The sequence below is a fragment of the Oreochromis aureus genome, linkage group 5, assembly GCF_013358895.1.
Source record: "Oreochromis aureus strain Israel breed Guangdong linkage group 5, ZZ_aureus, whole genome shotgun sequence".
In the NCBI taxonomy this organism is placed as follows: domain Eukaryota; kingdom Metazoa; phylum Chordata; class Actinopteri; order Cichliformes; family Cichlidae; genus Oreochromis; species Oreochromis aureus.
In genome coordinates, this window is record NC_052946.1 from 36,344,645 (window position 1) to 36,488,823 (window position 144,179).

At 39.2% G+C, this 144,179-nt stretch overlaps 6 protein-coding genes across 10 annotated transcripts in view; 2 read left to right on the top strand and 4 right to left on the bottom strand.

The window, feature by feature from the left end:
- Positions 1-13,728: 13,728 nt before the first annotated feature.
- Positions 13,729-34,867, top strand: nckap1l (NCK associated protein 1 like). Its single transcript, XM_031740408.2, has 31 exons — positions 13,729-13,931; positions 15,100-15,210; positions 15,610-15,702; positions 19,321-19,377; positions 19,701-19,843; positions 20,218-20,308; positions 20,716-20,853; positions 21,260-21,308; positions 23,445-23,601; positions 24,015-24,071; positions 24,169-24,265; positions 24,456-24,565; positions 24,799-24,931; positions 25,056-25,137; positions 25,251-25,309; positions 25,402-25,547; positions 25,672-25,804; positions 26,222-26,341; positions 26,737-26,876; positions 27,504-27,635; positions 28,388-28,606; positions 28,804-28,934; positions 30,239-30,336; positions 30,856-30,949; positions 31,182-31,264; positions 31,524-31,604; positions 32,522-32,615; positions 32,714-32,830; positions 33,403-33,512; positions 34,030-34,119; positions 34,349-34,867. The coding sequence occupies exons 1-31, from the start codon at positions 13,842-13,844 to the stop codon at positions 34,463-34,465; spliced, it is 3,372 nt and encodes a 1,123-aa protein (XP_031596268.1). The 5' UTR covers positions 13,729-13,841; the 3' UTR covers positions 34,466-34,867.
- Positions 34,868-39,154: 4,287 nt separating this feature from the next.
- LOC116320740 (calcium/calmodulin-dependent 3',5'-cyclic nucleotide phosphodiesterase 1B) lies at positions 39,155-56,731 on the top strand. 2 transcript variants are annotated; one of them, XM_031740436.2, is made up of 14 exons: positions 39,155-39,379; positions 41,078-41,191; positions 43,402-43,584; positions 44,624-44,690; positions 44,814-44,930; positions 45,306-45,446; positions 46,839-46,939; positions 49,141-49,266; positions 50,897-50,998; positions 51,216-51,336; positions 54,203-54,284; positions 54,657-54,774; positions 55,791-55,927; positions 56,312-56,731. In XM_031740436.2, the coding sequence occupies exons 1-14, from the start codon at positions 39,327-39,329 to the stop codon at positions 56,404-56,406; spliced, it is 1,557 nt and encodes a 518-aa protein (XP_031596296.1). In that variant the 5' UTR covers positions 39,155-39,326; the 3' UTR covers positions 56,407-56,731. The 2 variants fall into 2 exon arrangements, with proteins under 2 accessions (XP_031596296.1, XP_039468388.1); XM_039612454.1 differs by lacking the exons at positions 39,155-39,379; positions 41,078-41,191 and adding an exon at positions 42,826-42,884.
- A 48-nt stretch (positions 56,732-56,779) lies between these two features.
- On the bottom strand, positions 56,780-91,330 carry LOC116320710 (protein phosphatase 1 regulatory subunit 1A). Its single transcript, XM_031740379.2, has 7 exons — positions 91,024-91,330; positions 78,623-78,683; positions 68,457-68,494; positions 68,227-68,290; positions 66,240-66,422; positions 63,345-63,473; positions 56,780-60,922 (listed from the first exon to the last, which is right to left on the bottom strand). The coding sequence occupies exons 1-7, from the start codon at positions 91,102-91,104 to the stop codon at positions 60,852-60,854; spliced, it is 627 nt and encodes a 208-aa protein (XP_031596239.1). The 5' UTR covers positions 91,105-91,330; the 3' UTR covers positions 56,780-60,851.
- A 5,140-nt stretch (positions 91,331-96,470) lies between these two features.
- On the bottom strand, positions 96,471-98,349 carry npffl (neuropeptide FF-amide peptide precursor like). The gene is made up of 3 exons (XM_031740376.2): positions 98,200-98,349; positions 97,407-97,522; positions 96,471-96,817 (listed from the first exon to the last, which is right to left on the bottom strand). The coding sequence occupies exons 1-3, from the start codon at positions 98,347-98,349 to the stop codon at positions 96,697-96,699; spliced, it is 387 nt and encodes a 128-aa protein (XP_031596236.1). The 3' UTR covers positions 96,471-96,696.
- A 3,912-nt stretch (positions 98,350-102,261) lies between these two features.
- On the bottom strand, positions 102,262-138,168 carry itga7 (integrin, alpha 7). 4 transcript variants are annotated; one of them, XM_039612479.1, is made up of 26 exons: positions 137,674-138,168; positions 122,943-123,070; positions 122,387-122,466; positions 121,897-122,152; positions 121,115-121,246; positions 120,409-120,516; positions 116,130-116,337; positions 115,668-115,864; positions 115,206-115,294; positions 114,984-115,111; positions 114,749-114,844; positions 114,544-114,605; positions 114,071-114,240; positions 113,758-113,904; positions 113,096-113,211; positions 112,487-112,673; positions 112,322-112,396; positions 112,152-112,231; positions 111,973-112,050; positions 111,365-111,467; positions 110,806-111,012; positions 110,204-110,320; positions 109,948-110,061; positions 109,159-109,257; positions 108,930-109,055; positions 102,262-102,726 (listed from the first exon to the last, which is right to left on the bottom strand). In XM_039612479.1, the coding sequence occupies exons 1-26, from the start codon at positions 137,889-137,891 to the stop codon at positions 102,571-102,573; spliced, it is 3,477 nt and encodes a 1,158-aa protein (XP_039468413.1). In that variant the 5' UTR covers positions 137,892-138,168; the 3' UTR covers positions 102,262-102,570. The 4 variants fall into 4 exon arrangements, with proteins under 4 accessions (XP_039468413.1, XP_039468412.1, XP_039468414.1 ...); XM_039612478.1 differs by having other exon boundaries at positions 110,204-110,323; XM_039612480.1 differs by lacking the exon at positions 121,115-121,246 and having other exon boundaries at positions 110,204-110,323.
- Positions 138,169-141,650: 3,482 nt separating this feature from the next.
- LOC120440178 (protein shisa-4-like) overlaps positions 141,651-144,179 on the bottom strand; it is a 4,313-nt gene continuing 1,784 nt past the window's right edge. The window contains exons 5-6 of the mRNA XM_039612011.1: positions 142,648-143,838; positions 141,651-141,983 (exon numbers count right to left, since the gene is read on the bottom strand). Of these exons, the coding sequence (XP_039467945.1) occupies positions 143,663-143,838 (176 nt within the window). The 3' untranslated portion in view covers positions 141,651-141,983; positions 142,648-143,662. The remainder of the gene's footprint in view (positions 141,984-142,647; positions 143,839-144,179) is intronic.

Genomic DNA, 144,179 nt, shown 5'->3' on the forward strand with positions numbered 1-144,179 from the left:
AAAGTAACCAGGCATCTGCACCAGAGAGTGCAGAGCAGGGAGGAAATGAAAGGCCCACTCTTATTCCTGTGTGGGCAGAGGGATCATATGACCTTGGAGGCCAGGGGGACCTGTTGCGTTCCTCTGCCTGCTCAAATTGGCCTTTGTGGTGTTGCTGGACAGGAGAAATGTAAATCCAGATAATTTAATGCAAGATATAGAGTTCTGTGTGATTCTTTCATTTCTTCCCCTCCAATCAAGTACGTTTTACTGCTTCACTATAAAAAGTTTAACCAAATGGCAGCTAACTTGGCTTGAGACTATTCAAAAAGTGCCAACCTCTCTGTTGAAATACTGAGAAAGTAATTGTTTTCAACAAGCCATTATGGACTTAATCACTACTTCTGTGCCCTCTAATACATGGTCATTTTGGAGATAATTGCTCCTTTAACTGCTTTGTCATTAAGATTTGAAGGCTTTGACGTCTGCTGGGTGGCTGTTGATGGACAGCTAAACACCCTCCTGCTCTGTCCAGTCTCTGGATGTGTTGAATTGGACTTTGGAGCTTGTGTTAAAAGAGAAAAACTTGATGTTTTTCCAGGCACACAGTTTTACTGTATTTGTTTCAGTTTAATTGTGTTACACTGAATCCTGATTTAGATCTATGACACCGGTACAGTGCATACCTTACACCATCTCCAACAAATATAACTGTACAATGCAGCTATGGTGACCACAACAACTGCATCTGATCTTCTTCTTATGCAACAAAATGCAATTTGTTAAAGGCTATAATTTCATCGGGGTTGTTCACGATGCTGACACAACAGCCTGTATCCTGCCATTACACTTAATTGTCATAGCTCTGCCAACATAGATTCAATTAGTTTCAGCACACTGAATCATGGGTAAAGAGAGCACATTAGAAAGGTGAAGATTTAAAAAAAAAAATTACGGGCAATTGGCTTTTCTACTCAGAGCACTCAAAGGCTTTACACAACTTGTCTCATTCACCCATTCATGCAAGCACTTTTTTTCTATGCTCTTTCTATGTAACATTCAGACACATTCATGCTGCAATGGATGCATCAGAGAGCAACTAGTATCTTAGTTAGTATCTTGCCAGCCTTGGCATGCAGATGGGGATTGAACCACCAACCTTCTGATTAGTAGGTGACGTGCTCTACCATCTGAGTTACAGCCATCCTGCTGTGAGATCACTACTATACTATAAAAATCAGAGCGGCAGAGGTTGCACTGCACTGAGTTTGGTAAAGAAGTCAGAAACCAACAACTAGGCAGGGATCTGTTACGCGGCTTTGTAAAGTCATTAATGGGGACTGAACTATTGCAGTGCACAGTTTTGGAGCAGCTTTGGAGTCTTATCTTGTTAGAAGCCTACACATTAGAATGATGGACAGCAACAAGAATGAGCTATAGTGAAGCATCCATCACCAGCCTGCTTGCAGGAAGTTTAAAATTTACATGTTTTTAACAACCAAAACACAATCCCTCTTGAGCTTATGAATGAGTTTGTAGAACGTCTGTTGAACTTGGAAGCAGATTTGCTTCTGAAAAGATGCAAAGACACAGATGAAGGGATGATCAAAAGGGAGAAAGGGCTTTGGGTGGCCCCTGAGCTTCCGATTGCCCCATATTGTGTTTTGGAAAAAGTTACTTTGTTTGGTGGTCTGAGTTTTCTGAGGGCACTAGTCTGAGCCGGGACATCCTGTTTCCTGAGGCAAAGATATTTGCCTTTTCCCTTCTCTGTCCTGGGGTGCTGCCTACAGGGCTGGAGAAACTTGAAGGATTTGGCTGTTTATGTTTTTAATAAAAAAGTGTTTGTTGTAACTGGAAGCAAGATGAAAGTTCACATGTAAGATAATTGCAGTAATCGGGTCAATAAATGTAAGAGTTGCTGTCAGTGTGTAAAATGCTGTGGTGATGAAGGTTATTTGATAATCAGCTTGATCTTTTTTATATGATTACATTTTAGATTTAACAGAAGACAGTCTGCTAAAAGAAATCAACATGAGAATGTTTCACTGATACAAGTACAATCCTAATTCATTCTTTTGTGGTTCGCTTAGGTTTAGTATGTCAGATAAGACAGAAGAAGAATCAGGATGTAGAACTCTTGCCAGGTGATCCAAAAAATATAATTTTAATTAGTTGGATACAATAGTGAAAAAAACTTGTCATGGACACCAAAATCCTCAAGACCTGTCAAATTATTGATTCCCTAAAACTATATGGAAATGTAATGACTATTTTCAAATAGCACGTATTTACTTAGAATTCACAATTTTCTTCTATATAATTACACAACCCCCGAAACACTTTAACTATGTACTGTGGCCATCTCACAATCTCCTTTAAAACATACACCTATCACTCTGTAAGGGAATTTCCTGTGCAGAGTTTACTCTCTCCTAAAAGGTGTCACTATCTTCCTTCTCTTCCAACTGTAAAGAGTGTGTTAGGGAGGAAGGAATGTGGTAATTTGAGTGGGTGGTAGTGGGGCTGGATGGGGAGGAGTGCAGCTCAATTAGGTGGTAGGAACTACCTGAGAAATGACAGCACATAGCTGTATGTTCAGGCACTAACAAAGGTTACTCAGGAGGCTGTAACAATACATTTTAGCAAATGGACATGCATTATGGACATGCCTCGGGGGTCCAGGCACACCACTCAATTCTAGTGATAGACTTTAATTATAAGTAACACTAATTCATGCAATTTGGTAATGAAAAACTTAAACATCCATGTCACCACTAAGTTATTTGTCATGAAACAGGCACGTGGGAGGCAAAGGGTGGACCCATATGCAGCGTCATCAGACAGAAGTCTAACTCAAAACCACAGCTTTTATTTGCTGGCAAAAGGTGAACCAACCAAACAGGAATAAAGCAAAACTGACTCAGTGCTAACAGAAGGACAGCAGCTCACACACATACACGAGGGAAAAACACACAGAGAACAGAGTGAGACACAGACAGTGTATACACAGGAGGAGATGGGGCCGAGTGGACACAGCTGGGGAACACAGCCGAACAAAATCTGAGACGAGTTGCTAAGTTAATAGCTATAGCTAGCTAGCCTGGTTAGCAAGCTACATCCACAGATGAAGAGACAGACACTGGCTAGTGCTACGAAACACATGAATGAAAAAGTAGATTTTACTTACCAATCTCCCAGATGAGCTAACCTCACAGCTTTGCCAAAAAACTATTAAAAACACTAAATATGGGACAGTTGGTTACTCTAAAAGAAGATAATACCATTCAAGTTGTTAAGGGGAATTGGTTGTTTTATGGTAGCATGTCTGTATCTGTTTGCCTATGGAAAGCCTAGTGCACCAGTACAAATTTGTGTAGTTCTCCCAATAGCAAGTAGCTTGATATGGATGAAGCTGTGAGTAGTTTGAATGCTGAGTGGGTTAAAAGTGAGCTGGAACAGGAAGGACATTGGAGTTGGATAAAACTTTAAAAATATTTAAAAATTAAATTAAATAAAAAAAAAAATACAACATGAGTAGCACAGAGAGTGGCTGGAGTGCATAATGTTTGTTTTTTTGATACTCAGTTTCACTTCAGCTGGCTGACAAAGACCAACAACAGCGCAAGCAATAGTAGCCCACAGAGCAGTTGTTTGTGACACTGCCCCCTGGTGACAGTAAAGAGCTACAACATTCAGACGCCAAAGCTGTGGGTATATTGTGCGTGGGACCTCAGCAGAACCATGCTTATCTTAAAGACGAACAGTTTGGAGAAGGAGAACAGTATGATTATGTGAAAGGGTCTTTAAAGTCATCGCCAGGGACTGACCTATTGCTTTAGAGAGTTTTGCAGAAGTTTGATTGAAATGTTATTTTAATGATTTGGTTGTAAAAAGGGGGGAAAAAATCAGTTGAAGGGTAAAATTACATTTCAAAGTGTTTTTTGTACCAGGCTTCAGCTTTTCTGATGTAAAGTTGGTCTGTCGGGACTGACTCCCTTTTGAGCTAGTCCCCAGCTATTTGTAGGTTTTGTTGCTTCCTGTTCATTTTTCAGCGGAGAGGATTTTCGCTTAAAGAAAATTGAAGAAAAAACAAAAACACTCAAAAGAACACACTGGCTATAGTTTTCTGGATCAAGAATTGAAAAACTTTAAATCAACCTATTTTTTTTATTGTTAATACAAGGTGATTTCTTTTACTTATAAATGCATTAATAACTTTGCCGTTATAACAAGTGAATGTTGTTGGAAAAATAATTTTTTTTTAGTGTTCATTTCTCAACTTAGCTGATGTGTTCATTACAAGGTTTTCATCACATAGCAGTACTCATCTGGATTACTGCCTGCTTAATGTGCTTCACTTGGCGTTTCTGCTGAAAAGACAGATACGGCAAGTACAAAACACCTCGGTCTGACAGACACAGTTAATGGTCATCACCTCACTCCTGCAGAAGCCTCATCTGATGACAGCTTTACAGACACCTGGCCTGACCTTTAGCTCACTATTGCCATAGAAACAGGTTTATACCCATGTCAGCTTTTCATGTCAGCAGTGTGCTATTGTGACAGTGTCCAATATAAAAGGTACACAGTTTTCACCTGGATGATCAACTCATCTCCAAATAATTGTCTAAGCAGTTTTTTTGTGTGTATTCTACGATATTTACACCATCACTCTCAGTTAGATTGGTTTATGTGCTTACAGGCAAAAAAAAACCTGGCAATAAATCACCCTGTGAGTGATTTGTGGTGTTTCGAGGTCAGTGGTTTGGTGTAATTAGGCCAGACACAGTAAAACAGTGAGAGACGGCTGTGAGAGCGCTGAGAAGGAGATGGAAAAAATAGAAACAGAAAAGAGGAGGAGCAGGATTATGAGATAGCTCCTGAGCTCTTTTTTTAGGCTAAGAAGTGCTAAGAAGTGCTTGCTGTATCTCACTGATACAATGCTCTCATACACAGCAGAGAGTGGGCCAGAGCCAAAGGGCTCCACACTGAACCTCGCTGCTTAGCCATGACTACTGCCAGGAAGAGTGTGCCACCTACAGGTGCCAACAGAGAGTGAAGAGGTAAACTGACGTCTTCACTCTTTCACTAAACGAGCAGTGATCATTTTTTCAGATTTGATGTCTCCTTGTAAATTAATGGATAGTTTTTTTTGCTTTAGTCATAACCGGTAGATGTATGCTTGTGTAGAATAAGTTAATTTTAAAGAATACAGGAGATGATTAATCTGTAGACATAAATCAGAATGAATAGTTTTCAGCAAACATGCACGTCTAAGAATGCAAACATTCACTGGATACTCTCACTGGATACATAGAATAGTGGTTAGTTCTTCTTCTGCTTATAAAGTATCACAAGTCAAAGATGTTTCTAAATAGTGGGTAGAAAACACAAAAGTAAATAAAAGTAATCTGAGATTAAAACGTTTACAAACCAGAAACCCAGAAACATAAAAATGAACAAAGCCACAGAAGCGCTCACACTCCATTCCTCCTTTCCTTTTATAGGCTCTTCTTTTAAAGAGCTCATTGCAGCAGCTCTTTGTAGGTTTGGATGTGTGACTTGTGGAGCTATTTCCTTTTGGCATACCTTCACTCTCCTCTCATGACGAGACATTTTGGCTGGCAGGAGGAAAGATGAGTGGAGAGTTGGGGGAGAGGTTGGAACATTTAGTTTTATTCTAAGCGAACAAATGCCAGGTGTCACATAAACTATAGAAATTACACACACATCTACACTACACTGAACACACTCCATCCATCACTTGTTACATTCCATGTTAAGAGGACATTTGTCAGAAGGGAAATCCACCCATGAATGAATCCCATACACTTTTTCTTCACCTCATCTTCAGCTCTTTTACCTCCTTCCTCTCATTTACAGGGAGGGCTCTCCACTGGACCAATCCTCTGTCTTTCCTTTTTGTTTTTTTGTTTTTTTCCCCAATCAGCTGCTCCTGCTCCAATAATTATCTTTAACTGCTGATGCCAGATAAAAGCTGATGCATCCCAAATTATTTTAAGTCCATTTAAAAGATGCTTTATGAAGAAAAATAGTATTAGGGACTTTTCGAGTGAAACCACAGCCCACAAATGCTTAGCAACTCTGCTATCCTCTTTTACACACACACAAGTCATAAATCATGAAACACTTCTATTATGCTATGGTAATATAAAGCACTCTGAGCGGTCAGGGAGACTAGAAAAGCTTGATATAATGCCTCTCCTTCCCACTATGAGTGTCCAAACATTTACCGCAAAGCCTTTCTTTTTTTGTTAAACTCATCAGTGAGTAAGACCAGTGATCACTGCAGAGGTAAAACTGAAAAAGAGAAAAAAGTGCAAATGAAACCACCTGTTTTTTAATCTGTACTACCAGCTGAGCGCCTGGCAGACAGCTGACCCGGTTGCGAGATGGGGCCAAGCTGTCTGTGAGCAATTAGCATTCCTTTCTCTGAGGGCTGAACAGCTTTCAGGCACCTTGTTAATATAGTAAAAGCAAATGTAATAAACTCACAGACACTTCACACTAATAGTGTTGGCAAATGCATTTCACTTGACTGGAAGTTAATAAAGTGGACTTTTTATTGTTACTAAGTTCTTAATCTTTTTAAGGGCAATATTGCTTTAACTTTTAACTGAATAGGAGTTATTTTACACTGTACTTTTGTGTTTGGCCATAAAAAACGATATCTTAGTCACTAAACTGAGACAAAGTAGGTGGAAAAGGAGAAGACGTGGGAGAAACTGGTGCATTAATATAGCTCCAAATTATCTTTGAGAAGTGCAATGTGCAGCAAAGGTGCACGCCCCTGCTAAATGAGCCCTGACAGGCTCTCAGTGATGCCAGGAGGGGAAAAAATGAAGGGAAATGGAAAACAAAGCCTGAGAAATACTTCATCCAGAGCTGTTTTTTTTAACATGTTTTGTGTGCCGTCTTTGACTTTATTTTTATAAGTCAGTTCTCAATCTGAAAACTGCTTTCTAGTAATTGATCCTAATAAGGAACAAATAAAAATGTGCTCACTGTATCTGTCGTTATAGTTGTGTTGTTAGAGAACCACTCAGCTCAAAATGTCAGCTATTTCAAGCTACATACTGTAATATCACAAAATTAATAGCAAGTTAATTTAATTTATCTTTAAGGCAACCAAAATATACGTGAAGCACAATGTTATTTATAGGCCTCTCCATCAAAGACTTTAGCTTTCCACTATGTGGCTATTTAAAACCCTATTTATTGTTCTTTTTCTCTATAAATACATCTTTTCCGCTGTCACCTCCAGTAACCCTGGTGTTATGTGAGTTTTGACCAGACGTTATAGGTCACCTTCCCGACAGAATCCAAAACAAACAGTTGGCAGGATAACCCCTGGCCAGGTTAGAGGATTACTGTCTGACTTCATCTTTCAAAAGACACTACTGCCTCCCCCTCCATTCATGCATAACTAATGACCAGTACACAAGTAAGCTTTTCCAGGTTACTGGATTTACAGATCCATGCATGTACGTGTGTGCATGCATTTATGGAAAATTTCTTGTCACAGTTTATTGAGCTCTTCCAGACTACCTCATTTGTTTGTGTAATTACCAGACAAAAGCGGGGAATTCTTGTATCCTGTAGTTAAGTCCTGTTGCATATGAGGGTACCAGCCTCGGGTCATTTGAGTAATGACTCGAGTTCTCTCTCACTTGCTCTCTCTTTTTTTCTTTTTGTGAAGCTCTCTTCACCCATAAAGCATTTTGCTCTCTCACTTCTGACTTTCAAAATATTTTGTGCAACATAAATTGCTGCAATCCACTGTTTATTTTGAGATACTGTGTGGGGAAAAAAGTCTCAATGACAACACACCCTAAGCTGTGTTTTCCAGCAGTATAGGTAATACAGACATAAATATCAACAAAAGGTAGAAACATTAGAAACATAAATAGAAACTCTATTTTAACTCAATTAAATGATACAAACTAAAAATATTGTTGGGAAAAGCCCCCCCCCTTTTTCTGTACAGCACCACAGGGGATTTTAAATCAGGATGTGATTGTAGTACCGACCTCTGTATTATTGTCATTGTCTATAATCAAGAGATGTCTCCAAATACGTAAATAAACAGGGTTTACACCAACGTGCCAACATCTGGTTACATTCAAGAACAAGAAAACCAGATAAGACTTTTCAGATTCTTTTACAATTTTCTGCAGAGTTTTGAAAAAAAATTCTTCTGACAGATGAATCCAAAATTAACCAAGATTAACCAGAATGAAAGGAAATGAAAAGTATGGGGAAAGAGAGAAACAGTCCATGATGTGAAGCATACCACATCATCTGTCAAACATTGTGGAGGGAATGTAATGGCATGGGCATTTATGACTGCCAGTGGAACTGAGTTACTAGTCATAACTGAAGATGAACACTAGACTGCTGATAGATGTAGCAGGCCCCTGTGGGACATGGTCACCACTTGCTCTCCTCTCGACTCGTACCAGGGTGGCCAGCCTCTAGCAGGGTCGACTGCCTGTTGCCTCTGGTCCTCTGGGACTCTCATCCTTTGGCTGTGAGCACCCCATCTAGGGCCTCTTGCCTTCTCCTGCTAGGATGGATGCACAGGGGTCACCAAGATGTAATAACTGAAAAACACAGATAGAAATGAATAAATAAACAGATTAAAAAATTCATGAACAAGAGGAGGCTATTGAGATTTTATACAGCTGGATTTAAAACAATCATTACAATTATGATTGAAAAAGCTGCCAGGCAGGATTGGAGCAGGATGAATTCAGAAGTGTACACGTCAACACTCTGCTTAGATCCAGCTAAATATTGTAGCACTTCGCAGTGTGAGCAGATATTGACCCTGCAAAAAAAAATAAATAAATAAAAATAAATAAATAAAAAAATGCAAAATAGGAGTTAAAAATATCCCAAGAGTTTCTCAAGACAAAGAAATAGAATAATATTCAATGACCAAGTCAGTCACCTGATCTCAACATGCTTTTCATTTATTATAAAGAAAACCTGAAAACAAAACTAAAACCAAAATGACCCAAATACAAGCAGAAGGTGCTGCAGGAAAGGCCTAAAAGAGCATCTCAGGGGAGGAAACACAGCTTTTGGTGATTAGCTGCAAAGGATTTTCATCCGAGTATTAGGAACAATTCTTAGTTTTAAAATTAATTTTAGGGCTGTAATTCCTGCAAAATGTTTGTAAGTTGACAGTCTGCACATTAATCACGTCTTAATTGTTTGAGAAAAAATCCACTGTGGTGGTGTAGATGGCAAAACTACAAAAACACTACAAAAACAGTGGTTGTGTGACAAATTATAGACCTAGCTATAACTGGGACTGAGTCAAAATAAGCTATATTATACTGCCTTTCATTGTTTTTACATGGTGTGCTTGCTAGCATTAAAGGGATTCAAGTTTATTCTAAGTATAGTGTCTGTGTTCATTATAATCAGCCCCTGCACACAGTCCAACTGCATGGCTGGGAAGTTGGCAAAATAAGATTGCTTTAAATAACTGACAGTGCTTATTCTCATTACAATAACAGATCATCAGTGCAACAATGGACTATTGTGTGATGGATGTTTTGGTTGCAGATGGAAAACCCTTTGAGTTACTATAAATCATAATATTATCACAGACACAATAAAAAACACACTAATTCCAAGTTGATTGGTAATCTTCAACCTGTTCTTTATGCTGCTGTCCATAAGTTGTTATAATGGTACAATCATTGCAAAAACAAATTTGGCTCTTTTTTAAGTAAATTAGTACACTTTTACATACAGAAATGATTTTAGGAGATAATCTTTCATTCATATTCATATGAACTTGTATCTTTATTTATCACACACATTCCACACGGCTTTCTGACAGTAAAAGTGTTCAGATTTAATGACTGTGCTGTTGCTGCCTGTCAGCGATGTTTAACTGCTTTCATCAAGTCTGTATATTATCAGTGTCTTGTTTTCTTTTCTCTGTAGCAACTCTGTCCCAGCATGCCAAGGAAGAATGTCTTTTAACTCGTCTATATGTTTAACCATTTAGATGTGTAATTACATGCAATGTTGGGTGTCGTTAGCCAGAGGCCAGATTTACTCCAGTTCTCTTGAACAAGAAATTGCTCAAGACTGAGAATCAAAAATAATCACAGGCCAAGCAGAACAAGCATTAATATCAAACAACAGAGGCGGTTGCCATGTAAACCACTTTACTGTATATTTATCATATGCATATACCATATAGACATAGGCTACTGTAACAAAAGCTTGACACGCCAGCGCCTACTGTGTCATTTATTTATAAGATGTTCTCACTGTAGCACTGATCTTTTCAGTATAACTAATTTCATGTATTTCTTTGTAATTGTTGGTTTGTGATTCAGAGTTGTTCAGCTCAGAGATTAGCTAACCTCGTGCATTCTGCTTAGCTTACAAGATGTTTAGCAACTTTGGGCGTATGGAGCATGCGCATTAGCGATCGTCTCAGACCCACTGCTAATGAACAGGTAATAGCGAAACAGCTGAGCCAATAGACTTCCTGTTTGCTTCTTGCAAATGTAAATTGAATTACAGTTTATAATCATACAGTTCTTCTGGAGAGATTTGGATTTTACGCTACTAAAGTTAGACATTGAAGGCTAATTGAAGGATAATGCCATGCTAAGACCACTTTATACATAACATGCGGTGTAAGTGTAATATTCTGGCTGAACAATAACTGGGAAACCTTTATTTAGTGTGTAAAGACCATGGAGCATACATCGACGATCAGGAAAAGAAAAGAGTGACAGGACTATACAGACAGAGGTAATGAGACACAGGAGAGGGCAGGTGGAAACAATCCAATCCTAGAAGGGAAAGATACAAAAGAAAACAAACAAACAAACATTTTAAGTAAAACAGGAAGCAATCAAATTTGCACAGTTAACTAACATCAGAGATCAGTTTTGGTCTCTAGTAACTACCAGAGTATGTACAACAACAATTTAAGTACATCACTATAAATTAAGTTTAGCCTAAGTAGTAAAAATATTTGAAAATGTGCTTAAACAGATCTGCTAATATTCTGGAAGAGCTGCACTCATCAACCTAGTGCCTATACTTTATTTATAAGTCTTAGTCTATGTGTATTGCCATCTGTCTTTTCTGACATCTGGGCTGCAGCTGGAGCTGGGAGCGTTTCCTCTGTCATTACTGTTACAGTCTGCAAGGAAGTCTTCGGTGTCTGTAGACTCTTTAGCCCAGAACTTTCATTTTTTAACTGCACGTACAAAATAAAAACAAATGTGTACCAATCTCATTTGTTTCCATCAAAATTATCAGTATTCTCTTTTCTCTTAAAAGCATGCTTCATCTCATAGAGTAGTAAATGTAGCCAGTCAGACTCAGAATATGTGTGCAACAGTAGAAGAAAAGACAGCCATCTCATATCGTTGCATGTTGATGTGTATTCGGCACATGTAAACAGAATTACATCACATACTGATTTTTAAAGAGATCCAAGAGTGTGGAGAGATTACTGATGAGCTGATTTGGTATTATGTCTGATTTATTGTGCTTTTAAAACACACCAACATATTATAATCTTACAGCTGCTCACATTTAATTTTTTATCCATATTTTAAATCACGACTCCACCGTTTTACATTTTCTGATCAAAACCGAGTCGTCACCTTAGGTGCAGTCACAGTGAATGATGAGTGAATGGGTGGCTCGATGCTTTAATTAATTGTTAAAGCTAAACAAATTTGTTTCTTCACCCATTTTTTCCCTAATGAGTCAGATAAGAATCCATTTTTTGTTCAACCTTTTTCACAGAGGGTAAGAAGCTTTTTACTCTGTCATCCACCAGGCCCCACCCCCTGCTCCTCCTTCCACATCAACATGTTCCTGTCAACTTTCCCAGACAGCCTTGTTAACTTGTCCACCGCACTCTGAACTTCTGCCAGTACGGAAATAATAAACACATTATTTCTTCGAATCCACTTAATATCAGCCATCACTTGCTTCAAAACTGCTGGTTGACTTTAGTAATTCTCATTAAGTAAATTACACTCTCCAAGGTTGACGCTTCCTATTTAACCTGTTGCAAAATTCCAGCAGGACTTATCAGGGTCTCGTGAAAAACAAAAAAACAGAAATAACACAGAGTTGCTGAATAACTTTAGGTCTTTCAAATTTGTAAAGCAAAGTTTTAAGTCTGAGTGATAATGGCTGAGAACAGCTTAAAGTGGACATTTGAGTACTGTTTTCCTTTTAATTAACACACCAAAACACAAGGCATGATTTCTCTTTGACTTCCCTACAGTTTTTTTTCCTACAGCTGTTTGTTTTAACTTTAAACACAGCAATGATTTAACACTCTGCCTCAGACTGGATGCCATTTGTGCTTTTATATTCAAATTGGAAAATGAAAAAGCGATTTGTTGCTTGCCTAAATCTGACACCAAAAAACAGTTTTATTTTATTTTATATTTTATTTTTCTCAGGTCAAATGAAGACAAGTTCCACTGACTAAATTATACAGTTTAAGGACCAGTGTGTGGGATTTAGTGGCATCTAGTGGTGAGGCTGCATAATTACAACAAAAAGAAAACCGCTTCCTCACAGGTCCTTGTTCAAGTGTGGTACGGTCAGTTCAGTGTAGAATATAAAAGATGTTTCTCCAGAGCTGGTGTTGGATGTGTCCATCCTGGCCTGCTGTGGAAACAGGATAACAGGAGCTAACAAAATTTAACAGAAGCTCAGCAGTATATAGTTCTGGTTGATTGATGAAAAATAACTACAAATACTATATTTAGTTTTGTTCTGTGTCTGTGAATAGTGCTCATTAAATCAGACACACTGGTCCTTTAAATTGAGCCTCTTGTACCTATGACAGATGTGGCTGCAGGCTCGTTTTTGCTTTGTTCATCCATTCTCAAAAAGAAAATCTCTTTAAAACCTTTAGGCGATTTCCTTAAATGTGTTACAAACTGTCCCTTTAGCTCAAAGAATAAATAAATAATAATAAAATAAAATGATAAAATTACATTTTAGACCCCAAAGGTTAAAGGTCAGGTTTACTTTGGCATCATGTTGCTCTGGATTGTAAAATAGCAACATTATGTGGTCCCCGCCTGAAAGTCTGAGTCTGAAGAGGTGGAAAGCCTCCCTTGACTGATTGGAGTCATAGTTTGCAGCACACAGTGTAACTCACTGTAAATCTATCTTGGAAAAGGTATTTTAGTACTTCTGAACATGGTTTAGTATCATGCAGTTTTTAGGACTTATGCATTATGTTGTTGTCTTCTCTATGCAGCTATGCATTGATTGCATGGCTGAGCACCCATTTAATCACCCCAGAGAGCTTCAGTGGGTAAATAACGCCACCTTGTGTTGAAGTAGAGGGTTCACTCCTGCTGTTCAATAATAACTCAATAGTTTATCAAGTTTAATATTCAAAGTGATCATTGTAAATACTGTTAAAATAATTGTACTGTAACTTTTCTTCCTTTTTCCTGTTTACAGTGTTTTTGTTTTTTTGTTTTTTTACAAAGCAAAAGGAAGTGATGAGCACTGCACACAACATAGGAGTGCATCAGTGTAAGTTTAACAGTAAGATAAAATCTTTTGCTATTAATTCACAAATCAGTATCATTTTTTCTTACAATTTTAATTGCAGTTGTCATTTTGGCATATAATTAACACACCATGCGTAATTCACACTCTCTGCTCTGTCAGTTCCTGTCTCCACCTACACCATGTGACTTGTCAGAGGGTGAGGCACTTGTGTGCACTTGTTTCCCAGCGATCAACCGCTACGCAGGACCAGGAGGCCAAGGCTTGGACGGAGGGAGAGGCGTCTTGTGCCCAGAGCCATGGACTACCAGCAGAAACTGGCTGAAAAACTCACCATCCTCAATGAGAGAGGAAATGGGGTGCTGATACGTATGAACTACATTAAGAAGGTGAGGGAAAAAGAGGAAGAGTTAAGAGACAAATGGTGTGATCTACACAGACGAGAAATAAGGAACTTCTTGTTCATTTAATTTATTTTGGTGTAAATATGAGTTATCAAATGATAAAAATGTATCTAAGAGCAAACATGTAAAAACACACTGATTCAGTGATTAGCAGTAAATTAGAGTTAAAGTTATTGTGAATCATTTTCTTCTCAGTTTCCTGACAACCTTTACAAAGCAGTGATAGGTTCACTGTACAGATCACATCCTTATAGCAGCAATAAAAGCCATAACGATGCTTCCTAGTAGTTTAAGAGCTGAACATGTTAATATGTTTCATTTTTAATGCACGGAAGTAACAGACTTCAAACAGGAGCTATACCAGTACAGATGACATGAAATTTACAAATTCTCAAACTCAAGAGGCTTTTCTGAAGGTGGAGTTTAAACTCTGGTTATAAGATATAGAGATATAAACTATGTGCTGGGGGCACTGTTTTGCGTGTTTACTGGCTTTGCAGGATGGGAAAACTGTCAACTGTGGCTCTAGCTGAACGTATTTTTGAGTAGAGGAAGTGCAAACAGGAAGTTGGTCTGTGCTGTCAATCGAACATAAAGCTGTAAAACTCTCACAAAAGCAGTAAAATTAATGACCAAATAAAAATATATAATCATTTCAGCCACATTTGTGTTGATAGCATAAGTCTTGGTTGTTGTAAAATGACTAGAGAGACTAATGGATTCACACTGACAACCAACACATTTCGAGAAATGGCATGCAGTTTGCATCCATGTGCATGCACATACTGTATGTTTCTATTCGTCGAGGGGAAGTGGATAAACAGCTGAGACTTCAGCAAAACCCCAGCAAATGCATTTTTCCACTTCTGCCCTCACACTTGTGAGATTTGAGCGAAGTCTTTTGCTATGAGCTTCTAAACAGCCCTACGGGAACAGTTTTATGTTAATGATCTTGCTCAAGAGGTTGTTTGAAGGGGTAGTGAAAACACAGCCAAGTTACTTTAATCATTTTCTTGTCACTGGGATTTTCTACCTATCGTCTAGTGGCTCTTAAAAATGAAAACAAACAATAAAAGCTATGAATCTGAAATGTGAAAACATGACGAATATATTGTACATGTTCCTGTCCTTAATCTCCACACCTCTCATCTAGACATGTGGAGATCCCAAACTGCGGCCCTCCTTCCTGACAGATAAGGCCATGGAATCTGCCATCAAGTATATCAACAAGAAATTCCCCAACATCGACTACAGGGGAAACATTGTAAGTGCAAACTTCATTTGTTCAAGCTTACTTTTCCCCTAATGTTCGTCTCTATGTTTTTCTTCTTGTTTTGTTGGCTTGTGTTCATAAAGGTTCTGTTTCTTGAAATGAAAATGAAAACATCATTAAATATACCAGAGAGTGTTTTGCTTGTGTTGTATCAGAAAGATTAACGTGTGAAAATGAAGGTTTGCGCTCTCGAGATCATAAAACTGATTTATGAAAGCAACACTTCTGTGTGGCTTTCAGTGCACTGTAAAGTATTTACCAATTTGCTGATGTTCTATGTATTCTATGTATTATGTTAATTATTTCTTGTAGTTCATCAATCACTACCAACCACAGAGGAAGTTAAAGATCACCTCACATCTAACCACTGATGTTTCCATTATTGTTTAGCAAAATCTGACCAGCATCCAGCGACAGAAATCAGAAGTGCTGTCCAACACAACGAGCTACTACGAATCTTTCCTGGATGTCATTGAATTCAGGGTGAATATAATTGTTTTTTTAATCATCTCACATTCATTCACATTTAAAATCTCACAGTTGCTTTTTGATATTAAGTATGTTATTGAAACATAATATATGATCATTGAAAAAGTGAAAGTTAATCACAAACATTGAAAATTACTTGTGCATCATTTCTTATGTGGAACTGTGAAGATGTCTTGAGCCGCCGCTCATTTCTTTATATTTTGCTTTTAGGGAACCCGACTTTCTTATAATTTTTAAAAGTGGTCTTGAGCAATAGTTCTGCAGGCTTTCTGGAGGTTATTCAGTCGCTGTCATGGTTGTGCTGTGTGGCAGGCAGGATGTAGGAACCAAATGCAGGACACAGAGACAGAATAATGAACTAAAGGCAGCAGCTTTATTGCTTTAAAATACACGCTAACACTAGGTACATGAACACTGAAAAGGAAACAAACAAAAGATGAACTTGAACTAAGAATCACACACTTAACTACAAATGACTAGACAAGACTTGACATAACATGACGCGGCTAGGGACCATGGTGCTTATGCAGGAACACACAGCAAATGCAGAGAACACGACAACAAACAGGGGAAGACTCAGGACTTAAATACACAAGCCGGATAACGAGAGGATGGGAAACAGGTGGAAACACAGCTGGGACAAATCAGACAAAAACAAGACAAAGGTGAAGCAAAACTGAACACACTAACATGGTGTTACTTTGACAGAGACTGTCAAAGTAACACCATGGCGTATGCACAGAGACACGGACTTGACACAGACACATGACTGACTGGATATGAAATGTGGAACACAGGGAGGACACAGTGACCAAAACTAGAAGCTAAAAACAAATGTAACATGAACAGAAAACCATCAAGAGAATGAAACCATGAATAACAATAATCGAGGGATATAAATTAAATACAAAACTGTGACAATCTCTCTTAAAGTTTTTCTTTGGACATTGGCTGCTTTTTCACTCATTTTCTGCTCCGTCCAGACTTTGTACCTGATCACTTTCAGAGGAATGTTTTTGTTTGTTAAGCCACGTAAAACTGACCTATGAATCATTCAAGAGTAAAAAAGACACATAAATCAAGGGCTGAACAAGCGTCTACACATAGCAGAAAACTTTTTATCTCGTTGGAAAGAACAGCTTTTTCTTATGTCTTTAGTTGAATCTATAAAAAATGCCAAAGATAAGGATAAAATCAAACCAACAAAATGAATCTCAAAGAAAATTAGCCAAAAACCTGGCACATATATGATGAACGGTGTCTGAAAGTCCTCAAGAAACAGGAAAAAAATCCAACAAAGACCTGACACAGGATCCGAGACGTGCACCTGGCTCTTCAGTTCATCCATCTACCAAAGTCCCATCAGAAATGATGGTGGAATTAAACCTTTTGATAATCAGTGAGAGTGATGAACTTAAATCTGGAATTTTTGGTTTAAGTCATCTTCAGTATATACGGAGAAGATGAGCAGAGAGGTACAACAGCGAGTGTCCATAGTTTATTATTTTTTTTTTTTTTTTTTTTTTTTTTTTAGAAAGAGGGGCAATACATATTAATGAACATTTTAATAAATGTAAATATGCCAGATTATAGCCTTGGGCTAATTTCCATCTGCAGACCCTCTGGCAGGTTGGTGTTAAACACAAGTTAGTAAAAACATACAGAGACACTATTTACAGGTCATGTAACAGAGACAAAAACAGTCATCACATTATACTAGAACAAACAAATGACAAGAAGAGTGGACACAGAGGACAGCATAGATAACAATAACGGAAACACATCAATTATATTGCACAAACCCCAGTATTGCATATGCCCTGACTATCGTGATATTGCGTTCACCCATTGCATTAACAGTTGTTTCCCTTTTAGTAATACACTAACTCTTTTTCCCGTCCAATATAAAGCATGATTATTAAACATGATCACATGTTTGTGTGTCCCTCAGCCGCCCTTTTAAGTGACTCTTAAAGATGGGTAGACTTGTACTTTCCTCACTGACAGTGGAAGACTATTCCAGAAGCTCACTCCCTGATATGACAGAGCATTCTGTGAAAAGGTGGTCCGCCTGAATGTCAATTCACAATCACCTCTAACAGTGGCTCGAGTCAATCGAGACCCGCAACACTGCTAGATTTTTGTTTAATAAAATCACTCATTGGTGGAGGCGCCAGACCATGTATAACTTTGTATATTAGACAGGCAGATTTAAATAATTTGAAATTAGTAAAATTTAAAAACTTGTATTTATCTAAAATTTGACAATGGTGATATGAAAAAGGTTTTTATCTAATATTTTCAATGCTCTTTTGTAGCATACTTCAATTGGCCCAATAGCAGCAGAGCTCGTATAGGACCAACTTGTAATACAATATTCAATATGAGCCAGTATCATAGAATGCAGGAATGTAATCGCTGCTGTGTCTGTTAATGATGTGCGGATATGTCTAAAGTTCTGTATATTAACATTTACAGTTTTCACTACTTTTCTAATGTGTTTTTTAAAGGATAATTTAGAGTCTAGTAGCACTCCCAGATACTTAAATTCCTCAACATTAATTAATTCTTGTGCACCCAAGCAAACTTTTACTGCAGCCACGGTTGTTTTAGGTTTACTAAAAAACATTGATATGGTCTTTTTAAAATTAAGGCACAGGCATTAAGGCATAGTGATCTATAAAACATGGTGGAGGCTCTGTCATAGTTTCAGTCAGTGCTGTTGGGGATCTTGTGATTTCAGGCCACCATGGAAAGTCTCTGATTGACAACAGCTTAATTTTTCAACATAGCAAACACACTGTGACCTGAATAGAAAAATATACAGTGGAACATTATCAGTCATGGACTGGCCTCCCCAGAGACGGGAGCTCAACATTACTGAAGCAGTGTGGGATCATTGGGAATGGAACAAAAGGCATCCAGAATCCGAACATTTGTGATGTCCTTTGAGAAGCCTGGCTTATTCCTGAAGACGACTTAAAGAAAATACAAGACTGTCTGAGAGATTTCAGCCTGTGTTGAAGAATAAAGGCGATCATACTGAATATTGAAGCTCGTTATATTTGTACAAACTCAGTTTTGGCTTTAAATGTGGTATTTCTATGTATTCTTGCATACGGTTCAATAAATCGCTGAACCCATTTCCTGGTTTCATAGCAAAATATAGGATATAGAAGAAATGAGTGGTGGCTCAAGACTTTCACTGTACTGCATAAGAAAAGACAAAGCTGAAAATAGAGAGCAGTGCTGGCGGTTGTAAACAGAGTGCAGTTTGTCTCGTTGTTCGCTCTGCACATTCACTATTTCAGACCTTTTGTTATTAGAATACATTTACATATAGATTGGTTTATTGTGACCTAAGAAAGCAATTGATTATATTGCATACACCAAGGGCAGTCAGCTCATTGTGGTTTTAACACCTTTCTCAAAATTTGCATATTTCTCACTGTGTGAGGTTACAGCAACGCCAAGACATTAATGGTATTTGTAAGACTTCAAACATGAAGATACAAATTACTCATGATTATAACGTTTTCTTTAAAAATGGACCAAAGGCAAATTTTCTTATTATGCACGTCTTTCATTTGTAATCCTCCTTTTTCCATTCAGGACCATGTTTATGAGTTGCTGAACACCATAGATGCCTGTCAGTGTTTCTTTGATATAGTAAGTATCCACTGTGTGGGTAGTGTTTCGGTTGCTCAGAGCAGCTGCTGTTACGTGTTCGCTTTGGTCACCAGTCATTCTGATACTGCTGCTGTGTTTCTTATTCCTACACGCTACAGCCTGATTATACATTGCACAATATGTTGCTTTTTCTTCTCACGCCCGAGCTTCATTTTCTTCAGCTATTGCCACATTTAAAATTGCACCTGTTCCTTATATTTCACACCAAACCATCAAAAATAATCTTTTCTCCTTCTAATATGTGATATCTGAAATGGAACGTAATTTCAGAGCAAATGATGACACTAAAATTGTGATTTCAGACAACCAACTTTGACTTCACCAAAAACTACTTGGATCTGATCATCACGTACACGTCCGTTATCATCACGCTCTCTCGCATCGATGATAAGAAGGCCCTGGTGGGCATGTTCAACTGTGCCCACGAGATGACGAATGGGAGCAGGTGGGGAAAAAGATGGATGCCTCAGCAAACGTTCTGCGGCTTTTTAAAGTGGCAGCAAACAATTCAAGTGCTAAACGCTTCATCCATGAATACTCCAATTTTTCTAATCATTATAATAAATTTGAATTTTAAGCATTACTTACTACTTACTTTAAAAGCCACACTTTGTTTGGCTAATGCAAGGCCATTTGCAGCAACCACAGTCTGAATTATTTCAGCAACTCCAAAGTAAGTTGCATAAAATATTACAAATCTAAATCAGAAGTTTTTATTCTCATCATAACCTTGTAAGTTGGATTAAAATAGTACTGTGCTGCACTAGTAGTGCAGTTTTGCTGCTGTTATCATGCCTCCACTGATTGTGACCCCTACAGTGACCCCTCCTACCCTCGGCTTGGCCAGATGTTTCTGGAGTATGATCATCCCTGGAAGAAGCTCACGGAGGAGTTTGGCCCTCATACAAAGGTAAATTCAAAAATATGTCATTAGCTGTGTGAGTACAAAGGTACACTTTAAATACTTTAAATATGCAAAATGCTTTTTCTTTGATATAAAATGTGTTTTTCTTTTTCCTGTACCTCAACAACCCAAGTTCCTTTGTGCCTTCACCACTCTATGAAACAAAAACATTTTACTATAGTTTGCCATTTTCTCCACTAATTTGTTTTTCAATGATGAACCATTAAAAGGGTTTACTCATGGGTTATCTTGAAATATGCCCGTGTGTGTGAAACAAAACAAATGACCATTTATGAGGCTCATTTTAAAGCGTTGCCTTCTCTCAAAATTTCGTCCTTTTGGTTTTTTAAATGTTCTCACTTTCCATCCGTCTTCCTCACTCGGTGTCCTTTGCACCTCTATCCCTCTGTCAGGCTGTGACAACAGCATTGCTTTCGCTGAAGATGGTCTACCCACGGAGGAACCTGCCAGCAGAGCAGTGGCGGAGCGCCCAGCTCCTCAGCCTGCTCAGTGCTCCAGCTGCCATGCTGGACTCAGCCTGTTGTGACACTGTGAGTCTCATTTCCTCTCATACCCTCAACTCCTGTTTTTATCTCTGACATAGTGAGACGAGGTGTAGAAAAATATGACAAGGTTTCACTACCAGCATAAGAGTGAATGCATTTATTCAGGTTATTTATGGGAGTTCTGTTTTTATTCTCCCTCTTTAAAACACTTAATTATGAAAACTGTGTGCCTTCATCATTTTTCTGCTTATGCCTCGACTTTTGTTATATTGAATATACTTTGTCTTGTATAAAAATCTACACTTTGGGAGGCAGCGAATACTCCTGCAAATGAAAAAGGACCAACATACAGTATAGAAAAGGGATGTATAACAGCTGAAGTAAGGACTTTATTCATGTTGCCAACAGTAAATGAGTCTGTGGGAGTTAATAAGTTGGTTGTCTTCTACAGATGGCGTGTGAATACCTGTCTATGGAGACAATGGAGCGTTGGATTATTAGTAAGTGTTTCTTATCTTTCCATTTTAAATGTATTTGTTACAGAATTTAAATGGTTTGAGAACCTATTGGATATACCCACATGTAACACACATGAGAAACATGGGTACACAGTAATAGTTAAGCCAGCCCTCATTTATTTATGATTTTGTGAGGAAAATGGGAAATAGATGCAGTGATTTATAGAAATGTGCAAACATTAATGAAAACACAGCATGTAAGGTAAAAATTGAGTATGTACACTTCTAAGGAACCAGGGCTCTCTGTCTTGTCATTTCTTTAAGTAGTCTTACTTCTCTCACCCCAAATGGTCGCGGCAGATGGCCCCGCCCCTCCCTGAGCCTGTTTTTCCTGGAGGTTTCTTCCTGCTAAAAGGGAGTTTTTCCTTTCCAATGTCGCAAAAGTGCTTGCTTACAGGGGGTCATATGGTTGTTGGGTTTTTCTCTGTATCTATTATTGTAGGGTCTACCTTACAATATAAAGCGCCTTGAGGCGACTGTGTTGTGATAAACAACACTGTATAAATAAAAATTAATTTGAAGGATCCAGAGCTCTTCTTTGGATGTTGGCTGTCTTTCGTTCTGTTCTGTGTTAAAATGATCCGACACTGCTCCAGTAATGTTGAGGTCCGGGCTCCAGTTTAGCATACCTCAGCCTCTGTTCCCTGTTGCCCTTCATTAGAATGGCTTCTTGACAGCCAGCCTTCCACTGACACCATTTCTAATGAAGGTTCAGCAAACAGTTGTTGGTTAAACTGAAGGTCTAGATGCGTCTCTCAGGTCCTGTGTCAGGTCCTTGTTGGCTTTTTTTGCACAATTTCCTAAGATCCTGACTTTCAGATACTGTTTGTCTGCTGTAGATAGTAGTTTAATCAGACCTGGTCCTTCTTCTTTTGTAATCCACTTTTCCAGTTTCCTAATTTTTTTTAAGGACATACTGAACACCATCCTGGGACTAGCCAAGTTTTGGACTCATGGCGCTAACGAAATGGGAACAAACTGTGCTTTTTCCCTAGGTATCAGGATACAGTGTAAAATGTAAATAAAAACAGGATTCAATTATTTGCAAATCTCATAAACCTATTTTTATTCACACATGGGACACAGAAAACATATCAAATGTTCCAAGTGAAAAAAATTACCCCCCAAAAATAGAGTTAATTTTCAATAGGGTCATTTTTCCCCCACTGTGTAGCCCTCTTCTATTAACAACAGTAAACATCTGGAGCTGAGGAGAGAAGCTGCTGAATTTTAGGGAGAGGAATGTTGTCCCGTTCTTATCTGATATTGGATTCCAGCTGCTCGACAGTCCTGGGTCTTCTTTGTTGTATTTCTCAGTTGGTGAAACGTCTGGAGGCAGGCTAGTTCAGCACGCGGACTCTTCTACAGCATGAAAACATACTGCTGTATTAGATGCAGTATGCGGTTTAACATTGTCTCACTGAAATAAACAAAGTCTCCTCTGAAAAAGACATTATCTGGATGGGAGCATATGTTGTTCTAAAAGCTTTCAGTGTTGTTGGTCCCTTTCTAGATGTGCAAAATGCCAATTTCACAGACACTCATAGAGGGCAGGTGGAGTATCCATCGATCTATCTATGACATTTGTGTGAACTGTGTCCACAGACAGTGATTTCTGGAAGTGTTCCTGAATCATGCCTGTTTTTAATGAAGAGTCACCTGAGAGCCCAAACATCACGAGCACCTTATTTAAAATTTTGGCTATGTTTTTGCACACAGAGAGTCTTGGAACCTTTTGATGTTTTTATGTACTGTTTGTGAAAGTTTTGAAATTTTGAAAGTTTACGTTAAGGAATATTATCCTGAAATTGCGCCACAGTGTGTGGATGCACTTATGTTACAGAGTGTGGGAAATTTACCTTATTAGTTGTAAAATGTTCCTTCAGCTGTAGCTTTAGTATCAGTTAATTTTTCTATGATTTTCGTGCCCACATTCCAGCTTTTCCAAGATGTGTTGTTGCCGTTAAATTCATACTTGCTATCTTAAAATGATACATTTTAAATATCAGATATTTTTGGGAATTCGAGTTGTGAAAAGAAAGAAATAAGTAACATAGTAACTAGTAGTATTCCTTCAGTTGTGCAGACTGTTTGATGACAGTTGCTTCCTTCCTGTAGTTGGCTTCCTGTTGTGCCACAGCAGCCTGAATTCAAACCAAGCCTCCCAGGAGCTGTGGAAGATGGGCCTGCGAAGCGGCATCTACCTGACCCTCACCAGAGATGAAGTCCTCAACATACACAAAGTGTCAGAGGACCTCTTCGACAACATTAAAGGGTATGCAGCCGACGCTGCTATATTGTACTCTGATCATGAGTGCACTCTCACATATCAGCCAATTAGCAAAGATGAATACATTTTAAAAATGTTATTCATCTGTCAAAGCTGACAATCAGAGCAGATTGGCTCCTTAACAGGCTTGCAATGTAATTGAAATTAGCAAGAGATGGAAAAAAGGTCAACAAGAAATGATAAGGAACAGATCTTTCTGTGATTGTGGTGTGATTTATTGTATAATGTTTAGAGTATCCTGTTGATTTGTAGTGCAGTATCCTTTCATATATTAATTTCTAATAAAAACTGAGGTTAACATGAAGCTAGTAAAGAAAACGAAGACACTTACATTCCTTGATCAGTGTCATTATTGCAGCAATATTTTATCTTATTAATATTTTTTTCTTTTTCATCAGATACAGCAAACGAATTGCAGACATCAAGGAATGCCGCGAGCATGTTTTAGTCAATGGGTGAGCCTGGCAGGAGATTACATGTTTTTATTTCATGTGTTTTATCTTTGACATGAGCTGTAACACCAGTAACCTGTGCGTATTTTTCTCTGGATAGTGGGGCTATGCACAGAGAGAGGCGGCATTTTCTCAGAGGGGCGCTGAAGGAATTATGTAAAGTTCTGGAGGATGAGCCTGGACTTCTGGGACCTAAGGTAGAACAGCAACGTCGTTATTGCAAGATCTTTCACAAAGACACATTCACATTGTGATAATTGGCCGTAGACATCACACATCCAGCAGTCTCACATTTCATGGTAATTTAACTCCTACCAAACCAAATCTGAAACTCTCTCCTAACATTCATTTTTCTTCTGTGTTCTGTGTGCCAATCAAATCCCCAAGGCGCTGTTTGTCTTCATGGCTCTTTCATTTTCCCGTGACGAGATCCTTTGGCTCGTCAGACACTCTGAGAATATGCCAAAGTTAAAGGTTCCCGAGGACTACATTGACAAGTAAGTGCAGAGAAAGTAAAGCGTGGTTATGGGCTGCTGCAGCTGCTACTGATACTGATGCCGGGTAGAGATCAGCAGCAGTGAAATAAACGAGGCATGCCAGTCACAAAAACCCCCTTTTTTGATTTGATATTCAGTACCATATATCTGATGTTATCATGGCTTCAACTTTCAAATCCCAGGTTTCCGTGTCCATTCATTCTTTTCATTATTGTTTTTTTTACATTTTCCAGTCAGATGGCTGAGTTGCTGTACTACATGGAGAAATTAAGAGGTCTAATGAGAAAGTACAACAACGTAGTTCAGCGTTACCATGTTCAGTACCTGGCACAGTTTGATGCCTTAGTTCTCAACGACACCATACAGGTACCTGAACGTAAGAGTATGTGTGTGAATATACAGCAGTAATTGAAAGCACTCAGTGGGTTTTTTTTTATTAGAGTGAAAAAGAAAATCAGCATTCATCAGTATTTTCTTTTTTCCATGGTAGAACATGTACGTGTGTCCAGAAGAGGAGTCAGTCCTAATGACCTCGTTTGTTTCAACTCTCTCTGGTCTCTCAGTCAAACAAGGTAATCACAAGCAGTACTGAGCATTTACCTGTGAATAGATAAGGAAACAACCAAATAAAGACACTTATCAGTAACCAAAATTATAATGACCATGACTGGCTTTTCCCCTGCAGTGGACAACAAAGAGGAGTTTGACTTCAGGGCTCTTAGATTGGACTGGCTAAGACTACAGGTAAGCAAGTTTAGTGCATAGACTGTGATGTAGAGTTCAGGTAAAATGCATGTTTGCAGCAGAAATCAACGTCACATTTTCATCTTTTTTAGGCCTACACAAGTGTGAATAAGGCCCCCCTTCCGCTAAAGGACTATCCTGACTTGGCAAAAGTGATGAACTTGACGCAGTTTCACACGAAGATGGTGGACGCTGTAGAAGAAATGCTGTATGAGACATCTGAGCTGTCCATCTTCTGGTCAGTCTTCTTCTCTTCTCTTCTCTTCTCTTCTCTTCTCTTCTCTTCTCTTCTCTTCTCTTCTCTTCTCTTCTCTTCTCTTCTCTTCTCTTCTCTTCTCTCACAACTCTTTATTCTTGCACAGCTTCTACCCACGTGTCTTTGAGAAGATGTTTACCCAGAGCAGCGAGGAGGCGACCATGAAGCGTTACCTCATGGCCTTCCCTTTGGTCTGTTCTCACTTCAGTCAGAGTGGAGACCCTCTCTGCCCAGAAGAGGTCAGTGTTCAGTTATCTTGCTGAGCAAGCTATAAATCACCAGCTGAAGGTGGTGAGAACAGCAGACATGATTGTTGATTTGTAGCTCTCATGGTGAAATGACTGCTATAGCATGCATTATACATTGATGACAATGTTAGTAATTTTACACAGACCTCTTTTTGTTGTGACTACATAAGATGAGTGAAGATTTATGCATTGTGTATTGCAGACTGAGCTCTTTCCCAGCTCAGTCTGCAGTACGTAAGTTGATTAAAACAGCTCATTCAACAGTGTAGAGGTATTTGTGCTTTGACAGGTACCTGTCTGTACGTTTGCACATACTTCCTCCATGTTCTGTGTTTTGTGTGCCAGCACACACACACACACACACACACACACACACACACACTGCTCTTGTGTTTCTTGTGTCTCCAGATAGAGTCAATGGAGAAGAGAAGTCTGCGGCTGTGTGTCACCTTCTTGGAGCAGATAGCCAAGCAGACCAGCACTGTTGTGTTAGAGATATGTGCTGAGCAGCGCAACCTCTGCGATCAGGTGAAGTCCCAGTCTATTTTGGGCTTTAAAAACTAATTATCTAACAGATTCACCCTGCCAAAATCCATATCCAAATGTAATCACACTTGCCATAGCTGGAGGTAGGGAACAGACTTGGGAATTTGAATAAAATGATAAGACAGGTCTGCTTTTCTGGATTTGATTAAGTCATGTTGTTTCTTTAATCCCTTGAGAAAAATGTGATGAAACGGTTACTTTTTGACAAGATTTCTGCAACGCGAATGAAAAGTTGCATAATGTGTTTTTGAGGATGTCACTTTATATTTGCTTACATGGATTTAATTCTTCCACCCTCTTTCTCTCTCTTTCTCAATCTGTCTTTGTCTTTCCCCTTTCCTTTTTTGCATGCATTTTCCTACTTGATAACCCCTCAGCTGCTGCCAAAGCACTGTGCGGAGACCATCAGCGCTGCCCGATACAGAAAGCAAAAAAAGCCGATGCCAAAAAAAGGAGAGGTCCAAAAAGAAAAGCCAGGCGCTGAGAGCCTCAGGAAAGACAGGACGGTCGCTAACAAGTCAGTTTTCTTTTTGTTTCCCCCGATTATTTCCATCTCTTTCTCAACCATATGATTTGTTTCCACCCTTTCTGAACCGGCAGATGGTTTGAGTATGTCTAAGTGAGTTTAACTGACGCACCCCTATTCTCTGGAAATGCTTTTTTTTTTTTTTAGCAGAGCTTGTTGAAGTCAAAGAGCAGTTACATAAACACTTCAGAGGATCGGATCAAATCAGTTCTTTCACTACCTCGCAAATTTCTTGCTTTTAGTTATTAGGAAAAGAGGATGAAAGTACTCTTTCACAAGGTGTAATTGATTTTGGACTTTAAGTCCCTCTGAGGTGAATCAGTCAGGTACTGAGTCAAGCCTTTGTGAAAAGCAAAGCACCCTTTAGGATAGAACACACAGCACTGTTTTACTGGCAGCACATTTTATTTCAGTGTTTTCATCATCTGATCACATTCTGTAAGTAGGCAAATTTAGAAAGCTCATTAATAAAGTTGTAATTCTGTCTCTCTCACAATTCATGTTTCCTCCCCTCAGCCTCAGCTTACAGATAAACCAGATATGTTTTACAGTGTTATTGTTGAATATTTGGTCTTTACAATTACACCCTCCCTTCTCTCTCGCTTCCTTTTTTTCTAGCATGGACAAGCTGCACCTGATGCTGACAGAGCTCTGCTCCTGCTACAGTCTTTGCGGTGACTTTGTTGTTTTCGACCACATCGTTGTTCCTACAGAGTTCCTCATATCTCAACTTGAGACGCGTCTTTCTGAGTATGTGGACTGGGGATACGGGTTTTTATATATGAGCACATAGGAGCAGAAATCTAATGCTCATAATTGCTTTAACTGCAAAAAAAGATATAACGTTCATTTATGCTATGCAAATGTAACATTGTGCATATAACACAATGCTCACTATATGTTAAATTAGTTGAATGGGAGCTGCATGCATTCTGTTTAGAAGTGTCACCTCTGTTATGAATAGAGCTTGCAGAAGTATTGAACCTAAAAAGTTTTTAGCAGGACTTGACAGAGAGCAGAAAAAACCCAGCACGCCTTTGATTTTTCATTTGGCTCTTGTAAAGTGCCTTCTCCATCTCTGTAGTGAGCCACACTTTCTCATCATTACAAGCTGTGTTCTACCAGCTTAAAATCTCAGAAGAGATTCATCATGTCCCTTGCTCTGTATCATTTCAGTGCTTATTGCTGTTTAGATTAGATTCTGGTACCAGGGTAACCCAGTGTTTCTCTGTATATACTTCGCTCAGTCTCGCTGCCTTAGCTGATGATTATCAGCACACTTGACGAGTGGCATGCTTTCAGTGATTAGTTGAAACTGTAAATAAAGTCAAGGAGAGAAAGTGAGAGAATGAAGGTCTTACAAAAAGAGAAAACTGACAGCGAAGCCCTGGAGCAGCGCCGAGTCACCATGGCTCGTTTAACCCATTTTAAGGTCCCATCTGTCCACCCTCAGTCCACTTCAGCTCAATGACAAGTGACGTTCGTTAAACATGTTTCTCCAGAATCATCGTGAGAATGACCAATTACAACCAGACCACCCAGGAGATTACCCGTCCCTCTGACCTCCTGGCAGGGATAAGAGCCTATGTAGCCAATCTGCACAGCCTCTCGTGCTACATCAACGTGGACGTCACCCGGCTGGTGAAGAGCGTACTGCTGCAGCAAACTCAGCCGCTCGACTCCCACGGAGGGCAGACTGTTACAACTCTCTACACAAACTGGTCTGTCTCATGTATAGGTGTATCTACTGTACTTAAACACACATATCAAAATACACTGATTCATGTATAAAGTATATTAATTCCTGGACACTTGTAGGAAGCTCATTACAAACAGAAACCATGCATACAGGTAAATCCTGCTGAACTTCTATCATTTACCATCTGTTTCTTGTTTTGTGGGTTTTCCTTTTATCCAGGTTCCTCGAGAGTCTTTTGCGCCAGGCTAGCAACTCCCTCATCGTCCACTGTCCTACGCTGCACTGCTTTATGAGCCAGGTTACTGATGCTGAACAAAGTTTCAGAGCAGAGGAGTTCTCAGATATATCAGGTCAGCCTGGAGTTTGGTTATTATAATTTAAAAAAAATGTCCTACAAGCTGTGCCTTTTGCAGATTTTTGTGCTATCGCCTCCTTCCAAAAAAATTAAATCGAAGGTTTTTAATCGAGGTTAAAAAAAGCATGTGGTACTGATGTATTTGGAAGTATAGTTATTTTTTTGTCTTTTATTGCGCGGTTCGTTACGGGCTGGTAATTCAGAAGACATTTATCAGTGACTTGCAGGCCGTAGTATCCATAGCAACATATCCAACTTTTTATTATGAGCTTGTCCACGCTGCACGCTCGGTTCCTTTACTTAAGCTACAGTAGCCTGAATAATTTCAGTCACTTGGGTGTAATCTGAAAGCAGATTCCCCAGCTGACACTTTTTATCCTGTGAGAAAGGACACGTTTTCATTTATTTATTTTTTTGTCGTTTTTCTTCATTTTTATCTTTTCTTGGTTTTTGCCAAACCATGTTTGTATGCCTGATAGACTCAAAATAATTCCCCTGTGGAAGTTTAGTGATGGTGATTCCAGAGCACATGAGATGACTCACTCTGTTTAGAAAAATCACGTATGCCTCGTCGACTGCTGTGACTGCATACAGAGGAAGCGCTATTGCACAAGAGGATGTGGAGCTTGTCACTGCGGTGGTGTGAAGTACTTTCTTGCACACGCTGTGTCATGCAGTTTATTTTGGCCCTGCTTGGATAATTTGAACTGCAGTATTGCTTATCATCTCATCCACTTTTTCCTCCATGCCTCATAATTATTCCAGCATGTCTCTCCTCCACACAACCTCCCGGTCCACCTCCACACCACCCCGCAGGAGAAATGTACCTCTTTATGACTACATTAAGGCTATATTCAGTTCACTAAAGACCTCGGCTCATGCACGCACGGGCAAACATGTGCAGCATACATGCAATCATAAAGGAGATTGGTGCATTGCAAAAGACACCCCCACACAATGACATCTTTGTTCTCTATATTTACTCCTCAGTGAGTATCTGTTTGCCTCGCAGTGAGTCACTTGCCTGTCCATGAACTACTTCCAATTTCAGCCACACACATCCTTATTTGTCCGTGTTCATTCAGAAGTCAAGTCGAGTGAACGGCCTAATAGCTGCAGTTGTTTCTGTCTCACTGATTCAGTTACACTTACAAATCAAAGAGTCACGCTTTGTATCAGATTCCTGCAAACAATATGTCTTCATCTAAGCTTTCTTTTGTGAATCTAACACCGCTTTAAGCGTCTATCGATCCCTTGCTTTTCACCATCCTTAAATTGTTCGTATTAACCTCTGAACAGAGTTACAGGCTCTGGCAGAGCTAATTGGTGCATATGGCCTGAAGTTTCTGAGCGAGAACCTGATGTGGCACATCACCTCTCAAGTCACTGAGCTAAAGGTACAGTATGAATCAGTGCAAGTGTTTCAGCAATTTTATTGTTTTCTTTTAGTATTTCAGTAAATGAGCATATATTGTTTTAGGAAAGCACAGGTGTGGCTTTCATATCACCTAGCATTTACTGCTTACGTCAGCATTTTTTGCTTTTGCTGACTGTGTGTATGTGGCGCACACAGTGCAGCAAGTGCAGTGCACTGTTTTTTATGTCTTGCATAAAGGCTTTTGAGGTCTGTTCACCAAGTTCTTTCAGTTCTTCTTGGTGGCTTTTCTGTAGTCTAGCAAAGAGACAGACCACCAATAACACTTGTCTTTGCTCATGCTTTGGTGGAGAAACAATAGACTCTCACACACCAGAGAGGGGTTAATGCAGCTGTACTGGTGTACTGGCTCACCACTTTACACCTATGATTGAAATGAAACGATGCAGTGTACTGCCACACAGATCTTTGACACCTTTGACCTCTCCCTGTTTTAACGTCCAGCTGTTAGCACTTATTTTGCTTCCTTCTCTGCTGGTAGAAAATGGTGATTGAGAACATGGATGTCCTGGTACAAATGAAGAACAACTTTGATAAACCTGAGGAAATGGTCAATCTGAAAAAGAGGCTGACAGGTGAGAACTGGAGGATGGATCACAGCGAGGAGATAACAATTTAACACTGTACATATCCACGCAACAAGGATAAGTGGAAGAGAATGGATGGATAATACTATTAATAATGATAATCATGATAATATTAAAAAATACTGAACAGGAACTAAAAACTCTGATTGTGTTTGAGTGTGCATAAAACGCTGCAGGAGCACAGCTGTAAACCCCTGATGTCCTTTATATGCACCTCTAGGTGGAGAGAATGTGCTGAAGAGGATGACCATCATCGGCGTGATTCTGTCCTTCAGAGCCATGGTCCAGGAATGTCTGAAAGATGTAATGTCCAACAGGATTATGATAACTTATCTTATGATGAAATTGATTAAAATATAGTTTAGGCTCACTTCATTTCACATTTTTTCCCCCATAATTGGTATAATTTTACACTAAAACAGCATTTCTTCTGCACTAGAATGAAGACTACACATGACAGATGAATAATAACTCCTCAAAAAAAGCTCTTAATATAAAAAGTTATTTTTCTTTCTTGATATGTGATCTCAGTAATATTTCATCATATAACTCTATAATTTAGATCCTGCATAAGCACTGCCCCTACATGACGGGACCCATTCAGTGCCTGAGAGACTTCAGCAACCCTGAAGCTGACATCCAGGTAAATCCCAGCTTTTACCCTACAGCTAGAAAAACACATCCATATATGGAGATCTCACTCAAGAACGAATGTATAGTAATCACATTTTCATGGCCTGTGAATCATCGCATTGCAGCTGATCGACCTTTTCCACTGGGTCGTGTCACTGTGGAAAAAACGAACACTGTTATTGTATTAACATTTGAAATGCAATGCAAATGTATCATTATTGACTTGTTTATGAGTATAGAATATAGCGGGGGGACATTAATTTATATATTAAAATAACAAATGGAGAACAACAGTAGATCTGAGCTGGGGAGCTTAAAGAAACAACATTTTTGGTAAAGTACCAAACAAATTAAATTCCTTATCTCCCTCTGGACCAATCTGTGTGACTGTGACTCATGAACTCTCCCTCACTTTACTTACGTCTGGCTTCTGATTGAGGCTTGACAGCCGTGCCACAGTCCGGGGCCAGGATAACCCCAAAGACGTCAGCAGCCCCCTCATGCCTCCGTGAGAGAGTCTGATTGCTGCTGCAGCGTTGCTCTCTGAACCACATCAGTGGAAACATTTTGCCCAGACAGGCCAACCATGCATGCAACCAGAAATAGGGCAAGATCAAACGCTGTGTGTCAAGACAAAGACATCCACTGCTGACTTAGTGTAACTCCTTGGAAAGTAAACTGTTATTGCTGTGTTATGAAATGCAAAGCACAGATCAGGATCCCACAGTCTGCAAGAAATGCAGGAAATTATAAACATTTAAAATGAAGCATTAAATTTGAACTCTGACAAGCAAGTCAATAAATCATCATTTTGTGTACCTAAAGGGGAAACTTTAGGGTAAAAAGGGAGACGCTGCATGCAAAGAAGTTGAATGCACTTTATTCAAGCACCATCCACTTATTGTCTCTAATACTGTGTGACCTTAGGTAACTCTGAGCATCTATGAGCTGGCTTCTGCTGCAGGGCTACCATGTGATATCGATCCTAGCCTCGTTGCAGCTATTCGCAGCATGCAGACAGGTAAAGATAAAACTACGATCAGCACCCCCGATATGATGCATTGCACTTTAATTGCTTATTTAACTTTTTTCTTATACCTTTCACTTAAAAACCTGCAGATAACACATCCCCTGACGAGGAGCACAAGCTGTCCCGTTTGTTACTCGTCTACATTGCCGTGTCCCTGCCCCTATTAGCCCTCGACCCCAACTCGTTCTACAACCGAGAACACGGAGGTGAATATTTATTTGTTCCTTTCAGCTGCTTAACGTTTTTGACTGAGATTATTCTCCAGGCTAATCTCCCTGTCTTCCTGTCATTATTTACTGGCTGCTGATAGTGTGTAAAAGAGGTACTCCGCCCCGAAACATGAGGCGTATTAGCATCTCTGTGTATCATACTTTCCAGTCTGGCATGGTCTGAAGCAAAGCATGTCAGTTAATGAGAAACACGTTTCTGTGAGGGACTTTTGTTTACAGATAACTTTGTCTGACGTGCATTGATACAGTTACTCTTGGCATGTGGCCCTGCTGACCCCAAGTGCCTGGCTCTGTGCCTAGACTGAAACATTAAGCGGAGCAATAGCTCAGATTTCCATCAAAGGGCAGAGTGGCATTTGTCACAGATTATTTTCTTTGCCTCGATTTTCCATTGACATGTTTGAAAAAAATGTGCCCCGTAAGCCAGAGGAAATATGCTCAGCACGCTTCCTCTTAAGTGTTCATTAAGTAAATTTTCCAAAATCATTGGGCCTCAAATGCATCCTTTCTGTGGTAGTAATGACTTTTTTTTATTTATATTTCTTTAGGCCACAACAACAACATCCACTGTTTAGCTAGAGCTATCAACCAGCTGGCTGCTGCCATGTTCACCATCCAGAACAAGAACATCGAGCAGCAGCTCAAAGAGTTTCTCCTGGTGAGTGACACAGATGCTGATTGTGATGTGGTTTGGGCAAATTTATTACAGCAGAAATACTGAATGATTTAAACCAATACTGAATAAATTAAATCCTGACTTTAACTATGTTTACACCCAACTTTGAAAAGCCAATAGCAAGTAAAACAACAAATATACAACACAGAAAAGATCAGTTAGACTGCCTGTACCATCGAGCTGCATCTTTTTTATCAGATGTTGACTTTTTTATGTGAAATGCTCGATGGCTCTAAAAGTATTCATAATAATTAAGTCTGAGAAGGAAAAAAACACGCAAACAGTTCATATCTCTTCTTACAACAAGTGGTGTAAGTGGAAATTGAGTCATAGCAAGAAATCATGAGAACAGAAGATAAGACAGCTTCACAGACAATACTCATCAATTGTAACCTGATGCATAGATTTTCAGTAAATGCAAAAGTCATATGCTGAAAGACAAATGAGGACAATTACAGCAAAAACGTGTCTCTTTTTTTGTCCTCGCGTCCTTCCACAGCTGGCCTCGTCCACGCTGCTTCAGTTGGGACAAAACGTGGAGAGAATGGAGATCAAAAACCGAGAGTCCATCTACCTGCTCCTGCACATGGTAGGTGTGGCAGCGTGTAGAGATTCATTCATGCGCTTTGAAATTACAGAGAGGAATCTGCGAGTTTATCATCTGACTAAATGGAAAAGCTTGTGGCTGTTAATTAGCTGAGGATTTTTTTCTCTTTACAATGACTGGTCAGACCTGCAGCGTCTTCTTTAATGCTTCTCTACTTCAAAGCATTTATAATTGAACAATTAACGACTCCTTTTAAAACTCACTCACTTAGATCGTGGAGGAGTCTCCGTTCTTGAGTCAAGACATGCTGGAGAGCTGCTTCCCGTACGTTCTCCTCCGAAATGCCTACAGGGAGGTGTACAAGTCCTTCATTGTGACTCTGGGCTGAAGACCTTGTTAAAAATACTTTTCTTTTAACATTTATTCAGATTAATTTAATATGTGTTGATGTTTTGTTCCGGTCTGTTTTTGTTTTATACTTTTGCACAGGTCAAATATGACTTTGAATAGTTTGATCACAGTTAATGTTTCCTTGTTTTACTGAATCAAACCTAACTTGTGCTGTGTTTTTGACAATATCAGTGTTATAGTGCTCAGCTTACAATAACCTTTTAAAAAATCAGATGCATTTTGCAACATCCTCAGTATTATATTTTAGATACATCATGAGTACAATAATATATGTTTTTAAAATATAACCCCATCCAATCTTACATATATCGTTGCAAACATAGATGCTGTATAACATTGTTTCTAACAAACTTTCCATGAATAAAGAGACAATAATACACTTTTTGCCCTTTTTTCATGAGTATTCAACCTGAGTTCCTATTTCCAGTCTGTCCTCCATCCTCACTTGCCCTCATCCTCTCTCCCTGGATGATAGTCCTGTCCTCTCCATATTTCATGGACAGTTTAAATGATGCACTCCAGTAGTACAGAGCTGGAAGTGCTTGTTGCTAATTTTAGGTGGCCCTCACTGATGATATTTTTGCAATAACTATATTTGCCATGTCACGCCATTCTTCCATTTTGCCCTCTCTTCGATCTCCTCCCTGTCTATTTGGCACATGCTGCCGTTGTGTCTCTTTGGTTACCACAGCGGAGACGTGTGTGCTTGTGTGCGGTGTTTATGTGTACGTGCACGCACCGGGGGACCGAGCCCTGTCACGGGAGCATGAGAGCTTCAGTTCCCACTATGAGGAACATTTATGGAGATGAATGTAGATGAATAAACTAATTATGCATTCTGAAAATAACAGATTGGCAAATAATGCAAAATTGTGAACAGAATTAATCTGCACGTGTGAAGGAATATTTTTCTGTGCATTAGAAAGAAAAGCGGCCTTCCTTCCTTCCTTTCATATTTTCATGACTTTTGTCCAGAGAATAGCTACATATCAGGTGGAAGATTTGGTCATTCTTATTTCATCAGGCTTCCCATTAAGCACCTACCCGCCTTGTAAGCTTCCTTTTCTATTTTTTTTATTCTTCCTTATACTCGTAAAGATTTAATGGAGATTTTTCTTTGCCTGCATAGGAGAGTGGCTCCTCTCTCTTCACTCAGTTTTGAAATAAAAGTAGCACAGGAAATAAAAGGTTTACAACACACTATAATGCTGCTACAATGTGAGCTAGATGCTGTTTCACGAGACGTTAAAAGATGAAAACACCTGAAATCACTGGTTTAGGATTTAGCTTGTTTTATGAAAAATTTGATCAAAAGAACTTTTTAAAAAATAATCCATGATTCATGGTAGCAGGCAAAGTACAGGTTGAGCAAACCAGGAGCTAATTTGCTTTTATTTGTATTCTGAAAGTTTAATTAAATGTCTGCTAGTGATTCAAAATTCTATATTTGTATTTACCAGTACAATGAAAATATAATCACACATAAAAACATGCTCTAAGAATGAGTGCTAATACCGTTGTGTCTTTTCTGCATATGGAAACCTTGCATGCATATGAACTCTTCCCTTGCACAGCCTCTCCTGAGCCCCTGAGGACATGGTGGAAACTCTGGTCCTGATATGAACACTCTCTTGCTGATTGTATTGGTGACGCAAAGCCTCCCCAGCTGAGCACCGAACACTAGGGGATTACACCCACACCCACATACTGTACACACTGCAAAATACTGCTTACATACACAGGAGACGTAGACAAGGAGCAGCATAGGTAACATAAACTAGCCTTATGTGCACACTCATGACATAATTGCACATTCTGTATTTACTTACAGAGATGTAAGCCCATTTCGTATCTCAAACCAACAAACTCACACATGCAGCTGGTCTTCTGCAGCGGTGCAATCCAGAGGTCATGACACCAACGTGTAAGATACGCAGAGCAGCTGATCGAAATCTCAGCCTCGTGACATGGAGGATCACACACGGATGGTAAGGCATTTATTTATGTTCTCACTCTATGATCATAATTTCTGTAGATTCTGTGATTGTGGAGTGCAACACTGTTGATATGATGTTTTTAAAAAAAATTATTTTCATGGTTTATTAATTGATGTTACTTGTCCCAAAATGCAGACTCAAAAATGATTCATTTATTCTATCAAGTGTATAATTTCAGACAGAGTGGAAGCACGGGTTAGGGGAGTAAGCATGTTGTGCACTGCATTGATCACCTGATCATAAAAATGATTTGTCCCTGTGCCGTGTGGTCAGTCACGTGTCTCTAGTTTCATTTGTCCATGTTTGGCTGATACGTCTGCCTTCACACCACTGCAGTGGGAGTAACATCTTTATTTATAGTGCTCGCTATGTTTATGACATTTATGGAAATCTTGCTAGTTATGCAGGATTTATTCCATGATGGATTTAAACTTCATGGGTGGATCAAAATTTTTATAATTAAATTATTATGAATTATAAAACCGTAGTGGTGCAGTGACTAGCACAAGCATCATTGTCGCCTCACAGCAAGAAGATCCTGGGTTGGAATCCACCAACTGGCTGGGGCCGTTCTGTGTGAAGCATGTTCTGTGTGGATTTCCCCTGTCTTCCTCCCACAGTCCACACACATGGGCCATAGGTGTGAGTGTGACCTTCAATGGTTGTCTATGTTAGCTCTGTGATAGACTGGCGCCCGTGAAAGCTAGAATAGGCTCCTGCAAGCCTGAATTGAATAAGCAGAAGAAAATGGATGGATCTTGAACGCAATTCAAATATGTGAAAAATATGTTTTCAAGATTTTCCTGATTGTGTGAACCAAAAATTAAACTTAGAATTAAGTCTTAGTCTTTTAAGAAATAACATCACTGCTGAACCAAATGACTTGATGTCGAATCAAGACTGTAAAACAAAAAGTAATATGTATAAAACTAATGATTATGAGGTTTACAGATAATAAATAATAATAAAAAATGATATTTTTGAGATAAAATATAATAATACTTGACTTTATATCAGTGCAAAATTAACCAAAACTATCTGCAGTGCCCATCACGAAAAAATATAATAATTCTGTTGTTTGCTTGATTTGGCCCTTTAGTCTGACCCACATTGCCGACTATGTTTCAGAACTACATCAGAAACAAGTGAAGCTTGACGCTAAACCAGATTTTGTGGGTTTGTGTATTTATTTATTCTTAAACCTTCTGATGTAAAAACAGATAAAAACACCCCTACGTGTCCTCCTGCACGGTCTGTTTCTGCAACATTTAGTTCCTGTAAAAAACGCAATATTTAGATGTGATTTATGGTGCGACAAAATTCTCCCTCTGAAGCGCAGGAGTAAGCAGTCACTGGCTCAGGTCAGTCCACGGAGAGAGAGCAATCAGAAGGTGCGTGTTCGTCATCATCAGAGACAGACAGGAGTGATGAGAGATAAATGGAGGGGAAAAAACATTAAGATAAAGCAAGAGGCTAGCAACCACACAAAGGAAAATTCTGTTTTCAAAAGGTTATACATAAGATTGACGTCGAAAGAAATACTCCTCTGCAGCCTTTAATTTACATAGAACAGCACGAATATGAGTGTAAGCCTACTCTCTGGTGTTTCCACAAGTTGTTTCTTTAACAATCTGACATTCGATGTTGTTTTCGATGAGGGAAAAAATAAAAACTAAATACCCAAATGTGACACAGGAGATGGAGAATCATATGACATGATGTTACTTATCTTCATTTCTACAATATGCCATGTCATGTCAAAGAGCATGGGAGCATGAGAATAAGTCTGACCCAACAGCCAAAGCAGCACGGCCAAGGAGAGAGAAAAGCCGGAGGCAGGGGTTTTCCCAAGCCGCGTTATTGCACAACTCTCACAATACTCTACTATAAATAAAGGCTGGTAATAGATTTTGGGCCTAGAACTGTAAAAGTGTTTAGAGATGCGCTTCACTGTCTCCTCTGGTCTTCTGCGCTCTGCCCTTTTACAGTGTCTCAAAAGACAGAGAATTCCCCTTTTAGTGTCCAGATAATGCATTTAGCTGACAGTGGTGCACATTTTAGTAAATTTAGGTAAAGCGAAACCAAGAAATCTGTTGTTGAAATGAAATATTAGGATGATTTCACATATTTTTGAAGCTCAAATTTTGTGCACAAAGTACGAAAAAGTATTCAGTTTACATAATGACATTGCCTCATTTTTGTGCATAGCTGCACCAATAACAGCAGTTAACCTACTGCGCTTTTGTGGACGGCTTTCAAGGACAAGTTTTGTTTATGTGTTTTGGTTTGAGTGCCCCTGGTGGGCTTCACTGAAAGACTCTCTGTGCAGTTCTCTGATTTGCGGCCGGTGGAAAATTCTCATTTGGGATTTGAGTACACACTGCTTGAAAGCCTTGCAGTCAACACTTCATCAGCGAGTGAGGTCAACTCTCTCACACCTCACACAACGGGTGTACACATATACACAAACACTCATGGTCTGACAAAGACACTCACAGCGGCTCTCTCTCTCTCTCTCTCTCTCTCTCTCTCTCTCTCTCACACACACACACACACACACACACACACACGCACACACATGTGCACACACTGACACGGTTTGGGCCCGCCTAACCAATCAGAGAGAAGTGGAGTAGGTTCCCCCAGAAGTGGGTGGGAGAGTTGTTGAAACAGAAGTCTGTCTCAGGACACATAAAGTTTGCGTTGGTGGTTTGCAGAACTTTTCTGCTTACCAGTTCCCTAAAATACATTTTTATTTTTTTTATATTGGCATTGTTTTTTTTGTTTTCTGTTTTTTTATACTGAATTCTGGGGTCCATCAGAGCACAGCTTGAGCGCGGAATGGCTGAACTGGTTCGAATCCGTAAGAAAAAGCTCCAGATACCCATCTCTAGGTAAGACAGGGATTCAATTAATAGACTTTATGTTTAGTTGATTACACACTCCAGCTTCTATTTGATTACATGAACAGGGCAAGAGGACTTTATCAAACATGCTTGCCTTTTTTTTGTTACAATAACATTCAGCAGCACAGCATTTCTATGCAGGAGATTTTCTGTTTTGCAAAAGTGGAAATATGTGACTCAAAAATACACTCGGGGTTAGAGGGTTATGGTTTGACATGTTTTTTTTTGTTTTTTTTTCAGACCGTACTTGCTCCAATTAAGTTTATAGATTCTTACCCCAACAAGCATTTTGCACTTACCTTTTGGTCGCACAAATATACATAGTGACATGAGAGAAGAAACGCTTTTTACTCCATGTGTGAACACTTGTCTTGCCCACGCTTTTGCTGAAGGAGGGAGCTGTTGCAGAGGTGGTGGGTCATGTGGTTTTGTTTTGGTTAACTCATCTGTTTTTTTAGTTTGAGCAGGGTTCAGAGCTCAAAACCTTGTGGGGTTTTGAGTGCGGACAGGGGTGGGGGTTGGGGTGACGTTTGTTTTATTAATTTGTGCTTGCAAATGAGATGCCATTAAATCCATTCTCTTGTGCTCATCTATACTTGGAGAGGACGACATTCTGCAGTGTGCAGATGTGTAGATTCAACAATGCTTGAGCCAAAGGAGAATTTGTCATCTTTTTCTATAAACACACTTTCACGAGTGCACTTGACGAGTAATTTCCTGTAAACGTCCTGTCAAAGGTTCTTCTGCCGCAAACAGTTGAAACAAAAAAGGCTGTGTTATCATGAAAGATTACTTGAGATAGAAAGTGAGCGGTGGTATTCAGATGCATGCTATTTTTATGACTCAACAGCTTTCAAAAGCCTTTGCCAGCGTGATAAACACTTGAAAAGCTGTGAGCGTCTCATCCCCAGGAGTTGGCTCCATTGCCCGGCCTTACGCTGTTTGAACACAGTCATTCTGGTCACCATATGGGCGACGCACTAAAATGTTTTGAAGAAATTATCTGCGGCACGGATACTGTATATTATCACGTCGATATATTTCTGAAATCAAATGAAAACACAGTCACAGCAGAAAGTTTCCAGTCCTACAAACTAAGAATATGAATTTTAATGACAACTGGATCAGGCGTGGAGCTTTTGGACTCATTCCTGAGAGGAGGTTACAGTAACACACGGCAGGTGGGTTACACTCTGAGCGACATCGAGCATTTGCTTTCTATTATACTTCAGGGGATGTGCTTCCAGCATGTAATTTGATTAAAAGTTTCGAAATCAAAAAGAGGCAGCGTGTTCTCAGAGAACAGTTAGATAAAGCAGAAAATTATGATTTTTTTTCAGGGAGTATATTTTGATATAATTTGAGTTACATAAGGACCTAACCATGGGAAGCTTTCCTCTCATGGAAAATTTGGCACTAATGATGCCCTTTTTGGACAGCTTGGCACTTAAATCACTTCCAAATGAGCTTTTTCCGTTCATGAGGATTTCTCAACTGATTGTTAAAACGCTTTGGACGTCATTTCACTCACTCAAGACAACAACAAGTGCTGTCTGTCTGCAAAGACCTGTTCACAGAGCTGCAGGTTCAAGCTGTTGCTATTTGCATCTCAAAATATCACCAAAGGCACAATAAGTTACAGACAACCAAAACAGCTGTTGATTCTAATATTTCGTTTACTTTCAGGCTGAGGAGCATGCTGAAGCAGCTAGACGAGAAAGATGTTGATTTTGAAGAAATCAAGAAGAACCTGGAATACACAGCATCGTTACTAGAGGCAGTGTACCTCGATGGAACAAGGTAAAATAATACTACAAGACGAAGAAGAAGACAAAGAAGATGAAATTATAGATCAGTTTTGTAGATCAGTGCCGAGCTTTCACATCCTGGATAAGCAGTGAGGGGAAAGCACTAACAACCACAGTATAGTCCTGCCAGAAAAACAATATAAGTGTAAAAGATGTTATCCAAGGAGTGCATGGGCCACCTACTGTGTGATTAGCTTTTATAACTGAAAAAAAGATCAGTTCATTTCTGTTTGATCAGCTTCACTTACATCTTCCTCTGAGTTGTCTTTTGCTTTTAAAGCACTTTTTAAAGACTTTGATGAGAACATTGATAACACTTTCATGTTGCTACAATATGAAGTTGCAATCAGCAGCAGGTTAGCTTAACTTAGTGCAGAGACTGAAAATGGTAACTCACCTTTGTGCATCCCTAAAAGTCCCTAATTAGCACTTAAACAGTGACTCATCTGGGGCAAATTTCACCATTGTGACTAAACTAAATGAACACGGTGTTCTCTAAGATATATAACTAGTTTTGAAACTGTTACAAACAGAAACTAGAAACCAGCATGTGTGAAAAAGTGGCATTTTGGGTTAGCTACTGATGGCTGATAGAAGTGTTTTAACAATCACATGGATTAGCAGTGAAAGTCATATGAAAAAGAAAGTTTTCACAAGAATATATGCAATCCTGTGAAAACACCAGTACACCCCATTATGCGGTAGCTTATTTTCTATATGACCTTATCAGTCTCAAATCATTGTGGAGAATTTTGGCCCACTCTTGAGTTGTTTGACACATTTGTTTATGCAGAGTTCAGTTCAGTCAGGTTGAGGTCTGGACTTTGACTGAGCCATTTCATCATCTTCATTATTATCTTTTTCAGCCATTCTGTTGTAGATTTGTTGGTGTGGTATCAATGACGTGTTGCATGACCTAATTTCACCCAATTTAGTGGTTGAGCAGATGGCCTCACATTTGAGTCGAGCATACTGTGGTATATAGAGGAGTTTGTGTGTGACAATGAGTGAAAAGAGCCCAGGTTCTGCTAAACTAGTCTGAAAACTATTGTTCATGACTGTTGTCAGCTGCATGCATTATGACCAGACATCTCAGCTTTGGTCTTTTCTGTCCAAAACACATTGTTCCAGAAGTATTGCGGTTTGTTTCGATGCAACTTTACAAACCTAAGCCGTGCTGCCAATTTCTTTTTGGAGAGACATGGCTTTTTCCTGGCAGCCTTTCCAAACAAGCTGTACTTGTTCTGTCTTTTTCTAATTGTACTGTCATGAGCTTTAACATTTAATATGCTGGTTGAGGTCTGTAGAATCTGAGCTGTAGCTCTTGGGTTTTTTTGTAATGTGTTTGACCTCGTGGTGTGGTCTGACCTTGATGTGAATCTCCTGGGAAGATTTTTTCATTGCACTCAACTGAATACTCCGCACCAGCAAAATGACAAAGCCTCTGCTTTAATAGAAGTGCCCACACCTTCTGATGATCAGTTAATCAAGTGGATTTGATTAGCTCCTGACAGCTACCTACTCTCTTATTTCCTATGGATGCACTAAGGGTGTACTTAGTTTTTCACAGGACTGCATAGAGTCCTATGAAAACTTTCTTTTTCTCCTGACTTCTCAGGCCTTCCCCTGCATGTCAGATGAGGAAACTGATAAGAAAAGTTTGGTGTCATCAGCACAGCAGCCATGTAAGTGTCTGACAGCAGAAAGTGTTCTTTCAGGACTGGTGGTCTGGTAGCCTGCTGTAAAAAGCCTGAGGTACACAATCCATGAAGTGTGGAACAGAGGAGCTTGTGATTCAGTGTGTCATAGAGAAAACAGAGTGAAAAAACATGTTGCTTTGTGCAATTTTAGGTGCTGTTTCTCTGCTACTTTTTGAGTGGAAGCAGTACGATGAAGTCTCTTGCATTTCATAAAACCAGAGTAAAAAGTTCCAAAAGTCTTTCTGGGAGTAGTAACTTCTTACTTAGCTTATTTAACAGACATACAATTGAAATTATTTTTTAATTAAACTTTTGACTGGACAGCTAATGGAAGTATTTCTAAATAAATCTAATTGTGTAATATAAAATTATCCTTTCACCATTAAAAATCTCTGGACCTCAGTGATATCGCAGAGGCACATTATTAGTGCTGCTCATTCATTCTCAGTCTTCATTTTTACCATGTGTCTTAATATTGTCTAACAGTCACTGTTTCTCACAGGCAGTGTCTGGAGTCTGAAGATGACCTCCAGCAACTGCAGTCAGACGGGGTGCCGTCAGAGGTCACGGACTGGCTGGCTTCCACTTTCACCCAGAAGATCCGCCGTCCTACGCGACGCTCTGATGAGAAGCCTAAGTTTCGCAGCATTGTGCATGCGGTGCAAGCTGGGATATTTGTGGAGCGGTATTATGTTTCTTTCATTTCTATTTCAGAACTGCAAACATAATGAATGATGATGTTATGGAAAGGATCCAAATGCAGCACATGTACTGTAGGGAGATTATAGAAATAAAAGAAAGACCCAGACATGAAAATCTAAAAAACAAAAAATCCAGACAAAAAATGGAAAAGGCAAAAATGATGGAAAGACACAGAACATGACCATGGATTAAACAATGAGGCTAGACTATTCAGAATATATACACAGAGGAGATTGACTGGGAAACGGGACAGTTATGAGGGCAGAACGCAGGAGGAACAATTAAAGGAAGGTAAAAAAGGCTGTAGAGGAGCAGATCATAAAGGACAGAAAAGACAGAAAGTAAATGAGATACCACAGAAAACCTGCCAGGAAGCTAAAACAGGGACACTGCTAAACCAGAAGACCAGGAGAAGGATACACAGCAGGTAAAAGCAAACACAGGGAAACACAGGGGAACGAGAACTATACGGGAACAGAATAAAATAAAATAAAAACTAGGGCCAAAGACTCAGAATGACAATGAAATCTCAACAAGAATGGAAGCTCCAAACGTCATGACCAGAATCATAATGAAATCAAAACTTGAATGCAAAACTCAAAATGATAAACAAGAACTCAAAAACCTGGCATCATTTTTTTAAAACAGCAATTCATAAAATACTGACTGGAAGACACAGAAGCAGTCATACAGCAGTAACTCTCTTTTATGAAACTTAAATAATAGGAAACAAGGAAACAAGCATCTCATATAATAAAAGTCCCATTATAAATTACTGATTTCATTGTCTGTGCAATAACTCTGATACAAGCTCACACTCTGTTGTTATTATTACATCCACAGCAAACACAGCCCGCTACACACGACTGTGAAACATTATCTCCATTTTCTTGTTAAAACTTCCTTCCAAAGCAGACAGGGACTTTAGAGGATTTATATAAACAGCTCCTAAACCCAGGTCGCTGCACAGCGTCAACATCTGAACTTTAACTGAACTCACCATAAACATTCCCTTATTCCAGGATGTTCAAGAGGGCCTACACAGCAGCCATGCCGGACCAACCTGCAGAGGTCGTAAATTGCCTCAGGGTAAGCCCCCTCTAATCATAAATCTCACAGTGGGTTGGATCTTTGCTAAAAATATGGACATCACATAATCTATCGTATACACACCAAAAGTATACATCAGTGCTTTCCTCTCTTGCTCTTTAGGATGTGGACCGTTGGAGCTTTGATGTGTTTGCTCTGAACTCGGCCAGCTCTGATCATGCACTGCGAACTATGTTCTTTGAGCTGATCACCAGATATGAGCTCAACAGTCGCTTTAAGGTCTTTTAACTTTGCATTTCATTCTTTAGTTTGTATATAGTTCATCGTCTATACAATGACTTATTATAGTCATTGGAGAATTTCAGTGCTTTGGATGGACGATCTCACTGTAATATAATCAGAGCCACTCCGAAGGAGTATTTTTGTGAGAAACTAGTGTTGTCATTTGCAGATGTTATCAGGCATATGGGTTTTATTATCCTTTGTGGTGTTTGGAGGGCTAATGGGTTACCAAATTATGTGTGTAAATCACATGCATCATGCCTTATTACAACATTCAGGTTGTTTTAGCTTTTACTGTTGACATAAACTTTGTGAACCTGTGGTATTTTAAACATAGCTTTACTTTTGATGATTATGTAACCATTTTTGCAGATTCCCATTTCGTGCCTCACAGAATTTTTGTCTGCGCTGGAGAGAGGATACTGCAAATACAACAACCCCTACCACAACCACGTTCACGCTGCTGATGTAACTCAGACACTGCACTGTCTGCTGCTGCGCTCCGGACTCGTGGTACAATAGACTAACCTGGATTTTCTATTAAAGGATAAGGCTGGTGTGATAACTTTTCTTTATAATTTTCTGAAAATTCCATGAAAAAAATCAAAAGCAACAATGTGTAGTGGCCCACCTTTCAACACTTTCCACCCTCACTGTGGCACTGTGTCCCATTTGCTTTGACTGAATAGACAAATCTTATGATGCCAGGTAACAAATATATAATCTATTCCTTTAGGAGTTACTTTCCTAATTTGCATTGATCTGTTGTTTTTACAAATGGGGATTAAACTGTGTAAAATGTTTTTAAAAAAAATATATCCACAGACTAAAATATCCTAACAACTCTTATGGATTGCAATGACATTTTTTAAAAATACATGTGGCATTCATTATCACCCTGAAGATGAAGGCTAATGACCAGAGTCACTGCCTGACATTAGCACCACAATAAGGATCTATTGTAAAGCGCAAATAACGATCAAATTCCAAAATGACTTTTACTTTCAGAGCCCGCAGTCCTGTGACAATAGAAATGATACTTCCTGGTTTGGTGGTGATGGCGTTGCAGAGGAACAGGATCTGTTCCACTCTAACTTTTCTTTAAGCCACTAAGCAAAACTGTTTCAGAGTGAAAATTATGGAGACTAAATAAAGAGATGATGGCCTTGATGTTTTTCAAGGCCTCCCACACGTTCTAGGCAGTTCTGATGTCAGCACTTTCATCTTGTTACATTGTATCTATGCACTCTATGAGTTGCTGTCTTCATCGTCTGACCTTTATGAAGGATGTCTCTGGAAATATTGCACACAGGCTTTTGGCTTAGCGAGTAAAGCATAATTTATGGTCTTGCGAATGTGTCTGTGTACATTTCCGTTGTACATGTTTCCATTTAGACAGCAAGTGGAAAGGGGTCTTTACCCACCACCCCGAGGTGCTCCAACATCCTAACTGCACATCACTTTATGCACATGACTTACACATCTGCTGAATGCTCATTGGTTTACAAATGTGCCAGAATAGGGAAGTGACAGTAGATTTCACTGGAAACAAGAGAACCACAAAAATTCAAAAATAAAACAAAAAATGCTGCATTAAAAGCACAGACAGTGACTGCAGTGGACACTTTACATATTTTTAACACTGGCTCTGTGTGGGCAAGCACCTACACCATTGGACATGAATGTGGAGCTATAAAAAGCATCATGGGTGAAGCTGCTGTGGTGGGCAAATACAACCACCTTGGTGGGTGGTTGTATTTTGCTACTTCTAAGGGCAGATAACGACAAGATGACTTTTATGAAGTATATATTTAAAACTTTGAATTGAAAGATGGTGTACTTTCTTTTTACCATCATAGTACTCTATTACTGTTTTTTAATGGTTTTATATTTGTGTCTATCAAGCACTGGCTGACAGAGCTCGAGGTGATGGCATCCCTGTTTGCTGCAGCTATCCATGACTATGAACACACAGGAACTACAAATAACTTTCACATCCACACAAAGTAAGCTCTTTTTCTGCAATATTTTTGTAGCCCTGGTACAAAGCTCCAGCTATATATGAGCCATGTCCTGTTATGAAACTGTAAAATAGTAAGAGATATCAGGAAATACAGGAATAGTGAGGTACGCTTTCTTAAACTATAGTTTTAGTAAGAGAGCGAGTGAGAACCCTCTAAAGCAAACACAACTTCATGGACAGAACATCGTATTTTTAGACTTTCCACATAGGAGGACTGAAGAACGTAGTCTCTTGGCACCCATCATCATCATGCTTTATTTTGGGAATAAAGTACAAAGATGCCTCCCCACAGTAAAAGCACACATCTTAACAGCAGATCTATCCCAAAGTCAGTAACTCTACTTGGAACTTCATCTGACTTTGAGACAGACATGTAATATATATGATATGGGCTGAAAAATCAGTGTAATATGTTATTATGTATAGCACCTTTAACAACAGACTTTACAAAGTGCCTTGTCTGACAAGCAAAAGGACACAAAGGGAATAAAACAACAAAATCAACAGGTGCAATTTATTTAAAGTTGAGACAGATTCAGATGGAAAAAAAAGATTAAAATGTGGCTAAAAAAGAAACGCCCCCAGAAATAATATGCAAGATGAGAGAGATGTTATTCAAACATTAAAAGCCTATAAAGGACGACATCACATGAAGTGGAATCACATAAAAGCATGTCTATAAAAATGTATTTTAAGAAGTGATTTATTGGAAGCCTCTGATTCTGAGCCTTCCTCATTTCAAACATTTCTCCTCATTTCATAGCTGACAGGCCCTGATGGGAAAGCCATGCCTGCATTTGACATTAAGCCTCAACTTTCAGGCAGAAGTGCTGCCTGAACGTGGCACAGGGCCAGACACGAACATGTGTTAAACGTGATCGTGCTTAAAATCAATTCTAAAACAGGCAGGGAGTTAGTAGAGAGGATCAGGATCGGGGTAATGTGCGTCTGCTAAAACGAGTAGGAAGCCAAGAAATTAACTTTCCATGTAAGCCAGAGGAGAACGTAAGTAGCCAAACCTGGTGATTACCAAAGGAACAGTACTCTGCAATGCAGTACTGTGCAAAAGTCTTGAGCATCAAGTTCTTGTGCCTTGGCCATTTTCAGAGGAATGTTTGGGGATTTTGTTTGATGATCTGTTGTCCACTGAAGCCGCATCAGAAAAGACAGATTTAGGCTGTTTTTGCCTTTTTTTCCTCATTTTCCAAGCAGAAATATAAAGAAATTAGACTTTTGCACTGTAGTTTGTAAGATTAAGTAACATAATTTCTAATTTCCAGGTATTGAGTTGAAGAAAATGTTCCACCCAGTATTTATGGAATATAACTATATAGACTAAATATTTTATAGCTATAAAGTCATCAGCTAGACTTTTAGGGTCACTAGATTTTTTTAGGAAGGTATGTCTCTGTGTCATCTGCATAGCAACGAAAGGAAAAACATTATGAATACATGAGCTTGTTTCTGCCGGAGGTTTCTTCCTGTTAAAAGGGAGTTTTTCCTTCCCACTGCCGCCAAAGTGCTTGCTCATAGGGGGTCATATGATTGTTGGGTTTTTTTCTGTATGCATTATTGTAGGGTCTGCCTTACAACGTAAAGTGCCTTGAGTCACCTGTTGTTGTGATTTGGTGTATAAATAAAATTGAACTGAATTGAATCATGAACACTAGGAAATTACAGACCCACAGAAGTCTTACCAGTTTTTTTTTTTTACTTTAATACACACTTTTGTGTTGTCTTTAAAACCATTTCCTCAAGTGTTTTATTCAATGTTTGTTTTAATGGTGAAAGGTGGCAGAAGCTTAAACATAAATACTAATTGGAAAACTTTCCACAGTGGGCTTTATTACCCATTTTAACAGTCGAAAGACAATAAGTGGATACAGGATGCCTGATTGAGAAATCCGTTAATTATCTTATTTAGTGAGTCATTAATACCCACACTGTGTCATTTTTCATTACATCCCACCTCCTCTTCAGCACTTTAAAATTCATCATTAAAGGCTTGCAGTCACAGTCATTAAATTGTTCCCAGAGGACTCTCCTTTTATCTCAGTCTCACCTCCTTCACTCAGAGCAACTGTCATATTAGAGTTTTCACTTTAATGCACAGGAACACTTTACAACCTGCCCATCTGTCTGTCGACTGTCTGTAATAATCTCCACTCACCTTTTGTCTCCAAGGTCAGAGTTTGCGTTGATCTACAATGACCGGTCCGTACAAGAGAGCCATCACCTGAGTGCAGCATTCCGCCTACTGCTGGACGACCAAATGAACATCTTTATTAATTTGACGCGGGAGGAATGGATGTAAGACCTCAAAATTTTACAGTGTTAATGTTATTTTTATATTTTCATAATCTTTCCAGCTTCTCATGTGACCCCCCACATATTTAATAATAATTAATTTTTGTATGTTATAGATCATTTAACCTTTTTCACTGAGTTAGTTTGAAGAATTTAATAATGATTTCTTTTTGCCAGAACATGACAGAACGGTGCTATTAGCCATCTAAAATATGCAAAATACATTTTTTTCCAGAGTTAAATCTTTAAAATGACCCATTTTGACTTCAGAGCAGACAGTCACAGGGAGACATAAATATGTCATAGAAACGTTTTCCCTCCTCTATTAGCAGTGTGATCAGTTGCTCATGATGGTGTCAGTTCAGTATATTACACTGTGAACCTGTTGATCTCTTGTTGGAGAAACTCTTTTGCAGTCTGTATGTACAAACTTCACAAGCCTGTGTAAAAATGTCCCCGTTGATCTGTTGGTGTTAAAGGGCATTCTGAAAAGTCAAAAATCCCCTCCAGAAATAAATGAGTTAAAAATGTCATAAATGACGTTTTAACCAACAGCAACATTTAGTTAGAGTCTGGGCAAAGACTCTATCTGACAAGACAGCCTCTTTTTTCTTAAAGCAATAAATGTTGACTAGAAGTTCAGGTTGACATGGTTGAATTTGTACCTGTAGGCAGATTTGGTTTGCAGTAAGTCCTCACATATGCACAAGCATGATACAACTTAATGAGGAAAATAAATAAGGGAGAATTCAGACTGCATCATGTAGGAGAGCAAAGCTATAACTTGTTTATCTTAGTGTGTTTCCAGTGTGACCTCTAGGAAAAACTAATTGGCCAATAAGTAAATTTTTTTTTATTAATTAATAGTTTTGTTTTATTTTATTATGGACATATGGAATCGACTGAAACAATTGCAATACATTTATTCAGCAGTTTTAAATACCAACTTCTGTAGTGTGGAACTAGTTTCTGGCTTTCGACAACATTTAGATTTTTATTTATAATTATGTTATTATTCTATTAGCATTATTTTACATATAAACTGACATCCCGATGCTTTAAGGAAACAGCCCCCAGACCTCAAGTTGGTTAGTGCACTTATGTGAAAGCATACAGTGTCTCTTCTAGCTGACCCTGATCTTTGACCTCCTAGGATATCGTGTAATGACATATTCACCAAACAGCAGAGGATAACAGACATAACAAACTCTGACTACAGCGTCTAAACTTGGAAATGTAGTAAATAAGTTGCATTTGGTAGATGCTATAGGAATGTTGTGATACATACATTTAAAGTAAAAGTTAGCTGTAGTTGATGGTCTGCGGTGGAGTCTGCGATAACAGCATATCTATACTCTGTATAGAGTTTCTGTATTGGCTGCTGCTTCATATATTACTCACAGAATATGCGATTGGGGGAGCTGTGCAGATATCACACAAGATAAACCCCAGCTGCATACTTTAATGGGCTTTTCTAGCAGTCAGTGTTGCCATGGGAACAAGGAAATCTATCAGGAAATCTAAACAGGTTACAACCCCATTGAGCCTTCCTGTCTGTCATTTTTACTCACTCCTCATCAGCCAAGGTCAACTTGTACACTTTGTGTTTTTGTGTGTGCGTGCGTTCTCACAGGGAGCTGCGGTCACTTGTTATAGAGATGGTGTTGTCCACGGACATGTCCTCCCACCTGCTCCAAGTCAAAGCGATGAAATCCTGTCTACAACAACAAGAACGGTACTGCTAATGGACTGTGCTGTTGTTTGCACTGTGGCGCATAATCAACAGGCCACGTAATGGATGCTTGGAGTGCAGTGAGCTGATTAGAATAGCCTGCACATAATGCAGGCAGGCAGTTTAGTTTCAGGCTAGCTGCTGTTTAGTCTGCTTTTCAGTCTGGAGACACAACAAAACAACAGTTAAAACAGTGCTTGCCTTATGCTCTCTACACCAGGATTGACAAGCCCAAAGCACTGTCTCTGTTACTGCACACGGCTGACATAAGTCATCCATCCAAGCCTTGGGCGCTGCACTCTCGCTGGACCAAAGCCTTGATGGAGGAGTTTTTCAGGCAGGTAGGCACTATATATATATATTCTGTTTAATAGGCCTGAGATATGTCCTATTTGTTGTTTGTCATCTCGCTATGCTCTTCTTTTTATTTCACACAAATTCAAGGGCAGAGTGGCAGGCTCCTCTCTGAGCCTGTTTTTACTGCAGATTCTTTCCTGTTATGAATAATTTTTTTTCTACTTTAGAAAAGTGCTTGCTCAGTGGGTCTTTACCCTCCATTTTTAAGCACTCTGAAATGACTATTTTGACTAGTGATGAGCATGGATTCATGTCAACAAGGATAACTAGAGATGTGAAGAAGGGAGTGCAGGGAGTGCAGAGTGCGTGGAGATGAGTGTCAGCTGTGATTTGATTGGCTATGACGTATGGCTTAGAGTTGGTGGCAGTGTCACCAAACGTAGTCATCTCTGTGGTGGGAGTGACAAGGATGGACATGATTACAAATGAGTACATCAGTTAGAGTTAGAGAGATCAGCCTGAGATGGTTTAGACATGTGCAAAGGAGGGATAGAGCATAAAGTGGACAAAGCATGTTGAATGTGGACCTCTCTTCATGAGGAAACAAGGAAAAGACGACTACAGAGGAGGTTCATGGATATAGTGAAGGAAGGCATGAAACAGAGGAGGATAGTGTGGCAACACCCAAAGAGAGAAGCTGAAAGAAGATTTGTTTTAGATAAAAGAATAAACTACTTGTTGCCAACAGTTAGATGAGAAGATGAACAGTAAATAGTGTGTAGTCAATAAAGAGTTTAAGCCAGCAGCTACCCAGCTCAGCTTAGTGCAAATACAGAAAACAAGGGGAACAACTAGCTTTAATCTCGCCAACCAACAAGAAAATCTGCCTGCTAACTTCCAAACTCACTAATTAAAACAGGACATCTTGTTACTGGATAAAAATAAAGTGTAGCTACTGTGATTCCACTGTTCTTACATCACTGGTTCCATGTTGGAGTCCAGATCCAAATTTGTGAGCTTTCTTGTTCACTATACTCTGCAGATGAATGATGATTGTAGATGATTGTAGAGGAAGTGCAAATCCTCCAATTTGATCCCTCAGTCGCAAAAAATGTTACACTGGAGCCTTTTTGCCTGAAGCCATACCTCAGAGAGAGCTTAGTACACAGTATGTTAGGCCTCTCTCTTTATCCTACTGTACCAGACATTTACTTCCTCTATAGATCTTATCCGTCTCTATGCCTTCACTTACTTCCCTTATTCGCCAGGCCTCTGTCGTTCGACCTTGCTGATGAATTACATGTTATGCTGTACAGTATTGTTGTTTATCTGTTAGGATTGCCATTAGCTGTGCCCTAAACACAAAGCCAACAAAAGTGATGAATATATTTTGTTGCCTGTAGCGGTTAAATCCAGCATTTTCTCATTCGGCTTCCTACATGCACTTACATGCACTGGCTTCCCAGTATATGTGAATGCCCTTGTGATATGATTTTCAGGCTTGTTAGTAAGGATGGCACTCATTTCATTTTCTAAAACAAAAGTGCATTAGTGTCTGTCTCAAAGGTTGTCCTTGATTGCATGTGGTTTAGATGCCACCTCATTTGTAGTTCTCAGTGGTCAAAGGCTTTTGCCACACAATGAATGTAAATTCAAAATATAAAAGAACGCCTTATGTTGTATTCTTAGACGTCACCATATCTGCCCTGGTGGTCCCTGGTCCCATCTGACTGGTTAGCTCTGTTATTAACTGCATGATTGATGAGTCAAAGGGCTGTATGCCTAATAAGAGGCAGCAGTTTTTGTAAAATGCTTGTATAGGGAGGGTGGGAAACCTTCAGTGGGGGATATCACGTCAGAGCTAAAGAAATCCATAAAGATAGCTCGTTGATATGACGCAGAGGCAGCAGAGAAGGAAAATCTCTCCTAACAGGTTATTCTGCATTACCTTGGTACTGAAAAAGAATCGATCTTAACAGCTCAAGTTTTAACCCTTTAAAGCCTGAACCATAAAATAATCGCTTTAATAATAATTGTTTATTGAACATTCTGACAAAATAATAGAAAATAAATATGAATTTGCATAATTTGTTTTAATTTGTATCATATTTGCTTTATTTTGTAATTTATTGCTTAAAAATTTATTATTTTTGTTAAGGTTTTTTTAAGATAACACTGATTATGTAGTCTCAAAAACTCATGTACATATCATAAATAATGTAATGCACTTGGCTTTAAAGGTTACATATAAATAGAGGAAATAGAGGACTGCTGAGAATCAGTGTTGTTGCCTTTAAAGCCTCACAAACCCCAACAGAAACTCAAGCTATCATTTTTTTGTTGACCTTTGGGGAAAAGTATATAATAAAACAATATAATGAGCCAAAAGCTGAAGACTGCAAGATGTGGCTTTTGGTCTTGACTTTTTAGAGCAACAGCTGACGCTAGAGCTGTTCTTCAGCTCAGCAGGAGATGCAGTTATCCAATCAGGTGGAGGGACTCTTTCTGTTGATGTCTGAGTTACTATGAGAATATAATTACCCCGCAGAGAAAATGCTCACTGTCCTCATTGTCTGGCTTTTTGACGATGTTAGTTGGCACGACTGTTGTGAGTGTATTTACAGTGAATGCTGCACAAAGCTACTCGCACTCTGCTTTTTTTACTACCTGGATCTGAAGGAGAAACTTCACAGATTAGGTGTGGGAGAGCTCTGTTGTCTCAGAAAACAAGACGTGGTTTACCTATGAAACACGTTTTCTTTGTGTTTGGTGGTTAATTAAAAAAGGTTTGAACAGTCTCATAGTTTCAGGAGGCGACTGTTGGAACAAACTGACCTTTTAAAAGTTATTTTCAGGTGTTGTGTGGGATGCCCTTTAAGTATCTTCTTTCTCTCTTTCTATCTTTGTGAGGGTGATAGAGAGGCAGAGCTCGGCCTCCCCTTCTCTCCACTGTGTGATCGACAAACCACCCTAGTAGCTGAATCCCAGATCGGTACGTCTCATAAAGCACACACTCTTTTTTAAAAACCAGCTTCCTCATCGCTTTTGTCTGTTGTCTATGCCTTTGTAAGATATTCAATAAATATCCGCCTGATACATAAAACAAGTCAAATGTATTCTCTAGTGAAGCTAATCACATTTTTTCTCTTTCCAAATGTAACAAGCCAGTAGCAAGATTTATGTGAATTTTGTTTTTAACAGTTCTCAGTGATAATGCAGCATATGCCCTTTGAATTTTATTGTTTGAATCACTGAAATGCACTTACATTTCTTTACTGACATTAAAGACGTAACAAGGTGTTAGTATTTTTGAGTCAGCAACATTTTATTTCACATGTTGATACGCTGGATTTTGTTCTCGCAGGTTTCATAGACTTCATTGTGTATCCTACATTTTCTCTGCTGACCGATATGGCTGAAAAGATTGTTATTCCTTTGGTGGAAGAGAACCCAGGTCCACCAGACCCCTGCAACAGACATAGGTAAACACAAGGCCTGTGAAACCTGCTGGGAAAATAAACTTTATTGCACTTTTGGTTTTAGATATTAATATGTTAACAAAGTGTTAACACCCAAGCATTTAACACACATAAAAAAAAATGTGAAAGACTGATGTCAGCATGCCAGAAGTGACCATATTTGGACGAGTTAGGGTTAGCGTCAGCTAATTCTAGTCCGTTCTAGCTAGGCTGGTTGGAGAACTCTGTTGTTACTGTGATGTTGAGTGGCACACAGAGTTTGACTAGAACTGATTTTTAAACTCTTGAAAACCTACTTCCTTCGTGTGTCTTAGTACAATTAACGATTAAACGGCTCCATCTGTCACTCAGATGGACAGACACAGCACTGACACTGCATAATTTTTAGCTTTAATAGAATTCAAACTGGGGACTTATTAAAAAATATATCTATACAGTTGTCTCAAAAGGAGGAAATTAACATCAAACTTTTTTCAGGCTTTAATTATGTTGTAAAGCTGGTCAGTTTAACGTGAAGGAGTCGAGCTCTGGTTATTCAGGAAACTTCAGTTTCTGGCACTTTCACAGTTTTACACTTGGAGGTTGCAATTTCATTAATTCTTTGCTTTGTAGGATGTCTATGTATATGTTTATCATGTACACCATGTTTTTTTATGTTACTATCATTTGCTGAGTTGGTCAAAAACCCATAATTATGACTTGATAATTATTCAAAGGTGAACTAATCTCCAAATCTGTAATAGTAACTGTTCAGTTTAGACACACCAGAAGGATAACCAAAGTCAGTAGGGACCCAAAAGTATCAGCACAAAATCCTGTTTATGTATTGCTTATTTTCTTTTTAATTTGTTTTCTTTTTATTGAATATATATATGAGGATAATTTCATAGAAAAAAGTGCAATCCTTTACCTTGGTAAGGAAAATCTCATTAAAAAATATCAAATGGAGGATCAGCAGAGTCGTTTGTTTTCATGACTGGAATATGAATATGCGCACAAACACTGTTTTCTTTCACCAGTAATATTTGGAAGGAGAGCTCCAGAGGTCTGCAGTGGAGCCTCGCACACATCACAGCTGAGCTGGTGAGCTTCCGCTCTACTTGGACACGACACACCGAAGACAACAAGCTCAAATGGAAGGAAAGTGGCTCAAATGGTGGGTTGCATAATTTTTTGTTTATACGTGCAAAAATCACAAATATGCATTAAAATATAAAAAATAAACACAATCGAGGTTTTATTTAAATGTCTATACTTAATTTTATATTCAGCTTAGTCTCTTTTTCTGCTCGCACTTATTTCAACAACTCAAATTTAAAAAGATCACCTTTAAAAAGCTTGACAACCTCTTTTGAAGTAGAATAAAAGACCTGTCGCTGATCTGGCTTGTTCCATAAATGCGCTCAGTACCCTTGATTTGATTTGTTATCTAAATTCATTTTAGAATGATCTCATGTTGAGATGAATTCATACAGATATTATTTTCTGTTCAACCTAACCAGATTTTCTGATGTCTTTTCCAATCTTCTATATCCTCCAGGATTTTCAGACCCCAGCGAGACAAAAGAGCAGCGATCGAGACAAGAAGTGTTGTCAGAAAAATCCCTGCAAGACCCCACTACAGATACAAAATAGCAGACAGCAGTTCATTTGTAAAACGTGTTTGCAGAATAGAAAAAAAGTAACACTTTTGTAACAAAACTCAGATACCTTTTACTTTAACAACTGAGAGATCTTCCCAGGGTAAGATGTAGCGTAATCATAGAAACTTCCTCATGTCTTATTTTAAATGTAGCATACTACAATAATTTAAATACAAAAGTACACATGCTGGTCATGTTATACAGTCTAGTCCATATCATTAATTTAATTTGTCATCTAAACAGCTGTAAGTTACATTTGAACTTTCAAAGCATAAAACAATCATTTAACCTTGAAATAAACTTTGTGTCATATATGAGTTTTTCGTAGTCTGTTTCTTTGTCTGGGACGTATTTACACACGGGCCAGTAATCCAGACATGACAACTCTATATAAGAACTTAAGTTAAATAGATTATGTTTTGCATTTTTCAAACATACAACTGTTAACCTTTTTACTTAAAAGCAATATTTTAAATCTCCTTTGAAGAGCCTTTATTGCAGAAGGTAAAATTTGATATTATTCACTGCGGTCTGTATTAATTATCTTATATTTAGAAAGCAATCATACCATAGTTCCTTGGTTATTGCACCCCAAAAATAATGATAATCAATGAAAAACTAATAATGTAACTGAACTAAAGAGGCTCTTAGACTTTAAAAGGGAGAAATACTTGAAGGAATAAGTAGTAATAATAAATAATAAAGAAGTAGAGACCGATGTTTGGTCAGCCAAGATTATCAAAAAGATGGTAAAGCATGCATTCAATTGAAAATGCTCCTTTGTTAGATTCTCACTTTGACTTTAACATGCAAAGTTAAAATTAATGTTTCCTCAAAAAAAACATCCTTTGTGTTCTCTGCTCTCCCAGCAAGAGGAGCTATAGAGCAAAGACTGCAATGGCCCAGGGGGCTTCATATTTTAACGCTCGTCAGTGGAGCAGTTTGGAATTGCACCATCGGTTTTCTTCTTACAACAGATGGGAAAAATATGTTTTTCTAATTTGAATCAGTTGGTAGTCTTTAAATGAATAAATGCCACAACAACAACTGAAGACACAGCTCTGCTGCTTGTCAGTGTGATTTGCATGATTTGAGCTTCCATCCCAACACCCACTTTGAATATAAAATGAATATAAATCCATCACACAGCAAGACAGTAACGACTGTTACACAAAGAGTCTTGTGTTAAAGAAAAAACTATTCTATAAGATATGGATATCCTTTCTATAATTCAGCTAAATTTTAGGTGCAACAGCGTAAATGTACATCACAAAATATTTTTTTTAAGTCTCGCTAACTGTTAAAGTGCAATTGGGCTTTTATTCTGAAAGGATCCTTCACTACATCCACCTCCAGTCACAAAGGTGAAATGCTTTAACAGCAAAACTAAACATACAGTATCCCACGCAGCTTAAACTACTGCAGTGTTGCAAAATGCATTTGTGAAATCTTCTCCTTGTATGAAAAATATATGTGCTTTTATGCTCTTGCCTCAGAGTGCATTAAATTATTTAATAGCAGAGCGTCTATTTTTAGAGTAAAGTTAAAATCAGCTTTAGCTGAGCGCATGACCAATGATGCAACGATATGTGAAGGCTTTGAGAATTCCTACTAAAATACATCTGGCTTCCTTTTTTGACACTTGAATAGGAAAAGCTCTCCTGGTTCTTTGCATCTTCATACTGACACTGTTGATGAAGTTCATATAATCTTTCCTACAAAAAAAGAAACCAAATCACCAATTTAAACATTTTATTGTATCAAACAAATTTAGATTACAGATGTAATCATCAATCAGTTAAAACTAGAACAAAAGAAAAAATCCATGTTATTCAAGTAAAGTACACTACTACCATTCAAAAAACAATTTTACCCATAAATACATTGCAGAAGAAAAACATAAAGCTTGCAGAGGAATGTTTTACTGTTCTTCTTGTTCATCGTGGATAAAGTGACCATTGTTGGCAACTGAGTAACAAACAGCTGTTGCTGTGGCTGATTAATCTCCTAAAGTGACACCGAAACTTCAGATCTAGTTTTGTTCATTTATTTCTTTTAGACATGTCAAGTATGATGTGAAGGTTATAGAAAGATTGTCACATAATGCCACTTCAGTGATACAAACGACAGATTACATGACAAATATTTAGTGTGCTGATGACTTTATGATGTCTTTGTTACAAACTAGAATTCAAATAAAATGCAGCAGTTTTAAAAAAAAGTGTTTAAATTTGTTGTTTTTGTACAAAATGAAGCACAGTAAGTACCTTGGGCGTAGACAACAAGTCACTGTACATTCAGTGCCATGCAAGAAGGTGTTTCATGACCAGAATTTAAATTCCCAAGAAGCATTCATGTGTCAAAAATGAGGGTGCAATTTACTCACTGGGGATGGATTCCTCCTTGTTAATCCTAAATATGGAAATGGAGCTTTAGAGACGATCGCTTGTACCCTGTTTATCAACTAGACATTTACAAGAAGGGTAATAGTCTAGTTATCAGTACATGCATTACTGTAAACTGACGTAGCTTTCTACTTCTTATTGAGTAACAATTGCTCACACAGGGTTTAAAGACTTAAAGACAGGCTTTCTCCCTCCTTTTATGCTAAAAAGAACTAAAATTATTTTGGGGAAACGTCAGAAATGCTTCTCTTCAGCTGTCTGCATGTGTGTGACTGACTGACAGGAGTTTGAATCTTAGCCACACAAACAACAAACATATCTGCCCTGTAGCCTTTAAGCTACAAGCAATCGTTAGCAGTGGTCCTGAAGCATAGCCAGGGGACTACACCAGAGTCAGAGTCAGTCCAGTAGTTAGATGTGGTTTAATGTGCTGCACTTTAGCTAGCAGGTTGGGTTTTCTGTTTTCTCTCATTCAACAAGCAGTGCCTTCCTATTTGTATCGGCACTAATTCTCTATTCTGAAAAATGAAAACAAAACCAGAATGACAGCTGTTACAGTATAATTAGTCTACTTTTCTGATGGCTGGACTGGTTCCTGACTGGATTTTTTTTTACATTTTGCAACGCTGCTTACAGAGTCAACAACTGCAGGCTTGGGATGCTGTTAAAGCTGAAAATAATTGTGTTTTCTGGGATTATTCGTGAATCATTTCATCTAGAAATGATCAGGTTTAAAATGTTTCCAAGAAATGACATTATACATCTTGTCTGTTTAGAACTGCAGAGCATGAAGCTGCATCTACACAGAGCTCTGTGTGTGTAAAAGTATTGTCTTTGAGGTCATTTTGGAAGCTTTCAAAGCCTTGCTGGACACAATCACTGCAACTGTGAGCGCAGAATGTATGAAAATAGACTTAAAGCATGAAAATACACTTCTATGGATTGAATTTCATTTAATGCCCAGTGTGATTAAGGTATGAGCGACTCTTCTGTCAGACATATGTGGGACAAATGTCTGAAGAGAAGGTCTGAAATGTGCTCTGTGTAGACACAGTTCAAGGCTGTGGTTACCAAACTTTTTCTGGCACGCCCGCCTTCAAAAGTCGAGCAAGGATGACAGCTCAACAAAATACAGATCAACAGCATACCATCATCAGCCTCTTTTTACATTTTTCAGTCAGTTTAGTTTCACCTTATTTTATAACTTTGGTAATCACAGCCACCCACACACAGTGCTTGTCTGCCCCACCAGGGAGGCTCGACACACAGTTTGAGACCCACTGGACCCAAAGGAAATCATAATTATGATCAAAAATAGCTTTCTAGTTTCTTCCATGTGTTTAATCGACTAATTATCAATAATGTAAAAAAAAAAAATTGCAGTTGGTCTTAAAAATATTTGTAAATATCAACCGAGTTGTTCAAAAATCCAAATATATGTTTAATATAAAATATCAATAAACCCACATTCTGCCTTTACTGATTGCTCATAAGAGACGGCATTTGAATTTAAATTGATGGTTTTGTCTCTGGTTACTTACCAGGTTCTGATGCTATTTTATTGCTATGACATGGAACAATAAATGTTGAATTCATGGCACGTATAAAGTGATTGAAAATGTCTAAACTGATTACAAATAAAATATTCATTGTCTTTGATAATGCAACGGGATGTTAAACTTGTGACAGATTATGATAATGTGTGTGTGAGTAAGACATTACGAAAGCTTGTCCCGTAAACCAGATAATAAATCCCAGTTGGGGGAAACGATAGGCTAGTTTTAATTTAGTGCAGGGGGAGCTTTAACAAAAACAAATATAATTATCGAACTGTCCCTCTACACAAGAGTTGTGACACAAAATAAATGTAGAAACTTTTGTTTTTGTTCTCAAGGTGGTAACTAAGGCCTGGCCGTAGAGGAATATAGAAGCCCTGATGTTTTGAAAAAGAGAATCTGCAGACACAATCTTCTGTCATTGTGTAGGGCTGACTGAGCAGACTGAGCAGCATTGTGTTGCACAGAGGACGGCTCTATTTCTCTGTCTTCAGGCTGCATTTCTTTGTCTTCTCCTCTGCCGGCTGACTCACTCCTGCTTTTGTTTCTGCAGAAATATAGACAGAGACATAAAAGAGTGAGAGAAGAGGCTGACGCTGGAGATTTTAATGGACTTGTGCAAGTAAACAATAAATATTTTGGGACTTTTCTTTACAGCTTATTTAGTATTTCTCCAATTTGTTCTTTTCGCTGCTGTGATTTTTTTTTTGGGGGGGGCGCATATGAAGAGTAAGGTAAGCGTGTAATCGACATACTGCTGCATAAACTTTACATGCATTTAGCTTTTTATTGATTACTGTGGACATTTATTAAAGCTTTCAGAATCACTGGGCGTTCACATAAGTACATGTCAGAATTAACAGATACCAGATGAAGCCTAGTTTAAACCAATGATGTGGGATAAATGAAACAACAAACCCAAAGCGTGTTTTGGAAAGCACAGGTGTGTTGATGATGCTCGGGTTCCACCTTGGTGAAGTATTCAGCTGAACCAGGATAAAGCAAAGGACTCCATCTGTCTCTCTCACTCTGGCTTCCTGTAGGTATCTGCACACTCATTGCTAGTTTAGTGTATGGTTGTCAACATTTTTTTTGTCATGCTAAAATAAATCGCTAAAAATAACAGTCTCTTTCTCTGAGCTGAGTTCTGCTTTTGTCTGATATTTGAAGACTGAGTGGTGAGAAACTGAAGTTCAGTGTTGGGGAGTAACAGAATACATGTACCGGTGTTACATATTTAAAATACAAAATATGAGTAACTGTATTTTGTTACAGTTACCGTTTAAATAGGTGATAATTAGAATATGGTTACTTTGTTGAAATAAATGGATTACACAGCATTTTCAGTTTCATATGTTAGGCTATCGACTCTCTAATTTTGATAATTAAACGCATTGCCAGAAACCCAAACAAAGAGCCAATAAGAGGCTCTAATGTAAACGTCTTGTTAATGCTGGTGGCATCAGTTAAACAATGGACCCGGAGCTAGCACAACAGAGGCAGCAGTGCATGGGCAGGCAAGTCATGCACTGTCAAAGTCAAGAAAGTCAGTTCTTTTTAAAAACGAATGTTAGCCTACTGCAGCTACCTTCGTTGAGGTAGCTACCTGGGTTATGTGCCACTTCAGTACCTTCGATGTACTATTGCTGTGTGATTTATTACTATTACTGAAGGCTACTCACAATATACCAAGTAATCCAAAGTATTCACAGTATGTTACTCGCATTGAGTAACTTAACGGAATACATTACAAATTACATTTTGGCGCATGTATTCTGTAATCTCTAGTGAATACATTTAAAACATAACCTTCCCATCACTGCTGAAGTGACATCATACCTGGAGGGTATGTCCATCATTTATATACAGTGTTTGGCGTTTCACTGTCATGGTTTATAGTATTGGAACACTTAAGGAAGTGAGCCATCATTAATTTTACTCGTGCTTTCCTTACTGTGACAAGTCAAAATGTGTGCTGTGAAAGATTTACAAGGTGGAAAGCAGAGAGAGGAGACAGACTTGTTAACCAGCTGATAGTGGAGCTGGAACAGGTGTGCTGCATCTCTCTGATGACCCAAGACTTCACACCAGGCATGGATAAATCAGATTGGGTTTTCACGACCCTAAACTGTGCTTCTCCAAACATAGCTTATTAAATGTAACTATGTAAGTGAGCTAAGATTTGTATTATTCTGTGTCCATGAGGCCCACACTGTCACTCAAAACCCAAATGTGTGAGAAATTAAGTCAAGTGAGTGACTGCTGTAAATTATCGTGATTTCCACATCCAGCCAAGTGGTGTGTTACCTGCAATGGTGAACTTGTAGTCACAGGTTTCCCTTTGCTCACATGAAACTTACTACAGCTGAAATCAATGAGCAGCATTTGTATCATCCTATCAAACTCATGAGCAGTAGCCAGAAGTGAGCTGTGTTTGTCTCAGCATGTAAAATATGATTAAAAGATTTTAAATGAATTTTAAAAGTGCAAGACTGAAGAGATGCTGGGCTTATGTCAGCTGTGGCTAAACTAATAAGACCATCAATGCCTCATGAAAGAAATCAGAATTCACAGCAAGTCATGGAAAAGAAATGATACATTTCAGTGAGAAAGAATGAAATACAGAAAGGGGGAAAAAAAAACAAGATCTACATGCTCCATTTGCAGCATATGCCAGTATTAGCTCTCCTCCTGCCCCCTTTTCCCAAACCTGATTTTTCCGCTCGTGTGTGTAGCTTCCTCTCAGGGTATTTCAGCCATGCCGGTGCTCTGTGAAATGTGCATCAAAGCCACTTCACAGATGTTTGTTGACGAGCCATGATTATATGACAGCAAGCCAAAGCCGTTGCACTGTTTAACAAACTTAAATAAATCCTGCCGGCTGCATGGAGGACGAGGAGTCCCCTGAGGACAAGACCACGTTGGAGACATTTTCTGCAAAAAGCAAGGCTCTAATGACAGTTATGTACCTGCTTGTGCATTGTTTTGTTGCGATGAGGGATCTGCTACACTGGCAACACTGGAACAATCCTCCTTCTCCTTGGAGAGGGGACACTCGAGCCCACCGGCAGCTTCTAATAGACTCTCCCTCGAGAACTCTGCAGAGGGCAGAAAGACGAATGGTAAACAAGATGGAATGGAAGTGCAAACGGAGTTGAAAAGGATGAACATGTTTTCAGTATTTCAACTAGTCTCATCAACAATTGCCACCTGAAGTGTCCAGTTGGTGATCTTTGTGCAAAGCTGCCAACAACTGATGTTAATAATCATTCATTTATTTCGCCTATCTTACTGTTAACTCCTTTCACCTGGACTGAGGACTTAATCTGCAGCTCATCTATAAGGTGAATAATGCAAAAAGATTTTTAAAAAATGTCAGTGTAAAGGTTTTTAAGCTTTTACACCACAAACACATCTGTGTTAGAGTGAATTTAAAATAATGGGCCTGTGCTATTACAGCTTCAGAAAAAAAGAGTTTTGTCCACTCATGATGCATTAGTCCTGCCCAATTACTAAAGTGTACACAGTGTGTGCCGTGACCAGGTATCCACCTTCCATTACACTGAATTGTTGTCCCTGACCCGAAAAACTCACCTCTGTTTTTGTCATTGGACAAAAGCAGTTGGCAAAGACAGGAGATGGTATCTGTTATGGCGCTGCTTTGATCTAGGAAGTGCTTTTTTTATTAAAGGAGATTCAACATTAGTAATGAATATTACAACAATCTGACAAAATATCAAAACCAAACGATCTGAGTATGGCTAATGGTTTCTGCAGTGAAACCCTGTGTTTGGTGAGGTTTCACTGGAGGCTGAAAAAGTTAATTCCTGATGGAGCCTTTGGGAGCACGCTGACCTATTTAACTTTTTTGGTGCTGTTTGTTTTGGCTCTAAAAAGGACCTCAAGGACAGCCGAGCTGCTCTTTGATAATGCAGAGAAAGTGTTTCCTTATCTGGAGAGCAAAGTGAACCTCGTGAACAGGGATGGTTATACTTGCTGTAACACGTTTTCTTTATATCAAATCATTTTAAATGATTTTTGTCCCGAATTTGTTGCATGATAAACCTTGTGTCATCATAATTATAGTATGTCATCAAAATAACATAAAAGTTAAAATATACTAATTATGTTAAGCTAACTATGTTATTTGTACTAGATGTTTCCTATTTTATTCCATCTCGTCTATCATGCTAAACTAAACAAGCATCTAGCTAAATTATTATTGACGATACTGAGACAAATATGGTTCTTCTTCACATCGTGACAAGAAAATGAACAATTCTTTTAAATTCTGACTTTTCTTTTAAGCATATTTCCTCATATTCTCCCATTTTTATCTGATGCCTTCGTTTCACGTCTACCCTCCCCCTTTTCTCCTGATCCATCATTGATTTACATACGTTCCTTCCAGACATCTTAATGTTTCTTGCCTCATTTTCTGCTTTACTTTTATCCCTATTCCCCTTATCCAACACTCTGGACTCCTATTAATGTGCTGTGTTTGTTATTTCTTGTATTTTCAGCTTTAGTATGTTCAGCTTTCTTTTTATGATGCCACACATACAACTGGCCTCCTTATCTTCTCCTTCCACTTTAGGACCTTCATACTGCTTCATAAATGTCCTTTCATTGGTTTCCTATAACCTTTTTTTCCCCACAGTCACCCTTCAGGCTTTATTCATAAATTAATTCATGTTTTGTAATCAATATTTATTCCCTCTTATACTACACTGACTGACTGAGATACAAAAATCAAAAGCAACCAAGCAGATTTACACAAGTATTATATTCATGTCCAAATAAGGGAGAGGAAGTAGAAGTTGAGTTGGCTACAAATAGAAGGTGAGTAGTTTGTTTCCCAGTACTTCCAGTCTGCATGAAGAAATGTTCAGAACCCCAAATTGTCTCTGTTTTATCCGTCAGAGTGTGAGCATTATAATTAAAATAATTAAAGGCATTTTAACAACAAAACATTGTATGACTGTGAGTGTGAATGTAAAAAGTAAAAAGTATTTTGATTGCAGTCCATCACAGGGTTTTATAAAATCTTGTTAGATAATTAATTGAAATAATTGTTGAAATCCGAAGAGAAAAAATATCTAACAAAAAACAGGAAAAGAGGAAAAAATCCAAAAATGAATCATCCATCAACAATCGTAGGACCTCTCAGAAATATGCTCTTATGCCCTTTGGAGGAGTTTGATCTGCAGGGTTGGGAAGCACAGGATTGAAAAACAGCTAATGGCACTGAGGCTGAGCAATATTCAGCTAACAATCCTCATAGGGTGCACAGTTATAGCCGCTTTTCCACGCCTATAGCTGCCACTCGAAGCTGTTTTGCAGAACACCTTTTCATTCTGTCACTTTGTCAATGTCATGTCTGTTGGTATTGGTGCCTTCTTTGTTCTGCAGCTGAGGGATCTCTCTGCGGCTCTCTGAGCTTCAGGCTTTTCAATGCATGCAGACGAAGGGGCGGATCATTCTGTCCGATGTAATAATGGAAATAATGATTACTTGTCGCTAAACATGGCGGTATGTAATGTAGTTAGTATTAGAGGGTATTTTTTACCCGTTATTTGCAAATTACTCCTACCTACTGAAATCCACTATCACTCCAAAATATGATGGATTTGATGGGTTGTAGAGGTAGATAAATATTCACTCATGACCATATTCACTGAAGATTATCTTAAGGGAAAATCAACATAAACACAGAAATACGGTAGGTCTCAGTGGACCAAGTGTTGAGTGTTAGTCTTTGTGCCTAAATTAGTACTGTAGCAGATTTTTAAGGATGTCTCTGTTGCTGAATAAGCAGCTGCAAGCACACAAATTAAATCCTCCTTGACAGCCTCCACACATACCCTCCATTTGGCAACGCAGTTTCTCAAAGGCCTCTGCAGTGGCCTCATCGTCGTGTGGGAGCTCCTCTCCCGTGGGCACAGAGTCGGGGCTGGGCCGGTCTGACAGGCAGCTCTCTGAGGAGCATTCGTCCCCAGCTCCCTGCTGCTGCCTGTACAGGTGGTGCTCTACCAGGAACTGTAGCTCTGGGAGGAAACAGAAGAGATAAAAGAAAAGCAAGGAAGAGAAGACGAAAATGACAAGAGGTTAGATAAGTGGAAGAGGTATCTTGCAATGGGAGAAGAGGTGGGTTTGTAGGAATATTGAAGTTAAAGGGTGAATTTAAATGCAAAAAAATCACTAGGGAGGTGAGAGTAAGGAAAGAAAGAGGTGTGAGATGAAGGCAGCCAATGGGAGAAAAGATGGGTCATGAATAGCACAAAGGTAACAGAAATGAAAGGAAGTGTAGGTGGAAAACATATTGTGGGTTAAGAATCTAATAAACTGGCAACATTTAATTAACCCCCTGCACAGTTTGGAGTGACAGGGCAGGTAAAGACACATCAGAGTTTGGATATGAATTCTTTAATCGCCGTCTCCGGCCTCCTCCATCTGTGGTTTATTAGTTTTAATCCCCTTGTAGTAGGAAACTAAAGCACACTGATTATCTCCTCTGCAAGAACTGACTCATCACACTCAGAGCATGCAGTTTAGCTGTAAAACTAATTGAAAAGGAAATATCCTAGAGCTTCCGATTTCTTTTATCTCGTCTTTAATGTTCTCTTGATTCACTTTTCGTAAACGCTCCATGTTATTGCATGTAGTTTGCATAAAACCATTTCCATGTTGTGTTTGTGTGTAAGCTCAATTGGTCTCTTAAAAGTGGATTTGCATTACATTGCTGGGTCCAAGTACCCCATAAAAGTAGAAATAAAGATAAATAAATAATTTGCCTGTTTCATGTGGTGCAGGACCTTAATCTCAAAATTACACACCCACTTTTTAAACTGAAAACATAAAAACTGGGAGGAATTCTCATAAGACAATGGGATAATGAATGAGTGTTGGATCGAGTGCATAACTGACTGGCTTCAAATATAACACTCAACACCAATAAAAACATGTCATCAACTTATATGAGAACACCTGGACTTCCACTGGATGTTTTTATTTGGTTAAAGTTTGGATTTGAGTCCTTTAGAAAACTACTTCTATTACAATTTTAATGTTTAAAAGGTTTTAATGTGGAGTGATCCGGCTGACACTGGCAAGCCACTTTCTTAGTGAATGGAAATCTTTCATTTTGTGCAAAAAATGAACTTTTTTGAACATATGCACTTACTGAGGCATCAGCTAGTTAGTATATCTTTATTATTTATCTAGAGTTTCATCAGATCTTTGCTGAACAATATATAAAAAAAAAAACCTTAATACTGACTAATATACTGCAATAGTTCTCAATTTCAATTTAATTTTATTTATACAGCGCCAAATCACAACAACAGTCACCTCAAGGTGCTTTATATTGTAAGGTAGACCCTACAATAATACATACAGAGAAAAACCCAACAATCATATGACCCCCTATGAGCAAGCACTTTGGCAACAGTGGGAAGGAAAAACTCCCTTTTAACAGGAAGAAACCTCCGGCAGAACCAGGCTCAGGGAGGGGTAATGAGTAGTGTTAGCCATAAAGAGCTCATTTATGATCAGTTGGTGTTTTATCAAAAGAGCACACAACAACTTAAGAGAGATTACACAGAGTACTGGTTTATGGTATTTATTATCATTTTGACTTGAGCAGCTTACTAACCTTCTTTGTCCCTTCAGCTGTTACCGCAGTCTTCACTGTCTTACAGTGAAGTAGTGACAGCATATAAAGCGATGTCTTCCAAAGCCAAATGTGACTTTTGCTTTTGTTTCTCAAGCATCAAAAGTGTGCTATAACACTTAAAATACCAGCATCACACTTACTGTAGTATTGATGGCAATGCTTATAACACAGCTCACCTTTCATCGTAGGCGTTCCCTTTTGCCCTTTTCGCCGTTGCCGAGGGGAGTTCAACAAGGCTGCCTGTGAAATATCAGCACTGCACGTCAGCTGGGCAGAGAGCGCTTAGATTGAAGATATTACTATAACATAGAACTAGTTTAAAACTGAAACCCAGAATTCACATAATTTCATTTTCGTAATCTTGTTACAACAAAAACAGACCTTAATAGAGAAGTAACTAGATTACCTTGTACAGCTGATTTGGGAGACGATCTTCATCAATTTCTATGAGAAAGCAAACAGTAGATTAAGTACAGGATACATTTATGAAAAGACACACACACACACACACACACACACACACACACACACACACACACACACACACACACACACACACACAAACGAATAATAACTGCACAGAAAGTTTCCATGTATTTCACAGTCTGCGTTAACAGCATATTCTTCAGTGTGACAGTGCACCGTCGCTGGAGCACCGTCGCTGGAGCACCGTCGCTGGAGCACTTGTGTGTTTGAACAGTGTGGAGCAGAGTGGATATAAGGTGACCTCCAGCCAGATGGTTATCTGACACGCTGCAACCACAAGCACTGCAAAATGGTTTGCTCCATTTTTATCCAGAATTGTTGGTCATAATATTTTATTTTTCATCATATGTCAGAATTTTCTTTTTATGATCCACTTACATCTTTCAAATAGACCCTTGTATATGCTCAACAGCTGTTCTCAGATACACACCTAAGCACATGCAACACTCTTAAAGGGAAATAAATATACATCATACTGTGGTGCACTCTTGAGCAGAGCTTAGTTTGCTGCAATTATTCATATCTTATATATGCATAAAATTCTTAAGAATTTAAATATGTTCATATAAAGTATAAAACTTTTATGAACCACTGAAATATTCTTTGTTGTTAAGCCAATTTAATTTGATAATACTATAATACAGCAAACAGATGACCTGACTGGCTACCTTCCTGGACTTTTTTTTTGGGGGGGGGGACAACAATAACAATAATAATATTTATATTTATAACAAGGTGCAATAATAATTAATATGCAATAATAACAGTGTGCAACACACATACACTTATTCTTCATTTTATTACTAAGGTACTGTGTCATGTCGGGTTGTGTTGTGTTGTACGTAGTGCTGATGTTGGACAGTACTAGGTATAACTGTGCAATGACAATAAAGAGTTATCTTATCTCATCTTGTGTGCTTGTACTGAAATTACATTTTAAAAGCAAGATTTTTACTTCTAATTAATCACTTACAGAGTTTTACAGCAGTGTTTATTTGAATACAGTTTTTACTTAGCAGTAGAGGACAGATCCAGCACAATATGAAGTATGAATTCTGAAGCTCACGGGATGAAGAAAAACTCAATAAAAAAATCAATATATGAAACATGGCTCTGTTCGAAACAATGAAGAACCGAGAAGGAAAGAAAATACAGCTCACCAGAGTACAGTGAAACCATTAACCATGATCAATATCGAGCGTTTTGAACTTGGATCCAAATCTACGTTTTACAGCTTTAAACTTTTTTTTTCTAGGACACCACCTTGTTGCTTGGCAACCTATGCATCCCCAGGCACTGGGAAGGCACTGTGTGTGCGAGTGTGTGCACCAAAATATTCCCACTAAAAAGTATGTGCTAGACTGCTGAAAAATGCCACTGATGTGCTTGTTTCTTTTTTCATCGCTCTCTGTCTGTCTCTCTCTTCACCACACACATGCATGGGGGTGTATGAAACACGGCATAAAAGCCAATAAATTTCATTTAAAAAAAAGATTTATCCCCGTGCCGACACCTGAAACTGAATCTTATTAACACAGCATCCCAGGAGTTTTAGAAGGTTCATATGACATTATGGATGTTTTTCATATTAAGTTGTGGGCTCTCCTTTACGTCTCCGGATCACGTTTAAAAAACAGTCTGAAATAATCAGTGAAAAAATACATGTATTCTATGTTTCTTCAGCATCACTAAAACTTCTCACTGTGTTTGCTATGAGAGGCTGCAAATATTATCATTAGAGTAAATATGTCCTTCAATCCCACAGATGGGTAGATGGAAAATACATGTTAAAAGGTGGTCTTGTAGACTTTTACCTGATATTTGTTTCTGAGAAAAATGAGAGCCACATATGAGGATATTCGTCTAAGATGTCAATAGAACAGTGGCAGTACAATGTCCTCGTAAGTGGATGTGATGTCCACATATGTGGACGCCAGGTCCTAGGAGGTTAAAGATTCTTACTGTCCCTAGCTCTCTCGGTTGCCTCTGTAAGAGGCTATGGCCTTATTTCTGTGTAGAGTGTAAACCATTAGCTATCATTAGCCAGAAAAAAAACCAACAAAACAATATCCATACTCGCTCTAACACCTGTGGCTCAGGTGGTGGAGTTGGAAGGTTGGTGGATTGAGCCCACAGTCTTATGCAGTCTGAATGCTGAAGTATTCTTAAGATACTGAACCCCATATTGCATCGACTGCAGCGTGTGTGTGTGTGTGTGTGTGTGTGTGTGTGTGTGTGTGTGTGTGTGTGTGAGAATGAAATGAAATAGATAAAAGTGCTGCATGAATGTGAGTGTGGTTGGGTAAATAAGACTTGTAGCTAAAAGTGCTTTTGAGAGCTGGGTGAGTAAAAAGGAACCAGTCCATTTACCATTTCTGTAAAGAATGGACACAGCCGCTGTGCCACCACACATTTGTTAGTGAAGTCGTGCTACCTTGATCCGATATGGAAGTACCTTATACCCGCATTTTTTCTCATAGGCAGCAGACATGACTCGTGTGTTAGCAAAAGCGTACAGAAGGCTAGGGGGAAATGGGTCCCCTGCTTCCTTGCCCCTAATTAAAAACTTTCTTATGTTTATGTTCAAATTCCTATTACTTACAGTATATTGTTTATTTTTTAAAATATGGTCCCCAGAAGGACAGTTAAGCTAATTTTGCTTTAGAGCAAGCCTACCTTATGACTAACAGTGACGCGACCCTCGTCAGATTCATGTGCTCGTAACATCTGATTGCATAACAGCTACAATAATATATGCCAGTCCTATTATCTTGTTGTTTACTCAAATAACAATCATATTTCAGTTTTATGATGTGAAATATAGACGTGTTGCAAAATTATTGTGACAGGGCACAAAAACAACTGGGTTAGGTGGATGGAGAAAAACATATTATTGTAGTTTAAATTGGAAATTTGATAAAGTGTACCTCATGGTTTAGACTAAAATGATGCCTCTTCACATACATGCTTCAGGATAGTTGTTTTTCTGGTATTATCTTTATTTTCGTTTTGTATAAAGTAACTTTAAATGAATAAGAAAAATGTTTGCTTCCAGTGACAAACAGTCAAAGTTTAGAAACTTAAACAAAATCTTAAAACGTGAAGCTATGAACTTTTAATGTGTGTTATAATGTGTACATTTCATAGACACCAATCAGATCCCACTAAAAATTGGATGTTGGATAGATGTGCAGATCTTGTCTATATCGGGTCTGTCGGTCCATGACTAATTATGAACATCTATACTGTGGTGGTCCTGGGTCAGTGACCCAGTGCTTTGGTTTATGTATTATTATTGATCTTTGTTTTTATGTGGGGTCCCAGTACTCCCTCTCCCCTCTGTAGCTTCAAGTCCTTGTCCTTGAGCCAGTTGTATTTCCTGTTTTACTTTGAAGGCCCATGTCTCAGGTCATGCATTCTGTTTTGCTTCCCCGTTGTCTTGTCTAATTAGGTTCAGCTGTGTCTCCCTCCTGTGTGCCATTTCCATGTTACCTTGTGTGTATATTTAGTGTGTGGTTCTCTTCTTTGTCTGAGTGTCTGCGTATCTTTCTGTGTATCATGCCTGTTGGTCATCCTGTTCATCTTTCCCAGTGTCTCTCCAGCTACGTTTTCATGTTTCAGGTTGTTCAGTTTTATGTTTCCTTGCAAACTGTGACATATATGACGTCCAAACTAGGTCCACAATTTGGAAGTCCATCCATGACCCAACTTAGACTTCAAAATGAGCTTCAACATTTAAACTTTGGACTGGGACACCATGCAGACATCTGTGAAAGGTGCACAAAATTTACATGATCAATTAATGTAATATTTTTTTTATCTACAAGTATCAACATTGCTATAAACAGAATACAAATGAATACAGACTATTTAGAAACAAACATGATTTATTATGTGTTAGCCTACCAATTTATTCAGTACATGTGGGGTTTTTTGTTGTTATTTTACATTTTCCTGTTTTTCTTTTGCTGGTTTATTTATTTTAATTAATAAAAAAACATATTTATTTGTAATGAGGTTAAAACTGCCATTTATTAAAATGTGTTGAAATATAAAAAATGTTGAAATGTTAAAATGTAAAATTTTGAATAACTTTTAAAAGGAGTACAATATTTTTAATAAGTTTAAAAAAGCATTTGCATTATGGCTCGTTTTTATTTTAGTGAGATTGGTATCCTGCTTCAGTGTGAAAAGCTTGGTAAGAGGAAGTGAATGTGGCTGTGGTCTTTAGCCTGCTGTGAGAGAAGTTGCAACTGAAAGTAGGAGAATTTTGTGCAAGTGTGTATGAACCAGACTATCTGCTCGACAGTCGTTGTCGATGAGAACATTTGGCAAACTGTCTGTGAGAAGCTGGGGACATCTCCGCTCGAAATCCACCGAGCAGCTGCTCACTTTTGTTTTAGCGTCAGTACTCCACGCCATCTTGGAGATGTGCATTCCTTCACAGACGTGGAAACGTGGAACTACAGAGCCTACACATGTAGAAGCATTATAAAATCTAATAAGAGTCTAAGTTTGACACTGAAAGGACCACGTTTGGACTATAAACAGCCCGTACATGCATGTCAACATTGGACGTTCAGTAGACGTCAAAAAGAGACGTCGCATGGTGTTACAAAACGACCGCTTCAGTGGACACAACTTCATACAAAAGACATCAATCTGACATCACTTCAAGCAGCAGGATACTATTTTACATTTTAGACTGAAGCCTAAAATGTATTTGTGGTTATCTTAGTTTTTTTTGTTTGTTTTATGATGATTTAAGTTAGTATTTCAGATAAGCCAAAGTTTTCTAACGTTTAAATAAATCAAACAGCACAACTATTAAAATGTGTAGCAGTACAAAAGCTTAAAAAAATAACTTGGTTAAAACAGAAAAAATGTTGTTCACATGGCTGATATTCAGATTGTTTTGTCTCGTGTTGGGCCCATCTGTGATGCAGAATGAGAGAAAAGGCCAATAAAAAAGCCTTTTCAGCACTGATGAGTCTATCACTGCAGCTCCCAGCTGACTGTCTGACACGACGCCAGATGAGAACAGAGAGGGTCTTCTGCCTCCACTTTACTCTGCCAAGCCGCTCCAATTTAGCTATGCACTGCTGGTGTCTGTTTGTAGCTGCCCTGGTATATCTGATAAAGAAAAATCAGCCCTGTATTAAATGAAAAAGAAACTGTTCTCTGAAAGGCTTGTTTTTCTGTGTTTATGTTGCAGTTTGTTACTCTTGGTAAGAGCAGAGAAGATGGGAGGTGAAATCTTTGGTTTGTGCACAAATAATAACTGCCTCCTTTTAATTTCAAAGGCAACATTGTTCCTCCTCCTACACTCAATCCCCAACAAACCACCCAGCCACTTAATGCATAAGGCAGATATCAACCGTTTAAACTCGAACAACCGTATAATGTTAAAATGAAAAAAGGCTTAAGGGCTGAGGATCCGTGTCTAAAGACTGATCAGAAAAGTGTCTTTCCTCTTGGATATAACAGAAAACCCACTTTGACATTTTATTATTAATAGTATGTGCATTTTAATCAGCGCACACACCCACGCGCCATTCTTTTTTGTTTTGCTTTCTTTTGTTTTAATATGCTTATTTGTATTCTTGTCAGCAGTCACTTGGCTTAGGTACAAACATTTTTCAGTCTTGCCTAAAGTTGTTGTTTTTAGTCCTGCGCCTAGAAACAGCACAACACAAAGCTTCCTTAACATAAACACAACGATCATGCTGTTTTTAACATCCATGGCATTAAAATAGAGTGTAACATAAATACTTTATTTTACTTTGTGCACAAAGAGAGATTAAAAAGTGGTATGGTCTGTGAAGAGTGTGCTATTTAGTTTGTCTTATTCTTAGTGAAACAGGGTCTGTATGTGTAATATTCAGAAGACTACACATATATATATGGTTATATCATATCATATCATATCATGTTGGAAATTCCTACTAGTTTTAAATGTGCCAAAGTGTGTCAGGTGCCAGGATCCACTCCTACATAAACAAGCTGCTGCTGCTGCTGCTTGTGCTCATTTTATCTGGTTAAAGTTAAAGTATTTCATATATAAGAGTTCCATAAGTGACGCTGCTCTTTTGCATTTGGAGAAATGTGAACACATTTTTAAAAACTAATGCAACAAGCAATGAAAACCTTGAGTCATTAATTAAAGAGCACTAATATTAGAGCTGCCATAGTCAGTAGATATTTATGGAGGTGTGATGTACCATTTGTGCATACTGCAATATTCAATAAATATTATGTGATGAGATTTTTGGGCCACCATTGGGTTTATAATCAAATTTGAGATACGGTAGAAAATCTCTCATAGACTTTCAATATGCTAATCAGCATGTAATTTCAGATGCAGCCATTATGGCAAGTTTAATTTACTGTAATGAATCAAATATTTCTTTTTAATTTCACTCAGGTCTCCTCGTCTCACCCTAAGAGTAAGTAAAGCTCTTCTTCAGAGAAAAGTGAAGTAAAATTCGTCACTCGCTTGTAATGAATTCAGTTTCCTCATTATTTAGCCTGCAGTCTGCGTCCCAGTTTTGTATAGCTGTTCCTCTGATGTGCTTTTGGGGTTCACAGTGCACAGGACAGAGCAATCTGCAGCACATTAAATAATGCAGGAATCTGTGTGATGTGGGGAACAGCAATTCTGCACCAGCACAGCTCCTCTCCCTCATCGTCATGTGTGCTCCCCATCCCCCTTTCCGTTGCACATCCGTGTTCTGTCTCACACACGTACAACTGTCTCGGGCTCTGATTACATTTCTGTCTCTGATTTGATGTCAGTCTTTGCCGCTGCTAGTGAGGATCACAGGTAGCAGAAAAGACAAGAGTAGCTCGTGGGGCTGGAAAGTAAAGCCAATGGATAAATGCCTTAAGCCTGCCTGATTTTTAACAGCCAGCAGGGGGTGAATCCTTTGGTTACATAAAATAAAATAAAATAAAATAAAATAAAATAAAATAAAATAAAATAAAATAAAATAAAATAAAATAAAATAAAAAAATAAAATAAAATAAAATTGGAGTGCTTAAAAGTTTATGGGAAACCAGCCAGCAGCTATGTTATGTTTATAAAATAAAGGCATCAATAGTGTTCAAAAAGAAGATTATCCAGGGTATTCTAATGCTTTTAGCCGGCGAGCCTGCTGAGCTCTCAAAGTCACTTCTTGCTCTTTACATCCTGTTTTGAAACATCAAGAGGCCAACAGCTAAAAAAGCTCCAGTCGAGATATCACGACTCGGTTTCACTAACCAATGGCTGATTTTATGATGGCTGCTTTTTTACTGCCTGTGGTCAACACTGGTACCCAGTTTTTTCCACAAAAAAAGAACAAAAAATATATATTTTTGACTATCTGCTTTCTATATTATTACACCCTAAATACAGATAAATAGAAAACACTTTATAATTCCCTGAGGCGAAGTTATCAATCTCTCTGCTCAGTTAGATCTCAGTTAGTGGTTTTTAAAGTGGTGTGAAAGGAACACTAGTGATCTACAAACCACAGCAAGGAGCCACGAGAATAATTTGCTATAAATTATTATTATAAAATCATAGTGTAGAAATGAAAAGTGCGTACTTATAAATGGGGACCATTGTGACAATAACACTACCTGTATGAGGCATGTAGTGCAACAGTGTCTTAGCAGTGTGCGTCACAAGATGTGTCTGAGTAAAAAACTGTCAACGTGTATCTGCCAGGAAATCACTCACTTCTCTCTGGGTACAAAAAACTATCGCTGCTGCTGCAGGAATAGACCAGCTTAGCAAGCTAACTGTGCTTTACTAAGGACTATTTGAGTCATTTCTCATTTTAAGTGACACTAAGGCAAAACAAGGTAAATCCATATTATGGGATAAGTAGAAAACTTTCTCCCCTGTAAGGTTCTGTGGAACCTAAGAGACCTTTTGGTCTGTAGTACGTTTAATAAGTTTAGAAAGAAAAAAATTTTTTAAAAGACATTTAAAATCAGAAGCCTGCAGTCAGTATCATCTATCGGGTGTTCCCTTCAGGGATCAGCACAGCGGCTCATCTGCCTCCATCTCCAGCTCCACCTCCTGTCTTTTTGTTAGTGCCACCATCTCCAAACCATACATCATAGCAGGTCTCTTGTAAACCTTCCCCTTCTCTCTTGCTCCTGTCTTTCTGTCACAAATCACCCCTGACACTCATCTCCACCCACTCCACCCTGCCTGCACTCTCTTCTTCACCTCTGCTGTGTACTGTTCATTGCTTTGGATGGCTGACCCCAGGTGTATCAGCTCATTCACCTTCACTACCTCTAATACCTGTGACTTAACCTTTCCACCTGTCTCCCCCTCATTCACACATACATATTCTCTCTTTTTTCTCCAGTCCCTGGAATCAGTATAATAAATATAAACGTCAGCAAATGACACTTTTATGTTTTCATGTTTTGTCCATACTTATTCATACTCCTATTCCTTTATTTCTAAAATGACTTTGCCCGCTGCACTCCTCTGCACACCCTCTTGAGTTCCTTATTTTTCTTTTCTCGTCTCTGATCTATAAAGCAAAGGGGATTGTTGAGGGTTCGCGCCGCACTTTTATTCAGAGATCAAGGTTGACTTTGAGACTCTGCACATGCTCAGTGTCCAATTACTGACTCAAATAAATGCAGAGGCACATGCACTTATGAGCACACTTTCACAGTGGTTTGCAGACATCAGGCATATCACAGGAAACACTATTCTTAATCTGTTCAAATTAGACTGTTGTTCTTTGCAAGATAAAAAAGCAAAGACATGTCATCTTTCTGTGATAAACTGCTTTCATATGAAAAAAATAATAGTTGTGTTTCCTGTATCTGTCCTCAGCGAAGCAAAACACTTGTTTTTTTTCTTACTCAGCAGAGAGTATAACCCTCAGTTTCCTCACCTAAAAATGACTGTTTCTGCTCCATTCCCTGCTGATCATCTGTTAATTCTGCAGTAGGTCACATTACACACTCACAGAACAAAGCAAAGCAGAGGCAGCGGGGAAGCATGACTCATATAACAGCATAACTCTCAAGAGGTCCAGTGTTGTGTTTGATCATTAGATCCCATGAGAGGACGCGCACGAGGCTGTTTTATCTTGCTTTGTTGCAGCAGGAAGATTCATTTGGTGCATGACAGAGTTTAGATGCAACGTCACAACAAGCAGGAGAAGATATCAGTGTGAAAAATACAGTACTGGAACTGAGGTAATTTGATTGAGAGTGGGCCTGAATTAATTTTGCCCCTCATAGTAAGATTGTTAGTGAAGAAGTGCTTTAAGGTTAGAATTACAGGCTTGGCTGTGAGCTGTGGGAGGTTAGGCATGTAGCTGTGATATCTGTGAAACTGCACAAACTCTATTTGTGTAGTTTTATTAACTCTTCACTTTTCTGATTAAGGGGACGCTTCGTTACCATAACATAAAAAAAAGAGACGAAAGCACCTAAACCACCTTTCTCAAGGTGAAAGCCAAAAATGGTTTCACCCAAAATAATGGAAATGGTACCTGAGTGACCTTGAAGCCTTTATGTGCACACACTCGAGCAAAGATGAATGAGTCTGCTTACAAATGACCGAATGGATCAGCAGTGCTTTTTTTTTTTTTATTCTAAGACTGAATTCAGCCTTGAGTAAAAAATGCAGTTATCTCATAATTTTGAATGAGGTCACTCAAAAGGGTGCAAACAAAGAGGACTCTGGCAGGTAAGCTGAGCCTTTCAGCAAAATGCTTAATTCCATTATACGAATATAGTATGGGCTACGGTGCACACACCTGATAAGAGTCCTCTGTAATGTGAATGACTGCTGCTCACCTGTCATTTAGCACAATAGGGGATAAAATAGTTAGCAACACTTTGCAGGTGTAAAAGCACAATATCATCTCTCAGCTGCTTGCTGCTCAAACCAAACCTCTCAGAACTGTATGTATGTCTCCCGTGTGCTTAAAGAAAGCCAACCTCATGATTACAGTCTGCTTTCTTAACAACCTCTGTCATTATGTCAGCCCACAGATAATGAACACAGAGTAAGTTGATGCACAAGTGACAAATATAGTGTGCGTGTTTGGGTTTCCTTACCTGGTGATGATTGATCACTGGATGCCACTAAAGTGGCAGGCGTGGGTCTTCGTCTTCTGATCTGAAAAAGGTCGAAAAATTGACAATTTAAAGTGAGACTTTAATCTTTACTGGACTGAAAAAGACCTCAAGCATTTATGTTTTACCTTATCACAGCCATGCCCATCAATTTTTATGCTTTTTTTTCTACCAATCAAAATGCTAAACAGCAGTGCAGCAATTTCTCATATTTGTTTGCCCGATGATCAATACAGTATCCCTTTTCTCTGTATGACACTGTCAGACCAGCCTGGACCTTTGTGTTTGGTAGTTAAACACTCTGAAGATGCCTTAGCTGAACAACAGCAATCCTGCAGTGCTGAGCACTGAGAGCAGCAGGGCAGCATGCTGCCTCCTACTTGCTTCTTGGCACTTAACATGTGGACTGTGCTATAGACCATTCTGGGACAAAATATGAAAGTACATGCATTTTGTATTTCTGTATGAAACACACTGACTTTACACGTTATTAGCTACAGCTTACTAATATTGTGTGGGATCCCTTTTGTCTTCAGAGCTGCTTTCATCTTAAAAACAATGTGCCTGAAACATTCCTCAGAGATTTGGGTCCATATCGACATGATGGCATCAAACAGTTGCTGCAGATTTGTTAGCTGCACATCCATGGTGTCCATCATGTACCACCACATCCTAAAGGTGCTCTATTGGATTGAAATCTAGTGACTGTGGAGGCACATTATCCTAATGAAGGAACCATCAGAACAATCGGGACTAAGGGCCACAAAATGTGCATATCCGCTATATCAGGGGTGGGCAATTCCAGGCCTCGAGTGCCGGTGTCCTTCAGGTTTTAGATCTCACCCCTGGGTCAGCACACCTGAATCAAATGATTAATTCATTACCAGGAGAACTTCACAACATGTTCAGGAGGTCATTTAGCCATTTGAATCAGCTGCTTTGGATCAAGGACACATCTAAAACCTGCAGGACAGCGGCACTCGAGGCCTGGAGTCACCTACCCCTGCTCTATACCATTACACCACTACCTGCCTGAACAGGTGATTCAAACCAAGATTTTATGTTGAAAAATTGAAATTCATCAGATCAGGCAATGCTTTTCCAGTATTTTATCCTCCAGTTTTGGTGAGCGGGTCAGAAATGTAGCTTCGGTGTCCTGTTCTTAGTTGTGTGACAGCAGGTGAGGTACGGTGTTCTGTGCCCATCTGCTTCATTGTCCAACATGTTGTGCATTCAGAGATGCTCTTCTGCATACTTGGCTTGCAATGAGTGGTTGATTGAATTAGTGTTGCCTTCCTATCAGCTTAAAGCAGTCTGATCATTATCCCATGGCCTCTGGCATCAACAAGGCTTTTTCTCCCAGGGAGCTGCTGCTGTATTTTCTCTTTTTCTGACCATATTCTGTAAACCCTAAAAATGGTTGTGCAGGAAAATCCCAGCAGATCAGCAGTTTCTGAAGAACTCGCATCAGCCTGTCTGGTATCAACAACCATGCCACATGTAAAATCACGTTTCTTCCCCATTCTGATGCACGTTTTAAACTTCAGTACATCATCTCGACAGTGTCTACATGCCTAACACTTAGTTGCTGACATGTGATTAGATATTTGAATTAATGAGCAGTTGAAAACGTGCACCTAACAAACTGGCTGCTGAATGCATGAACCACATCAAAAAATGTTAACGACGAAAACATTACATAAACATCATGCCCTTTGTTGGCCGATTATGATATCCAGATATGGTGTGTTTTGTAAAATGACTCAATATGTCCGACACTGAGTATAACGTTTGACTTTTCAATGGGAAAATGTTTCTTCTCAAAGATTTCTACACTTCTGAGCTCATAACACAGACCCACTGGACTGGTGGCTTTAATCTACCCACATTTCCAAAGAAGTCCCACAACCTAAACTGCATTTTCTTGCTGCTGATGCATCGTTTTACACCCAACATGACAGCAAAGACATGCAGTTGTCGAATGAAGTGAGTACAGTACCTTTCTTAGCTTGCTAATTTCCCTTTGGCTTCAAAATCAAATGATGACATTTCAATTATATTTTGTTCATAAAATGGCTGTGATATAGTAATTTAAACAGAGCATGAATTTAAACAGACAGTCAATTATTCACAAACACAGGTGCACACAAAAGCACAGACATAGCAGACAGGGTTGCTGACTAATGCTGCGTGTCACGTCTGCTTCTGTCCTCGGTGCATCTTTCCTAAATGCTGCTCGTGCACTGAAAACAGAGCAGTCTACCTCAGGCTACACAGTGTGGCATCACATGGTAATTCTTGTTACAATTTAAATGGGGTAGTAGCGAAAGACTTCTGAAGATCCAAATTTGATCAAAAATTGGGAGTTTCAACGATATCTTAAGATGTATCAGAGAAAAACAAATACAAATGATAACAAATATGTCAGATGAGAATCAGTGATTAAATCAGTGGCACAGGTTTGAGTTCAAGTCTTCCTGTGGCTGAAAAATGCACAAGCTGTTTTAGACTTTTTTCTTCTGGATTGTTGCTCTATCTGGTCTCTGCAGACTTTGTTATTGCAAAAGCAATATTTCCCCTGAGCTGACTCACATATAATAAATCAGCTATTGGAGCTGTGCACGGGTATAGACCTAAATTGATTAGCTTCACTCCGTAAAGACACGGAATACAGATGTAACTAGCAAAATAATGTGCAGTAATGAAAAATGAGCAGAGTCAGTTGTATCGCTGCAGCAAAGTCTAATTGGGTATTCAGATTTGAAGAGGCTTCATTGCCTTTGAAATCACTACCATGGAGCACAAGAAAGCTCTGAATGAGAGGAGACGCCGAGTGTCTTTTCTTTCTGTTAACATACAGGCAGATATTTTACTGCTTTGAACACTTCACTTTGGAGAAAATTGCTGACCTCATATCCTGAGACACATGCCAGCTTTTCAGTGAGAGCTTCCTGTGACTGCAGCCTTCTCTTTAGGCTTGTGATTTTTTTCATCTCTCTTGTGTTGTATAAATGCTCAAGGTAGTATGCTTTCACAGTAATCGCTGTGTCAACACACAAGCTGGCTCCTCTGCAAACGATTGTGTGAAAATTGTGTCAATTGGATAAGATTTTAGTTGTGCATAAAAACAAATAAATCCAAGCAGCCAAATTGCTAATTTTGTGAGAGTCAGTTCATCCATCTGTTGTCACTGATGCTCATCGAGCTGATATCAGGTGTAAAGCCAAGTGCAGTCTGGACAGGTCAGCAGTCCATCACAGCACTAATACAGAGAGAAGCACAGCCACTGATCCACACCTTTACTTTAGCCGTTCTGCACAAAATGACCTGAGCTGACAAGCAGGCTCAAAACCAGAACTGTTTTGCTGTGAGCCAACAATTCTCACCACTTTACCATTGTGCTCTCTGCCAGTATGCAGGACAGTATCTGTTCAGTAAAAAATCATATACAAAATTAACTGCCAAATAGCCAAGACAACCGAATGAAGCACTGAGCAGTCATCACTGCCCTCTTGTCTGACTGCAGGTTACCGCTTTTCTTTGTTTTCTGTTAAAATCTCACTGAGAAAGCAAAATGTGCACCGATGTGGCCTTACACAGAATGAATGGAAATATTTCAGTACCGCTTGGTGGTTAGCTGATGAGTGCCAGCAGACTAGTCAGCATCTTCCATGCAAACTAGCGATCAAAGCAATCGAAAGGAGGTTTTTGGTCACCTGATGACCACGAGCAGCTTCCAGAAACCCCTCACCAACCGGTTGGAGAATTCACATTTGTCCTTAGGGAGCAGAGGTTGCCAGGTGGTGTGGGTGGCTGGTCTCTAAATCTGTGTGACTGAGACCTGTGTTATACTGCTGATCCCATGTGGAAGGTTTCCTAGGAATAGCACTCAAAACTGCAGCTAATTTTGTGGAATGTCCCTTTAAATGACAATAAATTTTACATTCTCAAAGTAATTTAAGTGATTTCTTCCCTGAAGAATACATATTATCTTAATTGATTTATCTGGTATGTTTGCAGCTTACTTAGCCTCATGAGAAGCAGGGCTCAGAATCAAGAAAGCCACAATAGAAAAATACTCTTGTGTATACTATAAATCTTGCACTAATATTTTAGCCGCGTGTGTGTGTGTGTGTGTGTGTGTGTGTGTGTGTGTGTGTGTGTGTGTGTGTGTGTGTGTGTGTGTGTGTGTGTGTTTTGTTACCATTTCAGAAAATCCACCCCGCCAGCTCACATTAAAGCACAAACAGGCATGGCTGTGTAGAAGTGATTATTCCCAGAGACATTATTATTCTTCTCACCCGGCAGCAGAGCAAACTCACTGATCCTTCACTCGCACAAATAACCCAGCTTACTGGACTGCTCACCCCCCTCAAAACGCCATGCCTGCCTTTCAATCCACAGTCCGTTTAAAATGCACTTCTGCGCTCTTCACAACAACGAACAAAAACAGCCTTGAAAGTGACGGGTGGGCAGGAAAAGCTGTGCATGCCTGGTATTTCTGATGTGTGGGGAGCGGCCGACAAAACACCTCTGACTGGTAAATGTAGGTCAGGCCACAAGACGGTAGGGTCAAAGTCTTCTTACAACGATGCCCGCGAGTTGTTTGGACGTACAAAAATAAGATTAAAAATGAATAATTACATCCCCCTTTAGATTTTTTCTTTTCCTCTTGACTTAATGATACATGAAGAAAGTATTTTTTTTATAATAAATGATTTCAATATAAGTGAGGCTAATTTTGTGATGCTGGAACAGCAACAGCTATCGTTCAAGCAATGACTGGAAAATGTCTTCTTTTTTTTAAACTCAGCTCTGAATGAGTACAATACTTATTTTAAGACGATGGTCCATGTTGTCCCTTTTAAATGACAAGATGAAAGGCATAATATGTGATCAAACTAACAATGGAACAAAACGCTTCTTTGGACAGTTTTACATGGAGCCTCCTCAAAGAGCGAGACACTTCTCTTCTCACACTTGAACTCTAAAAGCATTTGAGACAATCTATAACAAAATGGAGAACAATTACTCAGTTATGAGCATGCTAATCTCTGCTACCAACTTGAAAGCTGCAAGTTAAAGAGCAATTTTTATAGAGAGCCTGCAGGCTCCCTACCAATCCCCACTAAGTGTTGTCATGCAGGCCATATTTCAGTACACTTTGTCAGATGCCATCACCGTCTCTCCATTACACACATGGTGTCTCTTGGCATTGATGGCTTGACAAATCACCTGCGGCAGCATTAGCCAAAGTAAGAATATTTAAGACCTACAAAGTGCATGTTTCAAAGTTGGAGTGATGCTGTTTGCATAACTTGCAGGTTTGTGCATAACATTAAGTTGCAGGCTTGTGAGTGATAGAATTAATCTCCCCTGTGTTTCTTTTTTGCTGATTATTTGCTGATAATGTTCATGCACTAAAAATGACCTCGTAAGGGCACTAAAAATATTATATTTGGTTACATTTAAGCTTGTTTTTAGTTAAATATCTCTGCACACTGACAAATGTTGAGCTGAGAGTGACACCCCTGTCTTAAAAATGTGATAATCGGATGCAACATGGCACGTACTGGATAGATGAATCCCCCAAAGGCTTTTTAAAAATGTAATTTATTAACAACCAGAGAGTCAGTTACCAGTACACTGGTAAGTTAGCTGACTACATGGCATTGCCAGCTTATTCAGCCCAAATTGACAGATAGCATACAACAAATAAAGCTTAGTTTGGTTTAGAAAAGGCTAGAAACATGATTTCAGCTCCTGTGCTCTGCTTCAGTAAAGTGTAAATGGGGACGTATCTGTGACACTTTGTCTACATTTATTTGGACAAAACTACTCGGAGAAGAAGTTTAAAGATCATCTCAAATCAAAATGTGCATTTTTTTAATTGTGCAAATCAGTAGTAAGTATGGCATTCATCTTCATTAAATAATGTCCACTGATAATCTGCTGTACTTGAAGGTTGTTCCTGGAAATTGCCTCCCTGAGGCAATAAAGGAAAGCTGTTTAATAGCTATGTTCTCAGTAAAGGATGAAGATCACCTGCGTGGGGAACACGAGGACGGACATTGTCTCAGCACTTAATTGTCCATAATAAAATTATTTCAATATGTCACAATTCATCATCGAAACAGGGAATATATTGCTTTCATTTATGAGTGAAGCTTCTTCAAGCGAGCGCTGCTCATATAAATGAAAGATGATGGAGTTTAATATGAGCTCTCTGCATGACAATGAATAAGGTTTGATTGTTACTTTCACTTAAGCCTGCAACAAGCAAAGAAAGTTTGTAGTTTATAACTGAAACAACTCATGTTAATCAGCTTGTAAATACTCCAATTAATTCCTCACTAATAAACATACATCTTCTGTTGTTTTAAGAGTGGTAATAATTTGTTCAGTCAGTGCTAAAGGAATATGTGAATTTTTCTTTTAAATTTTATGTTTCCTCCCGGGGAAAGCCAAGAAGTTCATCACTCAAAATGCAGCTAGAAACACTGGGCTAGCTTTTCCTAGCATAAATACTGAAACAAAGTGAGATAGCTAATGTTCTTTCCTCATCCACAATCGGCAAACCCACATCTCTGAAGATAATTTCCCTCAACGGTAATCCAACAGCAGAAATCAGTCTGGTGTGACTCGATCAGTGCAGCGGGGGAAGTGGTAAAATAATGAGTTGGACTGATGATGGATCAAGGTTTTTCTGTGAGTCAGGACTGCAGTGTTGTCAGGTTTCCTGTTATGCCTTTAGGATAATGAGGTGTTCACAAAGTAGCCCTGTGCTCCAAGCTATGACTCAAAAGTGTCCACGTTCTCGTGTACAGGAGAGCTCCACGGTGGATCTGTCAGAAAACTGCCCAGTCCGATTATGCCAATTATGTGCTCGACATAAAACTCCCCCCTGACTTCCATAAAACCCCCAGGAGAGAACAGATGCTATCACCCAATTACCATATTCTGGATTCAATGTGATGAAATTAAAGCAGAAACAATTTTCTACATCTGTCAGCGATAACTGTTGAACTGCTACTTTAAATAGCCAATCAAGCTATGACCATTACTGTTACAATAAATAATAAATACTAGAATATGTACCTGTATATGTATCTATATAAATGATATGATAAATAATATAAAAACATTGAAAGAACACTAAGAGCAAGTAACAAATATGCACATTATTTTCTGTAGCTCTTGGAAGAAGAATCTCGTTGTGGTGCGCCTGCACTGCACGACTGGGACGACAATATGAGGTCTGTTTCTACACTTGGCTCAGGGCAGGTACGCTCCACAAAATAAGGAAACTGTGAGTTACTGCTTACGTGCAAACTCACAAAAATCATTTTAACATTAGCTGTGTTAGCTAATATTAGAATAAAGTAAAATGCTACTTTGATTTACTGCAAGAGAATCAAAGTACTACCTTCATCCACACTCACTGAAGCAACATAGAGAGAAAATTAAGAAGCAGAATGCCAAGAAAATATTAGATCACACAGAGCTGCACTGATTCAGCTCTGCTGCTCCTTCAGGGCCACAGAATTAGCGAGCGGATAGTGGATAGCGCTGCACATTAAATTCAAACCCCTGTCCTCTCCCCTCGGGCAGGTCGCAGCTGCCGTGCCTAACAACTTTTTGTGGCAGAAACCTTGCAACACAGAAAAACCACCCATCTCAAATCCCAGCCTCCTCCATCTTCTTGGTGTGGTTGTAGTTGCTGCTGTGCAAACCCCCAGCTGCCTATTATGTCACAGAAGCATTAGGTGTGTAAATGTCAGGGGAGTGGGATAGATACCCTTCCTGAGTCCAACGGCTTCTGTTCATGTGACACCATCTGGTCTTGGCCTCTGCCAGGTCCAGTGTCAGATGTAGGGCTATAATATGAGATGATTGTGCTGTATTATGGATAAGAGGAGTGAGCGAGGGTGTGTGGTTTTTTGGGGTTTTTTTGTTTTGTGTTTTGGTGATTAAGGGTCGGAGAGGCTCCTCTGACTGGTGCACAGTTCTCCACGGAGGCTGATTCACCATGCTGGGAGGTGTCAGGTTGCTGGGATTACTGAACCGTGGGTGAAACCCCCTGGTGTGACATTCGTACGAGCTCGTGCAAACACAAACACACATTTCCTTTCTTTTTTTATTATATCGGGTATTCCCTTTGTTTATTTTCTTTCTCTTTACATCTGTCTGATTTGTTCCTCTGTCTCATATACACCCACACAAAGACAAACACATAAATAAATATATATTCAGTATATATAACCACACACTTGGGCGCCAGCTTGCCACACAGGCTGAACAGGCCACTCGTAGAGGTCTTAGAATAAATTGAAAATGTAAAGCCCCAGTGGCAATCAGGCAAGCTTTTGGTCATGCTTACTGAGGCTGTGAGCTAAGAACTCTCTTGAGTCTTTGCAGAAAAAGTAAAGCAAGTTTAACTCATATACACCTAAAAGGAGATCTGTCTGCCCGTGAAAGAAAGCAGGTAAACACAAGGCTGCGAGCCGTTTAAGTCTTAGATTGAACGGCTGCAGCCTGGGATCAGACGTGTAACTGAATAAATACAGACGGTGGACACCAACTCCCCAACACTCAGACACAAACAAGACAGACACATGAAATTATGTCTGCATCCTACAGATACCCTTGCAAAGCTGGACGTTGAGAAAAAGAACATACACTGCAGAAATTTTGAGAGTGTGAAGCGTGACCAGATCCCAACAGCCTCAGTTTGACACAAAGATTGTTTGTTTGTTTGTTTACTAATGGAAGGTATTCAGATAAGTTATAAAACTCTATAATCTCCAATTATCTCTATATTTTATAGAGATTACAAGAACCCTGATGTTTGAAGCCCTGTTGCAACCCTAATCTGGTTTTTTAGACTCAGTAACTGTTAAAATTATTGCAAACTTCTTCTCTAATGGTAATCATTTATGCCATAACAGCACAGCACAAAGAGTCATTTGTGTGAATACAAATACCAGTGTAATACCTGTCATGCAATATGTAAGTTCTATAGCAGTGCAACCCAACATGTTTTCACCTTACCTTTGAAAAGTGGCCATTTTTATTACATTTAAAATCAATTAAAAAAATCCCAGCACCTGTGATACCTCGTGTTCATTATTACAACAGTATAATGGACCCCCTCTTGAACTTTTACCCATGCTGCCTGAAGGTATTTCCATTTTATGGTTCTGAATCATTATATTCCACCGCACTGTACTGCTGAAGTTAGCTACTAAGAACATTTCTCATATTTTGAAGGCGCTACATGATTTAGCAAAATAACCATTTGAAACTAGTTGGCAGTGTTTCTTATTTGTAAATCGGTCGTCCAGCCTGGGTACAGAGTGAAAGACTAATCAAGCTACCATTTAGTAACTGGCTCCCTCCCAAGTTTCCCTCAGGATAACTGGTGCTCACGTCTCACGGTTTTATCTAGAAAATGAATCATGGGAAGTCTTGAGGCTGAAATGATAGCAATCTATTCTCAAATTTTAAAGGGTAAGAGCCCGGCTCGCTGGCTGGGAGCAAACGCAGAACTGGTACTGTTTATCCAAATGATATTCCCTGAACTTATAGTTTGATGATAGCGGTCTTAAAGATATTAAAGTGGCTTTAAGTAGTGAACATTAAACTCCTGAACAAAAAAGTGCCACTGACTTTTTTTCAAGACATCATGGGTGGTGCTAACTTTTGGTTAGCCTAAAAGTCAGGTTTGTCCTGCTTGACCCTGGTTTATCCAGGTTATTCCAGGTATCCTGTAATTTGTCACCTGCCTGTAGTAAAGTGTTATTCTTAAACATAAGAAAAAAAGGATATGTGGACAGCACTGCCCAATATATCCAAAATCTACCACAGGTAATAAGCTAGCTTTAGATTTAGCACATGTTTAATACGTATGTTGGGTCTGAACTTAGACCCCGCTGACCCCAGGACTTATTCCCGTGAAAGAAAAACAAGGCAACAGCGATCGATCGATTTACTTGCAAGGGAGGCCTCGTCGGTGTCTACCACAAAATGACCCCAAATCCGGCCTCCGCTTGCTGCCTTTTATTGGGAAAACAGTTCACACAATACACATCACAGCAAAACAACGCCCACCATAAAATCCCCCCAAATGGTTCTAAGACAAAGCACTGTATGTATATGTGTGTGTGTGTGTGTGTGTGTGTGTGTGTGTGTGTGTGTGTGTGTGTGTGTGTGTGTGTGTGTGTGTGTGTGTGTGTGTGTGTGTGTGTGCTCCTGCTGACCAAAAGGGTCATAAAAGCAGGAAGCAACATCACAAGAAACAGATCTTCCAGATAGGATGTATCTGCAATAAAAGCCTCTCCAGCCAGTCAGAGACAAAGGAATTCCTTTCATCACAGAGTTAAAACAATATAGAGATGGTAAGCATAAAAATGACAACATTTAACAATTCACTTTAACAACGTATACATATGAAATCATTCAGCCACTCCTGGTGCCCTTTAAATTGGGTATTTTCATAAGAGACCAACTCTGATAAGGACAATATAGTTTATCAGAGAGAACAGTTGTTAAACCCCAAAATTAAGGCAGTTGTTTGGTATTTGGGTAAAGTCCCAGGAAAAAGCTCTCTAACTAATAAAAGCTTGATATAGCTTTGCCTTGTTCAACTTTACCCACTAAGTTTAACACAGTACATAAGTAAATACACCACTTCTAGATTTGTGACTTTTTATGTGTTGCTAAGGAGGCGTTTACTCTAAAAGCTCAACATCAAGTCATCAAACACTTTGTAGAAGTGACACTGGGATCATGTGACCAGTGCAGCTTGATCTTTTACTTATGATGGTTTCAATTGCATGTCAAAGATCATAATAGTGGCTTTAATAGGTGAAGATTAGCTTCCTGAACAAAAATGGCAATTTTTCTGCAATCATCCAGCAACAATTGATTTTGTTATCGAGGGATCCTGGGAGGAGCTATCTTTTGGGTTTGCCTACAGCATTATTACAACAAATCACTGCAGGGGCCGTGGCTCCAGGTTCGTCCTGTAATTTGCCTGTTTGTCAGAGAGTGCTCTTATTCTTAAACATTGCATTTAATTAGTTCTCCTTTATATAAGAAGCACAAATTGTTTCTCCATTCATGCAGAAGTAGACACCAAACCAGACTGGAAACGGCTCCAGATTTTGTGCCATCTGTCTTATTTTGCTGTAAACAACTCTGTGTGTGTATGTCAAACTGATGTTACGCTGACCGAAATGCATGTACACACCAGCAGATGCAGCCATCTCATATTCAGTTTCTCATATCTGAGACTTGTAATCATACATTCTCCACCTGCTACAGTAGATCTATGTCTTAACTTAACTCTTGAACAGAAATGTCCTCACAAGAACAAACTCTCTCTCTCTCACACACACACACACACACACACACACACACACACACACACACACACACACACATCCATAACATCAACCTTCCCTTTGGGTCTCATAGTATCAGCGAGGGAAAAAGTAGTGAGAGCGGGAAAAGCAGCGAGTGAGACAGAGTGTAGACTCCTAAATCCTTGCCAGCTTTACTTGAGCTTCATTCATTATGAATGACCTGTCCTGTTCATGTTATATTTATAAAAATGAGAAAGTGGGACACCTCTTTTCACTATATTCCCAACAGAAGGATGGATTGCACTCACTAAGCTCCTTCAGACACTAATAGGAGTTCACTTTTCTTATGTCATAAAGTGGTGTTTGCCACAAATCAAGTTGAGTTGTGCAGTTAAATTACCTTAGAAGAAAAAGTCCATTAATGATGAATGAGTTTAATTCATTCACCCTGTCAGCATTTCATTGCTGTAGGATACAAGCAGTCAGTCACTAAAAAAAACAGTGACCTCCTAGAGACATCAATATACTGCGGCACCCCTCTTAACCACCGCTGAGATATTATGCATCTCGGCAAAGCCGCTCACTGTGAGTGCAGATGGAAAAATCAATTATGAATTCATCATCTTCACATTAGAGCTGTATTCAAAACATACGTCCTGCTAATTAGATGCACAGAAGAAAATGTGGTCTACTCGAAGCAGCAGTTACTCATCAGTGTATACTACAGCATTTGGGATGCAGGATGCTGAGCTGCTCAGCTCTGACTACACCTGCTTGCTTTGACAACTAGATTACATATGTTTTAAATATGTGTTCAGAGACTGTGCAAAGTGTTACAAGTATACAGTAATTTTTTTCTTGCATCTGCTCTAGTCATCTTGATTTTTTTTAAAAAGTGGGAGTACTACTCTCATCGTGTCTCACTGATGGAAAGATGCAAATCCCTTATAAGTCCCATATTACCTACACCTCATGCTCCTTCCACCTTTCTTCCTGCCTCCTTTCCCTCCACCTTACCTGTTCAGCTGCCTCTGGGTCCAAGTGGGTGTCCAGTAGAGGGACGGTGAACTGTATCTTCCTAGGGCTTCCAGTTTCCATGGTGGCACTGTCTGTCAGAGAGGAAAACGGGAGGAAGAAGGGGATGATCGAGAAAGGAGAATCCGTACGGAACAAGGAGGATAAAGAGCTGAAAAATAAGTGAGCTCTAGCTTATTAAAAAAGAATCAGATTGTTTGAGTTTCTCTCTGACTCTTTTCTTACTTTTGCCTTTAAACACACTTTTCCCTAATTGCCTTGTTGTTTCTTGGCACCCGGTCTCTAATGATTTTCCCTATCTTCAGCACCTGCTAGTGTCTATTCTATCTTCCCTCTCTGTCTCTCCAGCCTCTCAATGCTCAAGCAAGGGCATTCTCTGCAAGGAACACCTCTCCTTCACTCTCATTCGCTTTCACACCAAGTCCCACCCTCTTTTCACGTTTCTTTCCGTCTTTATTGGCTGTCTGAGCTCTGGGCTGTTCTGCAGCAGCCCCTGCACAGACGAGAGAGCGAGGATGACAAAGGCATGCTCTCTCGAAGGGTAGAAATGAGTAGGATTTATCCAGCCTCTTCTTCAAGAGTATTTTTAAAATCACCTGCCTACACATGCTTAAAATCAGCCTACGCTGTATTTTAGATACAAGTGGTCTCATTCAGAATGAGGTCAATACAGGCTGACATCTACACATATATAAATTTGTTTGTTGGTTCATTTAACACATGCACTGTGTTCATTACTGAACAGCTCTGTGCATAGTCCCTACACGGATGGTACAGTTACCTGGGAATCATGCAGTATAATGCAACTCTGAGCCAATATTGAGTATGTGAGAGAATAATCTGAGCTTATAGAAATAAAAACACATGGTTATGCACACTAAACAGTTCTTTATTTGCTGTAATGTTTTTTTTAACAAAAATGTTTTTCTCAGACTTCTGCAGATTTCTGCCTTTTGTTTGATACGTCCTGATGTAGGATCAGTTTGAGGCTGTGATGTGTGTGTGTGTGTCCTGTGTTTGATGATTTCTTTGTTCATCACTGGCCAGGCTTGTCCTGTCTGACGCCTGGCCAGCACAAGCTTTATTGATTGTCTCTTAGCCCCAGTGTCCCCACACCACATGTCCACTGGGCCCCGATACCTGACACCAGCCAAGGAGCATACGGTGTGTCAAATGTGCAGTGCTTTTTGGGAGTGAAATAAATATCAAGCGTGACGCTTTTAAACTCTGCTCTGTTTCAAGATAAATTTCAAGCAGGCGTGAAGAGCAAACTAAACTTTAACTCCAAACTAAATATGAAAATTCTTAATATTTCTGAAGTACAGTCTAGTGGAAGAAAGCACTCTCACATTTCAAAAGACCTCGCAATACCTTTTTACGCATCTCTACTTCCATTTCAGCGTGAACAGTTCATCCAGAAACAGCAGACAACAAAGGAGCTCAGCAGGAATGAAGCAGCCACATGGGATGCACCATTTGCATCTTTTACAATAACCATTTGTATTTCGCTATAATTCCTCATTTTAAAAGCTTTGGATTGGATGCTAGTCACTCAAAACAGTCTAAACATAGAGAATATTTTGGTAAATAATCACATCTTTAAAAAAATCATGTAAAAATGAATAAAAAGAACAACAGAATCCTTTGTTTTAATCTCAGAGTGTCTTGCTGTGGTGGGATTGCATATTTCTTTGTCTTGTAGCTGGTAGTAAAGGAGGGAGAGCAATAATAAAAAGCTGCCAATGTAATTAGAGCCTTTACTGAAAAATGTCTCTGTCATCAAAGCAGAAAACTGTGTTAATAAGGGGCCGCGTGCTCTATGTGAGTGTGTTTGTGAGAGACAACAGCTGGCTGCACGTTTTCCAGAGCAGCCTCTGATGTGAGCAGTGAACCAAGGACAAAAGCTTTGTCTCTGCTGCTCCTTCACATCAGCAGAGTTTCTCTAACTCTTTTATTGAACTTTCAAAGGGAAAAGGCCTTAGCCAGTCACATAATAATTTAATTTAATTAATAGCTATTAATTAAATAGCTTAAAAGCTTATTTGAAAGTTTGGAGCATACAGCCATGGAGAAACAAAAATATATCCCATGATTCAGTATGTAGCTTGTAGAACCTCCACTGCTTGAATGAATAATTTTCTTCATCAGTCTCTCGTGTTATTGTGGAGGTATTTAGGCCCACGCCTTGTTTCTTAAGTTCATTGAGGTCTCAGGACATTTATTTATGAACAGCTCTCTTAAGGTCCTGGAACAGCATTGAAGGTCTGGACTTTGGATCACTGCAACACTTTGAATCTTCTTTTTCTGTCATTCTGTTTGAGATTTGCTGCTGTGGTTGAGAATCTGAATTATTTAGTGCTTCTAATTTAATCCAAAATAAGAAAGGAAAACAATTCAATCTGCCTAAAAATACTACTTGAACCTCTGAAACCAATTTAAGTCTCAACTTCTTCTTTAAATAAAGTGTAGACCTCCTATACTTTTTTTAAATGCATGCTGTCACTTTCTTACCAGATGTAACAGCAATCTTCTTAGGTTTTTTTCAGTAGTTAAAGCTTTGTGTACTTTAATACATCCACAACTTTAGTGTAAATTTAAATATGCTTAATTTGACTTAAGTTGACAGTTAAAACAAGTAAAGAGTTGACAGGTAACACTAACAGTATAGTTCTTTAAGACAAGGCGGGGACATGGAAAAAAACTGTTGCCTATTTTTAGTCTTTCCAACATTATTTATATTGTATATATAGTGAAATGTTAAAGGTGCAGCTCAAAAATTTCCACTGTGAGCAGCAGAGGACAGATTCCCATTTAACCTTAAAGTTACCTTTGCTTTTCTTTCCAAACAAGATCATTTGATCACACTGTAGCCATTAAAGCCTGTTGTGTGTGTGACAGATTGTGCTGTGTCACGGTCATGACCACTAATGGCTGAGACCTCCCTCTTTGCTGTTCAAGATGGCTGCCATCCAAGATGATGACCATGAGGGAAAGTGGAAGTGTGGAGGTCGAGTAAAGGTCATCAAACAGAAAAGAAAGGTTTCTGTGTGTATGTGTGTGTGTGTGTACCTGTTTAGGCATTTTTGTGGGGACCAAAAATAGGGGAAAATTATGTCAATTAGATGTCCTCACTAAGATATGAAAACGAGAATGTGTGTGTGCGTGCGTGTGTATAACAGTGCTGCACACAGGAGCTGCCTAAAGCAGTCTTTATACCCAGTGTATCTGTCAGTCAGTCTGGGTTTTCGATCTCGCTCTCTTTGCGTCTTTCTGCTATAATTACTGCACACACAGATGTTTTGCCTGAACCCCCTGCAGACTCATGAAATTCAGATGAGCCGACTTTCTTTAAGTCAGCTAAGCTGATGAGAGGCTACAGCTGTGTGGACAACAGCACCTGCTCTGCCTCTGTCGTTTTCTTTTGTCTCAATATGGTTCTTGTTATCTCACATTTATGTCTCATTGTCAAAGCTGGTATGAAGACAGATATAAGTCAAGAACAGGCCACGCATATCTTCAAATGCAAGTGAAAGCAGCTGAGGGCGTGTGGGGTGTTCCATGAGCTTAATGTGAACATTTAAGCAATCGCAATTTCCAGTCTACACAGGCCGCATCTGACAAACTGCAGTCCCTCTAATGACTAATGTAGTCCTGCTCTGACAGCGGTTCAGTATAAACTCTAAAGCTACATGTGGTTCCTTCTATTCACATGTAAACACAAGATGATGATGACCAACTTACTTAAAGATGCTTTGAAACAGCAGCCCTTAAGGCAGTGCTGCTCATATTTCATATACAGTCTCTGTTTATGTTTGATAAAGTACTCATATTAACAGGTAAATACTATCAAGTGCACTTAACTTAATTTGGCACAGAGTATAAACATGATGTCATAGCTTTGCATTATTTTCCCGTTTTATTTTGAATTTACTCAGTTTGACTCCAGTCATCCTCACCTGTAATCAGGGCTGTCTGTGTGCACAGGTTCCCTTTGTTCTGTGCCACATTGTCTTGTTACGCTCTGCGGTCAGTCTTACCTACTCGTTTGTAACAAGGTTTTCATTTTTATGGTTCTTGTTTGTTTGTTTGTTTGTTTGTTTCATTTCTAATTAGAACTGTAAAGATCAGAGTCCTTAAAACTGAGAGAGGCCCGGAGCAATCTGCTCAAAACTGTGATGTTCATGTTAACAGATTAAACCATAAAGAAGAATTTAAAGTTAAATTTGATTAAAAATAACCAAAATAATAATAAAATGATTAAATCATTGGCCACCAGTCTTAAGAAATCAACCACATTATTTTATTTTGTCTTCTGGGGTGTTGCAGCAGAACGAGAGCTTGAGGTTATAAAAGACTCATTTTAAGTGGGATTGACATGCTTTCCTTCCCAGTAATTAGCTGTGGACACCAGTAATGTGTAGAGTAATTGCATGTTGCTGTGTTTTAATTAGTGCACAGGCTTATTGCATGCTGCTTCCCCAGGTGGCCTGTAAATAAGCCACAGACAGCAGCACTGCAAGTCTGCAGAGAAGTGCTGACCATCACGGCACACTGAACAGAGGATTTCCATCCTTATCCCACTACATTAACCCCGCACGGTGCTGTGTTTGTAAAGAAATGGAAAAATACTTACATAACTATCATATTCCATTAATCCCTCTGTGTGTGGTCTTCACTGCATTTACATTCCCCTGATGTTTAAGTGAACCAGCGCAGACACATTACAGTTATGCTCTTGTTTATGGCCGAGCAGATGTGAGTTACTGGCTGCAGATCCAGCAAATATAACACCGTCCTGCAAACAAACAAAACATATACCATTTGTCCTCTGATGGAATTTAAAATACGGAAGGCAGATATAAAAAAAACACTAAGTGCTAAAATATGAACTGTAAGCTAAATGATTTTAAGCTCATTTATTAGTTTATGAGCTGATAAAACAGTTACAATAAAAATAATAAATGTTGGCTGGTTATAGATTCTAAAATGCAGAATTCACCATTAGCTTTTTTATTTATAATCATCTATACAAACTTTTTATTGTATTTATCATATTGTATATTTAAGTGGAAGATTTTTGGGGATTTGAGAGTTTTATTTGGACAAACAGGACACTTTAAGATTTCACCCTGGCTTGAGAAAACTCGGAATGGCCATTTTTACACACATTTCATAAACTAAAACATGATTAGCAACAAATTAAGTGGTCATATTTAAATGAACTCAACAGCTGGATTTATAAAATTTCCACATCTGTTTGTTCCCACCTTTCTTTAACGGATTACTGTGTTATGATATTTGAACACTGATAAGAGTGAACACAATTACACGTGAAATTAGCATTACAAGATTAAAGTTCTTTTATTTGAACGGAAGAACAACAAAAACATAGCAACTAACAATTTACAACAAACATTTTCAGTCCTTAACATGCTGATCCAAACAATCACCAGTTAACATGCTTCGCAGTGTTGGAAATTCAAAGAAAGTAACAACAATCATAATCATGGAAAATGAATATTGTGTCATTTTTCACTGGACACGAGGTGTGAGGTCAAGCCTAATGGGCTGGAACTTCGAGTGGAACAAATCTAGTATCTCTATAACTCTCAGCTGCTTGACCTTCCACCAGGGCAACACAGCGTGCCTGCAACATTACTTCTTGCCAAATCTCTGGGGCACGGCCATACTCCAGATCTGACCGGGGGCAGCCTCCCAGTCACGGGAATGCATCTGATCCTCCAGCACAACCTGCCCTCTGGAGCTGCGGCCAAACCTGTGAGGGGAAAGCACCAGGAGTGGGAATTATTTTCAACTGCAAACTATGATTTTAGATAGATAAACATCTGTAAGCACAGACCAGAAAATATAAAAGATTGATGCTGATGTTGTAGTCTTAGCTGGGCCTTAGTTACATTTGAGCTCGAAGGACTGTTACAGAGGAAGCGACAGTATAAGGCAACCGTTTTAGTAAGCCCTTGAAGATGAGAGGATTTAATGATCCCAGCGTTGCCATAAGGGGATCGTTCTGACTCTGAACGATTTTTACAAATGGACTTTTCAAGTACATAATGGGTCATTTTGATCTTTTAAAATTCAGATATGGAAAGTAGTTGCAAATGGCTAAATGGATTTTCCTCTTCCTGTCTTCCAGTACACGGTGCGATCTACTGTATATCATAATCCCTTTAAATAGCTACAAACTACTCACATATGGTGTATTTTTGCAGAAAGAATGGGTAAAAAATGATTTGGTGACAAGCCCAATGTACGTCAGTGAACTGCCTATATTAGTGTTTTTCTGTAAACACATCTGAGAGAAAACTTGAAATGTAGATTCATACAGGCACTGTGATGCCACTGACCTCTGTGGCTGATGGAGGACAGACTCCCTGGCTTCTCTCTGGGCTCCGTGCAGCAGGGCTCTCAGCAATGAAGTCAGCACGCGATCATCAGTGTCGCTATCTCTGTTTTCACTCTCCTGGAACACACCAGGACACATTTAAGGCTACACAAGAACACACAGCATTGTGTCAAACTTTCTTCTTTTTTAAAATAAAACATGAAGAACATCACAAACTTAAGGGGCTGATGACTCCAACCAGTCTGTCCTGCAGTGGCAAAAAGCCTTGAGATGTAGATATTAAGGCACCAAGGATAAGAGATGTACACGGTGCACATCAAAATATCCATTCGCTTCATTTTTATGCAAAGTAAAACCCAGATCTGTCTGTCCCTGCATGCCACAAAGAGAAAATCTAGTACTCGTGATCTCCTTGTCCTTTATCTGATTCGCTATCCTGCCCCCAACTATCTGCTCACACCAGAATATATAACAGTGTATTTCACACTGTTGCGTGAAGAGGAACACCATCTGAAATCTAAATGGGCTGTGTGATTTATCCTGTCTCATTTGATAAAAGGCTCAAGTCGCATTTACATACAATCCTCTCAGAAAATGTTGGCATGTACCAGAGCAGGCAGTCCATATTTAAATCAGGCACAAAGTATGCATATTTTAAAAAATAACTGCATGTGTCTCAGCGATAGGATTTCAATTTTAAAGCTTCAAATTATCTTGGACCTGACATAAAGTAGATTGTCGACATGTAAGTGAAAAGAAAATTAACAAGTTTGTCAGTGGTTTGATTGTCTCACCAGCCCCAACAGGCGGTCAGGCATGTTCTCCTCTGAGCTGCCAGGCAAGATGTCATTTTTGTCCAGACCGCCTTGGATATGAAGAGCCTGACTGACGCCAGCCATCGCCATAATCAGTGCCAGAAGAGTCACCGCTGCAGCTGTGTCCATGTTCTCAGACTTGAGAGGAGGTCAGACAAACACTGATGACAAATAGAAAAGAAGAATGAGAAGGAGATGGCTGTCTAAGCAGACTTGCTAAGAACGTCTTGTTTTTGTGGTGTCCTGGCTAACTTCAGTGCTGGTCACATCCTCAGTGGGTCTTATATACACCTCGTGGTCACTGGCTGGACGTCTCAGGAGAGCTGAAGAAAGATGCTACTGTACAAAGGGGAACAGGGGACAGGATGGAGGAAGAGACTTAACTAGGTCCATTTAGCTCAGATCAGGGCATTAGTGATGACTTAGCACCAGAGTGTGTTATTATGTGGCCCTCAGGGTCGTGCAACACAACTTACAGTTATTAAACAAATAAATCCGTGCAAATGGACTCCGATCCACCCATCCCAAGGTAATGCACAGTGCGTATACAATATAAAACAGATTAGTCACCTGACTTCAGTTATACAGGAAGAAATTCAAAGCACACACTGTATTCAGAAGAACTGCAAAAATTACCAAAACAACAAAAAAAAAAAAATGCATGTCAGATCGTCTTCTGTATGAAACAAGCTTTCTTTGTAACTACCCGCCCTTTAATCCTACTTTCTTCTGATTGGCTGCCCCTGACAAACAAAAGTTTTGAAGAGCAGGTGGGTGGAGCTTCTGCGCTCACGGCTAGAGCTGTGGACCTATGATGACCATATTATGGATCTCCCTTGCATGCACTGTAGATTATTTGCTTTCTCTAAAGCTTTATTGACATGAATGTAAAGTAAACCTTGGGTCAATAATAAGACTCTGGCTCATCAAACCCTTTGCTTACACAGAGTTTTCTTTAACAAGCAGATCAGGGGGTTTTAGAAAGAAGCTTTCCCCCAAAGGAACCGATGCCTTAAAATGAAACACTTCATCTGTTAAACGTCAGCTCGCTTCCTTCAATTATCTTTCCAAGTTTTTATTAGTGAGAGTGACACTTGCAGGGGTAGTTGTTCAGTTTAGTGTTGCCTCAGTGTGTGTGTGTGTGTGTGTGTGTGTGTGTGTGTGTGTGTGCGTGCGCGTGCGTGTGTGTGTGTGTGTGTAATAATTAGTCACTTCCACATTACTGGATTCAACATCAACAGATTTGGCTCATCAAAGTGCCTAATGGGTGACAATCCGCTTAAGCACGCACGCACATACAGCCTCTTTTTGACTACTATGGCAACCAGGATGACATCTAAGGGATTCTGAGAGTATTAGTTTTCATTATTGAGATCAGAAGCTTTTACAGGAAAATCAAAGTTACTCACTCTGACTCACAGAATAGAGTTTATACCATTTCTAATAAGAGGATAAAAATAAGCCTTTGTTTAGTTTTGTGTGATCCCATTGCTCAACCATCCAATCATCCATCCATTTCTTACGTCTATCCCAGCTATCACAGGGCCAGGGAAAAGGAAAACTGTGGTCATACGTGAGTTCATGTCTTTTATGCCTTTCACTGGTTTTCCAACAGTGTTTTGGAAAATGTTTTATTTTTTTCAGTGAAAAACATGAGGTCAGTATAGGTCTGAGATATGTTAGCCACTGATTTTGAAATACTTTCAATTTAATTCAGTCTTCAGTGGCTACAGGTGTATCTAACAGCTGCAGAGGCCGTTTAGCATAAATATAAAAGAAATAAGTTGCTGGAAGCTAGCTCTGTTCAGAGCTTTTTACTCTGGGTTTTTGTAGCACTAATAATCACAACATAGCATGATAATAAGAAAGGTAGTTTAAAAAAAATCATACATACATTTTTTTTTTGACAGCTGATGTTTTCACTCTTAATACTATTAATCTAAGCTACTGTCCTGCTTCCAGCTTCGCATTTGATTTAGCTCACAAAATTAATTACTTTCTCTAAATTGATTGTGTTGTACTCACACAATAAAACTGGCTATTTTTATTAGTAATGTAATTTACTAATTTTATTTCTTACACCAATCCCAGCTGTCATAATGCAGAGTCAGGTTACACGCTGGAGAAATACTGTAAAGTATGGATATGTCATCCAACGGTTTCTTAGACTAAATTAAATTAATTACAAACACACTACCTAATAAACTGTTAATAAAAAACTCATATCACTAATGGGTCTGAGTTAAAAATAAACTTGAAAATGATTATAAGATTTAATGTTCCGTTTTTGACTTTTTTTTATTTATCAGCCAGTGTGTAAGCCGACCACAGACCATGAATATTAATGTCGCATAAACAAAACAAGATGCCTTTATTTCTTCTTCGAGAAGAGTTACAATCAAAAAGTAAAGACAAACCCATCTCATCTGCACCTCTTAATTACTGTTCAGTGCAGGCATCTTTATGTTAACAAGCACAAATACTCAAGAAGATTATGGGCAACATTTCCATGAAAAACAAAATAATTCAGATCTATTCCAGACAAGTAGTCATATTATAGCTTTTTACAAAATTTACATGCGTTATGTTTTCTTTTTTTCCCTCCCATTTAAAGTAACTATAGAAATAATGTTTAATTTCTCAGAGTGTTACCGCCACCTGGTGTTATATAAGTGAATTGCAGCTTTTACACATCCCTGGTTTTTGTCCGTCCATCACTGGGTTTAAAATCTCTGCATAATGATCAAACTAAGCGGTCTGTCAGGTTTACCTCAAATCTTTTTTTTAAATTTCATTTCCAACCTTTAAACAGTGCAGCCAATCCAAAGAAATCAATAAATAAAACACCGAACAATGACCAACAGAAAATTTGGGAATTTCAGAAAAAGGACTTTCATGCAGCTAATATAAGATTGTCCAGCAATACCTAAAAAATCAAGCTGACCCTTCATGCTTTACAGCCACTTCATCAGCCCAGATTAGATCCAAAGAGAGTTTGTCTGGTTCTGATACACATTATGTTCGCGCTGCTCTGTTCATGTAAAACAACAACAACAAAGGTTTTCCCCTGTCTTCATGTTGCTTCAGTGCTGGAGGGATGTTTACTTGTCCACCGGTGTCCAACAGATGTTTCAGGGGAGTGTGATCTAATTTGCAGTAGCCTTGCGTTTGTAACCAGTGGCACACCATCTGCCACTTTTACATTAAGGCACTTGTACGCAATTAGAAGTGTCAGTAATGAAGTGAACTGTCATACTGGGACGAGCGGCATACATTAACAAGAACAGTGTGACAAGCAGGTTAATGCAGTCCAACAACAAAACAGATGTTACCTGGTGAAACATCTTTACATTACAACTCTATGGCGGCATCACTCAGACCTCACATTGTAACTAATTCACTCATTCGTAGCAGTATAGGTTTTAAATTGAGGCTACAGTAAGTTTTCATACATATTTGATTTTTTTTACACTGTTATGTCATCATAAGACATCCATAAAAAAAATCTACCAGAAATGTTCCTAAACACAAGAAGAGCACACGATATCTTAAATATTGCTTTTTTTTTCTTTCTGTTTTTTTAATCTGACACATGCGACAGCGGTGCTCCGGTCGTGGCTACGGCATGTTATATATAGGCTGTATTGTGGTTTTTTGTTCTTATTCAAGTTACTCAGGCAATTGAATAAAGCCCTACAAAAGCTATCAATGAACTTTTTAAATGGCTTCTTGAGCCAACCCAGAATAATCGTCGAGCCCAGAAGACAACACATTCATCGAAACACGAACATCCACCCACCCAGTGCTTTAACCAGTACTAAAAAAAGTCATTTATATATAGAAAAATGCATTTTCCTTTCATTGCCCATATGAATCTTCAGTCTTACAGTAGTTAAGGCAAAAAGTAGTCTTTGTCATGGGCACTGGCTTCTTTACTATAATGTCCAGTATATCTGTGTGTCTGTTATGATCTCCATGTGGTGCTCATGCATGTCTTTGATTTTCAGTCCTTCTTTCTGATGTCAGAGAGCGAAGCAGCAGTGAGGGCTGGGAAACGTACTCAGCAGCTCGACTGGTTTTTAATGTTGTCGTAGGCCTTCAGTACAATACTATGATATTGATTTACGGTAAAATTAAACTAAATAGGCTATGTAACGCCTTCAGTAGGCTACAGCATTGAGAAAACACATCAGTATGTAAGCAATGACGAAGTAAAGTGTGCACCACATTTCGTGATCCCAGTCTCTGTGCACTTTTTTAGTCAGTTAATTCAACAGCAAAGACAGAATGAGTGCTGCACATGGTGATTTTTTCTCTTTTTTTTAAAGTCAGTTAGCGCTTCAAAGCAGGTTACGAGGTCCCGTCGCTCCAGTGTGTGGCCCATTCCTTTTTTTGGACGCCTCCTGACTTCTCAGTCTGAAACTGAGGCCGGTCCTCGCGAGGAATCTTCACCGCGTGGTACTGAGGCAGTTTGTCCTTGTAGTGCGCCCGTCGGAAGAAGCCACACTATTGGCCCAGGGAGGAAAGGAGGTCGGAGTGCACACAGAAGACAGGAAAGATGGATGGAGGAGGCAGAAGAGAAGGAAAACAGAATTAACCAGTGTCATGTTTAAGTGACTGTGACAACTACAGTTGTTTAACTGTGTTTGAGGAGGTACTATATTACTCAATAGCATGCCTTCTAAGCAAAGTATCCACTCTTATTCATTGGATTTAGGTAAAGCTTTATAGTGCATCTCATAGATAAGAAGGCAAAGTGATTAACTGATGACCAGCTGCAAACAAATTGACTTGTTAATAAAAAATAAATTTAAAACAGCACACCAACCAAAAAGCACACCCTCATGCTCGACATTTATAAACTGGCACCAGCCCGAAGTGTCTGTGATTAACATACCAACACACTGAAGTACCATTAAGCAGATTTACACTCATTAAAAGGAACAAAGACACCCACTGATCCTAATGACAAGTTCAGTCTGGCACCTGGAAAAGTCGATCAGTTATTGAATGCATGTCAAATCGTTAATAGATTTTTAGGAAGAGGGGACTGCGCCGTAGAAATGAACAGTCTTCTGAGAATGATGCCAGAATGAACAAGTGCATATAACTGAAAAGTAAGAGGCACAAAACACAGCACAGCAGGCATGTTAAAGCCTTGAAGGAGAGATGGCTGGATGGTGTTCAACAGGCACAAATTAGGTGAATAGAAAATAAAGATTTTAAATTATTTTACAGAACAAAACACCGAAAACTGTTTCAGTAATCCAACAACTGACACTAGCAAAGTAGCTGCTCATCGGAGACATTAATATTAAAGGTTGTTGTTAGAATAGGAGACATTTAGGCTAATACCTAGCATTAGGCTATAAGTGCAACTAGCCACCTATGTAGAGACAGCAGATATGTGTTTCTTTAACAGAGTATGATGATTTCCGACATTTTAGGGAAATTAAATATAACAATTTAAAAAAAAAAATTGGGATCAAATCATGAATGTAGGCAACACAGTTCATATACACTAACTGGCCACTTTATTGGGTACACCTGTACAGATGCTTGTCAGTTCAAAATTCTTATCAGTCGGTCACATGGCAACATCTCCGTATATTTAGGCAGACAGAAATGGTCAAGATGACCTGCTGACATCTATATCTTTCATAAACTGATGATTTGCTGGAATATTTCTACACAACCATCTCCAGGGTTTTACAGAGACAATATCCAGTGTCCTGCCTTGTTGGCAGAGGAGAATTGCCAGCGTCCTTTGAGCTGATGCAAGACATAATTCAAATAACTCCTAGTTGCATGCAAGCTATTCAGGATAGTATCTCTGAATGCACAATGCACTGAACCTTGAAGTAGTTGAACTTAAGCAGCAAAAGGCCACAACAGACTGCAGAACAGGCTGCAGCACACTGCATCAGTGTGCTCTAAAATCATTGGCCTGCCTGTCAGAACTCTGGCACAGGTTTTCAGCCAACAGGCCCTCAGACAGGCAGCCAAAATCATCAACGACCCCTCTCACATTCTTCACCCCGCATTTCAGTGGCTCCCCTCTGGGCGACGCCTTCGCTGCATCTCCTGCAGGACTGAGAGTAGGAGAGCCACCTTTGTCCCCAAAGCCACTCTGCTTTTTAACTCCAGCCGATAAGAACATTTCCCACACCAGAAACATAAACTACTCTACACTCTTTTTATACTACCGACACTTTATTCACTTTTAGTCACTTTAATTTTAAAACTGTGTAATTTTAAAACTGTATATTCTGTGTATTTATTATCTCACTCTTATTGCCTGTTCTTATTGTCCTTATCTTCAGTGTTATGCTGCTCTGTTGTATGTTAATTGCCCCTTGGGGATAAATAAAGTCTTCTGATTCTGATTCTGATTCTGATTGGCTGCTGTTATCAGCTAGGAACAGGAAACTGAGACCTCATTTCACATGGGCTCATCAAAACTGGGTAACAGAAGATTAGAAAAACTAATGAGTCTCAACTTCTGCTGCAACATTCAGATGCTGGAGTCAGGTGACCAAGATAGATGACCAAGTGTAGCCATAATCTGATGGCTGCTTCCAGCAGGATAATGTTCCACGTAACAAAACTCAAATAATCTCAAACTGGTTTCTTGAACCTGACAATGAGTTAACTCAGCAATCCACAATCACCAGATCCCTTTGGGGTGTAATGAAATGGGAGATTAGCATAGTGCATGTGTAGCTGACAAATCTGCAAAGTGTGTGATGCTATCACGTCAATATGGACCAAATTCTCAGAGGAACATTTCCAGCACCTTGTTGAATCTGTGCATGAAAAAATAAGGCAGCTCTGAAGGCAAAAGTGAGTCCAACTAGTGAGGTGTACCTAATAAAGTGGTTGTTTAGTATAAATGTTTTACCTATTTAATAAAGGTTTCATTTAAAAATGAACAGGACACATAAAATATAACCATTTTATACCACCTTATGGAGCTAATAGCCTCTTATTTTAAATCTCAATCTGCCTGCAAACATTGTCCCGTAAAAGCGAGTGATGGCAGAAACTAGAAGCCACCTTTTGTCTATATTGAAGAATAAAGTAGGAAAACGCTGAGAATCTGGTAAATCTGTCTTTTTTTGTCATTATAATGTTTTTTCTTTCTACTCATAGAAACAGGAACAAAGGTAAAGAAAGCTTTACAAGACCAGTTCTCTTGTTTCTCAGGTGTCACTGCAATGATGCCACCTGAGATCATCTGAGCCTACATTTGTTGTTTATTTATTTGTTAATGTATTTCAAACATGTAAACAATATACACGTCATGCTGTAATGAACACCACCGGCCTTCGAGTGAATTGAGGAACAAAGGCGACTGCAGGTGAAGATTTTTACCGCTTGGAGTGAGAGGAGGAGGGGAGAGCAGGCCAGAGGGGGGTATACTTTATATTATTGTTCTGTCGCCTGCTTCTCCGCCTCCGAGGGTTGGACCCCCAAATGGGCACGGTAGTACTCCGTCTCGTAATGGTGGCGTCGCTCACTGCGTTTGAAGAACCCACACTGGGGCGGGGTAGTGGGGGAAACACAGATATATAACAGAGAGGGATTCCCCGATAGAAGTGAGGAGGAAAGAACAGGGAAAAAAACACAGATTGGAGCGTCACACGGAGGACAAACATGAGGACAGAAGAGGAAAGGCACAGGTGAGAGTGAGCTGGAAGGAATAATACATTTACAGGAGAGATCAGAGCAAGGCAGACTAATAACGGACGGCCCAGAGTGAAGGCAACTGCAGTGACATCAAAGAGACGTCACTCAGGATCCTACAGCTGTTGAACTTTGATGGAAAGGAAAAGAGTACTTGAGGACTAGTTAACTTACTTTACTGACATATTCCAATTTATTTTGACTCCTCTTCCACATTTCAGATGGAACTATTACTGCTTTAAATCCACTGCTATGCAAATGAACCCTGTAAGGCCTGTAACTGTATCCTATGAGTTTTAGACCTCTATATCATCGATTTTTAAATTGTAAAAGTAATTTTTAAGCCATAAACTGCAAAAGTGATACATTAAGAATATCATTCTCATGTGTTATGCAAACAGTTAGTCATAAGTGCATGAATGCAAATTGACTGTTGCTACGACAAATTTATATGATTTCATTTTTTTGTGCATATAAATTTCAATGTGTTTCATGGTTTTGGCTTCACAGGGTTAACATCTTATATGACCTGCGATCCATCTTAGAACAAGTGCTCACTTGCTAGTTAGCAAGCGTGACTTTAAACAAATACAGAATAAGAAATTCCTCTAATAAATTTTCTAAATTATTAAATTATAAATTATTAAAAATTATTATTTTTAGTATTACAAAGAAAGTGGTTTTACTCAGTTGCCACCCAAAAGTAAATTGTCCATTTTTCATGTATTTTCTTCTCTAAGATGTATATTTTTTGACATCCTTGACATTTTTCACATAAAATATTACTACATATTTATATTTATATTTATTTATATTTATAATATATACATATTTTTTTAATCTTTCCACTACTGTTAATGATAAAGACCTACAGTTGAATTACGGTATTATCTACAGCTACTCTTAGTACCATCAATGTTAAGTTAGACTCTTTTTCTCCAATTGATCTTTCTGAGTTAACTTCAATAATTACTTCCTCCAAACCATCAACGTGTCTTTTAGACCCCATTCCTACAAAACTGCTCAAAGAAGTCCTGCCATTAATTAATTCTTGATCTTAAATATGATCAACCTATCTCTAATAATCGGCTATGTACCACAGGCCTTCAAGGTGGCTGTAGTTAAACCTTTACTTAAAAAGCCATCTCTAGACCCAGCTGTCTTAGCTAATTATAGGCCAATCTCCAACCTTCCTTTCATATCAAACATCCTTGAAAGAGTAGTTGTCAAACAGCTAACTGATCATCTGCAGAGGAATGGCTTATTTGAAGCGTTTCAGTCAGGTTTCAGAGCTCATCACAGCACAGAAACAGCTTTAGTGAAGGTTACAAATGATCTTCTTATGGCCTCTGACAGTGGACTCATCTCTGTGCTTGTCCTGCTAGACCTCAGTGCTGCGTTCGATACTGTTGACCATAATATCCTATTAGAGCGATTAGAACATGCTGTAGGTATTACAGGTACTGCACTGCAGTGGTTTGTATCATATCTATCTAATAGACTCCAGTTTGTACATGTAAATGGAGAGTCCTCTTCACACACTAAGGTCAATTATGGTGTTCCACAGGGTTCAGTGCTAGGACCAATTCTATTTACATTATACATGCTTCCCTTAGGCAGCATCATTAGAAGACATAGCATAAATTTTCACTGCTATGCAGATGACACGCAGCTCTATCTGTCCATGAAGCCAGGTAACACACACCAATTAGTTAAACTGCAGGAATGTCTTAAAGACATAAAGACCTGGATGGCCGCTAACTTTCTGCTTCTTAATTCAGATAAAACTGAGGTTATTGTACTCGGCCCTGAAAATCTTAGAAATATGGTATCTAAGCAGATTCTTACTCTGGATGGCATTACCTTGGCCTCCAGTAACACTGTGAGAAACCTTGAGTCATTTTGACCAGGACATGTCCTTCAACGCACATATTAAACAAATATGTAAGACTGCTTTCTTCCATTTGCGTAACATCTCTAAAATTAGAAATATCCTGTCTCAGAGTGATGCTGAAAAACTAGTTCATGCATTTATTACTTCCAGGCTGGACTACTGTAATTCACTATTATCAGGAAGTCCTAAAAACTCGCTGAGAAGCCTTCAGTTAATCCAAAATGCTGCAGCAAGAGTACTGACAGGGACTAGAAAGAGAGAGCATATTTCTCCTGTTTTGGCTTCCTTCATTGGCTTCCTGTTAAATCCAGAACTGAATTCAAAATCCTGCTCCTCACATACAAGGTCTTAAATAATCAGGCCCCATCTTATCTTAATGACCTTGTAGTACCATATCACCCTATTAGAGCACTTCGCTCTTGCACTGCAGGCCTACTTGTTGTTCCTAGAGTATTTAAAAGTAGAATGGGAGGCAGAGCCTTCAGTTTTCAGGCCCCTCTTCTGTGGAACCAACTTCCAGTTTGGATTCGGGAGACAGACACTATCTCTACTTTCAAGATTAGGCTTAAAACTTTCCTTTTTCCTAAAGCATATAGTTAGGGCTGGACCAGGTGACCCTGAATCCTCCCTTAGTTATGCTGCAATAGACGTAGGCTGCCGGGATTCCCATGATGCATTGAGTTTTTCCTTCCAGTCACCTTTCTCACTCACTATGTGCTAATAGACCTCTCTGCATCGAATCATATCTGTTATTAACCTCTGTCTCTCTTCCACAGCATGTCTTTCATCCTGTTTTCCTTCTTTCACCCCAACCGGTCGCAGCAGATGGCCGCCCCTCCCTGAGCCTGGTTCTGCCGGAGGTTTCTTCCTGTTAAAGGGAGTTTTTCCTTCCCACTGTCGCCAAAGTGCTTGCTCATAGGGGTCATATGATTGTTGGGTTTTCTCTGTATTTATTATTGTGCTATCTACTGTACAATATAAAGCGCCTTGAGGCGACTTTTGTTGTGATTTGGCGCTATATAAATAAAATTGAATTGAATTGAATTGAATTGAATTGAATTGAATAAAAAGACAAAAAACACAGTGAAAAATTAAAGACAATAAGACCATTTGAGATCTGATGGATTACCTTCCATAGCATGAGGACCAGCAGTGCCAGCAGCAGGACACCTGCCAGGATGGCAATGAGGATGATCCACCAGGGGATCCAGTACTGGTCAGTAACACCATGCTCGGGATAAATCATCACTGAAACCTGATAAGGAAGAAAGGATATTCAGCTCAAAGCTTGAAGTAATGCACAAACAACAACTTAACAGTAAAAATGTTTATTTTTTAAATGAATGTGTGTGAAATACCAGTGCAGCAGCATCCTTAAGGACCAGATGTTTGATGCTGGACTTCACAGTGATGTTAGCTCTGACCAGCAGCTCCAGAGCACTGACTGCTGGGAAGTCCTAAGAGACAGACAGAAACAAAGCAAGTAGCAAGTTTGTGTTTAAAAAGAAGGAAAACTGCACCGAGAAACAATAAAACTTTAGCCAAAGCAACATAATGTTGGCTCTACTAATTACACCATATAAACTATTCACACAGTTGTATATAACACGTATTAGAGCCAAAACTATGAAAAAGTGAAATTTAAAGAGAAAACAAACTAGACTCTATTTCCTTTAGGTGCTTTGCTGGTCCCTTATTTCCTAAGAGATCACGACATGATTAAAGGAGTCTGTCCAGATGCAAACATCATTTATCCAGGCTCGTGACCTCTTGTTTGTATCTCCGCCTCGTCCAAAGGAGGAGATACAAACAAGGCAAATTTAATGACAAATTCAATTTCAAAATTGTAAATAAATTTCTATTAAAAAACAGTTTCCAATAAATTCTGTTGATGTTTGATGGAAAAGCAAACTAACATATTCACATATTCTTACTCTTTGATCTCAGTGAATATTGAAAATTGAAAGTTCATTTGACTTGGTCGCCAGACATCATCTGTAACATACAAGCTTCCTGACATCAGTCGTCACTGTGTAAATGCATTTGCTGCAGTTATCACTCACTCGCTGCTCGCTGCAGCAGCTGTGACAGTTGGACTGAAGCTGAGCTTGAGAGTAATATGCAGAAAGGTGCTGATGTAATATTACCTCTATGAAACTGCTGTTCCACAGTCTAGCGTGGATTTTAAGCACAGCCTGACCGGAGAAGCTGTGGAGAGGACACTGGAACAGCACACAGCGTGCTGACCCCAGCAGGCAATCCTAGAAAACAAAATGACACCTGAATGTAAACTGCTGTGGAAACGAAAGAGGACTACGTGTTCACACTTTAAAACCATTGGCAGGAAATCAATGACCCACGTTCTGGTCTTTTTCCTGGCTCTCTGCTTCTTGTCCTTCTTACCAGTTTGAGCGACTTGCGTCTGTCTGAAGCTGACACCGCAGGTGTGGTCTGTCCCACGCTGCCTTTCGTCATGATCTGACCTTCCTCCTCTGGGTGGGAACGGCGTTTTCGCCCAACCTGCTGAAATAGATGCATTTATATGCATGTTTCAAGAAAAGATTCAAAAAGGTTTTGTCAAAATACAAACAGAAAGCATGTAATATATTATAAAGGCTTTTGAGTTCCATCAAACAGTGTAAAACACAGAAAAAGAGAAGATTAAATGAATTGCTAACATGAATTATATCCTTATATCCTATTCCTATTATTTCTGTCACTTGTTGTTAAAACATGTACTTGTGAGCCTTTTTCTAATGAAATAAAGTGCTCTTTAAAAAAGGAAAAGGAAACATGACTGATACAAAATAAATGTATACCAATCAAGTACATTTCAAGTACAAATGTAATGCTTTATATTTTACTTATGTAACGATATTGCATGAAAAATTAACATGTACTCAAATTAGTTAAAGTCAGCATAAATATTTTTTGTGTGTAAAAAATGAGCCAGTTCATTTTATGTTGATTTTCTCCCAAAGTCGGCAGTGATTTGCTCCGCCTACCCCGTGACTGCCCGGCTCTGCAGGTGAGGAGCCCTGTAGCTTCAGAGGATTCAGAGCTGATGTGGGGGTGCACTGTGTTTCTGGGTGGCCTTGAAACATCAAGCTGGCAGGATACAGGAGCCATTTCTCATTGGTCAGCTCATAGGGCCACATAATGTTGAGGAAGGCAGAGCCAAGTGTCTGGAGAGCTTGACCGGGATTAGCAACCTGACAGAGGAAAAAAAAAAAGCTTACATTTAATAAAGTATGTTCATAGATGTTTCTGTCTTGGGTCCTTTTTTTGCTATTATGAAAAGATGAAACCAACAAGACGGACTCAGAGAAGGCAAACCTCTCTGGGCAGTATTTACTTTTAAAGAGATAGTATTGTATTTTGTAAATATTCATTTTGAGTCCTCTCTTGTTTTTAAAGGTACATTAAGAAGTTGTAGTGCACTAAAAGCAAGTCCGAGGAGCATGCGTTTGTTATTGGCCCCACTGAAACCTATTTTAATATACTTATAAAATATTTTTTTTTTTAAAGAACAGCATCCCAGAAAGCCACAAACTCTTTTCTCACCACAAACTCAAAATCCACAGCGCTGCCGATGTCGTCCAGACTGCTCATCGCACTCTCACCCCTCACTGCACCGCTGAAGAACAGCTTGTCGGGATTTACACGCCTAATGCAGAAAATACAGTGATCATCAGTGTGTCAGAAGGCTGGAAACACAAAACTTAACATTACTGTCTATTTACTCACTATTTAACCACGTTTACTGATGAGCAAGGCTGCGTCTTAAAGCGAAGCATTCATAATTGAATTTAAAAACCTTTTAATAAATTTGCTAAATTCAAATACATGTGGTTTCATTTTAAATTCTAATAATAGTTTTCACACTTCCAAAGGTCATCCTTTGGTTAGAGAGGTATAAAGTGAGCATATTTCCACTTGTTATAATGGTGCAGGCATAAACACATGAAGTCCTGGTTTTAAATCTTGAACCTCAGTGTGGAAAAAAACACAGCTTCAGCGAAGAGTTGGAACAAGCTGATCAAATTTATGTGACAGATAATGTGGAATGAAATGATTTCACCAACCATAAAGGATGTGAGAGTGTTTTAGTAGACCTACATAAAGCAGCTTTACTGCCACAGACTCTTTAATAGACTGAAGGTGTTACTCACCCACTGACAGACAGAGGGAGCTCTATCACAACTTTAGCGTAAGCTGTCTCAGGGACCAAGTCAGGCTGTTCGCTGATGCTGAGGACAAAACAATGAAAGAACTTAGATGAAAGTCAAAACATAAAAAGTAAGAATGTGATCTTTGTTGTCACAGATCAGGGAAAGTGTAGAAAACTTACGTTTTCAGTGAGAGCTCAGCTGTCAGCTCGGTGGTCTCAATAGTGATGTTAGCTGTGCTCAGACTGATGGAAAATTTCAGCTGAGGAAAAAATCATGAGTATAAAGTTTTTTAAAATATGTTTTTGGTTGTTTTGTTGAGTTTAACAATAAAGACACAGTTTTGTCTTACCTTAGAGTTTCGTTTGACGGGGTTTCCCAGGTCACATTCAACCTGTGAGCCATTCTGGTTTGCTTGACATCTCATCTGCAGTCAAATCAGACAAATACTATCAGAGGAAAACATATCATCAACTCTAAAACGATAGTCTGAGATTATATTTAGCAGATCTCACACCTGCTCTGGGATCCTGGAGCCGGCGTATGACAGAGTGTTTGGCAGGGAGATAATAAGCTGAGCAGCATGAGCATCATCGCCATCCTCCTCGGGGTAAAGAGGGTCAGAGGGCATGTTAGTGACGGTGATGTCCAGCACCACCAGCCGCTGATCTGAGAGAGAAAACACCTGCACATCGTCCTCATCTCTGCATGACGGCAAAGGAGACAAAAAAGACAAAACATTTTTAAAGAAAGGCATTTCAACATAGTCTGAAGGTTGAGCAGAAAAAAGCTGAGTGAGCAATCGTAACATAATTGTAGATTTTTTGTGATAGGGCTGTAAGCTGTAAACTCTTTATTCCAATATGACACTTTCCTATGCATTCATCTGCAGTGATAGTTACAGAGGAGCTTTTGGGAGATTAGTTAGAAAAGCTTGAACCCTTTCAACTTAAAATTACTTAAGTGTAAGATTTATTGTTATTTATTTAATAATAAATAATTAAAACAATAACAATTTAGATATGATACCACAATGTTTCCTGAAGATTTGCCATTAATCATCAATATCATCTCAGTCAGACAATAAAACACTGTTGGGGTGTCGAGCTGAAAAGCAGACACTCACTTTGGCAGAGGGATGAAGAGGTCAGAGTTCAGGGGTCGAGTACCAAACTGGTAGCTTAGCTTCAGGTTGCTCTGGCAGATTTTGTCATTGCCGCATCCTTCTCGCAGAAAGTTCACCTTCAGGGATTAAATAAGACAAATATTAGGCTGAGATCAGGAATTTAAGAGTTTTTATAGTGAAGTAATTTTGGTGTCAATAACCCAAAAACTTCCCTGTTTCCACACAGCCTCATCAACTGTTTTTTATTTTAATTACACATCTTTAAGTTTGAACCTTTTGTGTTTTTTATACAGTCTTATGCCAAAACAATTACTCAGTCAATCGATTAATGCTGAAAACTCATTTTATAATTTAAATGATTTATCACTGATACCAATACTAACTAAATACAGCAGGTGTATTGCTGAATGCTACAAAAGTGTATATGAGGTGAGTTGAGTTGAAAAAGTTTAAAAGCAACCCAAGTATAAGAACCGGTTTAACTGTTCTGTTTTGAGTTTATTTTATGTGTCACAGATTTGGCTTAAATGATCCTTGCTGAGTCTAAATTAATGCAGAAACACAATGTTGATGGAAAGCATTACATAAAGCTTTGGCTTGTTTATACAGTAAATTATGAGCTGCATCCTTAAAAATACTTCTTTTCCTATTTTGCTGCAGACCTCAGAGTGGAGCGTATTGGAAGGGGAGACATTGAGTATCGGCGGTAGCTTCTCCAGCCTTTTTGCAGAGTGTCTGCGTGGCGGCACGGGCTTGATAGTGTGGGTTATGACCAAAGAGATGGGACGCAGTTTGTCACGGATGTTCTCCTGCACAGAAGGAAAATGTAAAATTTAGCATTTGGCCAAAGTTACAGCAGAAAAGAATGAAATAGTTCATTAAAGCAATGTCTATTCAACGCAGCGTCCTTTTCATACTGGGATACTTCATACACAGTAAAACAAAGAAACATATCCATGAAGTTAAGTTACTGACATGCAGCTGGAAGACAGCATTGGTGCACACAGCATGACGCTGCCGATTTAGCTGCACTTCTTCTGTCTGTGTGTACTCCGGCTCCAGTAAACTACGGCCCAGGAAGGTAACGCGGTGCGGGAGGCCCAGCTTCCTGCGCTCTGTGTCTGCTTCAAAGCGCACTACGAGGGCTTGAATGGAGTAAAATGGGGCAGCACATAGAGGGAGACAGATGGGTTGAAATACACAAATGTCAGGACACACACCGAAAGAGCACTTAAAGAACCCACCGGGGACAGAAGATATACTAAACCCATCTGAGGAGATACAGTGTTACACAGCTGTGATTTAATCATAATAACATCTAATGTTACCTCACAGATAAGGTTACTTTCTACCGTAAATAGAAATGACTGCTGTCACTGTGGGGAGTGATGTAAAGTCCCGCGAGAGCAAAAGACAGAAACAGTCGTGAAAGCCGATGTGTGACTTACTAATGTGTGGAGAGTAGTGAGCTGGGTACGCTACGAAGGTGAAGCAAGCCTTGACCTCCACACTAAAAACAGAAACCCATGAAGAGGGAAAAAGACATGATCTTTAGGAGCTTCAGGACTGTAGAAGAACATTTCTTTAAATGTTTTCATTTTCAGTTTGTTTAGTTAAGTTATCCCATAAGTTTAGTGCATTATGAGTGAGTACCAGACTCCATCTCTGCCTTTGCAGTTGGACTGCTCCAAATCTATTTGTGGAGGATCAATAGTTATGTCTCTCTTCACATGGATGACAGGACGAGATCTTGAGGACGCAGGGAAACACAAAAAGACAAGAAAAAAGAAAACTTTTAATAAATTATTAAAAATATGTTTTCATCCTTTAGATAAATGCACTGTCATCAAAATGTTTTCAGAGGTGTTTAACCAAAATCTTTTCTCACCTGAAGAGAACCACTGAATCGTTCAGCGAGCCCACTGCCACATCTGGATAGTGATTGTTGTCGATATCCAAACCCCCTGAGATAGAATATCCAAAACGTCTCACATCAAAGTCCCGGCCATCCAACACCTAATGGGATGAAGAACATCCAGATTTATCCATGTCATCTCTTTCTGTCATGACCTTTAATATTTTCTTTGCAGTCGCTCATATCCAAACTTACCTGAGCAGGTTTTGTCTCAATTCCAGATTTTGAGCCTCTATAGATAAAAACTTTTCCATCTCCATCAAACGGTGCTCCCACAGCAATATCTGCATAGATGTCAGACAAACTGGTTTCCAACTCTACATTCTTATTATAATGGTTTAAACCATAAACCATAGTTTGATATAGACAAGCAGAAGACTTTCAACACAGTAAACTGTTTGACTGTTTCACTGCTGGAACCATTTAAAGGACACTAACTGTATTTTATGTTTTCCCTTATTTTCTAATATTTATATTCTGTTATACATCTGTTATATCCTGAAGAATGATCATATTAAACATGACCATCATCATCCAGTCAGTGACTTATATTCACCATCACTCACAGTCGCTGGGTTTTCCATTCAGCCAATCAAACAGCAGAAGTTACTTTTAAGATTAAAACATTCTGAGTCAATAAAAAAGTTTCGCTTGTACCTCCATATCCATCCTGGTCCAGATCTCCAACGTTGCTGACTGTCATCCCAAACATGGAGTCATATGTCCCGTTGAGGCGGATGGGCCGAGCCTGATCGTCCCAGTGACCAAACGGGTTCAGATACACATAAACAGCTCCACCAATCTCTGCTTTACGGTCAAAGAAATTAGGAGCTCCAACAATCAGGTCCGTCCAGCTAGCAGAAAAGTCGAAATGAACATTCCCTTGAACCAGTCTCTTCTAATCTACATTCATAGTTGAACTTGAATATGTATTTTATGCATTTTACACAGGAAAATGCTGTCGCAGGATTTAGGTGTTAAAAAATATTATCTTGTGTTTATAACGATAAGATGAATTTGACCTTTTTGTGTAGTACATGACTGTGCATCCCATTTTCTATGGGTTATATGATTTTATGATGGTCATCCAGGCTGACTTCCTATTTAGCCTTTGCTCACCCATCATGGTTGAGATCTGTGGTGGCTACTGAATATCCGAATGAAGAGGCCAGCTCTTCCCCCCAGAAGATGTGCTGTGGCACCAACCGGTACACATTGTCTTTCTTCAGCAGCACCACCGCCCCGGTGTGATTGGCTCGGGGAGCACCAGCCACGAAGGTTAGCTCTCCGAGACTCATTATTCCCATTGCAGAGTCAACAGAAAACCCTGGAAGATGAGGAAGAAGAGCAAAGCAGAGGAGGAGGAAGGAAGGAAGTGTTATGGGTTAATATCGACCGTGGGCTTCAGAGGCTCACCTCCTCTGAGTGTGCCATGTTCTGCTCATCTTCTTACTAATGAAATGTGGGCCTTAAGTGACTATTGATTTTGTGCCTAACTCATGATGGGTGTAAATGTCCTGTGTGCTGTGCGTGTGAAAGGCTGTGTGTCTAGTGGAAGCAAAAAGGCTGGTTGTGATAGTAACATGAGATGTATTGACGTTGGCCTAATGTCTCCTGAGATTCATGATACCAAAGCTCTGCACTGGTTGACAGTGGTGAAGGCGGTGTGTAAACATGGTGGGTGGACGTTAAGCAGATTTATCGCCTAAAGCATCTCCTCTTCTCTGTGAGTGTGCTTTGTGAAAAGATAATCTGCATGTGTGTGAAGGAATTTGAGTATGTGCATGCATGTAAATCAGGTAAAGCAATTCAGCGTGTATATAGAGGAGGAAGGATTTTTGCATCTTGTGCGGAATATTTCTGATCAAGCTGTGAAAAATGACACGTAACATATGAAACATTTGGCCTGAACACAGACATTTTCTACATGCACTTGCTATACTAGACTAAAAAGCAGGCAGCTGGTGCAAAATGTGAGGACAATCTGTCTCCATCGGGACATGAAGGACATTTGTTAGTGCTGAGTAAACATGCAGAGGGAGACAAGACAGAGACAAACAGTGAGCAGCTCCAGGGTGGCAGGTGGGGAATGCAGCACTGCAGCTTCTATAAAACCAGCAGATGTGGGAACAAGGTGCAACTTTTTCTTCGCAGGCTGGCTTTTAGCTCACAAGCTTGCAACATGGTAGAAACTATAAAGCTAATTAAGGAATGAAAGCATAAGGGGAAAAATGTTTTTGCAATGTTAATCTTAATAAATTGCTTAGTTTTTATTTGAGTTAGACTGTTAGACAGAAAAAAGAGATGAATTGGAGAGAACGATGGAGTTTCAGATATTTATTTATTTATTTTAAAAATTCTCTTACCTGCCTGCTAAATATGTCCTAGCCATTGGGTTAGTCAGCAAATACTCGAGGTTGTAAGTATCTACTGATTAGTCTCCAATGATGTGCTCCTTAGTGTCCTACTCCTACTATATATAATTTATTATCCACATTTTATTTAATTTCATTTACATTTATGTTTTTCCTCATTTGGACCAGAGAGACAGTAGCTGACAATAAAGGATTTTTTGCTTTTTTGCTTTATTTTGTTTTATCTATAAAATAAAGGTGCTCACACCTCCTTTGATTTGTGACACCTAATTGCTGCATGCATGCAAATGATGCTATATAAGTGTAAGTATTTTTTACGCATACAACTTCTGCATTTGGCATAGTTTTTGTTAGATAAATCACATGGTGTATTATGTCATGTGTGATGTTCATCTTAAGTTGTATTTACTATATTTGATTTATCATGACTCTTTTTGCCACGGCTATAAATTTTAAATAGAGTTTATTTCTTGAATAAAAGCCTCTTTAAATTAAAATTGAATTTACCTGATAAAGAGCCAAAGATGATCCTTGTAAATGTTGATGTTTCTATGTACTCGTTGTTTCAACGCTGACTTTTCTGACTATGGTAACTACTCGGGTGCAGCCTCAGCATTAGTCCCTTTAGCTTTAATGAAGAGATTCTGTGTTTAGTGTTTGATTTGGCCTTGATGGAGATAAAAACAAAGATTTCTTTTCATTCAGAAGGCCATCACTTCTTTAAATGAATACTTTTACTGTTCCTATTGGACACAATACAGTGATATTTAAGATCCAACAAAAGCTGCAAATTCCTACAACAGTCTCTGTCATTTTAGTAAGCATGCATAGATAGGTGTGTCGTATCATCTGGTTAGGATCAATGGAAGCACGTGGGTTATAAATGAAGGCTAAAAGGTCATGTGGGAATTAGTGTTGTCAAGGAGACGGCTCAATACGGTGAGTAGGAGGGTAAGCAGGATTGGAGGAATGTGAATAAAGAGATTTATAGCAGATCCACACACTTAGAGGAAAAATAATGACCGGAAACCCAAAATAACAATGAATAGCTCCTGCTCAGCAGACTGTGGATCACTAACAACTGACACTAAATACTGAGAAATTCAACACAAAGCCTCACATCATTATCTTGATAAAATGTATCTATCATTTGAATGAAAATATCAGTGTGACAGTGCACCACTATTGATTCATTTGACCTTAGGCCTGTACAACAAAGTGAGTTCATCATACCTGGGGCATTTACTTATCCAATCAGGATAAGCATTCACATGAAGCTAGTCATCAACTTGCTAAACTAAACCAGGATTTTGCCTGCACATTCACATGAAAAGGGTGGTGTTAGCAGCATCTGACTGATCATAATTATGGATAAATGTATTCACAGTAGACCCATTTGATTTTTTTCAAAGAGAGATGAAGCTGTACTTTGGAGAAAATATGAAGTTCAAACATGTAATATAGATTTAAGGCAACAAATCTGCTGCAGATAAAGCAGTAAGAGTGTGTGTGAGAGGAAGAGCACTGTGGAGTAATACAGTATTACTTAAGTATAGGCTTTAAGTGCATTGGTCAGTAAGACCAGAAAGGAGTTATTATATTAATAAAGTTTAGCCTACTTGAAGCCTGGAAGAAAAGCTGGCAAAAAAGCTGATGGTGTAACTCCACAGACTTATCACATCACAACACTCTCATTAAGAATCTGATAGATTACAATCAAGTATCTCATTAAATTAATATGTAAAGGACAGTTTTAGTTTTTAATCTTTCAGCTGCTGCCCCAGTGGTATTCAACCCTCTGAGCCTTTCAAACTCAGACTACATGCAAATTAAGTCAAAAAGTAAAAACAGGCGTCCTATTTTAGGTTCATATGTTAATGCTTATAAAATATTAAAATTGTTGTAAAAGTTTTTGCAGCCAACAGGAAAAAAGTTTAAAGTTACATCTAAGAATCAATATTTATTACTGAAACTCATCAAAGACTTTAGAGCCTATTAAAAAACTTTAGAAACAGAGGATTAAGGGATCTTCAAGAACTGGTAACCCTCTTTTCAAGAGAACTGACAGGTCTATAGGCAGTGATTTTGCACCTATTGATCTCTAATCTGGAACCGCTTCACAGCATAAATTACCATTTTGATATACCCCAGTGAGAAGTGAACCACCTTTGTTGTACAAACAACAACCCCGAAGCATCCGGGATAAGCAGACGTCTTCGTAGTACAGGCCTCTTGCCATTATATTTGAAATGCTGTACAGACATTTGTGATAACCAGAGTTACTTTTCCTCTTGCACCGCTGTGACACTGGTATTTTTGCTTTTGAATAGAACTTAATGAAACTTAATTGCTAGCCATTCATATTGATGCCAAAAACTCCATCAGCCTTCAGGCCATCATCCAAATTTCAGTAGTCAGTAATGAAATACATACCACACATAACAAGTATATATAATATTCTCATCCACCTCACTTGCACTTGGGTTCAATGCTTGTTAGCAAAAGTTAGCGTATTAACGTGTTAAAAAAAATTAGCACTGATTGTAAATATGTTAGCATGTTGATGAAGTGACTCGGTATAGCCTCGCACAGCTGTGGACTCGTCTTTTATATTAGTTAAATCATTTAAAACAATTCGGTTTAGTATAACTGCAACTACTTAGAGTGAAACCACCACCAAGATACCCTGGAAAGCTTCATCCAGACACATGCAAACTAACAAACGAGATCGACAGACAGAGCAGACAAACACCTCCCGCTACCCAAAGAGAAGGCCATCTCTTCTGCAACTATATAACTGTGCCAAAACTTAAATGAAATTAAATTTAAAAAATTAAATAAAAATGGGAGTATAACTTTGGATGGCTGTCTCTTTTTAACATAGATTACACACTAAAATCTATATAGACAGACAGACTGTGTAACTGATCAGAAAGGATTAAGACAAAGACGGAGAAAAACAAGATACTATTTCCACTACAAGCCCAGTCCGGTCCAAACGACAGCACCTCAAGCCTACAAACCTAGGTAGCTATTATGAGCTACATCCTCAAACGATGTGGGCCGCCTTGATGGTTCCAGAGTTTTGTACAGCAGCGCATCTTCAACGGGGCTAGCCATGAACAAGAGCCCTATGGCCCAAAACAGGAGGAGAAAACAGAAAGAAGCAGAAAGAGGAGCGTGGGGAGGGCGTGATGGAATGGTGAAATGGTGGTGGGGGTGGAAAGAGAGAAAAAAGGGGAGAGGGAGGTGCAGGTGAGAGGTTGTGATTGATTGCTTTCTTTGTGGTGCTACAGTGGTTTGTCCTGCAAAACCACTGGGTACTTGGTGGAGAGATGACGCGTCAGGCTCAGACTGTACACCACTGACATGAGGATAATATCAAGTTTTTCCCCTTGTTTTCCCAAGAAAGTGAGCAAGTAGCAACATGAGGACTGATCCTGTCAGGCCACACGTCCACCCACGGTCAAACAAAGGCTGGAAAAATGAGGTGGAGTCCTGTTCAGGGCTTTATGAGTCATTGCTGAGCTAAAAGTCATGTCCAGGAATGGCAGGAACACTACAAGATTTTCTTCAACCAATCAGAGGCAGTTTTGTTGCTACTGTTGCTAATTCCTTTGGTTGAGTCAGCCATGTTGGGGTACAGTCTAAGTCCTGGTGTCATCCTCCCCCGGCCCTCTCTATCTCTCCTGTGCGCAGGCAGCAGTGAGCAGGGAGGGCAAATCCTACCCAGGTAACTGTGGTAGGGCACAGGGATGAGCTGGGCATTAAGTTGTTTTTCATCTGCCACCTCGTAAGGTCCGTCGTCATAGATACCGAGGTCAAGCAGAGTCTGGTTTAGGAGCTGAACACGCATCTCGCCTGGAAAGGAAATAGGTGAGGGCACAGCACGGTGACAAACACACATTTGCACATTATCTTAAACAACAGGGACAAGGTCATAGATACACATGCACACATGTTGCTTCCCAAATCCAGCATATGAGCTGACAGAATTTAGACATTTTAGAACAGGCGTTGTGTAAATTCAGCTTTTATTCCACAAAGCAGCCTTTTTATTAAAATATGAATCATCCAGAAACTGATGTTTGCATCCAATATATCTTAGACCATTTATATTAAATGGATTAAGCTGTGCTGCATAATTTCTGTGTTCAATCAATAGATTGGCCTATAAATTAATTGGATTGTCCTGTTAGTAGTACTTATTTAATTAGACAGCTTCATTGCATTGCTTTTCTTCTCTAGCATGCATTAGTTGCAACAGGAGTTTCTTCTCATATTTCTTTTACATTTGTGGTAAATCGTCTTTGCACTGTAATAGAACAACACTCAAGAAGGCATAAGAGAAGGAATCAGTAGATACTAAAGACAAAAAAAAACACTGCCAGTTCCTTCTGCTTAGCATTCATCTTTCAATCCCACATCACACTACACAGGTTCTCCTCTTGTTTTCCAATTAGTAAAACATAAAACTCTAAATAAAGGCTTCTATCAGTCGGTCACATTACCTTTCCAGTTATATGTTCCCGGAGCACCGAACAGAATGAAGTTGTTGTCTGGGGTGAAACTGACAGACAGGCCCTGCTGACAGAAACCAAACTGCTCGTGTCCCTGTGGCCGACCCTCGCAAAACTTCCATTCCCCTCCATCCAGGTCATCTCGATTAGTCAGGTCCTCACTCAGGACATAGCAACGTCCAATGGGATCCCGAGTCTCTGACGACTGGTTTACACGTTGCCTCAGTTCGTATAGATGAGCGCAGGTCTGGTGGGGGGAAAAAACACATTAAGGTTTCCAGGATATCAGTTAGCCTTTGATTTTTGTTAAAGAATATGATACTATGCAACAGTGTAATGACCAAATTAGTCTTAAAGTCTTCATCATTATAAACGACAACTTGGCAGATGAACCAAAGCTGGAAATGCACAATGTCTGCTCTCATATCTCTTGATCATCAGCACAACATGAATTTACCAAATTTGGACATTTGGTACTCACCACAACCTTCCCTCCAATGCCCTGACTCTTGACTGTAACTCCCAGCCACTGGTTGTCCTTGCTCTCTCTGTCCCGCCTCACTGAAAGAGAACACAGAGTGAGCTGTCAGTCATGATGACTTCCATATTGTAAGCCAGGAACATTATGGTTACAAGCAAACAAAACTTTGTTATTTATTGAGTTATTCGATTATATTTCACTTCTCACTTCACAGAAAAATGAAGCAGGTATCTTTATAAATATGATACAGTAACAGCATATATTTCCATGATGCTTGTCAGAGAAACCATTAATGTTCTGCCTGGAATAATGTAGTTTATTTTGAGAACATGTTTAATCAAATAAAGATAATTCTCTTTGTTCGACAGACTTTCAGGTGTTATTTAGATTTCTTAAAGCCCAAGTTGGTGTGTTTAAAGTCTTGTCTTTGGTTGAAGTGTTTAATTTCACATCACAGAGAACAAAGTTAAACACCACGAATAAAAGTTGCGTCATAGTTTTGCTGATGAATTGACAAATTAACCAACAAGTTGTTTCAGCTGCACTTTAAACCCACCGTCTCCATCGATATCAACCCTCTCACAGTCGTACTCCTCTGGTGTGATCGGACACCTGAACAGGGCTCCTGGTCGACTCCCCGTCAACTTACCCAGCCCTGCCGCCCTTGGAGCTCCCACCAGTATCCTAAATAAAGGAAAATGAAAGGAAAGTTAATTGTAAAACCTGGTGTCAAACGTTGATAGTGCATAATACAAATTAAGGTTTCCTCAAAGATGTTCTTCACCTTAAGTTGCCATTAGTGTAAAGTACAATTACCTGCAGTTCTATTGTATGTAGCCTCGCTACATACAATAGAGTATGTTATGTTGCCTGAAATATATTTATTACAGCTCTGAGAAATCTATATCTAGTGCACCTTGTTTGCACTCATATCCAACAGCTATTATCAGTTGTCCCTAAATAACAAGGCCAGGAAAAGTTTTATTCTCAGTGAGGTGGTTGCTGATATTTTAGGGCCAGTGTCACGGCCCTCTGCCTTATTAGGAGTGGCTGATTCAGGCCAGGATGCTATTTAAAAACCGAATGTTCACATTCCACCCAACACTGTCAGTCATGGCATATGCATGGAAGCGAGACATGGGGAAACACAGAAGACAGAGCAAAAACTAAAGAGCAGAACAGCAAGACAGAAAAACAGATAGAGAGGTCTACCCTGCACTGACACCGAACTGTGCCTACAGGTCTAATTATGACAGTGATGTTAGCAATGTCAGTGCTACGCTCAGCTGTGCAAATACACCCTGTGCAAAATGCTCCAGCCAACAACTCTCCTCTTATCTACTCCATAACTATCTACTGTTATGTGCGCACTTAAATTAGAGCTATCACTGTGTGAGGGAAGACTTTAAATAGAGTGTAACAAGTTAGAAGCTTAGCATGGATCAGGCAAGAGTAACTCTAACCTGGTGTCTCAGTGTTTACAAAGAGGCAGCTATAACAACAATGCTAGGTGCAGAGAAACTCCTCTTTACTGGATAGTTCAGATCAAAAGATGCTCGACAGCATACACTGCGTACATTTTACTGTACTGCATCCACTCTGCTCCTGGTAAAATAATTGGATCAAAGGTGCATCATTTCCAACCTTATCCAGCTTTATCTGTAACATGCAGCATCAGGCACACAAGCAAGACTTTATTACATTACTGGAATAACACAAAGCTTGCTTAATTCCATTTATTTTTTTATTTGCTGAGTTTTATGAAGTTTTAAGCCTTAATTATACTTTTTGCGTCAGTGAGTCTGATGAGGACCAAGTGACATAAATTTCGTCATCGGTCAGAGAGCATGGAGGTCTATGCAGATGTCCATGTGCTTGCCAATGTTTTATGACAATGTGGACCGGTTACCCAAGACTTATTATTAGAATGCACCACCTGCACATCCTCTCCAGGTGGACTTCAAAGAAGTATAACAGGAATGACCTCTTGGTTTTTCCTTTTTTGTCTTCTGTGGACACAAACTGTCTGCCCATAGAGGAGCAGCATGGACTTCTGACAGTTAATCCAGATTTAAATTCTGCTCTGCTGAATTATTATTTGTGATCCCAGAGGAACTGAGGATGCATTCATGTCACTAAATTGCTAACAGCAAAAAAGCTAAGGGTTATTTTGTAACTGTAACATGTAAACATGTACTCTATCAACAGAATTTAGATAATGTACCAAGTAAACATCAGTACCTGCAGGTATTTTACAGTACATGACTAATTAACTAATAATAGCACGGTGACATACTAACTGCAGGCTAATAACAAGTTGTTGCATGTGCCAGTTGTGACTTTGGCTCGATACTCAGACAGGATGTTCCTGTCACAAAAATCTGTACTAGCAGGCAAACACTAGCAATTAAAGTAAATCAACTGCTGGATAACATAAAATGCTATATTATTTAAATATCATTTCACCTAAAAGGAAAAGCGATATGATCAAATTAGAAACGAGTCTTCTGCAGAGCTTTCATGGTCTGCATTCTCCACAGCACAGTACTCAACCCGCAACTATCAGTTACATCCATAGTTTGTTTCTTTTAACAATATTTATTTCTAATAGGTGAACAACAATATAACATCAGGAAGAAAGCGGCTGAGGAAACTACAGCTTTTGTAGTGTAGAAGTGAAGGTATGGACAATACTTTTATTTTTTATTGAAGAAAAGCACAAGCTTGCATAGGTAATATGCAAACAACATCCAACTATACACTACTTTTAACAGGACGTTGTTTTTTTTTTTTTGCTTGTTTGTTGTTGTTGTTTTTGGCAAGCATCCATAAAGAGAGCACGCTAACATGAAGCTAGTGAGGAAGAACCCAGAGTGATGTTGAAGCTGAGTGTATGCTGACCTGAGTCCAGCAGCCGGAGCCTGATCTTCATCAGGTAACAAAGGCAGTGATGAAGAGTCAGGTTGAAGCATAGCCTCTGTTTTTAGAGCAAAATTGATGGCAAATGCTGTGAAATGCACTTTGGGATGGTTTCCAGCTTTGCTGCTGGCTTTGAGTTCATACTCAAACACTAACAAGCAGCTGCTGCATAGGTGCTCATTAGGACAGGAATTTGTGCAAGTGTGTGAAACTGCAGCCTTAAAATTATCTTTTAAAAGATAAAAGTAACTATATGAATAGGCCATGTTAGGTAATGCAAAAGTAATATAATATGTAGTGTTACAAATTAAGTAATTATTACTTAAGTAACACAGTGCAATAATAGAAGTATTCTGGCTGAGCAAAAACACACATCAGAACCAAAATGTTCAAAATGTTGATCTTCAAATATAAAACACTGTAAAGTAAAATTAGAGTAGCAAAAGCAATAATTAAGCAGGCACACTCTATTTAAACTGATATATTTAATAATGCATTAGCCTGTGTTGTTGTCATTGTGGCAATTCTAGGTAACCTACTTTAATAATCCTACTCTGAACTGTCACCTTCTTGTGTTGGAGTAAAATGGTTTCCCCTTTAAATGTGATGTATAAGAACTAAGTAGACTCAAATGGCAATACTTATGTACAAGTACCTCACAATTTGTATTTTACTACAGTCTACTCACATAAACTACCACTGACACATCCCAGACTGCCAGACAGCTTAACTTTCTATTTTCTGCTCCTGTCGTCTCTTTCCTGACAAGTACTTCTGGTGAGGTGCAGCTGTGCATGCCTCAGGAGTGATTCCCCTCACCTTAACAACCAGAAACTAAAACAGCCACAGAGCGCAAACATGTGAAATGATGTTTCACATCACCAGTGACACACATGCAAGAAAAACAAAATCACCAAGTGATGTTAAGCCGATGCAAATACATGTATAACAAAGAGGAATAACGTATCACTAAGAAAAAAAACCCAAACTGATAAGATCCGATCCCTCTCACAGCGCTACATTCCAGGAGGCTCTGGTTTATGTTTAGGAGTTAAGGTGATACCTCACTTCCCCCCACATGCTCAGATACACGGGCAGGTGTGAGGATGTGAAGCTGGAAGCTCTGATTATCTCTTATATCATTATTATTTGTAAAAAAGACATTGACGGTTCCCAAGACTTTTTTCCTTCAACTGGAAAGCTGTGCAAGGCAGAAGGAATTATTTCTGCAGAAATGATCTCATAACCTCTTATGTCTCATAAATATAAGATGAAACAAGTCAGAAAAAAAGTTTATATGCCCTAAAAGGTTTATTTATTTAAGTCAAATGGCTGAAGCCTCAAGTTAGAAAACTGTCTACATTAACATTTTTGCAACATTGTCTTCATTACTTACATGACATTTGTTTGGAACGACACCTTTGATCGCCAAAATTGAATTGAATTCTGAAGACACATGTAACAAATTTGGCACGGATAAATCTTGTTGGCTGACTTCAGCTTTCATTTACTGGTCCTTTACTCTGCTTCTAACTCATATCATTGTTTAGGATGGACTCAGACTAATCGTGAGCTTCACTGCCAAGCTCATTCTCTCAGTAAACCCACATTTGGTATGGTGTGTGCATGTGTGCCTTTGTGCTTGTGTGTGTGGAGGTGTGTGCATGTGTGCCTTTGTGCTTGTGTGTGTGGAGGTGTGTGCATGTGTGCCTTTGTGCTTGTGTGTGTGGAGGTGTGTGCATGTGTGCCTTTGTGCTTGTGTGTGTGGAGGTGTGTGCATGTGTGCCTTTGTGCTTGTGTGTGTGGAGGTGTGTTGTTGCTGACCCTGGGGGAGATATCAGGGTTTTGATGTGATGGTGACGATCTAGTAGAAAACTCACATGAACTCGGGCCCTGCAGATTCAGCACCAGCATGCATGTGTGTGTATTACATTGCCATGTTGAACACATAGATTAGATAAGGCACCTGGGTTCTGTCTACATCAGGAGACAGAAAAGACAGAAGCCCCCACCTGTTTATAGCCTCATATAAAGTTTTACTTGAGGATAGCTTTGCTACATGCTAGTGATTTTCATACTGGTGGGGGACAAACCACTGCAGGTGGAGAAGGAGGGGAAAGCATGAAGCAAAAATAAGTTGAATGAGTTTCATTTTCTTGGTAAAAATAAACAGACAAGAATTTTCTGATATTATTCTGCTGACTGTTACTTAACACAAACTCAGGTTGGCCCCTGTTTTTTTATTGGTTGATTAAAAAATGCGGGATGTGGTTTTTCTTTGGCTTTTGAAGTGTGGCATGTCAGAAAGGTTTGGAGAACCACTAAGCTTTAACAACACATATGCGGTGTTAACTTACAGATATTAAGTAGAAGACTTTTAGGTTGTTTGTTAGCTGTGTGCATCCAAATGCATCTATTATTTGCTGACATACTTCAATTGGAACAAAGCTGTGCTTCTAGTCAGACCGACATGGTTACACCTGCAGGTATGGCACAAGTACAAAAGCTGCATTATTGTGAGGTCTTTATCTTACAATATAAAGCGGCTTGAGGCGACTGTTGTTGTCATTTGGTGCTAGAAAATAGGAACATCTCCCATCACACATATAAAATCCTGAACTGATGATCGAGAAGGGCATGAAAACAAGCCGTCAGTCATTTTTTAATCAAGTAATTACAGTGAAGAGAATGACAGATTGCCCATTACAGAAAGCAGGAGGAGGGGCGACTTCAGAGGGCTGTATGTAAATTATTGTGTTCTTCGCACTTAAGAATTTAGAGTATGTACAGAAAAAAAAATGAAAAAATGTTGTCAACAAAACAAAATACCAATGCACAGTTATTACAGCTCCATGCCTAAACCAATTAAATGTCCACACCTCTGCTCTGATTTGTGATTTACAGCCACTCCACGGCCATCATCCCCTTTTTCACTCGCTGATCATCACGAAAACAACACAGACACTCATTATGCTGCGCTCATGTGTTCGCTGAGGGGAGCATGTGCAGTGACCCCAACACTCTCTCCACTATCCCATCCACCCATCCCCCATCCAGGTTGGGTGTCCACACACACGGTCTCTTCCTCCCTCACTCCTCCCCCACTTTCAGGAGTCACATCTCTCTGTTTAGCCTCCCATACAGCAGCCAGTGAGACCAGCAGGGAACCAGGACAACAATGTGATCAAGTTGGAAGAAATGCATCGCATATGTAGCCAATTTGGACCAATAATCCTGCAGTAAATAACAAAGAAAGAGCACAAAAATGGTATTATATATACAGCAGGGTTGGCCTAACCCACAGACTTGGTCCCCACGCGCTTGCAGCTTATTAAGTTGTTTATACCAATTTTGGTAGTGTCCATCTTCCCTCTTGAAGGATCACATGTTCCTCTGTGGCTTGGCGAAAAAATTCCCCGAACCCTTACAATGAAATTCATATGCTCATAAATTAACTAGTACTCGTGCTAAAAACACGGGTGCCTTTTCTTTGTTGTGAAAGAAATACTTGGGATGGAAAGTGTTGACATGGCAATAGCAAAGTGCCATTCTGTAAACAAACCAATACAGCTGTGAAGAAGATGCAAACATCTGCAGGGAGCTGAATTCAAAGCCCTGCGTTGTTTGCTTAGAAAGAGAAAGCACTGGCACTTTTCACGCTTGTAAATTTAATCATTTTAAAGAGCAACAGCAGATACTTTTATTTCAAGCCCAACCCTTTTCTCTGAATGTTTCAGCCATGGGCTTTAATAGCATAATCACATTTGTGAAATGACTCAAATATACTGCAAATATTTGCAGTGTTTTGTTTCATTGCATTATTGCTAGTGCTTCTGAATCTGTGTGCTCACACCCTCAAACATCTTTCCACAACAGACCAGCGTGAGATTGCTGCTCTATAGACAGAAGCTATAAAAGATCAGCATGGGGCCCAGAGGCTTTTTAGACCTTCTGTTGTTATCTTGGAGTAAGACTGTGACCTCTGACCTGGAAATACACAGACTCACGCATCACACTTGTATACACATTCACAAAATACATGCTATTGTGTGTATAAATGGCTCAAAAATGTATTAATACTCATGCAGCTAGTCAGATTGTGAATTACAGACCTACACACAGGCTGTCGAACAGTGTCGACCAAGGTGACGACTCTCGTGAACCTTGAGCCAAATGGCACTTTTTGGAAAATGCCATGTGTAAACACCTGACTCCAGTTTCTTGCTGATGAGAAAACAACAGCTGAGAGCGAGGTGACCGAGTTGTGAATCACCCCGTTTTAACATTTCCAGTATGGGCAGACGAGCACAGAGTCGGGCACTACTCAATAATTTGCAAAAAAAAGAGAGACAGAAACAGCTGCCAGTTCCTGCAACTCTCCTCCGGGATATTGTGGTTCACTGCCCACGGATGTGACTCAACTTCCTGCCTGTATGTGAACATCACAATCGTGGTGCATTAATGTAAAAAAAAAAAAAGATTTAGTTTTTTTAGCGGACTCTCAGTAAGAAGAGGCAAAAATGGTACTTGAAGTACTTGGTAACCCCATCCTCACTGCACATGCATTTTTAACAACCCCCAAACTCACCACCTGCCCCACTGATCAATGAATGAAGAGCCATTTCGGGGCATAGATGGGTAAATAATGGCCCTCGAGTATTATACCATCCCTTGTCTGTTCCTTTTATATTCTCATTTTGTCCCCCATCCCTGCCATTAGCTGGTCATACATGTATTGATCCGTCTCTATACTTATCTATTAGGGTTCTCAAATTCCACTGCTAATTTTAAGTGTCTTATTTATTTCCCATTGTCATTGTTTTTCTTTTAATTCTTTAATGAACTGCAGTTTCTTGGTAGTTTGGTGCATAAGCTGTCTGGGCTCTCTGGAAACTCTAATCTACAGAATATAGTGAGCCAAAAGCAGGTAAACAGTCATGTCAATGACAATGTCCCAGAAAAGCTTGTCATCACATAGTAGGAACCCCATTAGTTACATGTGTTACATTTATTCATATATGTAACAGCTAGTATTTATGTTGAAACGTGTTTAATTTTAGTGACGCATAAACTTTGCCAACACACTACATTTCAACTTACATAATAGTGGTGCAGTTTCAAAGCATGGTGCCTTTTTATTCTGCATTTCATTGTAAGTCAGACTCGTCAGTTCAGCTCATACCTGTTGAAATTACTGACGCAAGTGTATGTATGACACTGCAAAAATTATCTATTAAAGAACAAATAAAACATTCACTTTATATGATCATTGCCATCAAAATTGAAACCCTGAAAAATTAAATTGAAAATCTAGTTTAATAAATCCAAACAAAAAGCATCAACATCTCTCATAATTTCCTGCTCTGGTCTGGTTTGCCTGGCATGGTGTGTTTCTGGACACAGATCAGAGGCCTATCAGTTCTTAGTAGAGCTGCTATCTAGGTGATTTATTAAACTGCTTCTTTATCAGTCACACACACACACACACACACACACACACACACACACACACACACACACACACACACACACACACACACACACACACATTTAATCAAAGGGAAGGCATGCAATGATTTATTCATCCCTGCAGGTCCCGTTACCATCAGACTCCCGACACCTCCCCCACATTCAGATCATGCCATTTTCATAAGTGAGTGCTGGGGTCAGCTCAACGTATTGTTAAGATTTTTATCAGAAATCAAGGAAAGTAAAAGGTCAGAGTCAAAAATAACAGATCATTATTTATGCAGTTAATGCTAAAAAATGTTTAAAAATAAAAGCATATATGTGTAACCTCAAGATTTTATCTGTTCACTGTGAAATGCAGATGCAGAAACTGCAGCAGTGCCTCCATCAGATCCAAGTTGTATGTTTCAGCCTGACGCTGCAGATTGTGCATCAGCTTTCAGTATGCACGCAGTCTGCAAAGTAATATTCCTGAAAGCTCTGGACCAGGCAGTGCTGCTTCCCACTGAGCTTTTGTCCAAGCCCAGGCAGTCCAGCAGAGGAACAGAGGAATGCTAAATAGACGGAGAGTGATTGGGAGGCAGAAAAAGGGCATTAATCGAGTATATGTGCACAAGAGACTGTAAAGCTCGTGCTGCATAGCCGTTGCTTTTTCTGATCCCTCATATAAATAAGCACTGCAACAGTTCTTACATTTATGAGGCTTTCACATGAATGGCCTCTGGGAGATTTAGTGAGAAAGTTACTGTGGGATCAACTTAAAGGGGGGAAAGAGAGAGCGGGAAAAAAAATCATGAATTGAATTAGGGAGGGGAAAGGGGGGACGCTTCATTCTAAACTCTTAAGCCAGGGTGAAAAAGCAGCTTTTATCTGCCTGTTGTAATGTAAATGAGCACCCATAAATTCTTCTTTGTATAATAAATGTGTGAAGAAGTTCTGCTGGGTCCTGTTTAAAAACACTTATAGATATATATATATATATATGTGTGTGTGTGTTATACGTATGAAACAGCAAAGAAGGGATGGAGAATACTGTGAATGATTCATAATCAGGAGTATTGTCCAAAATGTGGAAGACTGATCTTGGCTGTTGAGCTAAATTTGAGGGACTGCCAAACAATTTTCAGCTAGTAGGAGAAGGACACGTCATGGACACAGGGTAGCTAACAGATATTGATCATGTGTTGCTGTTTGAATTGTTGCCTTCACTATAGAAGTTCATCATTTCTGGTAAGTGCATAAATTGGAATGTTCACTAAGGTTCTGACAAATTTCTAGTGTGCACAGTTTAACACATGGAGTACTAACAGAAGTAACAGAAATGAGGTGACAAACAGTGAAAGACTGAGAAACAATCCACCCCTAACTTGTCTTGGTTCAAGGTAACAATCTGTCAGTGGACAGCTCATTGCACCCATGAAATGGGAACTCAGTCTTTCTACACAGTGTTTATGACTTTATATAGTGGTAGGTAGCTTTTCCAGAAAACACCACTGTGACAGTGACATTGTCTCCTTGGCCATAACTTACTGTGGTTTTACAGCAAAGAGCGCACTGTGGCAGTGAGGCAGATGGCAAGATGGTCACACTGTTCTTGGTCAGATCCTCTCTCAAGCGACATCCAAACATGAAGCAGTTCAGTCGTTGCTCATTACTAAGACAGTTGGTCATGACCTTTTAGGCTCTTGTTGCCATGGTAATGCTCTAATGTATTTATTACCCTGTTGTAGATCAGTTAATGGTATCTTTAGCTTTCAGAGGTAGTTGCTTTAATTGGTTGCCTCAGTGCTGATAACCAACAACTGTCACTAGCATGCATTTCACCCATTATCACTTAAAGTCTGTGACTATATACAGTCGCTGGTCATCATGTCAATCTGAATCACTTCTTGTGTAGATGTCCCTGAACAAATATAATTACTAATCATATTTGGCTACATAAAAAAGCAAATTCCTCTGTTGAGTCATTCATTAAAGACATTGAGCAGATGTTGGCACAAGTTCCACTTTCCACTTAAATTTTTCGCTGTGACTTCAATGGCTGTGTCAGGATTCGGCGGTGTGGCAGGCAGTCACAATACTGTGATATTATATTAGGTCAGACACAGACTAGCTGTTTCCCCCAGTTTTTAGTGTTTGTGCTAATTGATCTAATCTGTTGCTGGATACATTTACTGTATAGATCTGAAATCAGAATCAGAATAATAATCCCTATGTAGCTTTTATGATGTTTTTAGAAATTATGATGTTTTCTCTTCTCCAAAGCAGAAACACAGTACATGGGGATGTTTCCCAAAATGTCAAACCCTTCTTCTTTTGCGAACTCTGTATGCCTTTGGAATTCAGCATGTGATCACCCCTATGTCCCAGTCTTCCTTAGGGTGTTAATCACGCCTCCGGTTCAAGAGGAGGATTTGTTCGGCCTCAGAAAGCATTGCTTTGGATTCATATTCAGCCAATGAAACCAAACTCCAGACACGATGTCTGTGACTATGTCAGCTACCTGTGGCCCCCCAGGCAGTGAGACAGACTGTGCCTACTCTCAGAAGCAGTACCACATGTAAACATGACCCCTACTGCAACCTGAGACTTTATTACTTTTCCTATGAAGGATTTGCAGCGCAGTCAATTGTAAGTCTACTGAATCAACTGTAGGATAAATCACAGTCTAACAGTATTGCCAATGATGTGTGGCTTTGCAGCAAACACTGTATATGGATTTATTATATATATTTGGACTTTGATATAAACTGATGGAGTCTGATAATGCACAAGCAAGCTGTATAGGACCAGCAAAGACGGACTGCTGTGCCTGCACATGTGTTAAGCACTCTGGAACTGAGAAATCTGTACATTATTAATGAATTATGACAATATGCCCTTAGAGCATATTGTCTTATAGGAATAACTTTTTCTTAATTATTTTGGACAGACTTACCACAGCGTAAAGATATTTATTATTTAAATTTAGGAAAACTGGCAGTGGGGGGCTGAAGCCCAGGGAGATTCCCGTCTTCACCAGGCAATACACTATTAGCAGAAGCACTTCTCTTAGCATTAAAAATAGCAGATGTACACATAGCTCAGACTCAAATACCCATCACGTCTCATCCTCTGTCTGGCGTAAGCAGCAAAAGATGAAATTCTCTCGTTTAAGCTTTGGCCTGTGCTCAGGAAGGAAAACAAAGGTTTACAAAAGGCTCTAAACTGCGGCCTACTTTCACTTCAGCCCTGTCAACGACCTGCATGTCCTCACAGTATGCGAGTCAGTATGATAATATTGTGTCACATGGGTTGACCTTTACTGCCATACTGAAAATAAGCTGCAAGGTTTGATGCTGTAACTCTGAACAAAAAGGCAGTCATTGTGTAAGCGGTATCAACTCCAAACAGTATTGCCTTTTCTGATCTTTACTGAGCTTCCGATAAACTGTGAAACTCCAAAGCCGCTGGCGGTGAAACTCTTTCAGGGGCGACAGTATGACTACGCTGATCTGTATTAGCACTCGCATTACTTTATAGTATGATTTAATCATGAGTAAGCACAGCACAGAGCATCAAAGCAAAAATATCATTTTCTCAGTCGAATAGAGCGACATAACACACAATGACTGTGAAACATTATGGCCACAGGTGACAGTAACCCAAACCCTCATCATACAAAAAGAAAGTGAGTCAGTAGCATCTGATTACAATAAGTTTCAGGCAGACGGCTTCACGAGGGCTGGAGACTAAACTACCAAATAGGAAATGTAATAACACAGAGGGAATTATCATAAGGCTTAATGGAAATGTATTATTCAGACAGGAAGCATAACTATTGTGCTGCTTTCTGAATAATACATCTCTGAAGGTGCAATAAAACCTCTAATATTTAGACTTTCCCACCAGGATACATGGAAGAATTATTTTTTCATTATGTTCCTTAAAACAACATGTCAGGATTGTCCAGCGTGTAACACACTAGATGGTTTCCATTTCCTGTTGAAAGCATTTTTATTTTAATAAACATAATTCCAAAAGTCCCATAGCCCCTAAAAACATTTTTATTTTAATGCAATTTATGATTTTACCTCAAATCTAATTAAAACTTGACTTAAAAGCATGTGAATTGACACAGAATGATTTTGTATTGGTGATCCCTGAATGCACTCTGAGAAGGATAAAAAATATTGGTAGTACTTTATATTACAACTCCAAAGTAATATGGTAATAGTGGGGTAATAACGTGGTTTAACTAGAGAGGCGATAACCATGTCATAACATTTAATTATCACACAGTAATTAAGGTAAAAACAATGTGGAATACATTATTAATATGGGCTTATTAACACATTAATGTCACATTTTATTACAAGTTAAATCCAAACGACTACAAAGAAAATAAAATTTTATTGTATTACCAAAATATCTGATTTTGACTCCTGAGCATTTGTTTCTGCAACCCATACCCATCGTTTTTAACTGCCGTGAGTTTCTGTGCATTTTTAACCTCCTGGCGTCCACATATGTGGACATCACATCACTACTGGCTGTAGCTCAGGTAGTAGAGTGGCTCACCTACTAATAGGAAGGTTGGTGGTTTGATCCCAGTCTGCTCCAGTCTGCATATCCAAGATACTAACCCCATGCTGCTCTCCAATGCATCCATCGGAGAATGAATGCATGTGTGAATGTTAGATAAACAGCTTAGAAAAAAAAGTGCTTGTGGGAATAGGTGAACGGACAAGTTGTTTGACCCTCCAGGACTGGCGTCCACATTTTTGGACATCACATTTTGGGTTGTCTAGACCAAAATACAAAATTTTGCTCTACAAGGGCCTGATATCCACTTACAAAGACATTATACTGCCACTGTTCTATCGAAATTTAAATATGGATCTCATTTCTGTCAAAAACTAAAATCAGGTAATTCTTTGTTTTTATATTCATCAGGCCCCAATCAGCTCAAATAGCAAAGAGAAATTAAAAATGCATGCCATGGAAGAGTTTGGGTCTTAGGAGGTTAACAGACACAGCTGTAGCTGGTGAACCAAGAGTGGCTAAAGAGTCGTCTATTTTCTTCAGGAGACGGTAAAGACTAAAAACAGAGTTAAAAGCGTTACATTTGTTAGTGTGGCCGTTATTAAAAATGTTATTTTTTTCTAAAATCGTCTCGTCGACTTGCTGAAATGGCAGAATGTTCTCAGACTGCTTCTTCTCCACAAAAGTGGGCATAAATGCTGCTTTACCTTCTGACCTAATGATGTCCAATGTCCTTTTAAGCTAAACACTTTAAAAGGACATTGGTGTTCATGAAAAAATGTAGAGTAACAAAGCTGAATGTTAACAAAATTTGTAATACAATAAATTTCTTTGTGTTTAGTCAAATTGTTTTGGGCCCCATTACTCAATATTTCTAAAACCCTGGCTGGCTACACCCTGCAAAGTCATCTGCACAGACTCGAGTCCGACTGAGGATGAAATCACCATAAAGTCATCCAAACACAAAGTACTTTCCCAGCATACCGGCAGCAGCATCATTCATGCCACTCTCTTCCAGTAGATGCATCATCACATCAGCACATCAGGTCAGAGTTTTATTGACTGTCTCCTGGCTCTAACATCCCTGATGGACAGTTTTGCTGGAGTCTTACCCCTTGTTTACTCAGGACACAGCAGTCAGTGATACAATGCTGTATTCTAGTAGTTGCTTTTTAAAATAAGTCCCAGGAATGCTGCAGGACAGCATGCTGGTTTTCAGAGGGATGACATGACTGTGTCTGATGTCATCCCCTGGTCTTACCAGGCGACAGGGTGACTCCAGCCCGGGTAAACTGAGGAGCCAGCAGTTAAATATGGAGCTCCAAAACAGGAGCTTGTAGTAAGTTAATTCCCTCATCCTTAAACATTAATTTTCCTTTATACCAGACATGTGACATGAACATTGCATTTGCTATTTTGGGGCATGGAGCTAACATTGAATTTATAAATCAGTAAATTTCAGAGGGAGATATTACCTCAAACACTGCTATATTTATTTTACAGCTATAGTTCAACTGTAGGTTAAGATTTGGAATACATGTGTATTCTTCTCTGTTAGGATCTTGTAAAATACAGTGTGCTGTGACATATGTAATTATTTTAAATGCATGATTTTTTTTACTTAACCTTCTGAATCTCACCAGATGGTGTGCACTGTGTTAATCTAAGCAGAGACTGTTTGACAAAAAGCAGCACCAAATTCATGACTAATAGAAAATACACCACCAAATCAGATGGAACAGTTCTCGTCAATATTAACCGCAAAGCTTCCAGACAGCTAAACTTAGGCAGCCTCTTATTCACGGTCCTGTCGTAAACATGTCCAGAGATTTGCACGCAGGCTTGTTGTTATCATTTATTCATGATTTGCTGGAGGATTGGAACAGGACTCGTGAGTGTTCCAGTCACACTGGAAGACTCATCAAAACAGCTGCCGGCAGATCAGAGAGCAAACACACATGAACAGCTTAACTTTGGGTTCATACGCACAACCCAACAGACTGAAGGACACTCCTCACTCTCTGCTTCATGGGACATGAGCTCCTCCAAGAGAATGACTTAAAAACACTCTTCTACCTTTTAGAGAAATCAGATCCGCACTTCTGATTCAGGAAGCTTGCACTCATCCACTCTCCTCTCAGTGCAGAAGCTGCACATAAGCATCTTTAAACTACTGCAGCAAAGCAGTGATTTGACAAATTGATGCAGCACAGAAATGCTGACTGTGTTTGCATTAGCATTTTAGATCCCTAAGAATGAACTCGTGATGAGCTTTTGTATGAGAAGCAGGTGCGCACACAAGACATCACATATTTGAACTGAGTCAGAAACACACAGGACACACAGGACGAGCTCAGTGCCGCATTCACACTCACCAGCTCTGAGGGTCTGGATTACGCTGCTGGTGAAGCGCAAGAGAGAAGCCAAAAAAGGTGCCAGGGTCTCCTAACTTATGCAGTGTGTGAGTAGTATCCAAGTTAAAGCCCCAGACTTGACTCAAAAGGGTCAACACACCCAAAATAAAGGTAGTCCACAGTTTAGAGGAATGAGATGAGAGGGGATGAGCGTTCCCATGTCCCACCAAGGCTGCCATAGTGGGGTGCAGGTCTTCTGGCAAAGCAAGTTCAGCTCAAGAAGAGCACAGAGGAGATTCCTTGTGTGGGTCCCAGAGAGCCAAAGGGCAGTAAGGGGAAACCCTGTGTGAGCCTCCTCTGCTTCGCTCTCCTCTCTGGATGCCTGCCTTCTTTCCCTCGCTCTATTGCGCTGCCTCTCAACTCCGTTTGCTGCTGTCAGTCTGAAGAGCAGCCTGTGAAAATGCGGCTGCTACTACTATGCGTGTGTGCAAGTGTGCTTCCCTCAATGCATGTGCGCCTCCCCCTCCTCTGTGCTCAGAGGGAGACAGAGAACAAGTGCCTTGAATAGCCCGCTCACTCCTCCCCCTCCTCCCTCTCTCAGGCCTTCATCCCCTCCTCCCTCCCTCCCTCCCTCCCCTCTCTCAGCTGACATCAACACTCAAGGGACTTGTGCCAAAATACCAGGCAAGGTTGTCAGGATACTTGGAGGCCATTGAACAGAGCGAGAGAGGGTGAAAAGACAGCAGACTGTTTTATCTGTTGAGTTCACACGGTCCAAAGTGCCTCCCTCTGTGACCACCTGTTGCTGCAGGTGCATGTACATCTGAGTAACATAAAGGGGGAAATTGGGGTACAATATTGAGAGTTAAGAAGTTAATGCATACAAGAAACTCAATGTTCTTTTAGCTTTAAAGCCCCGACATCTCTGGAACGTATCTGGAGGACAAAAGGGGCAGAAATGTGGACAGTGACCCAGGAAACTTTATTTCAGGCCTTTAGCTCTCCTGTAAAGACAGAGAGGAATAATGTATGCACTGTGACTAAGCAGTGCCAACAGGGACACAATCAGCAGCAGATACTCCCTCTAACAAAGTGGGACTACACCCACACAGATTTCTGTTTCTCTGAGGTCAAATCTGCGCGCAGCTGTCAGCGTGTCATCCTCAACTGTCCACACAATAAATGTCACGCAAACAGTTGCACATTAATTACACAAACAGGTGGCATACTTGGAACAAGTTTACAGGTTTTTAGCACCTCTTTCCCTGGGGGGGGGGGGGGTCTTTCAAAGTTGCCATTTTTGATGCAATATATATTTTTCATGTGGACAGAAAGCTATACATTTTTCATATATTCAAGTTGACACATACAGTATACTGACGAGTGTAACTTTTTAACAGGCTCAGTGATTGAGCTGCAATCAAATACACTAAAAGGAAAGAGGAAGAAAAACAGGCAACTCTTTCAGTTTTAAAGCTTAAATCCAGAATAAAGAAATTATAAAACAGCTCATTTTTATAATCAAGAGTTTTAGCTCATTTTGATCAAAGTCAAATATCATCCTGCTGACTAAACTAGTTGGTCAGAGTGACTTCCACTTTAAAACAAGCTTAGGATTAATGTCTGTGGTAGTGTTATCAGTGTCTACATACACCAGCTTCCAGCAGGATGAGGCTCAGTTCTTCTCATGTGACCTGTTGGCATCATGAACCAGCTTCATGAACCTGCTGTTAAACTTTCTCTGCCCCCTGCTGCCCTTATGAGGGATTTAAAAATGACCCCATATATGAGCACATTTAACATTCAAGTGAATTATTACCCTAAAAAGATGTTTATACCTGAGTTATTCTAGACATTTTTAAACATCTCCAACAACTTTTCACAGATGCTTTAATTTATTTTTTTTAAAGGAACTGTCCCATTTCTGTGGCAAGACTAATAGAAGCACAATTGTGTGAGGTCACTATTTTTTAAATAGACTTAGAATCTATTTTAACATTTGAAACTATTTCACAGTGAATCGTGGCTAACAGCATCAGAGAAGTCCTGAATCAGCCTGAGGAGACGTGCAGGCCAAGGATGAATTTGCTGTTTCAGAGATATCTGGAGAATGTTTGTAGCCCAGTTACTTAAAATATTTGTCCCTCTTCTAATCTTTATATGAATGAACAGATGGAGGCTTTCAGAGGCAAGTGCTGTTTCAGTCAATACATCCCCTCTAAATCAGAAAATAAGACATAAACGTGCCTTTTGCATGAAAACTGCCTGCCTGCCATAGATAAAAGAAACTGTGTTGGTACGACAAAGACAAATACAACAAGTATTCCTGTATAACAACTACTACTTGGTCATTATAACTTAAAGGTTACACATAGTAACTGCTTTTGATTTAATCTAATCCTGGATGAACAGTTATCTAAACCACACGCAGGATATGCTCTGTTATTGCTAGCAGCAGGATGCTAACATGCTCATGTTTACCAGGTATAACCTCGACTCTTTTCACCACAGACCACCTTCATTTTTTAGCATGACAACATTTTGTTTTTAGAATTAAATAGTAAAGTATATATTTTTGTGTGTATTTAGTCAAAAGGATCAAATACTGTAGGTGTAAAATTGTAAACTGCTCCACACCATGCAAGAAATACCTTTCATAAATTCAGAAGGTTATGTGAACAGTTGATGATGAAGTCTCCTCACTTTTGGTTCAGTTCTCTTTGCACACATGTGACAGTAACTTTGGTCATTCTTATTTGAATTAACTCTAAATTATAATCACCAGTTAAACTGGCCTGGGCCCAAACACTGTTTCATGTGCATCCACCTATAACAAAAACAACCAAACTGAACCAGTTCTATAGAGTATATTTTTAAAAAGGGACTTCCATCTTTTGTACCTCAATTGGAAATGTGCACTCATCTGTAATGAAAAACACCAAAATATCAATAATGTTGGAAACTTGCTAGCAGTTAATTTAAAAGGAGCTGATGTGAAAAGATGGATGCAAAGCTGTCGTGGCTGTTTGTGTTTCCATTTGGAAAAGTTCGTGCACCATGGCCACAGCGAGAGCCGGCACAGGGGAGTTTGTGCTTTTGTCAGCCGGAGCTCCCACACACAGCTCACTGGTTCACTGCAGAGGCCCAGATATTATTATCTAACACCAGATCAAAAGGGTGGTTTTATAGTCAATGAAACAGTGTTCCTTCTGTCTATTATGTGAGAGATGAGCTGCTTCATTTTGAGATAAAAATACCAGAAGAACTTAGAACAGAAGGAAAAATGTGGGTGTGGGATATGGAGAAAATGCTGAAACATCTTAATGGCAGCTCGGGCGGGAGGCCAGACAAGAATGCCTTTTGACAGAACAAAGCATACTCAGAGGCTGAGATAGAAGAAAGTGGAAAAAAGAAGAAGAAAGAGACGAGGAGAAAGAAATCAGTGAAGCTGGCTGGCTGTAAAGATTATCTGCCACACTGTCCACGACACTGGCATCCCCACATAAGTGCTCATTAGCAGTCTGAGCCACGCTCCAAGGAGAGAGCTTATTTTAGACAGTAGACTGCAGCAGCAGTGCACACAGTCAGGGTCATTTCTCCCGTTTTAGTCCCACATTGCTTCAATGGCTGAGATTGCTGCAGTCAGCACTATTACTGTATTGATTTATGGACAGTGTAAGATGCTATAAGAGGGAGCTGGTGCTGGTTATTATGGGATTAAAACCAAGCATGCCCATTCTTGCTGTATCTGTCTGAGTGCACTTTGGGAAGGCCTTTCTCGTACTGGTGAAAACATGTAATGACACGTTTATGGATGTAAAAACTAACATTGATTCATTTTTAAAGTAAGATGTTTTATTAAGCCTTACTTTTTTTCTTCATTATATATATACATGTGCGCAGGTGTGTGTGTGTGTGTGTGTGTGTGTGTGTGTGTGTGTGTGTGTGTGTGTGTGTTGCATTTGCAGTGATAAAAAAACAGCTGGATTGCAACAATATTTTATTAATGTTTTATTGAAGGGAATAGAAGAAATTACATAGATTGAATTGAATAGAATTGAAGAGTATGAATTGCCTTAGATTTGTTATATACGTGCAGTATATCTGAGTTTTACCATCATTATATACTTCTGGCTAGTACGGTGCTGGACTAGCTTTTGCCTTAAGAACTACCATAACTCTTCATGGCATAGATTTAAAAAGTACTGGAGACTCAGGTCCGTATTGACATGACAGAATCACAGAGTAGAGTTGCTGCAGATTTGTGTTCATCCATGATGTAAATCTTCCACCACTTCCCAAAGGTGCTCTGTTGGATTTAGACCTGGTGGCTGTGGAGACCATTCATATTTAAGAAACCAGTTTTGCATGATGTGAGTTTTGTTACATGGTACATTGTTTTGTTTGAAGCAACTATCAGAAGATGCTAAATGCATTGTTGGAGCAATGTGATTAGCTAATTAGATATTTCCATTCATGAGCCGTCGAACCGGTGTACCTGGCTCATTAAAAGAGTTATATATGTTTTGTGCTTTTTACAGTGGTTTTGTAAAGGTGATTTTTACACAAAGACAAGCAGAGACGATAATAATAGTTATAATAACTCTTCAGAAATGAATTGAATTTGTATGCTTTTGTACAAGCTTGATTTTTAATCACATCTTTAGTGTTGAACAGATGTGTACACTCTCATCCAGGAGGTTATATTATTATAATAGGTTATATTATTATTATTACATATAATATATATTACTGCTTCTGTATGAGCCACAGTTCACTAACAGTCACGGCAGTAAAAGCACCAGCAAGAAAAATCAAATTTACACCAGATGTAAAATTGAGACATAAATGTTTGGCTCAGCTCTAGAATAACGAACAACAAAAAATCTACTGAATGTGAAAAAGTATCTGAGCAAAGGTCCCAGACAGAGCTAATACAGAAATAACACCAGTGCAAAGTTCATTCCCAGAATTCCCTTATCTGGATTCACTTACCCAATCAGGCTAAGTGGTCACAGCGAGCTTGTAATCAACTTGCCAGTGTTTAATTTATGTTACCACAGTTGTGTCTGTACAGAGAGAGGTCGACTCTCTCACTGCAAACATCATCCCATGTAAAATCTCAGCTGTACATTGCTCGACATGGATGACGCTGTGAATCAGTTGAATGCTGATCTGTTGACAGAAAAACGAGCAACAGCAGAATTCACCATTTATAGGAGAAATAAAAAATACTGAATGAAAAGTAAAGAGACTGAATACTTCTCATTAGTTTTAACTTTTGGTTTCACTTCAGCTCTTCTCCACAGCTGACGGTCCAACAACAACACAAGCAAAAGTAACCCACAGACTAGTTGTACTACATATCATTGACGCCGCGCCCGTGTGACAGCAGATGCTCTCTGGAGATTGACAGATCGTCTGAAGCTGCCACAGACTGCCAACCGTCCTCTCGTTATTTCACCTAACCAATTAGTCCCATTTGTCAGGTGCAGTTTTATGGACAAGAACAACCTGTTAGACCCATTAAAAAATGTAAATGTTATATTTTCTTCATTTACTGCTAAATGAACAACACAAAAACCAGTGTCCATAATTTACATTGTAAATGGAATATTTATTAAAGCATCTGGACAGAGAAAAACATGTAGCTCAATCACAACACATCACAATATAATATACAGAAGTTGTTTTTTTTATTATATCTTTCACAGTAAATCATAAAAACCCATTTAAACTAAAACAAAACTAAATAAAACTAATCAAAAGACCTCAGACTGTACATCTATCAGTCACCACTTCAACATTGCTTCCCCGGATAAATAGCAATACATGCAAAGAGGACATGACTTTGTAAGCATCTGTTAATTTGTTCACAATGATTATCTGCTCATGGTGAGGTATTATACTCTCTTACGAACTCTACCCTCTTAGCATTAGCACAGTCACCCGTAAATATTTCTGAACTCTGTGTTATTGTGTATCTTAGGCATGAACATGAAGTCCCTTTTTAGACGTATATAGATGAGTTCTTTTTGATCTTAGCCTTTTTTACAGATTTTGGCCTATGACAAGGTTCAAGCTCCTCCAGCTCAAACTCCTCTGGCTTATCTGAATGTAATGCTGCTGCAGAAGGCTGGCTGACCCGTTGAAAGAAGTGCATTGGCTGTGATTGTGTGAATGGAACTGAAAAGACAAATAAGCAATATATTGTTTGTATTTACTAAGTATGCCTTTAATTGTAAAGAACAAAGGAAGTAAACAAATTTACTGAATATACTTTAAGTCTGAAATATGCTACATAATAAAAAAAAATGGGACTGGTCCCCAAAAGTCCTCACGCCCACTGGATTTTGGTGTAGGTCCATGACAAAGGCCTTTAGTGAACAGTAATAGTGTTTCTTGTTTGAGCTTTCTATCAGTCTTGATCAAATTAAAAGTGTATTACCCTCTGACTTGTCTTTTTAAAAGCATCATTACTTTGACATAATGGTAAGAAAAACCACTGCTGTGTTACAGTTTAGTCT

Excerpts from the sequence above, each read along its gene's own strand:
- nckap1l (XM_031740408.2), top strand. The coding sequence starts at position 13,842 with ATGGACTACCAGCAGAAACTGGCTGAAAAACTCACCATCCTCAATGAG. Across the intron at positions 26,342-26,736 it reads AGCGCAACCTCTGCGATCAG|CTGCTGCCAAAGCACTGTGC; the intron begins GTGAAGTCCCAG and ends ATAACCCCTCAG. Across the intron at positions 30,950-31,181 it reads TCTGAAAAAGAGGCTGACAG|GTGGAGAGAATGTGCTGAAG; the intron begins GTGAGAACTGGA and ends ATGCACCTCTAG.
- LOC116320740 (XM_031740436.2), top strand. The coding sequence starts at position 39,327 with ATGGCTGAACTGGTTCGAATCCGTAAGAAAAAGCTCCAGATACCCATC. Across the intron at positions 44,931-45,305 it reads AGCTCAACAGTCGCTTTAAG|ATTCCCATTTCGTGCCTCAC; the intron begins GTCTTTTAACTT and ends CCATTTTTGCAG. Across the intron at positions 51,337-54,202 it reads TGGAGGAGTTTTTCAGGCAG|GGTGATAGAGAGGCAGAGCT; the intron begins GTAGGCACTATA and ends TATCTTTGTGAG.
- LOC116320710 (XM_031740379.2), bottom strand. The coding sequence starts at position 91,104 with ATGGAAACTGGAAGCCCTAGGAAGATACAGTTCACCGTCCCTCTACTG. Across the intron at positions 66,423-68,226 it reads GGGAACGCCTACGATGAAAG|AGCTACAGTTCCTGGTAGAG; the intron begins GTGAGCTGTGTT and ends GTTTCCTCCCAG. Across the intron at positions 63,474-66,239 it reads ACTGCGTTGCCAAATGGAGG|AGTTCTCGAGGGAGAGTCTA; the intron begins GTATGTGTGGAG and ends TGCCCTCTGCAG.
- npffl (XM_031740376.2), bottom strand. The coding sequence starts at position 98,349 with ATGGACACAGCTGCAGCGGTGACTCTTCTGGCACTGATTATGGCGATG. Across the intron at positions 97,523-98,199 it reads CTGACCGCCTGTTGGGGCTG|GAGAGTGAAAACAGAGATAG; the intron begins GTGAGACAATCA and ends GGTGTGTTCCAG. Across the intron at positions 96,818-97,406 it reads GTCCTCCATCAGCCACAGAG|GTTTGGCCGCAGCTCCAGAG; the intron begins GTCAGTGGCATC and ends TTCCCCTCACAG.
- itga7 (XM_039612478.1), bottom strand. The coding sequence starts at position 137,891 with ATGGCAGCCTTGGTGGGACATGGGAACGCTCATCCCCTCTCATCTCAT. Across the intron at positions 122,467-122,942 it reads GGTTGATATCGATGGAGACG|TGAGGCGGGACAGAGAGAGC; the intron begins GTGGGTTTAAAG and ends GTTCTCTTTCAG. Across the intron at positions 122,153-122,386 it reads GCATTGGAGGGAAGGTTGTG|ACCTGCGCTCATCTATACGA; the intron begins GTGAGTACCAAA and ends TCCCCCCACCAG.